The 144,179-nt window shown below is 34.8% G+C and overlaps 1 protein-coding gene and 1 long non-coding RNA gene across 2 annotated transcripts; both read right to left on the bottom strand.

Moving 5' to 3' along the window:
- Positions 1-26,019: 26,019 nt before the first annotated feature.
- Positions 26,020-30,444, bottom strand: LOC126055537 (uncharacterized). Its single transcript, XR_010277895.1, has 3 exons — positions 30,024-30,444; positions 29,313-29,439; positions 26,020-28,596 (listed from the first exon to the last, which is right to left on the bottom strand). It is a non-coding gene; the product is annotated as an uncharacterized LOC126055537 (long non-coding RNA).
- A 12,240-nt stretch (positions 30,445-42,684) lies between these two features.
- On the bottom strand, positions 42,685-120,222 carry LOC110378484 (uncharacterized). Its single transcript, XM_064042485.1, has 6 exons — positions 120,038-120,222; positions 83,963-84,132; positions 59,608-59,785; positions 56,660-56,799; positions 46,453-46,684; positions 42,685-42,888 (listed from the first exon to the last, which is right to left on the bottom strand). The coding sequence occupies exons 1-6, from the start codon at positions 120,066-120,068 to the stop codon at positions 42,785-42,787; spliced, it is 855 nt and encodes a 284-aa protein (XP_063898555.1). The 5' UTR covers positions 120,069-120,222; the 3' UTR covers positions 42,685-42,784.
- Between the last annotated feature and the right edge of the window lie 23,957 nt (positions 120,223-144,179).

Below are 144,179 nucleotides of genomic sequence, written 5' to 3'. Positions count from 1 at the left end.
CCACTAGTTTTATTTCACAATAGGGGACCATATAATAATTTGATTAAGTTTAAATTTAAACATAGGGTATACTGGCAAATATTTTGTGGTTATATCCACAAATACAGACATTTTATTATATTATACACATATTGGTTTATCTGGCTACGACTTGTGTCATTGACCGAAACGTAAATAGTTGTGGGACTTTGCTTGTCATTTTCGGTTGCAAGAAATATAGTATTTTAGGCAGCATTTTCTTTTTTCCTTTTCGTTGTAGCAGTTGCAGTGCTTCCCCACTAGCGGATTGTATCGCCCAAAAACAATAATTGACAACATCGCGTGACAGGATTCTCGGTTCTCGGAATGTGTCGCATGTTGAAAAATAGAGCGTATCCACTAGTGTGAAAGAGCTACAAATCGTGTCCTTGCCACCTTCATAAGCCTTCCAAACAAATGAAAAATCGATTTTCATTTATTTCATTCGATGATATTGACTCGTATACTATAATTTAAATAACTTTCAACTATAAATAAAGTAATTGAATTGACTTTCACTTTAACAAACTATAAGCAACAGGCTAACAATAAAATTGGTTATACGTTTTCAGAAACTGAATTAATTTTAAGAAATAAAATTACACTAACTTTTGAGGTCATTGTTATTTGACTTTTACATTGAAATAGATATAATATAAATAGATTATTGCGAAGGCGTTAGTGCAAATATTTGGGTGCTGAAACTAAATATTTGTGACCAGTCTGGTTTGAGACAACCTTCAGCTGTGGTTAAGTACTTGCAATGTTATCTAGGAGAAAGATATTAATATTCATGTCTTATTGAGTGGTGTCTGTCTGTTGCATAATATTTATGTTGTTGATATCTTTACTTCTAAGCAGAGTTAAAGATATCTGAATCTCAAAGGCAAGAGTTCAGAACTTGGCATCTTCCAATATCAGGTTATCAGTCATAAACCTATTCTAAGTTTAACTTGACACCACCAATTAAATAAAAAAAAATTGAAGAACTCTGGACTGAAAAATCTGTTACCACTTGAACCTACATATTTACAAACAGGGTTTCAGTTCTCAATTAAGATGTGCTTTTTTCAAATTTTCTAAAAAAATATAGCAATTTAATAAATTGTTGTTCAATATATAATTTTCTTACTTTCTTACGTCCATAATAAATATTTATTGAATAAATAAATATACATATAGAGATAGTGAATCGATAGATATCAAGCATATTTGAATATTTGTGCAAGATTCCGGTGCAGTCTACATACTTAATCGACCTTCAACTAATAAAACAGAGCATAAAGAGGTATGGACCGGAACTTTGATGCGCCGTGACGATAATAAAATATTCCACTAGGTAGTTATTCAGCAAGGGTTGGGCGAGGTGGGGCGGAGGGGGCGGATAAATAAAATTTATTGCCGCTCCGAACAAATTCACTAGTTTTATTACTGAATTTCGATTCGGACCGTGAAATAAGTGTCGTTTCATTAAGAAGAAGCTCTTTTGAGGTATTCTTAGATCTTTGGTTGTTATTTTTAGATATTTTATTGGTAGGAAGTCAATGAGCTTAGAAAGTCGAATTTAATTGTAACCTTAAAGTTCTGGCCATTAGTAATTTTATGAATCCGAATTTATGTCTGTTTATTAAATTTGAGCTTTTGCATAGCCCTAGAGATGGGTTGTAGATTATTTTTCTAAGGATAGGTGGGCCAATATTGACAACCAGTGGGTACTACAGGACGGCCACCGCAGATATGGTAGGACCTCGGAGAGATGGCAGGATACCTGGACGTCTACAACCCTGATTGGTAGCGACACTCAAAAGATCGAGAGGTGTGGAGACAAAATGGGGAGGTCTTGTCACAGCAGTGGGACAGCACAGTAGTAGCAGACGTATCCGCGTGAAACAGCTAGTACACCAATGAAACATTACATAAAGTACCAAACTCAACTTACCCTTAAAAAAACTTTTTATCAGTCTTAAGTTCGCGCTCTCATTGGCAATCGACGAAACTTCCCCCACCGTTGCCTTATCTACTTGAAGATACTTTAACAGGTACCCACTTACATACATTCTTATATATTGTAGGTAAGACAATAAGTCTGTTGGTGGCTGTTTAGAGGAATGTTCAGGATGTGAACAGTTTGTTAAACGAGCATGGTAAATACTAACTATTGTAACAACATATCTAGCTAATTAAAATTATGCGTAAGTTTAGTATGAAGCAAGTTCCAATACCCCATAATATTACTGCAAACCATTTACACCTTAAATTGATAGTTTAACGCTTAATCCTCAACTGTGTAGAGGCTGAAGAAGTTTGATAACTACAAAAACAGAAAAAAAAGGCTAAACAAAAAAGAGGTTGTAACACACGCAATTTTGTAAAAAAAACCTTCAAACAAAATCCATACATAACATTGGGCTCCTAAATCAGCGCAGTGGTTAACAAAAGCGCAGTGGAAACAGCGCCAAACCACCGGCCCGCTAGAAAACCGCCATTTGGCATTAATACGGCTGGTTAAAAGATAAAATCGCTCTAAATTGCCACTGCCCACCGCAAACCAAAAGTGCGTGAATTTGAACTATGCGTGGAAACCGTGGTAACATTCTTACTTTAAGTTTATGAACTAGTTTATTTTTTGGTTTTTATAAGCTAAGTACGAATTTAAAGAAGTCATGTCTTACACTTCACAAACTTTTAGTTTGTCTCATCCTTGGCAGACTTCATCTTACTTGACTTTATTTTGGTTCGGAACAGCAGGCTCTTCTTTTTATTATGTCTTACAACATCTCACAAGTAATATTATTCCCAGCCAAAACGTCTTTCAAAAACATATTGACATCTTACAAAATTGTATCTATAAAAACCTACAAAAATATTCCCATACGGCAACAGCTCATAAGCCCAACATATTTGGGAGGTAATCTAAAAATAAGAAAGCAATAACTAAATAATCTACAAGGACTCGCAAAATCTCACATGTTCATGGAGGCTGTATTTCTTCTTTGTAATCTCGTTTGAACGTTGACAAAATAATATCTTTTTTCATATTTACTACGTTATGTCTTTACGCTAACATTGTGGGGTGAAAACACATTTCAAGGGTTGAAAGGTCACTTGAGCATTTTTATTTTAGTTTTACTTAAGCTATGAAGAATCGCATGCAATTTTCTAAAGGATTATTTCTAAGTAGACAATAGTGTAATTTATTCTGAAGTATGAGTGAATATAAAAATGTTTCGATTGTTACTTTTGGTTACGTTATTTTTTACAATAATAATGCCACAATTTTTTTATAAGCTAATTTTCAAACGTTATAAAAAAATGTCAGATTAAATATGAAATGAATACTGGAAATATAGAAGAGTTTATTACCATTCATTTCTATTCGAAATCTTATTAGAAACTCGTATTTTCTAACACGACATGTGCGACAAGTTGGCGAGTTAGTCTCTAATAACGAGCTTCCGTAGAAACTAAACTTATACAGAAATTCTACAGAAGCGTAAAGCATAAACTATTTCTATGTGTTAGATTTTATATTTCCTACAAGAATTCTATCAACTAAACTGTTGCTAACGAGGCGACAAGCAACTAATAGCTTCACTACAAGCGCGTTGTAGGTACTAGGCAAACATAAAAATCAAGGAGTTCACTGAAGTAGTAAAGCAAGCACAAAGAAATACTGCTAAGAAATCCTTTAAAATCCGTATACAGTACCATTGCTGGTAAAAGAATAAGAACCTATGCACCTAAAAACATAGCATTTTCTTTATTTTAGGAGGAGTATAGTATACTATAGTGTAGGAGTATACAGTTGGTATTAAAACATCTTGGAATAGAATGTTATGGGGACTTTTTAGAAGTCATTTTCCATAGTAAATATTTAAAAGTTCATGGAAATAAATGACGTTTAAAATTCCAGAAATTTTCAATTAGCTAAACGTTTGTTAGAAGCGACAACCAACTAATAGCCTTCAAACTACCAGGCGAGCATAAAAATCAAGGAGTTCAGCCACGAAGCATAAAGAAACGGTACTGAGAAAGCGTTTAACAACGTGTGGTTGAAAATAAAAACGCCTCGTCCGAGAGCCGAACACCTGCGTTTGGGTAGTGTTTTGTATTAAATATTCAGAAACTGTAGCAGAACGTTTGTTTGTTAGTTAACGACTGTGGAGTGTGTTAGTTTTGTTTATGGTACATTATTGTGGCAGTAATGAGAAGGAATTGGGTTTGTAATGCATTTTCCTTATTTTGCGTTAGGTGTCGTAGTGGTGCGGTTTGTAAATATAAATAAAAAGGTGTATTCTTTGCCTTCAACTTGAAAATAAAGAAATACTGTAATCTGTAATATACTGTCATATTTATTTCACTTCTAAGATGAAACGATTGATTACAAAATTACGTAAGTATAGTTATGTAATCGTAAACTTTATCTCGAAAAAATATAATTTAAACCTCCCGGTCGTTAAGCCAAACCATCGAATATAAATTAATGAAATGGAAATCAAAGTGTACATATAATCTGGTTAGATTTGATGTAGGTCGCGATGGGCTGCGCAAATATTGACGGGTCGTATCTAGTGTTTTGTCAACCGCCGATAGCGTCCCCGAGCGCCGGAGATCATAATTCACGGTCATCTCTCTGCTTGTCTTGTTGTAAAGTTGGTTGTACAATGATTGTTATATGAAAGCAGAAAATTATTTTCATAGGGCACGTCGTTTTTAAAACGTACGTAGTTTTAGTTACATACTTAGTTATTTGCTGTCTCACTGGCTTGCTGATTTCGATTATAAAAAAAAAGTCTTTGATATAAATAACTAAAATTGCAGTTAGGGTTATGTAAAGTAAACATGGATACCCTAATGTTTGTAAGGTATCGATATAGATTAGTATACCCTCAGTTTGAGGATTAATATACTTTTTTATCATGCTTAAAAAATCATTTGGAAAATAGAAAATTTCTTATCCAGAGCTACCGCATTTGTTTACAAGAATATTAAAACAAAATCGCAGAATCGCAATCTAGAGAAACCTTCTCAACGTTCTAAGTTTCAGCTATGAAACTCTTCCCCTGGCTCGTTTTGCTGAAACAAATACGACGGGAAATAAAAGTTTATTCTGGGCACACTGTCGGTGGACTACAACTGTACCCTGGGCGGCCTGTAGCTACCGTGCGCTCAGAAACTTGGCCATTCATGCACTGTATGCAGTCTTTGGGAATTTTAGATAGCTAGCGAATGACTTTGTTTAAAGTAAATAGAATATTTTCGGGATTTCCAGTTAGAAGTGAGTTAGTTTACTCAACGTGTGCTGGGGATTTGTACGGATGTTTGTTAGTTTATTAACTTGAGTCTCAATCTATTCCTGCAAAACAAAAAAAAATCTTTGTGTGAGAGGAGGCCTGTGCCCAGCGTGATGTGCATAAGAGAAAATGGCTATATATTTTATGCTTCCTCACTATCTATATATGTAGAAAAGAGCATGTTGAACATTCTTACAATGACTTATTTGACTTTTTATTCAACAGTTGCTAAGCTGTTAGCTAATCTATACGAGTACTATTTCAGTCATATAATATAGATTTTCAATAGATTAATCCCGAGCTTAGTTGGAATACTGCCTGATATTATGTCAATAGGATGCCCCTATTCATGGTTTAATCAGTCAACTGTTTTATTTGAATCCGATGTACATATGTGGCGTATTAGTATATGCCCTGTAGATATTCAGGCTTTGTTTAAAGGCTTTCAGAAATAATATGTGTACACTATTATAAATCTGAAGTTTGTTTGTTTGAAAGTAATTTCAGGAATTGAGCAAAGATAGCTCATTTATGTATCTGGAAACATTATAGGCTACTTTAGGTATATCCACGTGCACAAAGTAGTTCCTAGGGAAGGGTGAGATCACTGGTGGCAGCAAGTTATTGATATAATGCAAATAATCAGGCATTTTCGCATGAAATTATGACAATGGTTTTCAGACAATACAAAGTCAAATATTGTGACATAACAACAAAACAATAATAGAGTAGAGAATCTACAGAATCTATTGTCATATCAAAGTCAGCTGTGACATTTGAATTCGGATATGTCACATAAATTAAATCCAGAATTATTCTAGCCTTTGAATTAAATGACCTTTTACCACGAACTAAGCCATCAAAACAGTTATGATTGATCGAGTCCAAAAGCTACATCAATTTATGTATTTGGTAATTATTCGAAAGCTGCAGAAGATAGGCCAATGGTGTCTATATTTATCCAAAAATGTATACAAAATTATATCGCTTCACAAAATATATTACAATACAAACTTTTAATGACATCGACCACTTTATTTACAGCCAAAGCGGAAAATATAACTGTCCAAAATTCACAAATATAAGTGAAATATGATCTCCAATTGTGCAGACTCCTTTATCGAAAGGGTCGGGGTTGTTGCTCTTAATAATTGTATCCATTGGGGTCCAAACAACGGGTCTTATCGCCCAAGTGACATTTGAATGATGAATTGGCAACTCCTGGTATTGGAGACGAGCTCTTGATATAACTTTCCTGGCATTGTTTTGGTCTTAAAGTCATTGTTGAAGATAGCTGAAGTACTTGTTTGTTAATTAGTACAAGTGTTTGTTACGAGATACTTTGGCATGTTAATTGTTCTGGGGATTTTCCTTACGAACCGGAATAAGATAAATCTCGTGTTGATGATCTTGATAATCTTGAGTTGATGATGCAAGAAAAATTAACCGCAACGCAGGCTCTCCGAGGACATTTTCTTAGTGTCTTTGCAAGATAGGAGCAATCTTCAATTGTAGATGTGCAGTTCGCAATGTGCGTTGAGCATCAAATACGGAATTATGGATGTGACGTTGTACACAAGGGAGTGTGTACGCGTAGTACATAGGGAGACCATAAGGCAGTAGTCGCGTCGACTTGAATGTCTTACACTACATGTATTTTGCATTCAAACTATAAAGTACTTACAATCAACTTCAAACACCAAAGCCTCGAGCAACGGAGTGTAACACGTGGTAGTAAGTCAAGGTGAAAACTTAAGTTCCACACGTAATACCTTAACTTCCTCATTTTTAAAACCCATAATTTTTCCTTCGAAACTTTTTTTTCGGATTTCAAACCCAAACTTCATAAACAACCACATACAAAACTCGTCAACTTTTTCATTCTGATTGTTGAAGAAAAAAAAATTGTTTAACAAAAAAAAGGAAAGGAAATCCAACCCACCGCTTAGACCATTGAAATTCCACATTAAACAAAAAACTTCGTCAAAGAAGAAGTTGGAAACTTCACGGAGAAGGTGGAAGTTTCTTCACTTGCTGAGTTTTGTGTAAACAACTCTAAAATTAAGTTGTTCGTAATGAGTTGAGCGATCTACCAACTAAAATTAGAATGTGCTGCTTTTTGTTCTTTGTTGGGAAAAACGCTGAATGGATTACTTCTAAAAGTCTTTTCACACTGGCAGATTTTCGACTCGAGTTTTCGTAATTTTTGTACCAATAGTTGACCATTGTTTAACTACGGGCGATATTCGCTCTGTATTGTATCAAAAGACAGATAGTATGAAAAGACTGTTTGTTAAGCTGCATTTAAACTAAACGAACGAATGACTAGAACCAGATAATGAACATTCTTTATTCCGCTACTTAAGATGGGAGGATTAAAATTTAGATAAGTAGATGGTTCATTAAACGCTTGTTATACCATGGTCTACATTGATGTCTATAAAAAACAGCAATGAAGTACGTTCACGTGCCTCTGTTTGATTTATTTGAACTGTGTTTGAAGTCAATGATTATTTCTAATTACAACAACAGCTTTCAAAGGATCCTTCGTTAAAACTATAAATAAATTGTGCCCTTTCATGTTTCAAATATTATAAACTACAATATTAATTTCCAACTTCTAAGAAATGACAGATGAATACAAGGTAGGAATTTATTCAAACGACAAGACTTGTATCTTGAGAAACATCAAAAATAAACAAGATTTTCTTAGAGATCCCTTTTTTTAATGTAAGTAAAGGAAACTTATTAAGTAAGGAACTGAGATAGTTCAAAGTTAAAAGAATTCCTATAAAGAAGCTGGAGCAATTAAGTAGGTTTTCCATCACGGAAATTGAATCTTCAAGACTTTTTAGCTAACCAGAGTGCTTGGGAACTCTCGTTAAAAAGTACTAAAAACCCGACGTTCAATATTCGCGAACACCCACGTCCCGTGGGAACTACTTCGCGCACCCGGTTAAAATGCAACCTATAGCCTTTTTTCTGTGGGAAATCATTAAAGTCTTCCCCCGCTGTGGGCGCAGTGGGAGGTTCCATATTCATTTTGGAGCCCTTCGTGGACTAGGTTGCCGTAACTCTTGCGAACAATCCATAGCTTGCCTCAATAAATGGCCTATTTAAAACTGGAAAAAAATTAAAATGGGCCCACTAGTTTTTGAGATAAGCACGTTCAAGGAGACGCACCAACTTTTCAACTTTATATTTTGTGAGTATGAAGGATTCATTATGCATGAGAATAAAGATGTTGTTTTTAGCTGAAAGTAAGTACGTCAGCCTTTCTTGGTGAGTGCCTTAAAGTCTTATGGTTCGTCAAAGAGCCTATTATGTTAGTCGGAGCGTAGCGGATATTTTAAAATTTAACGAGCAATGTTTTCGAAGGCTTTTTGAAGATGTAGGTATTAGAAATACACGTTTGAACGCTATCTTTACTAAAATTGAGGGCTTACCTGTATATTTAGAAACGTAGTTTTAAGGATTAAAGGTAGACGTACTAAGTGTAAGTAAATCCGTTTGTTTGTAGGAAAATTACTGAAAATGTTTTCGTGTGTCGGTGTACTAACTGAACTGAAAGTAATTTAATCCCTTGGATAATTTAGATTTGTTCCAAGTTCATATTGTTTTATATACCTAGATGATAACTTTTCCGTTTCTATTTTATGAAACAATGTTATGAAACTTAAAATTTTAGGAATGACTCACGATAATCTACCACCAAATGACTAACAGTAAATAATACCTTCATTATTAGGTACCAAAATAATACTATTCAGAATCACAGCAGTAAATGCTAATGTATGTATGTGTACCCAACCTAAAGGTAATTATTTAATTATATGACCTGTTGTGGGGCCCCAGGGAGGCAGGATGGGCCTAGTTCGGGGCCCCGCCTTATAAAGGTATCATTATAACCACTAAGCTGGGATATTTGGGCAATACTAATGAAGGTAGATACTAAATTAAACTACTGTTTAATGAATTTTTAATGTAGAGATATTGTGCCTATGAGATGAGACCTTCTGGTGAAATAAGGTTTATGTAGTAACATTATACAGCTGAAGAGTTTGTTTATTTGTTTGGATATGTTAATCTTAAAAACTACTGGACTGATTTGAAATACTTTCAGTGTTAGACAGGCCATTTATCACGAAAGGCTTTTTCTTATCTTGATAAGACATTAAATACCTTGAGCAAATTGTTTAAAGTAATAAAGTAGTAAGGATACATGAAACTAATGCCAATTTATTATTTTAAATAACTGCTAGATATGATCATCACGTACAAACCTAAGTATTATGACACTAGAGACTGAACGACGCGACGCTCAAATAACGATATATTAACTAAATCCTTTAAAACTTCACATTATGAGATATTAACACATTAGTAATTGTCATTGCAAAGTCTCAGACAGAGGTTACATACATTATTTATCATTCTGTGTCTAAGACCTTTCACTTGATACTGTGTAATGATAATTTCACACAATATTTATGATTGTTATTAAAGTGATTGATCATTATTCATGAGTACATATCATCGCCAGATAAAATGTTAACTGATACTTATTCACTTTATGCATACGACCCCAACATAGTTGGGAAAAAAGGCTCGGAGGATGATGATGACTTATTCACTTTTGAACATATTAGGAGTTGGGAAAAAAAAACGAGGCAAGCTAAATTAGTGGGTCCCTCTTTTATTTCAAAATCTTCGGTAGTCGTTACGTAGTCAGTCTAACAACCTGTCGTCAGAACATATCAGACTTCTGTCAGGGTGGAGGAGGTCAGAAACACAGTCACTCCATATTAAACATAAGTTCAGCAGCGTCCAAATAAACAAACTCTTCAGCTTTATAATATTATGTAAGTATAAGTATAGATGTGCCAAACGCAAGATGACATCATAAGGAAATTTATGTTTGATAATAAATTAGTTTCTGGTTGTACATCCGTTCCTTCAGGAAACTAGATTTCCGCAGTAATTTTATCATATTCAAGCATATCGTGTTTAAAGGAAATGCCTTTGGGATCGCTTTTTAGGAAGAAATATAAAAACACGTCAACGCATATAATTTTTTTAGAGCCTTGTATATAAGTCTGTACATAATTTAGTTTTACGTTAAAACGCCTCATATTTTCTACTTCACATTTACCCTGGTTTCTGCCACATTCAAAGATACAAATTCTCAAAATCTTGTCTATCTCTTTTTCTAATTTTCAAGTAGGTTAAGATCTTGTACATACTTATACTAAAAGCGAAATAAAAATTTGCATTTATAAAAACACTTAGAATTTTTCGCTTTTCTAAACACCTTTACTAGTCTTAGGAGAAATGAAAATACAGAAAAAGTTACTGTAAAAGGTATCTCAACAAATATTACATTTCTTTTGCTGGGCGCTTGTAGAATTAAAATTCTTTCGTGTTTTACAAATCGCAATAAAGCTGGTCACATAGAAATGTATATAAAAAAAATGAATTTCTGTTCGTTAGTCTCACTAAAATTCGAGAATGGCTGGACCGATTGAGCTTAAATTATTTTAGTCTTAAAGTTTTGTCAGAAATCTTTCATTTGGAATATTATGAATCGAAAATCACATTCAAAATAAAATTAGGAATTTGTGGATGAATATAATAGTTACATAATTTCTGTGATAAGCCCGTCCAAGCAACCAAACAAATACGCTTGAGCCTTATAATATTCGTATGGTCCAAATGAACACGAAGTTCATTTTTACCACTAACTAGATAAGTATTGGGTATCTAACTTAACAAGCTACTTCTAGCATCAGAACTTGTTCCCCAGTCTCAACATAAACCAAGTTTGTGAATATTGCAAGAGGATTTGCTTCCCCACAGTATTGAAATTCACGAAACGTACACCGACTGATTGAAATAACTGCTCGATCGCATCTGTTATTGTTAAACTAGCTGGTATACCGCGATTTTACTCGCATTCTGCGCAAAGAAAGCGCGTTTCTTTATTAAAACCATTAACATAATCATTAACACGACGTCGTTTTATTTTGACAAACAAACTCTTCTACGGTGTTGTAATATCAGTAAGATTGCATCGTGCATCGGAGAGCACGTTAGTGTCGGTCATGCGCTTGATCTCTCTCTGATCGTGTCCCATAGGGCTATGGTAGTGATGGAATAGAAAGTGCACCCGTGTCTACGTAAATGCTTGTGCAATATAACATGTCCTGACTGTCCATGGCTGATCTTCTTCTACGAGAACAGCCGCCATGACCGACAATCAACTAGGAAGCCATCATTAGTAGTAGTAGCTTTCTCCGTAAAGCTTTAGTAGACTGTCATGCAACAATAGCAAAAGTGTACCTACACTCATTACTGGCTTCACAACGAACTTATGCAATAAAGGCTTTCTAATGTAATAAAAAAAATAAAGTTCGACTTTTTACCAAAAATCAAGTTCTCTTTACAAACACCAGTTGTCGTTTAACTAAGTTAGAAGTTTATAAAACTTACCTTCGTGCCTGCGGTGCCATTTGACACAGCTAAGTTTCAAGATGGCCGGTCAATGCAAGTTCGGGGCTTAAATAATTTACGTTCCGACTGTTGCAGTAGTGTAGATGCTTTGTTTGTACGTAAAGTAAACGGTTTATTGTATCGCTTGAGAGTGGGTTTTGTTGTGTTGGCATGAAAGTTGTATTGCGTAAGGGACATTGTAGGTTCCCATAAGAAGAATAATCTATTTCATACCTTGACTATCCTATTCAAAGAAGCGTATACAAGAATAGCTTTTTGAATTATACACCACTTCTAGCAGTTTTTTTGGACCCAAGCCTTCTAGAAACTCTAATATCCCGTGTTTTATATGACTTAAAATTTTTGTCAGTAACAGAACTGCAAGTTTTTCAAATTGCAGTACTCACAAAATAACTAAACAATTGAACCAAACTGAAATAACAAAGTTACACCAAAAGCTAGTCTTCTAGGAAATCAGAACGATCTTGATCTTCGAGAGAAGTTTTGGCTCATTATAACTAGCTCCAGTGCAAGCCAAACCAACTCGAAACTTATGTACTTACCGACCTGAACATCTGTTGTTCTACTCCGGGTCTTATGTCTTATTTTATAATCTGTATTGTCTTTGTTAACATTATAAACATAAAAGTAACTTCATCCATTAATACACGTTTGCACGAAAATATATCTAGGACTTTTCAAATGTATTATATAGAGGTAGACTATCTAAAATGTATTTTCTTTCGCTCTAGAAACGATGAGAGTATTTTATACGTTCCTCTAATACAGCAGATATCACATAATGTTATCTATATCTATACATATAATAAATCTGTAGAAAAGTAATTTTTGTACATTGAAGAAATTGGCAAAAAAAATAGCCAGCATGTTAAAGGATAACTAACAGAACCCATTTCCATCATTTTTGTCATTTTTGTCTGTTTGTCTGTTTATCTGTTTGTTCGTTCGGGATTCACGTAAAATCTACGAATTCAATGCAGACAATGCTTATATACAAAAATTCTACGTAACTTGGGGTATTACTTAGTTTTTGTTTCATCGAAATCGATTCACTCTATCAAAAGATATGATTAATTTTGTGAATTCAAGATGTAAAATATTACGACACGCAATCTGTTTGTCAAAACTGTACATTTGAATGTTGTACTTATATTAGTTGATCGGCCTATTATTAACCTTTACACAGAAAATCACACCTTCATAAGTAACTTCGGAAGAAAAAAAAAATGAAAATTGTTTTTAGCCAAGGTTAAAGTAGCTCCATCTGTGGTAATCTGTGTTAAATAAAATACATACAATTTGTCAAAGGAGCGAGGTGGTAAATGACAATAAATTACCATACATTCTTTATAGAGGATTATTATTTCAACAGATGGAGTTGTGTATTTTCCGTAATTCACCATATTTTAACACGTAGTGTAATTTTTCGATAGACATTTCAATAGTGTTTGTCAGTTTGCCGTGCCACATCAAAACCCAATTATAATTATTACCTTGATGAAAGGAAAATTAATAGTTCTCAGCCAAATTTAAAACGGTGCCATCTAAATAATTTTTTGAACATTATGTCAAAAATTATGACTTTAGTATGACAATTAATTATCATTTAAAGTTACAGATGGAGTTCATATCAGGATTTTTTCATAACATAGTTTAGCTTATCTTCCACTAATGTGGTGGCCTTAAAACAAATTACTTTGAGTGAGTAGTATTAAGTAGACCTTAATTATTTTTTCTGATGCAAAATATGTAAACTTAATCCTAGAAGAAAGGAGGATCTGTCTCTCGCAAGCGCTGCTAAGCGTGAGGTAGGTAGGTAATGTAGGATTCTGTAGCTTTAAGAACAAGCCCAGATACAAAGTGCAGATAAGAAATGGGAGCTTTCTCGATTTAATACCATACACACGTAAAATGCTTTATGCGTCTGAAAACGTACAAATTGCGCGTCGCATACCAGAGACATGCTTACTTTCAACTTCTGATCGCAAATACACTGGTCACTATTACGAACAGTCTCAGTAAGACCCGAGCCAAATCTAAAAAAACACCTTTTATATAAAACTACGTTTGATGTCATTCAATCACAAAGACAGAATTGTTTTCTGTTGCAAATCCTATCCACCTGTATCCTATCCTAATCCAGCATGCATTGCAGGTGTGCATTGCACAAAAACCAATGGTATCCTATTCGAGAAGTCAAAAGAGTCGACCTGCCAACGTCAGCTTCTGCGCTAAGCAAGTGTTCTTAATAGTACCATCAGAATTACATTCATCGTTGAATGAGGTGAATAAATTTTCAGAAACCACAATAACAGTAGGAGCCAAAGCATATGATCGCTTCATAGAGATCAGAGCTCTATTATTGTTGTTGTCTATTGTTATTGTGGTTTCTGAAATTTTTTTTACTTTTTTTACTTACTGTCGTCCTGTTTACGTGTGACACAAAATATGGTATATAAACGCAAGAGCGAAATTTTCCCGGTGTGCGGTAGTGACGCCCAGTATACAACACTTCTGTTTCTTTTGATTTGCTGGCTCCACCAAGAAATGACAAATTGAGAGCGTACATTTTGAAAATCTTGGCAAAACTGCAGGTTTCAAGTACGAACACATGAAGTGGACTCTCACAGATACGTACATTTTGCCTATTCGTGAACTAATGCAAACATTTCGGTGGAGTCCCGGCTTAGGCCTCCCCCACATTAGGCGTGCGCGATCCTCGGGCGTGTGAGTAGCGCGGGCGTCGCGAGCACGCTGCATGAACGTCGCGTTTTGCTGCCCTGCGGCATTTACCTACAGCGAGGTCGCGGCGCGCACGCGCCGCTCTCCTTGACGTTTAACTGCTAAGGCGTTTAGCGGGTGGCGGGGATAACAGGCGAAGGGGTAAGAACGCAACTCGAGCGCCGCGTCGCTTGCACTCTTCACACATGCCGCAGGGCAGCAAAACGCCCGCGCTACTCACACGCCCGAGGATCGCGCACGCCTAATGTGGGGTCAGCCTTACCATAGTGAGTAAGTGAAACTATCCTACCCTATGCGCCTGCTGATGATGATGACTCATTTTATCATCCATCTGGCTATTCCCCAACTATGTTGGTGTTGGCTTCCAGTCACCGAATCTGTTTGAGTACCAATATTTTGCTTGGAGCGACTACCTATCTACCTATCTTCAATCCAGTCAACTACACAAGCCGATATCCATGGTAAGACTGACAGACTTTCTGGCTTCTGATTAGTCGCAACAGCTGCAGAAAATGTACAAATGACAGCTTTGTCAGACTCAAAGCATATCATCATCATCATCATCATCAGCCTATCGCAGTCCACTGCTGGACATAGGCCTCTCCAAGTGCACGCCACTGAGATCAAAGCATATAGACATAGATTATAACTGTTTCCTGTGAAAATTACTTACGCATCATAGGTAATAATTTTCCAAATTGGCTGACTAGATCCAGAGATATTCACAACGTCATAAACTTTACTTCTTTTGTTTAGATAAATGGTCACATCCACAACACAACCTTGATCAATGAATCTATGCGACTGCTAAGTGCTAATCCTAATTGTACTGTCACGTGAAAGAATGCACCTACGGGATAAGTAGTATTTTGACTATTCTATATTGCCCACGCAGACGAAGTTGCGGGCAACAGCTAGTCAAAAAATAAACTACTTACGCATAAAAATTACGAAATAATTTAAGCAATTAATATTAGGTTTGGGACCGCAAACAACAAGATTTCTTACGATATAATTATTTATTTATAGAAAATAACTTGCACATGTAAAAGAAAAGAACAAAATTCAACCGTCATGTCATTTTTTGTGAACCAAAAAAAACATTTCTTTTTCTATAATACTAGTAGGCACAGGCAAACTTGTTGAACAGCCACAAACATAAAATTTAACTTTAATACTCCCACTAAATTTTATATACCTAACAACATTTTGCCTGTACGATAATAAAGACTTAAAATAACTAATTATCATTGAAAAAAACTTATAACACTTATTATTAAAAACTTAAACAAACTAGATATCATTAAACAGTATCTCATCCCTTAAATGCTCAAATTTAACAGTAGGCCTTTGTTAAAATATCAGCTAATTGGTCAGAACTTTGCACATATTGAATGTCAATTAACTTTTGCTGTACTTTCTCTCTAATAAAATTAAATTTCACATCGATATGTTTAGTTTTTTTATGATACACAGGATTATTAATTAGCTTAATAGAACTCTGATTATCAATAAGCAGAGAAGTGCAGCTCTGATTGATATCAATTTCCATGAAAAATTGTTTTAACCACAGTAAATTCTTGGCAGCTTCACACCCTGCCATGAATTCAGCCTCAGTCGTTGACAGGGCAATACAAGACTGTTTTTGACTTGCCTAAGAAATAGGGCCACCATTCAACATAAAAATATAACCAGTTGTTGATTTTCGTGTGTCTAAATCCCCAGCAAAGTCTGAGTCCGAATATCCAAGTAACTTTTCATGACCTTGGTATTTAATGTACATATTTTTTGTTTTAATAAGATATTGAATTATTCTCTTAAGCTGAGTTACATGAAGCAGACTAGGGTTATTAACATATCTACTTAATAGATTGACACCAAATGCAATATCTGGCCTAGTTGCCATAGCTAAAAACAATAATGACCCTATAAGGAGGCTTCTCTATAAGGAAAATCAGTTTGCATGTTATCCACATTTTTACTTATTTGGACATTTACATCAACAGGTGTATTACATGGGTGAGCTGTACTCATATTAAATCTATTTATAATTTCCTCAATGTATTGTTTTTGACTGATACATATGGAATTGTTAGTTTTAATAATTTCTAAACCAACGAACCGATTTAATTCAAACTCTTTTATATCAAAACCTTGTCTTAAATAAGTGACAATAAAGTCTAAAACTTGTTTAGACTTAGACATAACTAAAGCATCGTCTACGTATAAGACTAACAAAACTTTATAGCTATGAAAATTACCCACAAACACACAGTTGTCAGCTTGTGACTGAATAAAACCAAACTTTACCAGAAAAGCAGTAAATTTCTTGTTCCAGCAACGAGCAGCTTGTTTTAAACCATACAGCGACTTGTTCAGTTTACATACTTTATTTGGAGGTGCTTTGACTCCATCTGGGACTTCCATGTATATATCCTCCTCCAGCTCTCCATATAAGAAGGCTGTTTTGACGTCTAGCTGTGTTATTTCCCAACTATATTCTGCCGAGACTGCCAACAATGTTCTTATTGATTCATATCTTGTGGTAGGAGAAAATATTTCAGTATAGTCTACTCCTTCTACTTGAGTAAAACCACGGGCACACAATCTGGCTTTATATCTATCCACCTCACCATTTTGTTTTCTTTTAATGGTAAATACCCACTTCGAGGTAATAGTCCTCTGATTTAGTTTTTCAACATAACTCCATGTATTGTTAGATTTATGAGCATCCAATTCCTCATTTATAGCCACTAGCCATAATTTACTTTCCTGACTATTTATTGCTTCTTTATAAGTTACCGGCACATTCAATTCCATTACATTTGCCTCAAATGTTCTATGACTGCGTGTTCGAATAGTGACATTTGAATGAAATGAATCAGAAGAATAATCTTCTGTTGATGGTTCATACGTCTCATCTTGATCATCAACAGCAGTATGTGTACTGTCATCACTGTAATCTGAAGAAATATGCTCATTGCTCACATTTTGCTCCATGTTGTCTGTCTCCTCTTCATTATCATGATCATAAATCAAAATTTGAGTTTCATTTCTCCTTACTTCAAAACTTTTTAATTCATTGAAAATAACATTCCTGGACACAGTAATTCTTCTTGTGTTTGGATCATACATTTTGTAGTTAAGGTTATCATAACCTACCAGCATCATTTTTCGGCTTTTAGAATCCAGCTTACTCCTTAATTGATCTGGTACATGAACATAACCTTCACATCCAAAAACTCGAACATGGTCCAGGCTAGGTTTCATACCACACCATATTTCCATGGGTGTAACATTAGGTGTCTGGCTAGAAGATGTGCGGTTTAATAAATAAACAGCACAGTTGACTGCTTCTGCCCACAAGTTGAGAGGTACATTACGGGCATAAAGCATGGATCGAGCACTTTCCATTATTGTCCTGATTTCCCTCTCTGCACGGCCATTTTGTTCAGGAGTGTACGGAGCTGTGAGTTCATGAGATATACCCTCACTTTCTAGGTATTCCTTGAAAACATTACTTGTGTATTCTCCACCATTATCAGTGTGTAAGATGCGCACACCATGTGAGAAAAGATTTTTAATTCTAGCATTATACTTTTTAAAATAGTCTAACACATCACATTTGTTCTTCAAAAAATAAACATATCTGAAACTTGATGCAGCATCTTTGAAAATAACAAAATATCTCATACCTTGGACTGATGGTACATTGATAGGTCCACAAACATCGCTATAAACAACATCACCAGGCTGTAGTGACTGTCGTGATGATTTCTTAAATGGTTGACGTGCTTGCTTACCATAAGCACAGCCCCGCACACAAACTTCTGACAGTCTGTTAAGTCCACACCAGTGATAACATTGTTATTGCACATTTTTTGAATTTCTTTGACATTCAAGTGTCCCAAGCGTTCATGCCATGTTCTAAGGTCCAATTTTTGTACAACATTACAAACAGGATTTTGAATTGTCTTGACTTTTAACTTATATAAATTGTTACTTTGTAAAACTGCACACATTACTACATCATTGTCCTTGTAAATCAAAGCTTCAGCACGTTTCTTAACAATAATATAACCCTGCCGAGAAACTGCTCCTTCTGAAAATAGGTTTCTTCTTAGTTTAGGCACATAAAGCACATTTTTAAGAATACTTGTCTCCCACTGGCCCTTGACACACTTATTAATCAAAATATTTCCTTGTCCAGCAACTTCTATATCTTCTTGATTTCCTAGTTTCAGTGTGGGGCCTTTATATTGATATAATTCAACAAAATTTTCACGTTTATAAGACATGTGAGCTTAGGCACCGCTGTCTAATATCCAACCGATTCCTTCATCATCATCGAGCCATTCACTGTCATCTACATTGAAAGCTAACATATTTTTTTCTTCTTCATTTTGTTTAGATGCCCGACAATCTTTAGCAAAATGACCCCGTTTTCCACATTTATAACAGACAAAACGATGATTCATTGATGATGATGATGGTCTTTGTTCTCTTTTTGTTTCTGTAGATGTAAAATTTCTCTTCTTGTCGTTTTGTTTTGCTACAACTAGAGCCGTCTCATTCTCTTCTTCTACTCCGAAACTAGCCTCTTCGTTTAACAAGCGAGCTGTTAAATTTATCACAGTTTGTTTGCTTGAATCAAGTGACATCCAAGCCTGCCGGAGAGATCTATACTTGGGAGGCAGTGTACTCAAAATCTTGGTTATGATAGCAGTATCACTAATATCTTCTCCATTTTCTTTCAGTTGTTTAGCCATGCTCTCGATTTTAGCTATATGCTGAGCCATACTATCTCCCGGTGACATTTTATATTGATAAAAACGTTCATGTAGAATCATTTTATTTAACTCCGATTTTTGCTCATAGATAGATTCAAGTTTAGTCATCACCTGGAGAGCGGTTTCACAATTCTCAATGAGTGCTACTTGCTTTAAGTCCATTGCAGATGTCATTATGAACATTGCCATGCCGTCATCTTTATTCCACTGATGAGCGTTCGTTTCAGGTTTGGGTTGAGTTATGTCCAAACCTTTGGCACGCAGCGCACATTTTATCTGGAATTTCCACTGCTTGAAATTGGTTCCGTCAAACTTATCGAGGCTCATCGTCTTTCCCAACTCCATTTTTTTTTATAGTTACTATGACGTTTCACGTGTTCCTGATAAATTTAATTTTCTTTACTGTATTCTCTTTCGTGCTCTTTGTTGATTGCCTGCAGCGTCTGGGCCCATAACCTATTAGGTTTGGGACCGCAAACAACAAGATTTCTTACGATATAATTATTTATTTATAGAAAATAACTTGCACATGTAAAAGAAAAGAACAAAATTCAACCGTCATGTCATTTTTTGTGAACCAAAAAAAACATTTCTTTTTCTATAATACTAGTAGGCACAGGCAAACTTGTTGAACAGCCACAAACATAAAATTTAACTTTAATAATTAAAAACCTATGTAGATAAAACTCTTCATAAAAATCCACGAATAAAGTATGATACAGATAGATTGAGTCTGATTACGCGAGCTCCGAGAGATAGGACAAAAAAGGTTCACTATGCGAGATTAAAATTGCTTTCGATTATAATTGGCAATTAGCCGCGCGAACATTGCGGTGCTATACATTACAATACCGAGTGTGTTCACTGAATAGCAATAGCGAGTACTAGGAGACTATGTTTGTAGAAGAGCTTTCGAAGTATGTGGGATTACTTATATGGTAAGTTACTTCGGTTTATGTGTTACTTATTTTAATAATTGCAATAAATGGTTAATATGGAAGTCACATAATCAGTCACTCCATTTAAACAAGAATACCTACAAGGCTGCATCTGGTTGTACTGAAAGTCGACCAAAATTTTGTTGGAAAATGCATAGGCAGATGATATTTTTTTTAAGGGAATGTAAATGGACAATGGTCGCTTTTGTTCTTAAATAAAAAAAAATGTTTCTATATATTGAAAGATCTAGAGCGTATTAAATACAGCACATTTAAATAAATTCTCTATCCCATGTAGTGTATAAGGATGACATAAACGACTCGACAGTTTCGTAATAAAACTTGACAAGTGGTTATAAAATGCGTGCTCAATTTTATGGGCACTGCAGAATATTGTGGGCGAACAAAAGGCTGGTCAAGGTCACTGGGACCCATACATCATCAGGGAGAAAATCTTTTCATTTTCGATACGCACGGGAAGGACCCCAAGAGTTATGGGGGCGGTATCCGCACGGCTGCTGTCCGGGATCGTCCGGCGACCGTCCGACCGTCCGGCAAGTGTCCGCGATATCGCCCGGCCCGGACAACGAACCCAGCAATTTATTGCTTTATCTTTCCTAGGTTTTAATATTCGTGCGAGGAGAATTTATCGTTCGGCTCTCGCGGCTATTTCCTTCTCGATTTGGGTATTTTGTTCAGCGGAGAGTGTACCTTTGAACGTTTTCGTTTTAAAAGATGTACAATGTGAGTTGGTTGTTTGTGAATAAACTTTTAGTAAAACAGAGTAGTTAATGTTTTTAAACGCGTGATCTACCATGGAAAAAACCACAATTTTATAATGTTTGATATTGTGTTAATGTGACATTTGACTGCCTCGTTGGTCTAGCTGTCGCAAGTGCGGCTGCTGAGCACGAGGTCTCGGGTTCGATTCCCGAGTCGGGCCGAAATCGCTTTGTGGGTTTTAGAAGACTTTCACAAAGCAGCCTGGAGCCTGGAAGTTGGTGATTGATACACCCGTGCATCGGAGAGCACGTAAATGTCGGTCCTGCGCCTGATCTCTCTCCGGTCGTGTCGGATTGCCGTCCCATCGGGTTATGAGAGGGAAGGAATAGGGAGTGCACCTGCGTCTGCGCAAATGCTTGTGCACTATAATATGTCCTGCGCAGTTGGCTGATCTCCTTAAATGAGAACAGCCGCCGTAGCCGATAATCGGCTAGGAGGACATCATCATCATCAATGTGTCATATTTAAGTGACCGTATGAAACATCAAACAAATTAAATCCCCATTTTCATGAGTAGTGTGTACTGTCTCGCCTTAGAACACTGGACTTTACACTGGTGGAAAGGCTTCAAAGGCTTTTTTAAAAGTATTCGAAGTAATGATACCAAAGATAATTGCTATTATTATCCAATCATTCTAATTGATCTATTGCCGCTATGATTATACCTAAACCTTTTTTACTATTAAACGCTATTAGAAATAAACGTTCTGATGGCTTTGTGAGTAATTTCAAAGGCAGGTTGTATTACTAAATTATAGATAATAGCTTAATTGTGAGTTTCCGATGGGAATTTTGCTATTGTGTATTTATTTTATGTATGAGTACCTAAGACATATTTATAATGTTAGCTATGAATAATTCTTCTGTGTTAAGCTAACATCTTTGGCAGTCTTTACGGGGTTGTCAGAAGTCAGAAAATCTTATAACAAGTCTTACCAAGAGGGTTGGGTTGCCGAGGTTACTGGGTTGAGGAGGCCTGATAGGCAGTCGCTCCTTATAAAGCACTGGTACACAGCTGCATCCGGTTAGACTGGAAGCCGACACTAACATACTTGGCAAAAACTGTTAAAAACGCAGTAAACACTTTGTAGATAAAATATTTTCCTAAAAAGAGTGAAATATCCTACTATACTACCTTAAGAGTATAGTAAGGTTTCCACAAAATTCTCTCTATTCTCAAAGATGTTCAAACGTCGTCTCCCATCAAGCCTGAAAGCTTATGTTTGAAGCCTCCTCGCAATAGTCATAGACTCGGTTTACAGGAACTTTACACGTGGAAGTCAAAAGCCTTTTGTAGAACAATATCCTTGTAGATAAGTGTTTTTCGGGTATATAAGAGTATTTGAAAATTTCTATTAATTTTACCTATCGTTGTAAAACATTTGATATTTTTTTACTACAATGTAAATATTAAAGAATTACAAAAGTTATGCAAATTGTTGAGAAAAAACTAAATATTGGATTCAGTGGGTTCAGTTATTAACCACATCATGTTTATTCAAAAAATAATATTCCGGAACAAAACATCAATAAAAATAATATTTGCTACACAATATTTTACTAAAAAAGCAACAGTGAATTCTTCAAATACATTTAAATATCATGAAATATGCAAACATGTGTTACTGTAATAGTACTCAGTACTTGCTACGGTTCCATGCTACGGCGTAGCTCGTAGGCAGCATTTCTCGGTTCCCGCTACGTGATTACAATGCTACGCCGCCGCCGTATATTTTCGTGCTACGGTACGCTACAAGGCTATAAAATTAAGACGCCACATACAAATGTATTCACTAAACTAGTTATTTCCTACGGTTTCTCTCACATCCTGAACTAATAAATTACTTGAATATGAAGCCAAACAAAACTTCCTATCTGTATATTTTTTCAACTAAATTGATTCAGCTCTTTAAAACCATGACAAAAGAAACTGTAGAAAGACAGAATGAGTTATTTTTGTAATATTACTGTAATATAAGTGATTAATTCCTTAATGAATTGATGGTGCGCACCAATTTTATGAAGTGGCTGAAATCAATTATTATTTTCATCGTGAAGAGTATTCAATTAATCGGTGTAAGTGCAAATCGTTTCATTATCGTTACATTGTTTTATTATTCGTATAAGTAAGCCTTTGTTTCAAAATATCTGATCACGGTATCCACGAATTTTTTGACACTCTTCAATTCTTGGTTTACATTATCATGGTAAAATAGATCATCTCATTGATTTTCTATTAATATTAAATCCAATAACTGTTAATGAAACGTCACTGGCCATTTCGTGGTTGATTTGACTGTTTAAATAATATAATTGTGTAACTATTGAAAAGGTTTCAAGGTTGTTCACCTATCTGGTTCAATTACTATCATCAACCCGAATTTTTGAAATATCATAACACAGTCTAAAGAGCAAAGAGAGGTAGTTATACAAAATTATGAAGGTACATTCATATAAGTTTCTACCAATAGCTTTTTTACCAAACAATTAAAACTGCGCTTAACTTTCAATCCCATAATATCTGTTAAATCCAGTTCACCAATTTATCCTGTTAGTACACTCGATGCAAGTGACATAATCTTCGCCATACATTTTGCATAATATTCGTCATTCCGTGCATTTAATAAAACAGCGCTGCATACAGCGATAGCGCATTGCTGTCCGCTTTAAATCCATTTGTAACGAATATTTATGAAATGCGAACATATTGTCAATACGAGAAGCGTTGAAAATGTAACAATGTATGTGCTAGAGTGAAATATTTAGACTATTGTCAAATGGACGGTTGAAATAAATGAATATCGCTTTTGGTGTAATTAATATTGGAGTGGTTTTAAGTAAAATTGAGTCGAACTTCCTCGTTGGTCTAGTAGTTGCAAAGCATGATGGTTGTGTACGGGGTCTCGGATTCGATTCCCTGCAAGGGCCAAAATAGTTTGGTGGGTTAATCAGCTGCAGTAACAAGCATTTCTAGTAAGCGTCGTAGAATCGATCAGGTTCACAAAAAAGTTCTGCAAGGAAATACCTGTATAGGTATATCCTGCAGTATTTTACTTACATTTAATCTTCCACAGAAAGTTTTAAACCCTGCTAAAACCTCTGTGTTTCATAAAACTGTTCACAAAAAATTGTGCATTTGCAAAAAGTAAAGTAAACGCGAGCTCAAACAGAGTAATCTCATAACGTTGTCGTTTTGTTGCAGACTTGCATTAGAAACGACACAAAAGACTCGGATAAGGATTATATCCATATAGATAATGTTATACTGTCTGTTTGTAGGTATATACGTAGTTATGAAATTATCATTTTTATCTGTGGCCAGCTATAGGACTATAAAAGGGTCAAAGAAGCTTACAATACCTACTTAAGTTATTTTGATTAAGGTATGCTGTTAGTGAACCTTGATTTTTCAGATTAATTAATGCCTAGATAAATATTAGTAGGGTTTTTCTGCCATGTAATAATATTCTTTTCTGTGTGAGAAAAGGCCTGTGCCCGGCAGTAGGACGATCAATGGCTGATGATGATGATAAAAATAGTACCAATGTTCTAAAGAACAATACAGATCAATACAACAGAGTTTGCTAAATAGCTATGAAGAGCAAGCGATTCTATCTGAAACAACTATGTAGTTGTATTAACAAAATCGCCAAAAGAAAAGTGCTCTATGAAAGGTAAAAGTTGAAAATTGTCGCGTAATTACGTTGCTGTGCAAAAGGAAAGTTAACTAGTTGCATACAGGCGATAAAGTTTGATATCAAAAGCGTGTTGTGCGAAATTTTTAAAGTGGTACTTTTGGAAACTTCACCAAAAAAAAAGTCTTTAAAATTATAGTAGTAGGTGATTAAACCTGCAGCTCACTCTGTAAGTTATGCCTTACTCTGGTTCTATCATTTTACTAATGCCTTGTTATTTGCGAGTGTCATGGTATGTGAACGACTTCTCGATGGACGCGGAGAAACAGCTAGTGGATTATTTTCATTCCAAAACCAAATCCAGCTATTTCTCAACACACAACTAACCACAACATATTGTACAACTATGCTGATTAAACTCGTCTCAAACTCATATAACAAGCCTCCGAGCTAATTCTAAAGACATATTTAACTACCCGCCACCCGATATCTATAATATTTCACGCAACTGTCAAGCATATAGGTCACGTATGGATCCGATGGAAAATTTATTCGGAACCCGTACCAATATGTGTTTTAGATTTAAACAGTAATCTATAGAAATGAAAAACGTTTTAATGTTGGATTGGATTTTAATCTATTTATGTTATAAGATACTAAAATCTCTTTGATTTGAACCATGTCCTGAAGAACCTACTGCCGGCAGTAGGCAAAAACCGGTGCTCATAGTTGTTTCTGGACCTCTAATTATTTGTAGAGTAAATTTTATCTAAATCAGTATAGCCATTTTTTCTGTCATCAATCAGTACAGCTTTTTTTAACACAATTTTTTAACACAACAAGTTGGCGTAGTGTGTACTACATTCACTTTTTGCCAAATAAATATAATATTCTGAAAGGCCTATGTTAAAAGACCTAGCCAACAGCTATTAAAATTGATATCGGTCTAAAAAACTTTATAAGATTACATAGAAGTACCTAAATAATGACTTGCAAATAAACCAAGTAAATCAAAAACAAAAAAAATACCGAAGAAGTTATGAACAAAGTATTATTAATAAAGTTTACACACAGTGTCGTTTGATGTAGTTTCTCAAACAAATAATTGAAATAATAACATGTGAACATAATTGAAGGCACGTGAGGATTCTTGGAAACTTATTTAATTTCAACAATTGAATGTAAACTTTAATAATATTACGCTTGATATTTGAAAAACTTATATGTTATTAAACATTAGTGTTCCCCACAAAATTAAATAATTAGTTCTTCAATATCTCGCTGGTGTGGCCAATGGGAACATAAAAGAAAAAGGCTTTCCAAGTGGTAAATAGGTATAAATAACTTTTATTGTAGAAGAAATTATATAAACGTGCTCACAGGAAAACAAATGTGTACAGAGTCCCAGTCATTTCTTTTGTTCTTGACAATTAAGAAAAAATAAAAATAAAATACATCCTCCAATGAGGTTTTATATGTCATGAACATGCTGGGGCCTCAGCCACAAGCTAACCTCATCATTGCCAGTATGACAATTAAATTAAAACATTTAAAATAACTACCCAAATGGATTAGTAAAGAAATTAAAGATAAACTAAACCCAAGAGTAATTCTTGCTTTAAAAATAAAGGGTAGATACATTAATTATAATCAATAGGTAATGGACACACTTTCATAACACTTGTTCTTACAATGTGACCTTTGCTAGTTTTTACCTCCACTGCACGAACTAAATCATCTTTTCCTGGAATGACCTTTACAATTCTACCTACAGGCCAGTTCAATGGAGATACATTATCAGACTTAAACAATACCATATTGCCTATTTCTAAATTAGGTAGTTGAGTTTTCCATTTAGGTCGACTCTGCAACATAACTAAATATTGTTTATGCCATTGATTCCAAAAATGCTGTTGCATTTGAGAACATTGTTTCCAAAAACTAAGCCTTCCTACATTTACATCAGTCAAATTAAACTCTGGATATGAAGTCAATGGTGAGCCAGTAAGGAAATGTGCAGGTGTCAGGTAAGACATGTCATCACAATCTCTTGACATGGGAGTTAATGGTCTAGAATTTAAAATACTTTCTATGTGCACTAACACTGTATACAGCTCTTCATAAGTAAGTACACTCTGAGTAATTACACGTTTCATATGATATTTTATACTTTTTACTCCTGCCTCCCACAGGCCACCAAATACAGGGGAATATGAAGGAATAAATTGAAACTGTATTCTCTCTGAACAACCATAATCAAACACTTTGTTTTGATGATCTGTGGAATTCAGTAGCTTATGCAATCTTTGAGTGCATTATCAGCACCTCTATAATAACTAGCATTATCACAATATATTTTTGTAGGCTTATTTCTACGGCTTATAAACCTTTTTAAACAAGCTAAGAAAGTATTAGTTGTCATGTCTGACGCCAATTCTATGTGAATTGCCTTAGTAATAAAACATATGAAAATAACAACATAAGTCTTGGTTATAACAGGATTTCTTACTCTAGTTTGTTTAACATTGAAAGGACCTGCATAATCAGTGCCTACAATTTGAAAAGGACGTGTAATATTGACTCTGTCAAGTGGTAATGAACCCATAAGTTGACTAGAAGCTTTAGCCTTAAATCTGAAACATAATACACACTTGTGCAATATTAGATGCATCAGCATAACCAACTAACTCTAGCCTTTTATGTGGATATACATGGATATTTCTAGGAACAGATATACAAGACATATTCATCAAACCTTCAACAAATTGAAGAAATTTTTATTTAAAGCATCAGGGAGAATATCATCCCACTTTAACTTTTCAAACCAGACTTGTTGCATTAAGTATTTAGCTTGCACCAAAATAGGACCTACCAAACCCAAAGGATAAAAAAATTTACTAATAAAACTTAACATTTGTCTCTTAGTAGAAGGTTTTTGTATTTCAGCGCTTGGACACTTCATATTTAAAGTATCAGAAGTCACATCATATGACAAACCTAAAGTTTTCACAAAAGTATTTGTTTTATCAAACTTTAAACCATATGTTACAGTTTGCAACTGAAGACATTGCACACTTTGATCAGCAGAATCTCGCCAAAGAATATTTTGCAAGCAGAAATGGTCTTTACCCACTATTATACCCCTATACATAGCCTTTATATCACACAGTAAAACATATTTAAAACTCCTAAATAGTGTCAAAATATCAAATAAATCATTTTTCACAACAGGTCCATTAAGCATAATGTCATTTAGACAAATACCATTATTGGTTTTCATGCTAGCGTCAAAGACAGCTCGAACCGGAGTAGTTTTACTATTTAAATTAATGACTGGGTGGTGAGGTAAGAAATACACATTACCTGCCCTAGGATCATAGTTAGATATATCAAAGTACATGGCATGGCCTTGCTCAAGATAAACATGAATGACCCTCTTATACTGTTGATACAACTTATCATCTTTAGCGAAACGCCTTTCTGAATTATGAAAACAATGCAATGCCTGATTAAATGAGTTACCCATCTGGATATTGTTTAAATAAAGTTTTAAAGGTAAATCTACACAAAACTTTCCATCAACAAGTTTGACAGAGTTTTGAAAACATTCCTCAGCTAGTTGATGTTCAGTAATACCTTCCTTATAAATTTCAGGTACTTTTTCACATTTCCAAAAATTTGAAGTAGTATGTTCAATACTATCAAGACGATCATTATGAGAATTATGAGAAATATTATGGGGGGTACCTTGAACTGTTATACACAAATTTGAAGAACGGCTGTTTCCAACAGATACTGGTAGGCTGCCTGCTACAATATAACCTAGGCTGGTACTAACCAGGTAGGGACCTTGCGGCGTTAGAGGCAGTGATTCCCTCTGAAGCACCTGGAAAAATACATCACACCCTAATAACAAAGAAATTCCACCAGTTTTATTAAAGTTTTTATCTGCCAAATAGACATGCGAAGGAATATTAAACCCAACATTATAAAAACTCTGTTGTGGCAGTTCACAAGTTATATTCTTAGCTATATAACAGTTTAAGGCTAATTTAAAGTTGCTATTAGCAGCATAAATATCAAAATTTGCCCTCTGGTGCATATTACTAGTGCCTTGTAGAATACCTGTAATGAGCTGATTTGCCGGTGTAATCTTGCAATCAATTTGATCAGCAAGCTTTTCTGTAATAAAAGATACCTGGCTACCCGTGTCCAGCAAAGCGCGTGCATGGATAAATGTACCATTTTTGGTGATAATACGAACTATATCAGTAGGTAGCAGCACATCCTTCACAGGCGAGGTACTTGACATAGCTACTGCACTGTCAGACCTTCCAACATCAGCACAGGGCACTGCGGCAGTAGAACTGACAGTGGCGACATTGCTTGCCTCCTTCTTAGCCATTTCCACACCATGCAGAAGCGTATTGTGCCGTTGCTGACAGATAGAGCATTTCAAACGCAGCTTGCATTTACCACCATGCGCATTCAAACAAACAATGCATAACTTATGTTTTTTAACAAATTGACCCTTGTCATTATCAGCAGCAAGTTTAAATTTGGCACACATGTATAATCTATGATTAGTATTGCAATACTTACATGAGACTGCTGCTGCTGTATTACATGCAGGCTTGCCAGGCTTCACACCACTGGGAGTACTCACAGGCATTGTTTCCATTGCATTCTCCCTGGCCAACGCTCTGGACTCCAAAAAATCTATGAATTCCTGCATAGAAAACACAACCTTTTTATCCCGTCTCAAGTGAAACTCACTGTTTGTCTCAGAATCCACTTTCCGGAGCAAAATATTAACCATTATTGGACCCCAAGCTTCAACCGGCATGTTTAAACTTTTTAGTGCAGTTAAATGCACATTAGCACTTGCTACTAAAGATCTAAGATCAGCAGCAGTGCATTTAGGCAAATCAATCAAAGTATTAATGTGATGGTTAATGATCATTGGCTCATTGTTATAGCGGTTTTCTAACAACTTTAATGCTTCTGAATAATTTAGTTCAGTCAAAGGCAAATTTTGAATTAAGCATAAGGCTTCCCCAGTTAAAAATGATCTTAAATAATATAATTTTTGGCACAGACTCAAGCTTGTGTCAGAATCAATGACTGCCTTAAACATATTAATAAAAGGTAGATAATCTAAAATATTGGCACCACTAAATTCTTTTATTGTAATTTGTGGGAGCTTCCTGAAATTATTTGCATTTTGCCTAGGAGGCTCCGCCTCGGGCTGCCCCGATTTACGACAAGCATTGAGCTGACGATCAATTTTGGATATGCAGGTGAAGTACTTACTTTCATACACAAAAGGGTCTTCTTCGTCCTTTGGATTTATGCACAAAATACTCTTGTTAAGGTCCTCGTAAGAGGCAAAGTTTTTCGCCAAGCGACTGCGCCGCTCTGTGAGCAACTCACTAGACGCGATCACAATTTCTTCGCTGTTACAAAAACTTTCTTCACGAGTTATTGCACCCTTTACATAGCCCCTACGGAGCTTTAACTGAGCCAGCTCGTCACTAAGAGCCATGGTGCTATATCCTAAGATGCAAGCCAAAACCCAGATGCAACAAATGTAAGCAACACCTTAACGTTAAGTACACTGTTATAAATAATATACAACTAACAAAACTAACAAAATAAACAGAAACGTGTAAAAAAAATGGCGACGCGAAAAAAATGATGATCGCCGACAGTCAATTCATTCACTCGATGTTCGATATTTGGCCGGAAACTCTCGGCAAATGTTCATTGTTCGGTCGCTCTTCGCGCGCTCATTGGTTGCGTTTCGTTTTCTTGGGTTGGCAGCGCCTCACCTCGTTTGGACGTTTGGATACACGCGATGCACGCAGCGAAATTGTCTCCGTAATAGCACGGAAACACCCTTACGCACAATGATGGATGACTCTGAATCTTCCTGTGGCTTTCTTCTTTCTAACCACTTTTTCATAAAGGGATTACCTTGTAATACGAAGCATCAAAATTCTCCAATTCAATAAGAATTATTATCTTCTTACATATATTTAATTTGAAGGAATAATTCTCTTCTATGTAAGTCGAAGACAATCAAGGGACCAATTTTTCCTTATATTCGAAGGACCAGCTTCTCGAAGTCTCGAAGGATAACTTTTTCGAAGGCTTGATAGACCACTTTCTCGAAGGTTCGAAGGATCACTTTTTTCTCGAAGGACCAATTTTTTATGTTCCCCACAAAATTAAATAATTAGTTCTTCAATATCTCGCTGGTGTGGCCAATGGGAACATAAAAGAAAAAGGCTTTCCAAGTGGTAAATAGGTATAAATAACTTTTATTGTAGAAGAAATTATATAAACGTGCTCACAGGAAAACAAATGTGTACAGAGTCCCAGTCATTTCTTTTGTTCTTGACAATTAAGAAAAAATAAAAATAAAATACATCCTCCAATGAGGTTTTATATGTCATGAACAATTAGTTTTCACCCATGGCTTTGTTCATGTTACATATTGGATCGGATGCAACTAATACCAGTATTTCCCATGGAGCGACTATCTGACGTCCTCAACCCGGTTAACCCGGCAGCTCAATACCACTTTAGTAAGACTGGTTGTCAAACCTTCTGGAAATTTATAAATGACAGCCGTTGCAAAATAGCAAAGATCTCGTCATGACAAGATGATCATCAACCCATCCACAGACCGACCTCGCTTCGCTTAACGTCATGATCAATCGATCCATATGGCTGCCACGATCTCTTCAAGCAATTTTAAAATACCTCTTTATATTATTATCAGCATACAAAAGAGCAATAAGTAACAAAGTATCTATCATCTCGAAGCACATAATCTGTATTCTCTCGGGTACAAAATCGCGAGTAAGGGATATCTTGAAGAGTATTCACAGCAGTTCTCCTTTTGTCTTAATAAAAACGTTCTTCAGACAAATCTGTGACGTTAATATATACTTAATACGTAGTTTACAGATTTATGATTTTCAGATTTTTTTTTTGTTATTTTGTGGTTTCCGTGAAAAATTAAATATGTAGCTGAGCACGGCACTTGTTTTATATTTGTTTGGTTTTTAAATTCTATAATGTACAAAATAGTAAAATATTAAGTTACGACCTGTTTTGCTGTTAACTTGCACGTAACCTAACTTTTGTACTTAATTACTTTAACGTTTTACTTAATCATTTGCCTTCTCAATTTTATGTAAGTAGGTAAACTATTCATATTATAAGTTTACAAGTAGAGATTTAATCGATGTTGTACCACTTTTGTTAAAAAAATCGATTCAAAAAGGACAATTCAGACATTGACTTTAGTCGTCCTTGCCTACTTACTAAAAAGTTCGATGTGTCACGTCTTTCGAACACAAATACGAGTTTTACAAAGAACGACACTCAATCCACTTTATTGGTTGAATCTAATTTTAAATAGTGCTTAAGTAAGCTTTTGTAACGAACTTGAATTAACCAAAACTTTTAGAAGTTAATTTCGTTCTTGACTTTCAAAAATGCTGAGCTTTGGTCTAAGTTAAACGGGCTCGGCTGATTCATTGAAATCACTAATTTGTTTTGAGTTCAGTATAATGTGTTCACTTTTATTCATTCAGAGAGTACTTAATCATATAATTTATTCAACGTTGCAATAGAAAAATACTCGGCGTTTATTGCAGAGTATTTTTTCCATTGCAACGTTAAATGAACACTATAAAATGAATTATGTGTAAATTGCACAATAGGTCATTTTAAACATATATATTTACACCATGGCCTATACATATAATACCATAGTAATACCGGTCTTTTAAAACGTTTGTTTAAAACTATTGCTGTTTTAGAGATTATCGAGAACATTCTACCAAAATAGAGCAAAAATCAAGTCAAATCCATATTTCTTTCCACATTTTTACTGACAAAATCAAACAGAACACCACAATTAGATCACCGAGCACTGACATACTGACATACACAATACACATGACAGCAAGCTTGAGATACAAGATAGAAGAATTCGTGCAGACTCAATTTATATTCAAGACGAGTATAGTTTCAGGTTGATCTGCGAGTAAATGAGAAACGTTGAATATTTCCCTTGCATATCGAGCTGCATACATAAGCCAAGTAAAGGAAAACCGGAATATAGGTCAATTTAAAATTAAAATTGTATACTACTTGGTTTACAAACCACATTTCCACGTACGGAGGAAATGTAGATTGGACTTGTATTAGAGATGTGTTGCAGAGTGTTATGCATATTAAATTGAGGATTTATTGAGAATAGTCTGAATATCTTATAACTTTAAAAAATCTTACATATGGGTGTAGGACGCAGATACTATTAAAGAAAGTTTTAGGACAAAGGACATTTAGCATTCAAAAGTGGGCGTTACAGACTTAGGTTTGTAACGATATAAATGTCATTGTCTGTCCACTGACAAATAAATAATAAAAATCGGTTACAATACCTATATTAAGAAGTCGGCTACTTACTTTTTTAAGCTATAAAAATGTCACAAAATAAGACTTACAATTCTATAAGACAACCAGTGTCGCTTTAGGCAATTTGTCTAGACATACAAATCTAACTAATAAAAAATAAAACAATTATTTGAGAAAAACAAGATTTTGTTCTCAAGAAAATAAGATGAAAATATAAGAACAAGCTTGTAGTTTTACAGTGGACTGACGTAAGTTGCGAAGTTTAAGTATTAAATCAGCAAAATTGTGGTGCAAAAGTTAAAACGAGTTTAAACTTAGTTGTGATAAGATTGGGACTTATGGTTGACTTATTCGGCTTACCAAGTTTTTCACTCGACGGTGTTGGATTTGGTTATCATCGGGCACTGAAGGTATGTGTAGACAAATATTTCGTACAGATATTGAGACTTCCGATAAAGGTTGTATACAAAAAAAGGGTTTTATGCCACAAATTCTGTCTAAATCAGTAAAGCAGTTATTGCGAGAACAAATATAGACAGGTATTAAAATTGAATTGTTTATAAAATATTAAGAGACTATTGACTATTGAAGTCGTGGTGGCCTAGTGGACAAAGAACCAACCTCTCGAGTATTTATTTATTTATTTATTATTACAGGGTTTACCAACAGCTTCTGTGTAGATAAAGCTTAGAGTACAATTTTTGTTATTACTAGGACTTACACAGTCGCCAATTCTAGGTTAACCTCTGAAGGAATGGTTCAGAGACTACCTCACATCACGCTCTTACCGAGTCAAGATAGGCGACACGTTGAGCGATGAAAAAATGGTCCGTTGCGGGGTACCGCAGGGCTCAGGAAGTGGTCCCGTATGCTATTTAATGCATGTTAATAGTCTGTGCAATGTGCTACAGCACTGCTCGGCGCATATGTTCGCGGACGACCTCTGCGCCATGCGGGCCGGTACGGACCTCACTGAAACGTGTCGTCTGGTGCAGCAAGACGTGGACGCCGTAGTTAAATGGTCCCATGATAACGGCATAGTATTAAATACGGATAAAACACAATACATCATTATTCATTCACCTTACTTACCACTAAAGGATAATCCTCTACCACTATACACTCATACATTTGGTTGCATTCATGGTGGCCTTGTCAATTGTGGCTGCAAACCTATCCAGAGAGTAAGTTGTGTAACTTACTTAGGAGTTAAAGTCGACGAGCATTTCTCATGGAAAGAACATATAGATTTCTTGTGCAATAAACTTAAAACTGTACTAAGTAAATTTTATCACCTAAGTTATCGAGTTCCTACTAGTACCCTAAAAATATTATATTCATGTATGGTAGAATCAATAATTGATTACGCTCTTGATTGCTATGGACTTACATTCAAATCTCACATAGAAAAATTAGAAAATATACAAATTAGGTTCTTAAAACTATTAGTGGATAAAAAAACTAAAAATAAACATAAAACAGACTATTATAAACTATACAAAATTTGCAAAGTATTACCGGTCAGCATAAAACATAAGTACTTACTCGCAACTAATAGCCATGGTAATCGAGAGCGTAATTCATTGTTGACTAATGTTACTAATAGTTATAACACCCGAACGATGTCGTCTGGTAAATATGTAGTACCCAGAGTTAATAATGTTTATGGGGACCGAACGCTAGAAAAGCGTGTCCCATACGTACTCAATAGCTTACCAGACGACATCAGAAACGAAAATAGGAAAAATAGATTTAAGATAAAACTAAAAAAACACCTACTCAGTACACTGCCTTAACTTTTTATTGTATTACTATCCTACTAACTTCTACTACTACCTAACTACCGACTACTTTTCTTACTTATGCTATATCTATACTCCGATTATATCTATCTAATCTTTGATTTTCATACTTACGTACTTAATATTAACCTCCTAATACTACTTATATAACTTAACATATATAATATAATACTAATATATACATATATATTAATTTTATTATTATTGTAAACTTAAGTTAATAGAACCTATAAGTAATAGTAAGTCAATAGTTTAGAAATCTGATCCAACAGATAAACTGTGTATACAGTTTTGTTGGACATTTTATATTTTCTATAATGTAAAATGTACCTTTTAAGCAATAAATAAATAAATAAATAAATAAATAAATAATAACCAACATACGCTAAATAATGATAGAAAATTATACAAAACAAAAAACACTTCTTATTAAAATTAAAGAAAAACTTGGTATGAGTATGAGGGCGCAGGTTCGATTCCAGGTCAGGCAAGTACCAATGCAACTTTTCTAAGTTTGTATGTACTTTCTAAGTATATCTTAGACACCAATGACTGTGTTTCGGATGGCACGTTAAACTGTAGGTCCCGGCTGTCATTGAACATCCTTGGCAGTCGTTACGGGTAGTCAGAAGCCAGTAAGTCTGACACCAGTCTAACCAAGGGGTATCGGGTTGCCCGGGTAACTGGGTTGAGGAGGTCAGATAGGCAGTCGCTTCTTGTAAAGCACTGGTACTCAGCTGAATCCGGTTAGACTGGAAGCCGACCCCAACATAGTTGGGAAAAGGCTCGGAGGATGATGATGAGACTATAATTTTGGGAGTTCTGCGAGGATCCTACAGAAATAGGAGGCAAAAGGATGAGTAATTTCATGATATAAGTTTAGTTTATGTTAATATTACTAAAAGAAAAGTAAAATTAGGGTTTTGCGTTTATGAAACGTGAAATTAGGAATTTCTATGATTTCATTACGTTCTTGGTAATTTACTAAAATACGAAAAGTTCTCTCATTTATTCAAAAAAGTATTTTAGTAAGTTATTTTTAAAATTATATCATGCAATAAGAAAATCCAAAAAAGTGGAACGATTGGGTAAATAAATTGTACAAACATATTGTTATAACAAGGTTCTAAAGGGCAGGTTCCAATGTTAAATTATATTTTATTAAAATACATACCTTATAAAAACGCGAATGGAAAACGTGACCAATCGTAGTTAAGAAGGCTTAGATTTGAACGTGAGGCGCTATTTATTGGATTTATTTATAGTCGTTGATGATTCTCTTAGACTAGTGTGTACTCATATATTGTTTATTATTTACCTTCTACATTATATTTTATATAAATTGACATATTATTTAATAACTTAAATGTACTCGCTCTTTTGCAGGATCCAAGTTACCTATCACCGTAACTTCGGCGTTTTAATTGTTGATGATGAATGATATTTTTTTTTTATTATTCCATAGAATTGAGTACTTTTCCTTTACTGATGATAGTCAACAAACAAAATTATAATTTTACAACTTTTTCCATGTAAAAGAAAAAGACACCACTTACTTAAAAAATACTTTTTTGTCTACCGAAACTGTCTGAGCTGTCTACTTCATGAAAATTTGCAAAAGCCTTCACACGTTGCGACGTAATTTCATATAATATTCACACTAACGGAGAAACTTAAACGACAGGAGCTCAGGAATATGGCGATACCTCTCGATATTTATATTGTGTTATGTAAAAATGTAGTACCAAGATATTCTAGAAGTTACAGCGAACAGGTCTTTTATTTTGTGAAGTGGAGGTACTTTATGTAACTTTGGTAATAAGGTGATTCAGATACCTACGGCATCATGCTCTGCCATGGATGGTGGAGAAACGTGGAGAACTTTCATGAAATCTGATCAAACACTTCACAAGAACACCGCCAGACCCCACGGAGAACGGCTACAGAATCAATGGTGAATGTGTTCTTTGTGTAATAGACTTTATTGAATTAAAACAAGTGAGTATAAATACTTGATATATAACTAGTGAGTAATGCTTACCGACTTGCGCCATGACAGCGGATGGCATGAGGCCTGCCTATGCGATCATGATCTAGTTGATGAAATCCACATTCTTCTGCGTGTATGTAATGAGAATCCAAGTAATACTGCACCTGTCATCTTCATTATTTTGGGTTTATCCTTATGATTGAATGGACTTCATTTGAATATCCTGCGTAGTCCACTATAGGGAGCTCTTATCTGTTAGCAAACAGAACTCTCACTACAACAATAACAGCTGATGTTAAATAAAATTGAAACTATAAAACAAGGTCCATCAACTGGCATGTCCCCCAGTCCGATAGTTTGTTGTATCAAAATAAATTGGACAGATAAAATCACTGAACATTTGATCGCACACCCAATAGGTCAGGATCATGAAGTAAGGAAAGTTAAGTGGAGATTCCATAATGCAGATAGGTCCAGGAGCCTTCTTCTAGGTCAAATTCTCATGGGCATGACCAAAACGATCAGATACCTACGAGTGAACTAACGAGGCGTTCGGGTTCTTTGAGACATCTCTTAACGATTTTTGGTGTAAAAAGACATGGTCCAAGGAAGGCGTGTAAGGATGAAAATAGTAACGTTCCTCGTCACCCGCATTGTGGAGCGCTACTTTCTTATGCAATTTTCCTTTAATAGCACCTCCGCTAATCATTTTATTCTCCGTGGTCAGAACTCAAATAAATTTCAACAATCATGTACTGGAATCGTTTTTATTAATGACATTCAGACATTTCAATTTATTCTGTACAATATACAATGTATTTTATAACATCTGGCGTACTCCCTGCGTTATTGTGTTTTTATTTTTTATAAAATAATTTATTTTACTTACAGTCTAGTGGTTCTGATATCTATTTTTTTGAATTTATATTATCGAGGCCTGTAAAGTAAACAAGTACATTAATAAACTTTGAGGACAGACGGTTATAAAATATAATGAGCAACCGAGGCAAAGTATTGAAGTAGGTACAAAAAAATAATTGTAATTTACAAAATTATTCTAAAACTCTGATATTGTAAATTATTAACTTTCTTAAAAATAACAGAAGTATAAATAATCTTTTACGTATAAATATTGTATGTTGATCAGGTTTCAAAGTGATAATTTTATTACATTAATCTGTTTTGTATTTCCATCCAGACTTCTCTATCTATTCATAAGTCTGTGGTCTGCCTTTGAATCTCATTCTTATCGGGATTTAGCAAGATGAATGGTATCACGACAACCCTAATTCTAATTAATGTATAGAATTAAAGCCCAGTAATTTTATAACAAGGTCAGATAAAGCTAGTCTTGTAAACAAAATAACATACTTTAGCCCGAATTTAAAACTATCTTGATAAAATTCATCACGATCCAACAGTATTCTAAACCATGTCCTGGGTTCCTTCGATAGATATTTTTAACCGACTTGTGAAAAAGGAGGAGAAAAATTTCAATTCATCTGTGTTATCATAAAATTAGATTTTAATGTTAATATAATTTCACCTTCGAAAACAGACCTACAAACAAATAGACAGTCTACCATTTTCAACATTATCAAAGAAGACAGGACATAAAGTCTTATTCATAAGACATCGGTTTGCGGTAACGAACACAATCAGATTATCTGATGCAGAGCATCCTTGGCGACTGCTGCAGTCCCGCATCAAATTGAGTTTAGCAGTCGAGGAGTCCCGTCTGAACTCGCCTTTTTCCTAAGTACCTCAATAAATTGCTTCCCAGCGGTATCTTTTACAATCTGTTCCTGAAGTACCAATTTTGTATGCTAATGTAGGAAAATGTCATAAGTTAACTTTTTTAAGAAACTTTTGAGGTTTAGGAACTTTTTTGGGTACTGAAGATGTTTGTATTAAATGAGGTATGAGCTATTTGATAGGCTGAATCAAATTCATTTGTTTATTTTCTCGAGAAGTACCCACAGCCAGTTAATTTAATTCGCAGTGAATATTTTAAAGTCTGAAACATTAACCTGCCACATAAATAATAAACACGAAAGATTTTATTAACCACAGAGTACGAAAACATTAATTTAAAAATGAATAAACTAGCCCCATTATATTTTATTACCATACAAATTATAACAGTCATAATAATTAAGCAACTTATTAATTCATTTTTGTCAGAGCCTGAGAATAATTTAATTGGCATAATATTCGTTTCAATAATTAAGGTTTGTTTGCACAAAAACCCGGGAGTACACCAACATAATTTAAAATTGACAACATTAATGCAAAATATGAAAACTTCAATAATATTTTGGATTGAAACGAATAACGTGATTTGTAGCTTATTAACAAATTGGCACGTCCACTTAATTATATATTTACAAATTAAATGTACATGATCAGTATCACACTGTGTCGTTACGATGCTCATGCGTGGTAGAAAACTCACTCAGATTCATCATAAGCAATACAAATTATATTTGTATGCATTAAAAAAAAAATAACCTCATTTTATTTAATATTCCATTCAGGTAAAATATTTATATAATTACGTAGAAAAATATTATTACAAAGAAAACTAGGTGCATAATAATTTACGTAAGTTATTAAATAACACATCCTTGTATTAATTTCCAGGAAAGTGGACAAACTAAAACGGTAGATTTTCTTTCGTTTGAAAACTCCAGCACACCTACAATAATACAGTGGAATGTTCACCAACATTCTTCTTTAACTAGAATACTTATTTTTGCATGTCTCATGCTATTTTAACATTTTCATAATTAGCAATTCCATAATTTTCCAGAGCTGGAAGGTTAGTGTGTCAACATACGTTTATGTTATTTACCTTCAATTATCTTAAAGATATATATTTTTAATACTTAATTCTTGTAAATAAAATGAATGAAAATCGAAAAAGGATCTGACGCTTATTTCTACCACGCATTGCGTTTACAAGCGAATTCGGTTTGTGGTGGCTCTTTGTCGCACTGTGGTTTCCTCAGAAATACTCGTGGGCATAATGCGACTTTACAGTTAAAACAAAACCGGGCCACAAACGATACAAAACTCCCACTTTTATCATAAATACTCCATCGTTAACCACAAACAACTCCGTGTTGACTCGAATACCTAAATTTAATATTTATAGCTGTTTATTTATTTCGTACCCAACAAAAAACGAAACTTCAAAACGCAAAAACAAAAGTACAATTTCAATTTAATTTTCGCAGTCCATTGCTCGCTTTATACGAGTTAATCAACAGAAAGGCAATTGGAGAACGCAGTGGATTGCAAAGAAAGGTTTAATCTCAATTCTTCGGAGTTCCTTTAGGTTCTAAAGATTTTTATTTACAATTATATTCTATCTAGAGGCGACTTGAAGTCTGTGGGGTGTTAACAAAGGGTAGCACTATTTCCAGTTCAGTCTTGTCACGTCCCACTGGGGTCTTTTGAAGTTTTTCAAGAATAGCTTGATAGGTGTATTGAAAGTTTCGAAATGGAATGATTTTTCATAAAATTGTGGGTGTAAATTCTATTCTTTAAAGCTGAACATTTTCTGTAGAGATTCTGTGGACATTTTGGTTTGAATTTCATTCATCCGTAATTGTTCAAAAGAGTTGGTTGTAAAAAATATAGTATCCACATATAGATCGAGGAATTTAGAAATTCAGAACCGTTGAAAAATATGAATATTGTAAAAGCTATGAATGCATGCTAACAGCGGCTTGCGTAGATGTTACATATTCATAAAACGTAAACGTTTTCGCAAAATAAAATGCAAAAGTTAATGTTTTGGCTTTATTCCTTCGTTTTAAACATAAAAACGTATTCCCTATACAAATAAACGTTTAGAAACAGCACAGGTGTAAAGAATCTAATAAGGTATTACATCAAAACATCATGGCCAAATAAAAATATGTACGTATTTAATTTAATACACTACATTCATTTAATCCAAATAAAAGCTATCTTCACAAAAAATACGTTCATTACGCAACTAAATACTGGCCAAGTTTCATTCTGGCTGTACTTACATTTTTATGTGGTTTGGCAACTTACACGGGGCAGAACGCCATAAACTACGGATTTGGAATAATTATGGCCATTTTGTAATGTAAAATGTGGTACTAAGACGAAACCAAATGCTTTGCGAGGGTTTATTACGAATCCCGTTATCTGATGGAAATATTTTACAAGCTTTTATTGTAGTTGAAAGATACTACCAAGGGTCAAAAATATTATGAATTTGGACGTCCATTTTAGGAGAAATTTTAAGGAGTTGGTAAGTAGGTATTTCTTAGATAGTTAGATTTCTGGGGTTCTGACAAAAGTATAAACTGGAAGTAGCACTATCCTATAAAATCAATAAATATAATAAATAACAATTGAGCAAATTACTTGATATAATTTTTGTAACTTTATCTAATTTAGAATGTTAGAGTTCGCGTGCTCATTACCAAACAGATTAATTAAGTGTATCTTTAGCCTCATTAAAAATATATTTTATATCTTTACATAATTATTACAAACGGATTATCTCACAGCATAATATAAATTACTTTGTTTTATATTTAACTTATACGAGACGTGTCTGTGTTGGTAGTAGGCCATTTTGTTATATACAATTGTTTATACAAATATAACATAACTAACTTTTGCCCGCTATTTCACCCGCGTCCCGTAGGAACGGATAAAAAGTAATCCATAGCCTTCCTCAATAAATAGGTTATGCTATCTAATACTGAAATTATTTTTCGAATCGGATCAGTAGTTCGTCAGATAAGCTCATTCGAGCAAGCAAACAAACTCTTTCAGTTCTTCAGTTTAATAATATTAGTAAGTTAAGATATTATGCTGTTCTTGACATAAATAAGGCTATTTAAAACATTGATATAAAGTATTTGAAACGGAAAAACTCAACACACTATACCCGACTATAAAATTCAACCCAGAATCTAAAACAAAGTTGCATTTGAGACGAATAATAGACCATCAAAAACATTGGATGTCATAAACCGAAAACAATCCGTACTCCGTTTCTAAAAAGAAACGACCCGTTTAGCTTACGAACGGTAGTTTTTTTAAGTCAAAATTTGTGTTGAAGTAAAACGAAACATTTCTTATTTATAAGAACCAGGGTAATCTAATTGAAACCGGGTAGGTGCCTATATAATATTGAAGTAACCCATCTTATTAAGTGAATACATTTGAGTAGGTAAACCACAGGGTAATTGAGTGGGCTTCAAACTTACTATCTCCACAAAACACTATTGTTTCGGATTATAATTACTTAGGTACTTCATTAATGATGGTTAACTAGCGACTGTCGAACACTTTGTTTGCATGATGTTTGATTTAGGACTCATATTTGATATCCAGTATTTAGTAAGTTGATCGAGGTTTTAAAGATCCACATAGTACCATTTAAATCTTAGTTGGTTTTTTAAAACGCGCTACTACTGGAAACCATTGGTCTAATTTAAAAAATACTTTCAGCGTCAGTTATCGCCTTTATTGAAGGAGGCTTCAAGCTACGTTTTATCTAGAATTTTCCAAGAACGCGAGTCAAACCGCTGGATAAAGCTAGTTGATTTTGCAAATTGTGTGATTTAGTAAAAGAGATAGAAACAAACACTCATAAGAGCAATATCTGAGTATAGTATATGGGTTTTCTTTCAACGAGTTTTTCATAAGGAATTTATCAGTTGTTAGAATAAATAATAACACAATGGTATACAAAATCATGTTCTAACCACGACCAACACAGACACGTATAACTGGGCAACTAAAAACATAACACTCACAGCTCACTTGTCCGTATGTCACACACACTAGTGTCACTTAACTAGCGAAGGCACTTGTCTTCTCACTAACAGTAATAACGTCCATACCGCTGTCTCTATGCGCGCGCGCAGCCGGGAACTACTGCTGGGCACTGCATCTGGAATGAGAGGAGAGGTTAGATGTTGCAGAAATTTCACAAGAGTCTATCTTTAGTTAAATTTAAAAATTATCATGAAGGTACCAAAAATGGAACAAAATGGAACTGTTACCCCGTTTATGTTCTATGAAGAAAAACTCTATTTGCAATGTTCGCGTTCAAGAAGTATTAGCCCACTGACTCTCTTAGGACAAAATGTAAATTAACACAAAATAAACGCCTTAGCCCCTTTGCAGGACGCAGTGGGATAAATATGGACTATCGGATGACTCCAAACTTCGATATTGAAGTATTTGTAATAAGTTTAGCTACAGTTTAATTAATTAATCTAAACCTTTAACCAATGTCCTACACAAGAAGATATCAGCAAGTTTGACCTGTAAGCGACGTATTTATTGAATGACCGATTACTGAACCGATTAAACGGCTGGCCGGCTTATCAATTTTCTCTTTTGGGAACCGTGCCAAGCCCCGGGTGCAATTGTTATTTTTTTATATAGAAAATCGAGCCAATATCGAAAAGCCTAATTTGAGAGATACAAAGACTTTTGTTTAAGCTGAGGATAGTGAATATTAAAAAAAAAAATAACATTCGGAATTATTCTAGCAAGGAAATGGCTGTACCAATTTTTTTTTAATCAGAAAAATATTTACTTCTTTGTTTATTGTGAAAGTTTATTGTAAACCTTTATTGTGAGGCAACTATATGTTTAATATTATAAAAGTAGGTTTTTTTTTATTTTTTTTTTTTACAGAAGCAAATCGAAAATCTATGGACGAGGAATCCTGTGTTCATCAGTGGTTGACCAATAATGACATTCAACAATCAAGAAAAATCAACTTTTAAACGTTGCCATATTTACAATACGGTATGGGATAGAAGGCAATATAATCAAAAAATACAGCAATGGATTTTAAATGCCAGGATTGCTATTCATGCTATGTCATGAATTTCCTCAAATTAAAACTCGATTCCATAATTTACCAATTGGTATAACAACACGTTTAAAGATTTCCCAAAATGTTCCCAAAGTTAACAAGCCATGAATTTCCTACATCCATAACAAAAAAAAGTTTATGTTATTACGATGTATCGCAAAACTGTGCATGTCACATACTGTAGATACCTTACGAGGGGAACCAAACTCATTTACATAACTAATTTTAAAGTCACATTATAAAAAAAAATGTTCAAAAGGTGAAGTTTTCTTGTAAATATTTTAACGCTTCAAGCATCTGAATGTTTTTGACTTCTCAAATCAAACATTAATTTAAGCTCCTTACTTTCGTAGATAACAGAAAATAAAATCAACCAAAGTGTATAAATATAATCTACAAATGCGTACATCTATAATTGCCTACCAGATAATTTGTCTAAAGCCTATACAATTATATGACTATGTTTTTCATATTGCCATAAAAAATATAGATATCCAGTGCTAAACGGATATGTCACAAAATGTGCACCATCCAGTGCTGGCCAGCCCGATTTTCATAATATCAATTGTAATTTTACCTTCTGTACTGACCTGCATCATGCCACCCTATGACGTGAGTTAAGCATGATTTTTACAACTTGATAATTAGATCGGGGAAAGTTTTTCGTTTTGTGTTCGGATTGTCACCGGGGACCTTAGTTTATGAACAGTACTACTGCTAACTTCATGTGACAACATCGCATAATAATAAGGAGGTTACTGGATTTGTTTTTTTAATAAGTCCAACAAATGATTAAAAGATATAAAGTATCAATATTTATTTTAGGAACTGACTCGTATATGTTAATGTAAGTACACGCACATTGTTTTGTATGAATCGACTTCTCGATCACTATTAAGCTTTCCTGAGCTCACGCATACAAATACAGTGTACACATCTACATTAACCCACACGAGTTTGGTTCACCCGCTTTCGTGAGATAAAACTTCTATATCGAAAGTGTTTTTCTCACATTTATAGATGGCCTCAATTTTGTATCGGCGACACGCCATGGTTGAAGGTTACATATTAGCGTGTTTGCATGCAACACATAAAAAAGTTAGACTGACGCTTTATTTCTAGTTTAAGGTGACACTTTACTTGAATAATATAATTTTAATGTAAGACATTAATAACAAGATATATTTCAACAATTTGTCAACACCGCCCTTGTCAGTTTAAATCTCATTATTCCCTTGAAATATAAAACGAGTGATACTGAGTATCATTTAAATAATCTTATTTGTAACTTTATGAGCCCTTTTATTTAGTGCTAAGTTGTCTAGACTTGTTGCTCTGTGTTTATATCTTGTAATTGAGTTAGTTATTTTATTGACAGGTCAAAATTTTGATATAAATAATTGATGGATGGATAGTTATTACATTAAAAATAACGTAAAATAGTTTGGAGTGCTGCAAAAGTTTTCAGTTATATGTAGACGTTTTCAGTTCGGTGAAAATACTTGATATATAAGATTCGCCTTCGAATAAATCCAATAACAGTAACGTACATGTAACATAAGTATAATTAAAAACAAGCTTTTACAATGAGGAAGATATTTTCATTTATTTTTTATTCAAGGAAAATCGCAGTCACTTAGTGAAAAAAAAGTTATTTTTATGTCGAAATGCCTCAGAGTTTACATTATTAAATTTTATTTTATCCTAATACCTCAAAGTGTACAAAATTCCACGGATTCTTCAAAAAATAAGGCTCTTACTTAAACGAGATTTTTAAGTCGTTAATGCTCACAAAAGCTTTCACTTTTAACGTCATTATTTTGCACCTTGCTTTGTTTAACCAATCTGGGATTTGAATAATATTTAAAAAAGCCGAGGTTCGAGGTTTTGAAAAATTAAAATGTTGATATAGAAAACAAACACCTTTCGTATGTCTCTTTACATACTTCAATTTTTATTTTATACCTCGGTATGCGTTTCTTTTCTTTTAAATTTTCCCCAAAATACCTGAATAGAAATTGATTAATTTACAAAAACAACAGAAACTACTCCACCAGCCATGCACACGACAGGCTAACATTTTTCACCACACACAAAGAACCAGATATTTTCCACATCAAACGATTGTAAACCTAAAATGGCTACATGTAGCCAATGATAAAGTCGGCCATGATCTGTGACGTCACAAACGTCACTCGTCACTTTGTTCACGACAAAAGGGTTCCAACCTTTTTGTTCAATTTTGATATTCCAGCCAGTTACCAAATTCGAAATTCAAAACTCCTGTCACGGCGCCATGTTGGTTTTTGGTAAAATATAAAATGCTTACTTGTAAGTGGTACTTATAGATAAAGGGGTCTTGTATTAAAAATCAATTTGTTTAACCATATAATATGTTGAGTAAGGGTAATTTTCTAAGGAGGAAAATTACTTTTATGTTTTGTATGCATATAAAGTGGCTGCTTTAGAATTAATATACTGGTATGTTTTTCAGATGATATTAAGTGAAAAAGTAAATTCTGTGAGAAGCGCGAGTTTTTTTTTGTATAGGTACAAAATTTTTGCACACTTACTGGCAAAAATATGTACTCAGCTTTTTTAACCAATTAAACATGAAATACTTACTATTTTTACTAAACATATACGAAGATATATGGGGCCTCGCCGCCACATACAGGCGCACCGACATGCTGCGCACGTGCGGCGGTCGCGTCGGTATCGTCGCCCGACAGCGCAGAGCGAGGTACCCGCGGTGCGTCGGGTAGTCGTCTGGGTACACGTGGAGAGTCCGCCATGATGCACGGAGCCCGTCACCGTCGGCACCCGAGACCACCGTGTCTGGGGTTATTAGCGGATCCTGGGGGTAGAAGAAAATCTGTTAGCGAGTTATAATAGGAATGCTAAATTGTCCTTATTTATATTTCCTTAGTATATAATAGGTAATGGAATAATCTTCGGTTATGTGTCATCATTATTTTTTTTCAAGTTGTCTTATAAACCAACTGCTTCGATCTCACGTTCCCCTTCCAAAATCCGGGACTTTATAGTCCCGTGGTCTTCAAAGGACGTATGCTCCTTCGGAAAACTCCGGGGTGAATGCCACCATTTATCAGCTTATTCCTCTCCAGTTCATTGAATCTCCGCGTTCCCTCAATCATAATAACAATTGAAGGTGTCTATTTTCGCTATCCCCTTTCTATCAAGATATCTGTTTTGTCACGCCTTTAAGATTAAACAGCTGATTTGACTTAAGAGATATTGTGAGGAGACCTATTGATTCCTGGAGAAAAGATATTCGGATATCTTTTACATAGGAACTTACTGAATCGGAATTGTTACGTGACATTTCACAGAAATAAAACTCAAATCTGAGCCAGAATAAATTCCTATTTTTCAACTCTTCCATCTTATTCATATTGTTTCAAAGACTTTTAAAACTTGCTCTCTATGTCAGTGCCCAACTAACCAAGTATGCACTCAATCCAAGTTGAAACTACTTACAAAACTCGAGCAAGCACTTAAAAATTCATAAAAATCATCTTGGAACCCGCATTTTTCTTTAGGAGCCTCCATCGATGGCGCAATAGTTTCCTATTATTGTTGTCGACGAATACAGAAAGTTAGTCTTTGTGTCTGTTTGTCGACAAACTGTGCACTTACGGCCAATTTCATCTCTTAAAACTTTCTCTGGAAGAACTAACGTAGGAAGCTGACCCAGATTGCGTTGTGGAGATACGATTGATTGAATTATCTTATTGTGTTACTGTTTTTGTGGCTGCAAGTGTTTTCCTTCACGGAATTAAGTTTGAATGATTTATTGGACGAAGTTATGATTGTTTATTTTCGTTTGTCCACTCACAGGCTTTTCCAAGTTTATTTGGCGATAAGTGTTGATAAGGTTCAATAGTTTCCGTAATTGTTTATTTTTGGTAAGATTGTGTTTTGTTAGAATGTTCATTATTAAAAAAAAATAAAAAAATTGTTAAGATTACAAAAGTTGCTGTTTTAGTTCACAAATAAAATATCCTAAAACCGTAACAGAACAGAACTCGATTCCAAATATTGACCTTCAGAATAATACAAATCCGATCATATTCGTTATCTGAACTACGGTCACCAGGCAGATAGGAACAAAGGAATATATTCTAGCTCAGCTAATGAGGACACGGACGGTTCCTTTGTGTAGATATCTTCCAAACTTTTGATAGTTATTCTTTGATAATATAGGTAATATGTGTGTTTTTAGTACATCTACTTCATGATTTACATAGATACCTACTAGCTTTCCGCACCCAGATAAAAAGTAACCTACAGGTACATAGGCTGTCTCGATGATAAATAATTTATTGGAAATGTAAATAATTTTACGAATTCCTGACATTAGCGTTTTTTTTTTCAAGATTAGCTTGGGCTGAAAACGGCGCTTTCACACGTTTATTTACGTGCGATACATTGCAATAAACCTATCAAGCGATTTCAGCTGTCATCATTTCTACTGGTAGTTATGTTCCGATCCGCGCAGAAAATCCACTACACTGTAAACGCTATCAGAAAAGAATGAGAAAATAAAGTTTCTTGCTGTTGATTTTCTCACAGTGAACAACTTTCTTTTGAAAGAAAATTAAACACAAAATGAGCACGTATCATTTTCCATTACTATTACAACAAATTAATTGAAAGAAACGACCTACATAGCGTTCCAAAATTAATATTTCCAAGCAATATCAATTTTCTTGAGAACCATATCAAGCAATTACCTAGGTATCATATTATTTCCTTTCACGTTTACCTGATTCCTACAGTTAATTATTTTCTGGTAATTGAAACCTTGTACTGTGGGGGTTTTCTATAAGAGTGCTGACTAGTAGTAGTACCTATACTTTCGGTTATTAAATTAACTACAATAATATTGCTTGTAGGCTGTATTAATGTAATAGAGTTGATTAATTTTCATGATACGCCTCATCAATGATTTTTATTTGGAGGACAATAATGTGAGTATAAAGTTTTCTTATAGGAAATTATTAATTTTTGTAACATTAAACATTGATGAAGTATGGTTTTGGTGCAGAAGACCGATTCGAAATGAGAAAGAACACTTTTATGTAGTTTTTTTTATAAAACTTTTCATCTTCGATACAAATAATGCAATGAAAAATAAGAAAGTCGTGCCATCAATAAAAGAGTATGTAATCATTTTTCAGTAAGAAAAAAGCGAATTCAAAAAGAACACTTGAAGTTTGTCAGTCAGGCAACGTTTCAGACCCTTTAAAAATGTTTAGTATTCACCCGGGAGCTGTGTTATATGCAAATATAAGTGATCCATACAGTGGGACTTTTGTCTGGTGTCGTGAAGGGTTGCTGTATGAAACTGGGTGATGGATTGGGGTAAGCAGGAGTTTGGTTAAGCAAAAAAGCAGTTAACTGGGCAATTGGATTAGTCTTAAAGTTACGTTGAAAGTAATGGCGTCTCAATAGATTCTGCTGAGCGGGAAGAAAAAACGTGAAAAACATTTCCCATACTCTCTCTACCCGTGCTATATCGTGTCATAACTAACTAACACTTAGGGACATTTTATATTAGAATTACACTCTTCCTACGTGTTAAAAATTTCACTTTTATCCAAAGCACCTACCATTTCTTTTAAAACCCTAAACTAATACCATTAAAAACTGATAAAGACCTTTCAGATTAAGCTAACGAAGTCAAACTTTATTTTTAAACTGCTATCTATTACGAGGTTCGTTCATCTGAGTCCTATCGGATCCGATATCGTCCATGACGAATGGATCGCGACCGTTCGGGATTACTCGGAGATACTCGGCTATGCTCGGGGCCCCTCGGCTTTATTCGGCATCACTCGGGCTTACTAAGGTATTCACTAATCTGATTCTGATATGCTTGTGAGGAGTTTTTATTCAAATGTAATGATATTGGAAGACCCTAGGAAGGCTAGATTTTATCTTTATTGTGTAGGAGGAAAATTCTTGCTATTTTTATTTGATTTGATGTTTAGTTTAAATCGGGGCATCCAGTGATAGATCGATTGTAAGGTTAAGCGTCCGTGGAAAGATGACCATCTTGTCTTGATGAGTTCCTCTGTATTTTGGAAGGCACGTAACCTTAGTGGTTTCTGTCTGCAAACATCTTGATCTTTGGCAGTCGATTACGGTTGGCAGAAGACAGAAAGTCTGACAACCTCCGGTTTCAGCTGGGTCGAGGAGATTAAATAGGCAGTTGCTCCATGTAAAACAGTAGTCTCGTATAAATTGTGCGATCTCTAATCGAAAAAGATGGATCGGTTATTGTAATCGGCATTAAATTCTGTATCTATGTGATTATGCTATCTTAGCTATTGGTCTATTTCACACAGATTTGTAGTACCATACAAACTAAAACAATATTAAAGCACAAATAACCAGTACGTTAGCAATTTCGCAGTTCCGAACGCGAATAAACCTTAGTTAGCGATAAAGTTTAGAATTTAGATATTGTATGAGAAGCAATTTCAGATACTCTAGTTTTATTATGAATGTCCTAAATAAATATAGCTGAGTAGTTTTTAGTTAGAAAATCTATCAACCCGACCGATAGAGGGTTTTATTTTTTTAGGTGAGTAGGCGTTGGTCATTTTTTATTGCTTTTAAAACACAACTACACCTTAAATACAACAAAAATGTATCTGAATATGAGATAATTATAGGGCAAATATGCTGGGCTTAGGTAGGTATAGGTGGTTTATAAGCAGCTGCTGGTAATTTATCATGCTTTTAAATTTTACAAGAAAAAATAATGGATAAACTGTTGATATGAGTGATTAGAAACCAGCCATTGGTTATCCTCGCCACGGTCTAAAAATATTCATAGTAGATATACCAGGAAAACTTTACAGGACAACTCTGAAGTTTGGACAGTTGTAGTCAAAAGTGTTTTGTTGTGAGTAAATTAACTATAGTAAAGTAACAAATAACAAACTGTGTTGTTTAACCCTCAAAGTTACAATGACCCACTGATCCTCGATTAAACTTAACTTCCGCTCGTCTTTGATCTAATTAAATAATTTTATTGCTGTCCGTTCACAAATTATACGTTCGTTAAAGACGTACGACTGTCTAAGGCTTGGTGTTCACTAGGCATTTTGTTGTGACATTTCAGGCACGTGACAGTGTTTATGCTTATTTATAGAGGTACTCGTTTTAAAAGCGAGTCTTGATAAATCTGGGCATAGCTATTCAATTAGAGTATTGCACAAATACAATAACAGGCTGTTCACATTGGCGGTTTTTCCAAGGAGTAGCTCGAGCGTCGTTTCGAGTGGAAAATACACTAGTGTGAAAAGGCTTTTAGATGATCTTAAAATAACTTAATTCTGTAAAAGGTTTTCGCTAGACTTATCTAACGTCATTAATTGCATGAGGTTTTTAGAAAAAAAACCCACTGGTCATACCCAGTGTCCATCAAGCCGAACTCGTACAATTCCCCGAGTAATGAGTGAGGGTCCGATGGACGGCACTAATTTCCCCGAGCCGCCATCAACGAACGTAATTCTAATTGTTTTCAGTTCATTTAAATAATTAAACACAAACTCGTAACAGAACAAAAGTAAATTGTGCACAATTGTTTTTGTATTAAGGTTTAATATCCTTTATTGGGGCCTCGGCCTTATAATCTGAACAAAAGGTTGCTAAAATTAATGAGATTTTTTGATGATTGGCTGTTTTATTAATATTGCGTTGACTGATGGGGTTGCTTTTTGCTTGAAATTGAGAACAAGGAAGTTAGTTGTCTTATTTTTCTAGGTCAGGTTTTACTTTGAAATCCCAAGTCAAACCAAGATAGAAAAACATTGTTCATGGTCAATGTTACGCGGTGAAGCCCAGAGGAGTAGGTACTGATAATTGTAATTAATAAGGTTATTCTCAAATCAATCACTCCAAACTTCTTCCTCGTAACGTATGTGTAGGTTATATTATTTACTAACTTATTCACACACAGCATACATCTTAATTATACTCAGACAATTATTCCTCAACAGACCAGTAACTAGCAACAAAGTAAGCACCAGGTATAAACTGTTTAAGATGAACTTCGCGTTTATTTTGCATTAAATTAATTATCTTGTTTCTTGGAACGGACCTCAAATGATACTTAATTTTCGAGTTTTACCTTGTTTCTTCGTTATGTTAGCAAAGGAGTTGTTACTGCGAAATAATTATCAGATTTATTCTTCGTCAAGATGGCCGCTGTTTACATTAATATAATATTGCCTATTACGGGTTTCGGATAATTTATCACAAAACTTTTTACCGAACATATTAATAACGTTCGGTTCTGCCTGTATACGCCGAGTAAGTAATATATAAATGAATAACCACGAATACTGTCTAACGATGACGGATGAGGTCCCCGAAAGCAGAATAACATCTCCGCTAGAATTTCTAAGAAAAAAATATTCAGATATTTTCCAGTCTTTTAACATCACCTTTCAGAGGATCGTGACAAATCGATGTGCTGTCGCTGTCGGTGACTTTGACATTTTCCTACTTTGAGGATAAAATCCGCGTATCAAAATTCTGCTCAGCAACGAAGACCTCAGGGCTCATCACATGTAATTTAAACAAATTCTATCCGTCGATCAATGACAAACACATATATTTTGGACTTCAGAAATTCGCGGAAGATGTGACGAGCATAAAAATTTATGAAATACAATTTGTGATATGTATATTCTACGTTGAAGGTTAGAGGGAAACGGGAACTGGATTAAATTGCATGTGTTATTTATTTTGCTTTGTGGCTGATGTTGAGACGGAGCGGTTTGTATATCCTTACTTTTGGAAGATTGATGATACTGTAGCTTACTGTTTTAATTTCAACAATGATAAATTGTATGTGGAGTGAACACGCGAGTGCTTAGCACAAGTACTTAGTGTATTACAAATGGAGGAAGAGGAAGAAATGCATTGCGGAGAAGTTATTACTGCGTCCGACACCAACACATGGTTTATGTAACGCGCTGCTGTTTTTAAAGGAGAAAATATGTAGCTTTGTGCAATTGTGTTATATCTTAATTGGTAAATAGATGTAGGAAACTTAAAAGCATTGTGGCGCCGTGTCAAAGCTATAAAGTAGCTATATAACATAGTAAAGCATTCGATTACAATATGGACAATGCCATATATAACATTATAAGCTACTTTTTAACCCAGTTTAGGAGAAGTACATAGTTCCATAGCCACATTATGCATGACTCTATACCTGCACTTTATAGTTACAATTACCTTAAAAGTAATCTTAAAACTATACAAAGTCCTAACCACCTAATCTCCAACTACCAACAAGGCAAACTGACGAACAAACACACTCACCAACATGTCCATAATCCGACGTCAAAGTGTCCATAATCTGACGTCGTGCGGGACATAGGTACTAATCACGTTACCTCCAGACCAGACACTGGCGCACCTAACTTGATTGTAAACACAAGCCAGATAAACGTGTTAGGTGGAATAAGTTTAGAACAAGACTGTTTTTGTTTTATTGAATTGTTTTTTTCGTATTAAATCTGGCAATATTGTGTGTGACAAGATTTTTGATGTGGATTAATTATAATTTTTAGCAATATAGTTATCTTTTGTCTGTAAGTATTTTTTGATCCAATTGTTATTAACTTCCGTTGTTATCAATATTGGTGATTAACTTCTTTTTTATAAGACTGTATTTTGATAGTGAAACACTCATTTCAATTTTAACTTTCGCAATCAAGTAACTGAAGTATCTAAACAAGTCATGAAACTACACTAATCTTGTAAAGCTAACTTTTCCCTGCAGTTGTACTCGCCAATGATATTCGTGGTACTACGTCACATCGCCATATTTTTTTTTTCGTCACTAGCCTTGAAGCTTAGCCAATAATCTTCCTCAAAAAATGGGCCAATCGAATACACAAAATATTTTTTCAAATTCAACTGACAGTTCTAAAGATTAGCGCTTACAAACTAACTTTTCACTTTCATTTTTGACAAGACTAGTTTTGTTTTTTAAATTGGCTTCTGTATTGATGTTTTTAACAAATAATATACTACTCTAATTGTTAAGAATAGCTTGCGCCAGTGGTTTCGTCCCTTAAGAACTGCTCAGTGCATATTGATAAAAAGTAGCTTATGGCCTCGATAAGTGGGCTATTTAACCCCGAAAAGATTTTTTTATCGAACCATAAGTTCCTGAGCATATCTCAACAAATAAACCAACTTTTTTGACTTATAATATTAGTATGAATAGATAAAACAAAGGTCTCACTAATAAAATTGACGTCAACAAAAAAACATAAAACATTATCATAACAAAGATTGCGTTCGGTCACAGCAATCTAATTTGCTCGCAGCCCGAGGATTGACATAAACTTCACAAACGTTTACCGCAGTTACAAAGTTATATTTACTTATCTTTTGCTGCGAGTAATTCCTTTTGTGATCTACAATTCAATTAATTGAAGATCCAGTTTATCTTACTGCGGTTCAACTATTCAATTGAAATGAGAATTATATTGAATTTGATATTGTAGTTTAGTGCATAGATTGGAAAGTTTTATCGAAGTTTTGATTAATAACGAGACCCTTAGCTTTGAGTGTGGCAAATAAATCGATTGAGCAGAATGTGATTGATTTTAAAATGACAAGGATATTTAAGATTTTATTAAATATTTGTTCATCGAAAATCCACTTAGACTGATGTCTTACTTAATGATTTTTTGAGCCAACAATGCACCAATTGATAGACAGCCAAACGGGTGATACTTTTAAGTTACGGTGTTTTCAGTTTTATCAAAATAAGAAGATGAATTAGAATGAAATGTAAATTGAAGCAGAAATATAAGAATGCTATCTAATGTAGAAAAATCAAACATGAAACAAGTAATTACCTAAGTACCTAACCCAACAAGTCAATACTCCCGCAAAAGGCTTACAAACAAAAATAAAACATCTTCAGTACATAATAATGCCATGTACAAAGAAAGAAGACGTATCAAATAAGGCTATCATGAAGCAATAAGCTTGTTACGCAGCTGTCTATGTATCGCGCTCAATATCCTCACAGCTAGAGTTTAAAATCATTTTATATGTGATGTAACGTGGTAGGTATTTACGTCTTTCTTACTGCGCCGAAGGAGATAAAATAAAACGTATGATACTTGTGTAAGAAAATTATAATTTTACATTTGTGTCTGACAGCTGGGATGAATACGGATTATTCTTTGCCGATTTCTGAGACTTGGACTTATGAGAACAATTTTGACAACAGTCTTTAGCTTTTCGCTAATTCATATACCTAAATAAGCACTGTTTTTTAAGCCGCTTCTAAAATTGATTGCTTAATTCTCTAAGGCAAAGTTGAAGCACATGCTATATGCAATAGCCTGCAGTACTTAACGCTGCTGTAGAATATCATATCTACTACTGATTGCATACTCACAATCACAAAACACCATTCACCCCCTATTCTCAAAGTTAAACCTGGCAGTCAAGATCCCTCTCTTTAACAGAATCCTGCTTCAAAAATATATCACCAAAATTCTTTTATACGAAATCAAATAAACCAGCTTTCTGAACGTCGGGTCTGACAAAAGGCCATCGCAGACGCCGATACGAACCTTTGAAAGGAAAAATCGTTAGCTCCACAATAGAGACGAGAAATTAAAATAATTTCTAGCACAACAGCTTTGTATAGATCGTGTTATTTATTTGATAAATCTCTTCAAACTGCTTTTTGGGGAGTGACTGAGTGTCGGTACCTACAGGTGTTTTATTACATATATAGCTAGGTTTCACCCGTGGTTCCAGTCCAAAGGAAATTACTACCCGCATATGGATAAAAATATGCTTACATGCTTGTAGCCAAGTTTCACAAAATCCGTCCAGTAGTTTTAGCGTGAAGAAGTAACAAACATTCTCACACACGTCCTTACAAACTTTTGCGATTATGATTATGGGTAACTGGGCTCTAGACGGTAACATTAAAAGTTAAATATAGTATCTTCGGAACCCTAGATATCTGCGTGTAACAGTCGTCTATACCTATAAAGGGTAACCTAGAAAACTATCAAGAACACAAGAATAAAACCTATCCTACAATACCGTTGTGAAGAAGTACGAAATAAAAGACTAGTAGTGCTTACCTTTTATCGATTCGCAAGTAAATACGAGTACAGCTCTCAGTTCGTAAAGCTGAGTTTACAGGTATAACCATGAACGTGCTATTTATTTTATTGGAAACCTATAGCCGTTCTCGTTGAAAAGCTGACTTCGCCAGCTGATGTCAGTAAAATACCAAAGTATTATCTGAATTGTTGAAATTTTATATTTATTATTATTTACTTTAGATAGGTTTTATTTTTCACGAACGCGTTTATTTGGACGGATTTATTTTACGTTCACTGCAATTGATAATGGTGAGGTTTTTACGTGTTGTGGTTTGATCGTACATTGACTGATTTTGCGGTTTCGGTTTATGTATCAAGTGGCGTAACCGGATTTTAATAAATACGAATGGGAGTTTTTTGTTGCCTACGCTTTTACACCAAAATGTAATACGTATTGTGATAAAAACTTTGGATAGGTAGTGTAATGACGAAGGTAAAAATCAGGAAAGTAGATAGCTACTTTTTATCTGGGTGAGGAAAGAAGCTTTCACGAGATGCGCCTAAAACCGCTGACGGAGGCTTGCAGCTTATGCTTTTCAAGTACATACATGCTATTTAATTATGTGGTCCGAGTACTAGCTCCCTAAAACCCGACAACACTAGTAAGGCATACAAATAAGGAAACATCTTACCTCCTGCGGTTCTGAATCCACAAACCAGTCGATGGTTGCAGCCGGTAGGGAGTAGTCTGACGTGCAGTTGACGAGCGCCTGCTCTCCCACCTGCACCAGTGTGGGTAGACCCGTGATCAGGGGGTCGTATTCTGGCATCACTGTTGGGAGACATAAGTAAGTTAATATGCGATGGGTAAATGAGGGTTTTTTTAAACTTATTGATACTACTACAAACGTCCGCTTTTTCAACACTAAACACTTTTCAACTCATTTTGCGTGTAAGTAATTAAATAATTTGGATTTGTGTAATAACCACATTTTTGTAAACATAAAGTATCCTTCAGTGAACTTATTTATTGGAAAAATTAAAATTTATTTACACGAGCGGATTATGTCGTGCATCGGTTTTGGTTCTTGCAAATCTGTCGTGCGGTTCCAGGCATCAGCTTTCGAACCGTTTAAGTAATAATAATTTTAGTATTTAGTCACCAACTACAAAAAAACTTATCAATACAATGAGATCCATTTCAATTTGAAATAATACCTATCTAGGATCCTTATAAATTATGATTCGGTTTAACTAAATACTAAAGTGGACGGCTGGAGCCAGATCTCTCGCAAACTTTTAGCTCAACTGTTATTTTATTATAACGGGCTTAAAAAGGGTTTCCCAATATATTTTGGGTGGGTTACTCTGTATTATTTTCATGAAATTGTTTCCTTAATTATATTAGCCAATTATATTGGAATTGATGCAAACACGTGTGTGTTTGGGAGGTAAAGAAACGGTTCCCTTATTAAAGTTTAAACAAGTTTTTCTTGACTGCCGAACTCGATAAAAATTCTTGTATTCCCGTTCAAAAAAGCCTTAATGTTTCAGTAAGTACGTAGAGTATTCAGTGGTTTTTTGGTGAGTCCTTGTACTTGCACAATGTACAAAATCTCATTACCTAAGTATTTGTTCATGTGTGTGCCTATATGGAAATGGGTGTCACCTATTGATATACTGAGACAATAATTTTGTGTATTCACATAATGTGAACAGCCAATAATAGAATAGATATGCAATCATTTTTTTCCTGAAGTGAAAATCTAACACGCGCTGATACTGAAAATACATGTAGGTATTACAACTTTGACTGGAAGACTTTATTAAAATCTCTGAACTGTACAATTCTAGAAAAAAGTATATATCGAAAACTATATTTTTATCACTCGCATCACATGAATTCCAAGAAACACGTTTTTATTCTATTTCGAAATCATATTTTCGTTCGAAACGTCTTTGTCGAACTACATTGCTCTGTAATGTTAGATCCCACCCAAAACAAAAATGTGAAAGACTGCCAAGTTCGATAATATGGGAATGCTTCGCCTATAAAAGAAGTGAGATCTGAATAAGTACCAAGTTCCATACACATACCTCAGTTAAAAATAGTTACTTTTTAATGATGTTACTTGGCAAGTTTTCATACACCTTGTTATAAACCTACTAAACGCAATGAATCAAGTATTTAATTTTCTATTAAAACTTGCCAAGTAATCATCATTAAAAAGTAACTATTTTTAACTGAGGTATGTGTATGGAACTTGGTACTTATTCAGATCTCACTTCTTTATAGGCGAAGCATTCCCATATTATCGAACTTGGCAGTCTTTCACATTTTGTTTTGGGTGGGATTTCATTTATTTTTGTAAGGTTGTTTATTTTTTTTTTTTTCTTATGATGAAGTTGGTTAAAGAAATGTCTCATTTATACTATCTTTTAGATTTTTTAATATGCACTATGTTTCTTACAAAGAAATGAACTAGATTAACTATGACTAGATTTACCAACTGACTGACATGACATGTTATCATATATTATGTTCGTGGATCAAAGTTACACATTCGTTATTTTCGAAAGTGATTCACACTTGGCCGTTTTCAGATTTTTACTTTACTTTGACTAAATACAAACCTTTGTACCATTCGCAGATATATTATATAAATATAGATAAATTTAGTTCGTTTTAGTTCCTTAGGGGTATAAATTTACACCGGGTATAAAACACCTTCATTATTTTGAAACCGACTCACACTTGGCCATTTTCAGATTTTTCCCTTTACCTTGACATAAAGACCTACCTCCATGCCAAATTTCAAGTCAATACGACCATTGGAAGTGGTCTAGGTTTTTGATGAGTGAGTCAGTGAATCAGTCAGTGAGTGTATAGTAAAAATAGCGATTTTCTGACGTCAATATCTCAAGACCTACAATAGGTATATTAATGAAATTTTGTATTTTAGATAAGTGAGGGGGTCTCAACAGATAATAGAAATTTGATATGCGTAAATAAAATAGATTTTGAGTTACAGGGGGGTCGAATTTGGCCCGAAATGGTTCGTGTAATATAACCCACGGCCGGTGTGTCGCTTTTTTTGCTCGAACTTGGCGGACACACTGCCGTGTGTCTAGATTTAATACCATTGCCGAATTCTGCGGCCCTGGTACCATTACGCTCGCAGCCGATAATCTCCAGTATAAAACGAAGTTATAGGCATCGTGATGAGATAGATAATAATAATGCTTGGTAAAGCAAATCATATTTCGTCTGTAGGGAGTTATTATCTTACGTTGAATTGCGTGTTGATATAAAATTTTGGTTTTCTTGTTTATTGAATTGAGTTTTGTTTCGGTTTTAGGCCAGTTTTACTTTCGATATTGGGAGATAAAAATATTGGCACTTCACTGATTGATATTATAATCAATATTTTGAACACATCCAACAGTCATTGAATTTGTTTTTTTTAACTTTAAAGTTTTTTAGATAAAATCTTGAAATTGTTGAAACTAATACGTTTAGGTTTCTGAATTAATTATTAATGAGTACATTTAGGACAGTGAAAAAAGGTAATTAACTAATATCAACAAAAGAAAACGCAAGTACATTATCCAAAGTGAGGTACCAGGGCACCATACTTACCAGCCAGTGTCATATTAGCGGATCGCTTATCTACCGCGAACCGAGGTCCCTCGCTGGAGACTTCACACGTGTACTTCGCAGTCCCTCGCTCCGGCCTGACCGTGATCACACACGCCTCGGGGTCACAGGAGCTGTTCGTCACTGATATCTCCGTGCTGTTGAATGCTCGCGTTTCTAGCTGTGGACAAAAAAGAAGATTAGAAGAAGTAAAGTTAGGTTTTATTGGAATTTTGTTGGAGATAAAAGAAAGTCTTGCCAATAGTACTGTGTGTACTTACTGGGTCAATCTAAAAGAACTTTCTAGCTGTTGGCCAAAAATGGCGAAAATAGCTGGTAAGTTAGTGTTTAATTTGCCTCACTTCTGACTCATAGTAAAGGCTACCAACATAAAAGCTGGAGGCAATAAGATAACTTGGAATACTTTTATAGTATGGGAATATTGTGTGATAAAATCATCCCCCATAGATCAAATAGCTTAACTCCTCAAGATCCAAAAGCGATACGAAATAAAAAAACTTTGTGAAATTGTCGAAAGTTTTATTGGTCATAAGTTATCAGATCACATAGCCATCAGTAAGATCTATGGTCGAAATGGCCATGTGGCTTCTTGCCACGAATAGATCATGCCATTTTATTTCCCGCGGGCGTCGTTTGAGAAGATAACCCTTTCTCACACTTGAATTTTACGACTTTTGCGCGATGACAAAAAGCCAATATATCCTTGTTTGTATTTTGTGTGCATGGAGATTTTCGTCACCACTTGATAAAAATATCCAAAAAAAAATACAAAACATAATTTTATAGGTGCTAAATCCTTACACATTCTAGTTCAAGGGTTGACTGTCTGATAATCTTCATAATTTTCAGCAAAAATATATGGTAAAATGTTTACCGATAACGTTGAAAGATAAAATAAGTTCTCTCGGTTCGTAATGAGTTATTACAAAATAAACGTGATAACAGCTATCAACATCATAATCAAAGAGAAATACGTCTTACATTTTACTAACAAGATTATATCCAAGTCTACTTGTTCACGGTGGTGATAAATTATTACTAAAAGGTTCAAGTAAAGAGAAGGTAAGGTGGTACAACTAATTATAGCACCTTTTCAATGTTGGCTACGTAGATATAATAAAATACATCTCGTAGATTACCAGCTCGGCTTTTAAAAGCTGTTGAAAGGCGCTTGAGTCTTTCAGAGCTCTCATTTCGACCCCATTCCGTAAAATATTTCCTAGTCGCAGATTCAAAAGGTGGCCCATAACAGGTAAAACATTTAGTACTTTAAAATAATGTTTGTGAATGTTTCGCTTCCACGTTTTTCTTGTACAAACATGTTTTTGGGCGTGACGTGATGAGCAATTTCACGCAATGCGTTGCAGCCGGGAAAATGTGTGTTTTTTGTAGCTTTCCGTTTATTGAGGGTGTGTTTTTAAATTACGTGGAGAAATTCAAACGTTAACTACGGCGAGAATTTTTGATCAAAAAATGTGAAATGTATAGTGTGGGGAAACAAAAAATGTTGCTGTGAATAACTTTTTTTGGTGAAAAGGTTTTGTTTAAAAGTAATGAAATTTTTATATTTAACACGCGTGGTAGTAAACGTCTTTTATATGGTGCTGTAAATATGTTGTATCTAATAATATTATTATTTATGTAATACGCAAAATTACTGTATCTATCTAAAAAACCGTTTTCGACTCTAGATATTAACGGAAGATTTTACTAGGACATCAAAAAATATACTTCCAAGCAAAAGCTAAATACAAAACATAGGTACCAGTAATGTCATAAACCTGAAACTTTAACGGTTTCGGTACATCTGAGAAAAAACTTCCGAGAAAAAAGTCTAATCATATTAATATTATTCACGTTGGAGCACCTAGGGCTTTACAGGGCAGCTTATTTTGCGTATTTCGTTTTTTTGCCTTCCTAATGGTACCTAAGCTCTTTATGGCTTTGAGTTTAGATTACAGAAGAAGTAAAATAAGCGGATAGTCATATAAGATGGGTGGGTAGGTCAGGAGTTTTATTTAATTATTTCATCACAATGCGTGGATCACAATTAAATGTTCATTTACATAAGCGAGCCTCTTGATTTGAAAACTAATTTTAACTATGGGTTCAAAAGAACTAGAGTTGGTAATTTTACACCTAAGTTTGATGAATTATTATAATAAAAAAGACGGCTGACTATGTTCACAATTTTTATTTTTACCCACGACGGAACGGAGCAGGTATATGCGTTAGGGTGAGAGATGTGCGTTTGTGTGTTTGTGTGTGCGTTTGTGCAAAGTAATGTTCCCTCCTATCTTCTAAACTAATGATCTGATTTTGATGCAGTTTTCAATAACGTATTTGTGTTCGATGAGTTCATGTTCTTAGATAGGTGTCATGACTGTAACACACTAGAGGGCGCCACAATATTAGGGCAAAACAGCAAAGTAATGTTCCCTCCTATCTTCTAAACTAATGATCTGATTTTGATGCGGTTTTCAATAACGTATTTGTGTTGGATGAGTTCATGTTCTTAGACAGGTGTCATGACTGTAACTCACTAGAGGGCGCCACAATATTAGAGCAAAACAGCAAAGTAATGTTCCCTCCTATCTTCTAAACTAATGATCTGATTTTGAGACAGTTTTCAATAACGGATTTGTGTTCCATGAGTTCACATTCTTAAACAGGTGTCATGGCTGTAGCTCACTAGGGGGCGCCACAATTTTAGTGCAAAACAGTAATGTTCCCACCTACCTTCTAAACTAATGATCCGATTTTGATGCGGTTTTCAATAACGGTTTTGTGTTCGATGAGTTCATGTTCTTAGATAGGTGTCATGGCTATAACTCACTAGGGGGCACCACAATATTAGTGCCAAACAATGTTGCAATATAATCAAAACGTCTGATTACAATTCTGTTTTCATCAGCAATGTGTACGTGCTTAATGCATGTTCCCAAATAATAAAAATTACGCCAGTAACTCACTAGAGGGCGCTACAATATCAGTGCAAAATAATATTGCAATAACATATTATATAGACTATAATTCGTATATGCTCTCTAAAGTCTGAAATAAAATTAAGCAAAATTAAAAATTTTGAAAAACCCCCGACGGTAAAAATCTTATTGAAAAATAATAAAATAACTCAAAACCCCCGACTTAACCCAATTATATAGGAATAACCGTCGGGGGCTGCCTTTTCTATATGAAAATTCAATAATTAATTGAGTGTATTTTATGTCATCGTTAAACATCTACAATTCTTCAAAAATTGTATTCACGACACTAGGAATCCTTAAGCTGGTTTAATGGCAGCCCCCGACGGATATTCCTATATAATTGGGTTAAGTCGGGGGTTTTGAGTTATTTTATTATTTTTCAATAAGATTTTTACCGTCGGGGGTTTTTCAAAATTTTTAATTTTGCTTAATTTTATATCAACGTGTTTCAATAATATTTCACCTCTCTTCAATAATTTCAATAATCAAATTATATTTAGGTGTTATTAATACTTTGTTTGATCAAAACAAACCTGTTTGCTATCGCCTAAATGAAAATAAAATATCAAACTCAAACAAAGGTAAACTTAAAATTAATTAATTTATTATTAAAATCTAAATTCAGAATAAAATAAAATTGAATACAATTTCTAATATTCCCCGTTTATTTTGCGAAATGCGATAGTTTTATAAATCAAATGATTTAATTAGAATTTAGATGTAACTAGGTTTCAGGAGACAGAATTTATTCGAAAGGAGCGTCTTTTGAATTATAATACTTTCGTTGGCCTTAACAACGTTGCTAGGCCTTGGGCATTTGGCAAGCTTACTAAATGAGGCTTAGGCCGCGTTCTCATTTTGTCGTGACGACAGATAGTAGAGTAGTTTAAATCGTGTTTTAAAATAAATATGAACATCAAATTGAATTTTCTAAAAAGTTCAAAACCTGTGATTAAAGTGAACAACTTCAATCCAATAATAAATCAAAACTATAAGTGCCCTTACACACAGCCACATAAGAGCATTGATGTTTATTCGGCGTGACAAAATAATGGACTAACGTACCACGTTAGAACTGGAGTCGAGCCATAGAATGAAACAAAGTGCTCTTAAAGAGCTTTCAAATAACCTAGGTTTTGTGTAACACAGTACAGTTACCTATTCATTCAATAGATCTACGAAAGTGCCTACGGTCCAAAAAAAAAATCGGCTTGTGTTTAAACACCACCCAAAAAAGTACCTATTTTACTACCAAAAAAATTCTAAACGGTTACCAAAATGGATAAATGGTCACCAAATAACGTTTCCAAAAATATTATTAGATAAAACCATTTCTTCGTATTATTGACTACTAAAAAAATATATGTACGTCTTTAAAATACACTTTAGACCAAATATTATATATTGTCACTACTTAGATGTTACCAATTATGTAATACCATGACTCCTAATTTGGTCATTTTTGTTAGACTAAAAAAGCTAACGATCGCTTGAATATTTCCCAAATACCAATTAATATACTAGGGTTCCCAAACGTACGTCGCTTATTTATTGTTATATGAATTTTTGTGTAACTCAGTGAGTTTAAAATGTAAGCACGCAACATGCAGCACGCATGGCTTCTGTCACGGCTCTGGCGCTGCAGGGCTCCGGCGGTCCCATGCGAGCTTATCGTCGCTGATGGTTTTCACGCTCACCACCGCAGCTTCGGCTTGCTGGCCGGCTCGGCCGGCCAGCCTCAGCCGCGGCGGCGAGCCTTAAAACTACCTGCGCCTCAGCTCGCAGGCCGCCTCGCCCCTCCGCGCCTACGCGGTTTTGAATTGCACTCTAGGGGTAGGGCAGACAAGACTACGTGGAGTCGGTTTTGCAGCGATTCGTTTTCGACACTAACTTTGATTTTTGGTAGTAATATTAATTTTTTAGTTGGATAGAATTTGGTGACCATTAATCCATTTTGGGAACCAAAAATAATATTTGTGCGAGATATGCGATTTTTCTGATGTTATTTTATTTTTTTTGGATCATAATATTATATACTTTAGTGCCCTTTTAATAAAGTCAATTTATTTTTTTTGGAGTTGTTTATTTTATTTGGTGCCTCAGCTTAGAGTCTTAAAAATATTTTTGGTGACCGCCTAAATTATACCCAAAAAAATCAACATTATGTAGTATAACGCGTGGATAGTTTACCAATAGTTGAATATTCAGTTCACACAAACAAAGTTATTCAATCACAACCCAAAAAAACTAGAATGACCTGAACTATCAAAGATGAACGCTCAATAAAACATCGGAAGGCAACAGTGTTGCATTTACCATCGAACTACTACGCCAGTCTCTGACCGTGAGTGAGCCACTAAAACAGCGGTAAATAATTCACTCATGAATTACTATCCACCTATAATACACTGAATATACGCTAAATGTTATAAACCGTTTCAATTTTATGTTGCATTATGTTTGGCTGCTAAAATTAAAAAGGTTTATCTTTTTAGAGATATGTTTTGGAATGATATACACTTTATTTAATGATCGTTTCAACCAACTACGTGACTACACGTATGCAACATGATATAGATCCATACCGATTAAGTGATCAGTGAACCTGAAATATTCTTATTTAATGATGCGAAAGAAACTTTAGTCCACTGATTGAGTATTAAATCATTTTGATAATTTATTTTCTCAGACCCAAGTTAATCACTACCTTACCCTAGAAATACAATGAGTTCAAATAATTAAACTCTAATCCGCGAGCTGCGCGGCCCGCATCAGTTATATAATATGTAAACTCAATTACCGGCGTTTTCGTAATTTTTCCCGTATCCCGGGTCGGCTCGTTTAAAATTACGTTTTGCATATTTTTTTACGTGATCCCTCGCGAATTTAAATGACATTGCAGACGTTTTGATCTGTCGAGTCATTACTTCAGTGGGATTCAAAAGAGGGGGGTGGTAGGGGGAGGATTTAGACTTCAAAGTCGTCCACTTTTGTTCAATGTACTGCTTGCTTTGTCCTGGATATCTTGTTTGAAGTTCGGGTGTTAGGAATTGTGTTATTAAACTTGTGTAAGACACTTGAGGATTCTAAAGAAATAAAGGTGCTTTTGTGTGTTTTCTTCGTATTTTGGTGCAAGGTTTGAATAAAAAACATCAGAAGCGCTTTTTCAGAAGTTTAAAGCAAAGGTGTATCCATAAATAGGACTTCTATATTTTAAAAGGTGTCTGTCAAAGAGGCAAAATTAGAAATAGCGATCCTTTTTTTAAGTGTGCTAGAGACATAAAAATATAAACTCCTTTTTTACAGAATAATGAAATGAGTTTATTTTCAAAACGTCAGCTTTTACGAGTAGTATCATGTAAAATCCCTGAAACTTGTCAAAGTTATCCTGTCAACACATATTTTAGGTAAATTGCAAAACTTTTGTTTTAGAAACATTGAGAGAGCTCGACTAAGTTTACATAGTTTAATATTTAATTTCCGAGCTTCTGAGGCACGAGATATAAGCGAGTTTATTTCTTATTTAGCTACTGCTAGCGGATTCACTCGCGTTCTGAAGTCTTTGTTAAAACAATCACTTTACACACTCGATAAAAATACACTCAATGAAAGAAGAACAATTTATTATTGGTACGTTTGGTATGAGTTTTTGTATTGACTGATATTGTAAGTTTCTTTTAAAAATGTATAGCAATATAACACGTAGATTGTGTGTCAATGTTACTACGTACACTAAGAAATTTGGAGTACGAGTGGTAGACTATGCTAATTTAAACTTTTAATTACCCAAATATAGGTTATAATTAAAACATAGGTTACCTAAAAAGAGTTAACCAAAAATATAAAAACAGCTTAAACAAAGACCAAACACAGCCACTTTCTAACCCCATAAAACGTTATAACATAATTACTGTCTATTTTCCTCTGGCAACACCTGACTCCATTAACTAATTAAATTCGCCGCGAGCCTCTCAAAGTGTTGCCAACACGAATAAAAGGAAACTCGTTTAGTTTACAGTACATGGCAGGAACGAGGTAATAAGGGTAAGTAAAGTTGTGTATGAGCTGAATATGAGCAAAGATTAATTACAACTAATTATATGATTAAGAACATCATGTTTAATCGACCACTTAACTTCTTAATACACAAACAAATCGAGGCTAAAAATCTGTTTAGGCACTTCACACTGACCTCTATATTTGTGGTAAATATAGAGGTCAGTGGCACTTCATCACATTACGAACCATCTGACAGTAAATATTCACGCCTTCTTTTGTTTTCTTGACTTAAACCCATCATTTTCCTTCTTAAGCCTTTATGTACCAGGGCCGCGGTAATTCTTTCGAACAATCCCACAGCCCTTGCAGGCTTTGACCCTGGTGGGCCCCATTAGGTAAATATTCACTATTCAGGCAGACATAAAATAATAACGCAAAAACTTCATAACTAAATCATTATTAAATTTTTTATTAAAAACTAAAATATAAATATTTCAAACCATAACTACCTTTCATAATGTAAATAGGAGCTATAAAATTTAATCGCTACTATGAACATTTTGTATTAAACTTTGTACGGAACCGAACTGCGAATAAAGACGAGGTGGTTCATTATGCACGCCCACGAAGTTTGCCAACTATTGACGCGTTATTGTTATAAGACAAATATGATACTTGATGGGCCGATACCTGCCAACAAGATTTATATCAGAGAGTGAACTTTAAGTTGTATGCTTCGGACAGATTGTTGTATGACTTGGCAAATTGCTGTTTTTGATGGGTTAGAATGTAACTTTTTGTGTGTTCTTGAATGATTTAATATTAGGTAAGGTAGTGTGTCTTTACTTGTCTATATTTATATTATAAAATTGAGGAGTTTTTTTGTGCGTTTGCTTAAACGCATTAATCTGAGGAATAACTCTGAGAATAAACAATGGTAGACATTTACCGAGGAAAGAAGGCTACTTTTTATATGAGACACGGGTGAAATCACAGGCTGAAGCTAGTAGATATAACAATGATCCTTATAACTGAAAAAAATAAAAATCCAGAATTCTTTTCTTCTCTTTTTTCATTCGTAACTTCTTTCCAATTCCCTGAACATCTCGGAGACACCTTAAACCATTCCAATTTATATCCGCACAACAGAATAATCGGGATTCGTATTAAATAACGATATAGTTACGAAGTTGGATCGTTTCACGTTTTTAATGTGATTTTTATTCGGATAACGTGAATCGTAACGTGGGCCAAGTTTTAATGTATGGGAGTTACAGCTATCTCGACTTATTCAAATGGAGCCTGATGGTGGTTGTGATGCGATAGGCTTTTGCTTCTAATAGGTTTTTTTGTAGCCGTTTTTTCCTGCTTGCATTTGTTTCATTGCTAATACTATGTGTATGACTACATTGCTATACTATGCGTACTGATAGTCAGTCCAACTTACGCATAATCATCACTCTACCCTTTTGTTGTTGGTAGACATAACCTGTGTCCAACTTCTACATTTTACGTCACGATTTTTTTTCATCTGAAAGACAATGCCTGACACAAAGAAATACAAATGACAGTTAAAAAAATATATCAATTTTTAATTTCCATTGTCGATACTTCGTAACCAAAAAAAAATCTTTTGTGTCACTTTTTTTTTCTTTTATTTGTCAAAAAAGTAGTACTGCAGTCACTGAAGGCTCTATTTGTTAACCAGTGGACTGTCGGCAGCCAATATCGTATTTCCACATACCTGTAAACTTTCCTTTGCAAAATAAAGCTACGAGTGTATTTACCAGAAATCCTTTACAGAGGAAAATCCCGAAATATGTGCAGGCAGCCAGTTCAAAAGATTTTATTCCATTTAAACCACTTGTATGAAGTTTCACTGCACCCGCAGTTGTTGTTTTAGTGCAAAAAGATGGCGGAAAAAACATAGTTGGATTTTTTTTTAACGAACTTTTCCAAAAATAGACATTTACAACGAAAAGGTCTATGTTCCTGACGTTTCTGAAATATTAGTTAACAAAAAATTCATTCCAATATTTAATACGTCTTTTATTTATCATTTTACAAAACTACCGAAATAAAACATCACGGGAGAATTCGTATGTTAATAATAAACTCCCACCCGATTGTGTATTGACCTGAGTATCGAGATAGAAGCCGAACATCATCTGACATACAAACCAAAGCCGATTGAGTATTCATGACTGAATTATCTTCATTTTATTATCTTTGGCCTTTTTTCTTTGCCTTTGGAAACAGCTTGAATGATGTAGTATCCTATCATTGGAGCTGTAATAAAGTCGCTGGAATCTTTGAATAATTCTGGCTATTTCTTTGCTTGTAGGTATCCAATAAACTACCGAGTTTGGGCTCGTACATAAAATATTATATCTTCTTGTCTTAAAAAATGATGTAGAAAAGCCAATTTTTGGGTACCTATATAGAACGCTGGTTACAAAAGTTTCAAAGTAGTCTTAACACTAGCATTAGAAAAACAATTTCCCCACCCATTTTATATAACAAGACTTATACTAAGAGAATATCCTAAGAACACCTGAAAAAATACATAATATAAAATACTTTATATGCTGGAGACGAGCTCAGAATGTTTTTTACGCGAAAATTAGGCGAGCAACCGCGGGCTGCGACATTTTACCTCTATATTTATGCGCATAAGCGTGAAAAAATGACACTCATTATTCCTAGTTGTGCGCACAGTTTTATAGGGCGTGGCATTTGTCATAAGCGGTAGCGGGTTGGCAACTGAAAGAAAATTATTAGAAAAACTCAACCTTATCGCAAAATTTCTTTCTGAAACTTTATCTCATAGGTGACGCTGTTATTTACCACTTTTTGTTAAAATGTAGCAACATGACCAAAACTTGCATTTAACATTTACAGTATCTGATATTGCAGAGTTAAGAGATAACCATTTATCCAAATGTTTATAATACTAGTCGGCTTAAGCCTAAAATAAAATCCTTTTTGTAATTTTATGTTACGATATCTGCCAAAACCAATAATCTCTTTGTATATGTTTCGAATTTTGTCGTAGTTAAAATTAATTTTTCGTTTACATTATTTTAGCAAAAAGATACATATAAAAGGTGAATATAATATTCTTGATCATAACAATATTATTAAATGTAAAGATAAGAACCATTGCTGCGTTAAATAAAATTTAATTTGAAATAACAAACACCTTTATGTGTTTTCAAATATAAATTGTGAACGCTCCAATTGAAAATGCCTTTGTAAAATTTTAATTTGATTTCAAAGCTTTTTGCTTACACTTGTTAAATTCTTGTTTGAATAAATGCAAAACTCAGTATTTGAACTTTTATTGAATCTAGGAGTATAATATCATTTACTAATATTTAGAAATGCATAGATCTAACTAAATACGTTTGACAGCAGAATGCAGACTAGTAGTAATGCGGACAAGTACCTTCATTATTTTTCCTTCAACATTACACAGTAATATTAAGACATCTAAATTCATGAAAATCACTGAAACTATATTATTACATTCTAGGTAAGCAAAAACTGGCGAACTTCGGGAAGGCCTTCGTCGGCCGACACCAAGGCGACGAAATAAAAATTGTAAGTATGTAAAAAAATCTTTTTATTTCTCTGTCATTTGAAATCGCTACCTCTCATGCTTTGGACAGTTGAAACACACCGGGTAAGGCCATCGTTCAGAGGATCACACAGCGGATAGATATGACAGGCCAGCGATTTTTAACACGCTACAAACGCAAGAAAAGTACCACTAATTTGTCTGGTTTATACCTTAGAATGTGTGTCTATTCAGATATGAGGATTTGTAAGGAAGTGAACGTAGTATCATGTTTCATTCACGTGCAGGTAGCATGTAATATTCAGAGACATGTATGGGTGGGTAATGTTACGTACAGAGAAACTGAGAGCATTATTAACTATGTTGCCTGTCAAATACAGTACATAGATGAAGTTGTAGTGATTGTAAATTACTAAATTAATTGTTTCAGGTGAGCAGCGAGAAATCCTGGTAAGTTTGCATGTCAATCTAAAATGTATATAGCTACTGTATATTTATGAGCACGTAAGTGAAAGTGCGTTGCTTTCCTCCTTTACCTTTGATATGTGTTAATTTTAAAAGATATTTAGAAATCAATTGCACAATCTGATAGTGCAGCCTTTCTCTTCACTCACAAACCATATGTATCGTTGTGTATCTTGCCTTACGTTACCTTGCAACTCACACCGCCCCACAAACAGACGTGATGGGAACGAATCTATCGTGTATAGCGTTCATTTAAGAGCGCGCGAGTGGGCACATAGCACATAGGTATGGCTTTTTATTTATGGATTTACACGACTTCAGAAATCAATTACATAAATCAGAGAACATATAACTTTTCGAATAAAAACTTAAAATGAAACTATCACACTGAAAAGCAGACTGACATGGAAAAGATATGTCAAGCAGAGTGTGAGAAAGATGTCATATCATGTCATATGATTAGCTGCGTTATGAAACATGGATCCAAAAATACTATCAAACTTCAAAAGTTTAACTACTATTTCTGTTATTTTACAACGTTTTTCTTCCTTCAAATTCTATAATATTATGAAAGTCCAGTCGTATTTCCCCGCTCACAAGCTACACATATCGTTGTGCACCTTCCCTTACACCTAGCCACACCGCACAGACAGACGTGATAAGAATTTATTATTAAAGCGTTGCTTGTCGGATGTTTCTCCGTCTTACAAGTCGGTTTACTTGGCTCAGTTTTGAGGTACAAGCCGTGTTGACGTTGTGTTATCGGTTTGTATGTGTAAAAGTCAATAAGTATGGGAAAGTTATACTTTTGCATGTCATGCATTGTAATAATCTTAATGCATTGTAATTATTTTGGCTGTGTTTCGGATGTCATTGAACATCCTTGGCAGTCGTTACGGGTAGTCAGAAGCTAGTAATTCTGACACCAGTCTAACCAAGGGGTATCGGGTTGCCCGGGTAACTGGGTTGAGGAGGTCAGATAGGCAGTCGCTTCTTGTAAAGCACTGGTACTAAGCTGAATCCGGTTAGACTGGAAGCCGACCCCAACATGATTGGCAATAGGGTTCGGAGGTTGATGATGCATTGTAATAATCTTAATCAATATCATATAAGTGAATATGTATGTTTGTTTGTCAAAGTAAAGTGACTTGAATGTTTGGTATGAAGACTGGTGGAAACTGAAAACTGTTGTAGGTATTTTAATCGTTCAGGGTACGGGTAAATAGAAAGCAGCTAGTAATAATTTAAGCCAAATTAATTTGGTGTTTCTGTTAAAAGTGCGATAAATAATGTATTTTTTATCCATTTACATCAATTCAAAATTGAAATTAAACTTCGCAATATTTGGTAAGCTTAAATCAAAATTACATACTTATATTTATTTACGAAAGCTAAACACAACTTGAAAATAAATCCCTTAGTATTAACTCGCAAATGCACGATTCTCGTAATAACGCGAATTTCCAGCGAGTTGCATTTACACTCATATTTATACAACTTACACTGGGTGTATCCTCTTAAGCATGATAAACTACTGGATTACTCTGTTACTATAATTCTGTACATTACGCCCGTTTAATGGAATTATTTTCAGTTAAGTAGGTTTGTATGGAGTGTGGAAGAAAACAGTTAAATATTTACATTCAGATTATGCAATGGCTTTTTTGTACTTAGGAAAATTCTTCCTTAACTTTGTTAATAAGTGCTTTTGCATGATAAATTTTATATTATTCATAACAAATTTAAGTTGATTTTTAGTGAAAATTTGACCAAAAAATACACATTTGCATTAAATAATAGTAGATTAAACGTAGTTCAATAAATACTGAAGACATACAACACACTTAGCTCCATCTTAACTATTTCAAATACGCAATTAATGAAACGAATATTTTCGCATCCGTAGCAACTTGCTACGCCGTAGCCCGTAGCTCGTAGCGTGCTACGAACACATATCTTCGAGGAGCTTTTAAGTACCATTAATGCATACCAACATATCTGAATTTTAAATACAGCAATGGAATTATCTGCATAGCTATTTCCTAACCATGTATACTTCCAGTCTAACCGGATGCAGCTGAGATCCAGAGCCATTTAAATGCAGATGCACATTTTGTAAATCTAGTTTATTTTTGAATGGATTCCTATCATTTCTTAATTCTAAGAATTCCTCGAAATCGCGAAACGTATTAAGATTTAATTTTGGTATCACCTACGCCTACGCCTTATATTAGAATTGTCCTAAAAATACATTTTCAATACAATGTACTTTTCATGGTCCATGTTGATTATAAAACGTAAAAGTATTAAAATAAGGAAACACAATTGCTACGGTAAACTGTTTTATTTACTGTTAATAAAAAATATCTCAATCCACATCTTAAGTCTACATGAAGTTCTTTGTTGAAAACACGATGCATTTTTAAACAATTTTCTTAAACTCTCAAACGGAATTTAAATTAGTGATTAGGGACTGATCTCTAGCAGTGTTGTAGGAAAAACAAAAGAAAGTCATTTGCACGAAGCTGTTTAATTGAGCTTTGTATGCAATGAGCTGAAGCTTGTATTCTTTAAAAATTTTACTTTTTAAAAATTTTAATTTTAAATTTTACTTTTAATTTTAGTATATTAATTTATTCTAAGCGCTTTCCTTTATTTATCAAATAAAATCAAGTGCAATTTAATTTCTAACGCGAATGGTATACTTAGTTTTTGTATTTTAATGAATAGAATGTAAAATAAAACAAAAGTGAAGTTCCTTTTTCAACTTTTTAGTTAAGGTAAGATAATAGTATGTCTCTAGTACATTAATTACAACAAACCACAATACTATAACAAGCTTTAAAAAACCAAATAAAAAATCTAACCAAATTACTCAATTCACTAATTTCATCTTCCCATTTAACAAGCTCCATCTAAGCAGGTAATCTCCAGCGACTGTTATAACATGGACATGACACACATAGTAGCGTGTTAGCCGTGTTATAGCTTATCACTGGAATGTTATCCATATTATATTAACGTGGACATGCCGCTTGAGGTTACGTGGCTGTAAACTGACTCGAGTTGCTGTCAAGTGTTAGGGAGGTAATTCATTCGGGAATTGCTTAAAAATATAGTTAAAGCAAACTTTAGCCATAGGTTTGCTTCAACTGTATATTGACGACGATAGAATATTTAATGGGTCAATACATTTTCTATGAAACTATATAAATGAAAAGTATCTTATCTAGCTTATAGAAGGTGAGGTTTGATGAAATGTTACGAAAAAGCCATCTGATGTAATAAATCCGAGACTTCACAAAAATATGATAACTAACAATTAACTACTGGTTTTATAAGGAAAAGCAAACTTCATACATCATTCAATCATACAATTTACACATATATTTTTTCTCAGATATTCTAAATTTATAATCAGATTGTACAATTGGCTTGCAAGTTCTGACTTATCAAAATGCAATTGTTTAACATCTTTGCTAACCTTCAGAGAAAACAGATGTGATATAATTTCTAGGCCAGTCTGTCATCTCCATAGTATATTCTAACTGTGCAAGTGTGCAGCCGTGCCTACACATGCATGAACTGAATCTTAGGCCCGGCCTTGCTCACAAAACACGGATGAAGGAAAGATAGCGGAGATGCCATACGGAAGATAGCTTAGACGCCTTCTCGTAGGTCAAAGTAACTTACGGTAGACGTGATCGGTTACTAGTAGTTACCATTCGGGTTCCTTGTGAAATCACGACAATATGTCATAGATTCTTTTCGATTGATTAGTAATTATATTTAGAAAAATAAAGAAAAGCGGGGCTACTAACTTTCTCCGTCCACCGAACGCTCGCATTTTGGTACGCGACTTTCTTAAGAGATATTGCGTTATAACACCTCCGCTAGTCATTTTGTTCTCCCTGGTCCCAAAACATACATATTTATAAGTGACGACATATTTATTCAAATAACTAAGAGTATCTCCGGTAGTGGGCGATGGAGCAAAACTATGGGGACTCATTTCTCAACGAGTGTTTATTTTCTTTTGTGAGGAAAACTTCGAGAGAAACAATTTAGGTAAAGTTGTGTAGGTAATACGTATTTTTATACTAGCTTTTGCTAGTGGTTTTATCTGTCTCTCTAAATTATTATGTACATATATTATAATAATTTTAAAAAAGCCTTTAGCCTTTAACAAAATGTGCTATATCGAACATAATAATTTTTCAAATCGGTCTGAAAAACTATTTAAAGTTACATACTCATATTAATTAAAAGACGAATTAGTCACAAAAATGTCATTCTAATAAGCACTCATTCACAAACATTTTGTTAGCTTTCCTTCCATTATTCAACATAAGTCTGCAGTAATAAGTACAAAAACGTTAAGAGCAAGCGTCACGGTCCTACTCTGCAGATGACTCGTGAGCAGATTAATTAAACTCAGCAGATTGTGCTTGTCTTGTTGCTCCCGAAGTTTCCTCGCCCAACAAAAGCGGGTTTATTGATTGTCTTGTCGCTATTTGTACGAAACATTTAACTTCCATGATTTTGGGTGATGTTATTATATTACTTGGATTATGGTTTTCCTTAACAGTTGCTCGTGGGAATTTAAGGTATTTATTTACCTTATTTTCACGTTCGTTCCTCGTCCGTTATTTTTGTTGGAAAATACGGTGTTTAGATCAACTTAGCAAGTATTTGACTTTGTTTATAGTGCACATATTACATGTTTATATTATAATTCTCGCTCTCAGTGATTTTTTTCTTTAATAGAAACCTTGACCTTGAATTCAGAAAAAAACCTTCTTTTTGTTTCTTTAGTGCCATTGATAAAGTTTTTGTAAAACTCTTTAACATACTTAGATTATCTGATTAATAAAAGTACGGTATCTGCGAATAAAATGTCAATCACTGCAGAGCCTCAAAGCAGTATCGTGTACCGTCACCCTAACGTTTACTGCTGCATGTCAAAGGTAACCCGATGAGTAACGACGTCTATCTTTCAGAACTGAAGCCACTCTCACACTACCACGCGAATACTTTCATTTTAATTTCATCTACTTATTTGTATTCCATAATGACGTGATTACAGTTCTTCAAAAGACTTAATTTAATTATAGTACAATTATTGACGCAATTAGGACATAGCAACAATAATTTAAATTAACAACACATTACAATGTAACAATAATGACTAAAGTTGAGGCTTTTTACAATAGACTTTGCGCAAATAAGCTAACTACTGTTTAACTATGACCGAAAGAAATCCATGTATTATCGTGTGGGCTGTAAATTGCATTTAGCTATGCACAAGTCTAATAAAGAACCGTATGAAGATTAATTTATATAATTTTACGTATTTTACAACACTCTAACAACATAACAAGGCGCGTGCAATATAAAATCATGTAAAGTTGTGATAGTGTGTGATCCGCTTTACCAAGTTTTATGAATGCCATTCTGTGCTCTGCTGAGCTTAAAATATTATGTGAATAAGCGTTATTATAGCTCAGTTAAAGACCGCGTCTCAAGGGATATTTTAAGATAATGCTCGCACTAAATGGGAGTAATTTAAAGGTGAAAATTAAGCACCTTGGTCTTTTTGCATTATTAAGGGATCAGCGAGGGAGCGATAATTATTTTTTGTGGAATTTCTATTTAATGGGTATTAATGAGAATTGTGGATTAAGTTAATAACAATATTTATGTTCTTTCTTACATTTTATATGTTAAAAACAGAGTAAAGAAAAAGATTCATCAGTCTCAGCAGACAATGGCAGCATGAAATAGACATCAATTTAAGGAATGTTCTCAGATCTCGTTAGATAGAGACACGTAGAAAAAGAGAATAATCGATAACATTCAACAGTGAGATTTTATAGGTGAGAGGGCCATTTTTATCTATGAAAATCAGCTCTTAATGTAAGTACAGTAAGTACATTTTACTGCATGACTATTCACTATACATTACCGAAACAAAAGCAGTCCATTAGAATAAAATTTAAAAAAAACTAAAACATAAAAAACCAGAGTCCAAATTCATCATCAAAAACGAATTAACCGCGTCCATTACAATTAATTAAATTATCGTAATAAACATTCGTTTGACCACATAATTGAAAATTTCACTTGAATGGGAGCCATTCTTTTATTACAAAGATAAAAGATCCCGCGTTTTTATTTGAAGCCGGTAGACAAACTTTATTCAATTAGCCGACGAAATTAATCTTCAAGTTTTGAGAGATTTTTTAAGGAACAAAGACATATCTTTCGTATTTAAATTCATTTGTTTGTCTGTGTTTTAAATTCATTTGTTTTTTCGGAAAGGTATTTCCGTTTGTTTTTGCTTTTTCGAGTGGTTTCACCCGTGTCTTATAAAAGCTATGCAACGCACCCAGATAAAAAGTAGCATGTGGCTTCGATAAATATCAATCGTGGCTATCAAACACAAAAAAAACAAAGAATTACAAATCTGTTAAAAAAAAACAACTGTGTTTATTCACATCTAAGTTCCCTGGTCCAAGAATTAAGATTAGATCTAACTAAACTGAACACAAATTCAAACTTCAGTATGTCACCCATAAGTAGATAAAGTAAATATTTGCTTTACCCGCGAATTAGTACCAGGACTTCATGTCCCCTAGAAGCACTACCGAGTTACAAACCAACATCACAGCTGAGTACCACAAAATTAGTTGAAATTATATCATAAAAGTAAATGTTTGTTTGTCAGACCAAAATAGGTGAAATATGTAATTAAATGCAGCAGTGGACGTCCTATGGCTGAGATGATGATGATGATGATGATGTAATTAAATTACAAGTTATTAATTAACCATGCTATTACTACATTATTATAATTAATTGATAACATACTCAACATCGTTATAAAATCAATCAATTTTACAATAATACAAGCTTCGACTCGCGGTGTCGTTCACATGAGAAATACTTAGCCTAGATAGACAATACATGGCCTAACTTTAATAACTAAGAATCTTAGAATTCGGACAAACCAATTTCAGGTTCGTAATATTAATATACCTAGAACGTAAAAAAAGCAGTGGCTTTCCCCGGCGAGTGGTTTTAATTCGATTTTATTTCGTTTTTCTTTGCAAATCCTAATCTCGGCTAAGCTAAATTTAGTAGCGCTCGGCCATTGTATAGGATTCAATACTTTTACTGTGCTGCTGTGGAAATTGTGGGAAATGCAATCGAATTACATAACGAATCCTGCCCTCTATAGCCCCAACTCAGTGTTTGATAATAATTTAGTACAATTTACATCCACTAACACTATTAAATGGAAGAGTCTGTTTGTTTGCTTGATCGTGCTTGAACTTGATCGATTCGAAAAAAAATCTGTATTAACTAGCCTATTTATTGAGCAAGGCTTGTATATGAAGAAGGTAGTCTTCGCGAGACGCAGATGAAGCCGCAGGTAGAATCTAGTAAAAAATATCTCAAGGGAATGATGTTGTCCTAAGTAATTTATGACTAAAGTCAAAAGAAAGTTGTCACCCAATATTAAAATGACCCTCCAAGAAGCCAATTCATATCAATTGAAGTAATAATCTAAAGAATTGAAATCAATAAAGTTTTCTAACAAACCTAAAGAGGTGCAAGAAAGTTTCTGTGAAGTTGAAATTTCTGATAATTAATTCAATATTGATTGGGACTTACAATAATAACTGTGAGTCTTACCCTTCAAGGGTAACCTTTGGTCAGAATAAAGGGCAAGGGTCAAAAGGTATAAAAATAAAGTGTTGAGGAAAGTATGAAATAAAACGTGGATTGTTCGAAGGGCGAAGTTAAAAGCATCGTTTGATATCGCGGAGAATTCTATTATGACGAATATAAAGGTAATGTGAGCAAAGGGAATATAGAATTCTTACAAGCTAGTTTAGATTTCAGATTGTAGTGTGAAAGCTTTAGTGAGGGGAATATAAAAATCATGTTAACATAAAGAACAATGAATTTACGTTCAATATAGGTACGCTACGAACAAAATATACGCTACGAATAAAGCAAGCAATGGAGGGCTACCATTTTCTAGAAGATAATCGAAAAATATATTCTAAATTATAAAATAGGTCTTGAATACTCGTGTCAGTACAAAAACAACTTTATGACAAAGATCGTATAATCTAACAGCTGTTTCTCGGGGAACTTCTTCCCATGCCTGTATATAGCCTATATTACTCACGGATAGTCCGGCTTCCTAAAAGTAACAGAAAACATTGAACTGGGTTCAATAGTTTCGTAGCATATGCCGTACAATCAAACAAATCAAAAAATGTTTCCTCTTTATTACATAGTACTATAGTAAGTGCTACAGAACTAAAGATAACAACCATATAAATTATTTAGGTAACCCACATAAGACAATAGTTATCCAGCAATATAGAGCACGGTTGATAGGAATCTTCTAAAGGTAGTAGATACAAAGACAAAAGATAAATCACGTCGGATTGACACCGCAGACGCTCCTGAAGGGCTGTCTTATTAAACTCCAGTTGTTCCTTTGTTATTTACTTGGTTTTATTTCGCGAACTGAATACTAAATAATGAACTGTGGATAAATCAACGGGTTTATACGTGTCTATTTGTGGTTGGATTCTAAATCTGGACGCAATAAATAGAAGGTGCTTTTTTATATACTGGACCTGATTTAAAAGTAAAGAATGGTCGTTTTTGGAAAAGGCTCAGCAGATGACAACAGTTAGGAAGTTTGAAGTTGAAGGAACAACGGCATTATATACGATACTGTATAATAAATAAATAAGCATTTATAATTGAAATAGGCCACAATACTATTCGTCCAACGTGGATTGAAAACTCTCTCGCATCCCATATCACCCATCTTTAAGAGCATGCCAATCACGTCAGTAGTAGTAGTATCTAACTCAAATACTCCGATAACTCGATAACCAAAAAATCCAAACTAATAGGCAGAGAAACGAAGAACGTGCAAATTTCCATCTACGAAGAATGGATATCTAGACACAAAAGATGCTAATCAACATCTACCTACAAATTTTGGAAACTAGGACCCAATCCAGGTACAATTCTCAGAATGGAAAATTACTAGTTAAAACTGGTTTGCTAACGACGATGTTTCTCGAAATATGAAATTGAAATTTTGGACCAACTGAATATTTGTTCGACTTCCAGAATGTTCGTTTGGTTTGTTTGTTGAAAGTTTGGGAACAAAACATACGTCAATTCTAGGTGCAAGTTTGATTAAAAAAACCTGGTACGTGGACAAGTTTCAAATGTTTTTGCTGAAATCCAAGACGCGTTGCGATTTTGATAGATTTTATATAAAAAAAATTAATGTTTTCCGTGTAACTGGTGTGTAATTTGGGATTTTAGTACTTCTCACATGTAAGTATGTGGATAATAAATACCAACTGTGACCGTTTTATGATGACACATTAAAGCAATTTGGTGCAAAAGAGAGATGCAGATAGGGGGTGCTTACATAGGCTCTTTTGCCAGAATCTGATAATAGTGTTTGCATTTTGTTGTTAATATTAAACCTATTCTTTGATTGGTCATTTTCCCAATTCATGATAAAGGAAAAACTTGGTTTTAGTTAGAAAGTATTATATACTATTTACAAGATTGCCGTTTAAAAAATAAGACAGAGATTTAATTTATAAAACCAATAAACATAAAACCATCAATAAACATGAATCATTAAGCACCCAGCCTACTTCACACAAAGACAAACGCATCTCCACAAAACAAACACAAAATGAATGTTGATTCCATTGTGCATGCGGCTCGTATACACCCACTGCGGCGGTTTGTTTTGACAGCACCAGCCAACCAGCCGGAGTGATGCGTGAAGGGTAACCAGGCATGCGTGCTACTGGCGTGAGCGCTCACGTGATCACGGGTCGACGGAGAAATGTTGCGTTTTGGAGATAGTTAAGTAGCTTATTTTGTGGATTACAATTTTGATGTGTTGTGGGGTAAAATATCAAAGGGTAAGATGGTTCGATTAGAAAAAGGTTTGCTGAAAGAAATACTCGCGGAGCCAGTCGCGTCCCGTATGAACCTCTCCGCGCACCCGGATAAAATGTAGCCAACAGGCTTCATTTTGTAGCTGTTTCTCGATAAATCAAATATCTTTTTAAATCGAATTGGCTAGTATGAATCTATTAGTTGAATTAAATATAGTGGTATGTTTTAAAAACGTTCGAGATTTAAAACTTAATCTCGGCTACATAGACAACTATTTTTGTTAATGATGATTTTTGAATGTTCATCTAATCATTTGCATTTAGATACCGCAAATACAGCAATTAGTAAATAATTGATGACAAACATCACATATAAAACCAACTGCATTGAAATATACCTATCTAAACTTCACCGCATTTCTAACCACGAAACCAAATAGTCCGATAAACAAAACAGCCTAATTTATATGAAATGAACACAAGCAGTCCCTAGACACAACATTAACACCACATTAATATGACCAGCACCGCAAACTGAGCATTACGCCAAATCTGCTTCATATTTGTCCAATATTTACGATACTATTGAGTATAAAGTGAACTCTATAATTAGGCAGACAGGGTTCATTTTTCTGTAGCGATAGGTAGGGAGAGCGGGGCTGAAAGTGCCGGGGGTAAATTGTGCCAACGCGAATATCTCAAAAACAGAAAGAGATAGATATACGATCGTATTGTGTCGCGTAAGGCCTAACAGTCGCGCACACGCGGCTGCCATTTTAGTTGCGTCAGCGACGAGGACCGAGTCGTAGTGAATGTGAGGGTCCTCCAGCGCTACGTAAGTAAATATTTTCGTTCCAATACTTTTTGGTCTCAAGCTAGCATTTTTCGTGCTTTTAATATGTGAGTTTTTGTAAAATGTTTGTTATTTATCCTAGTTTGTTATGCAGTGTAATTTTAATGCTTTGTGTACAGTGATTTTTATATGTGAGACAAAATATCACACTATCATAAACGGGGTAAAATGTGCCGTTCATGTGGGGCTGCTTGTGCCGCGGCACAACCAAACCCTAACCAACCTATATTGTTTCAGTATTGTTTATATTTACGCGAGCAATTATGAAAGAAAGAAAATATGCAGTTTCCAGCCTCCTCAATCAGTTGATAATAACACAGGAGATAAAAATGCAGCAGTTTTCTCACCAGAGCTAATAAGACCACTGCCTAAAGCACCTCCCCGACTAATTGGACATACTAAAGCACGTAAAAGAAAGACAGCTGTTCTTACGGACACTCCAGAGAAAAATGCTTTAGCAGAAGAACAGGCTAGTAAAAAGAAGAAAAAATAAAGCGAAAATAAAAAGAAGGTTAAGGGAAAAGGGACGGGAAAATGCAAGGGAAAGGGTAAACAAACAAAAAAGCCGACTAAAAACCGCTAAGAGAAGAGTATTGCAAGATGACGACAGTTCTGATGACGAACAAGAATGGTTCTGTATCATTTGTTGTGATGCCTATTCTAACTCTGCCCCTGGAGAACAATGAATTGAATGCAGAGAATGTAAGAATTGGGCCCATTTGCAATGTATTGAAGATGAAGAAAACCAAGCATTTGTATGTCCTAATTGTTATTCTGATCAATCACCTGGAGAGTAACTAGTTTTGGCATATTTTTTATTTCTTAAAAAGACTCGAGACTGATTAAAAAGTTAATAATTTTGGAACATATTAATAATTGATCTCATTCGCATAAAAATAAGTACAAACTATTGATTAAAAATACATTTTTATGTTTGAATAATTACATAAGAAGCTTCCTTGTTTTTTTTTTTATTATAATACGTAGTATTATACAATTAAACTTTAAAAACTGTTAATTTATATTAAAAAATATAACGAATAAATATATTATTATAAAACTGATGTGTTTTAATTTCCTAATTAATTTTCATTCATATAAAACTCCCAGCATTATCAACGGCACAACCGACCTCAGCTACGGCACAACTTGCCCCAGACTGGGGTTGGTAGTGCCTTGCCGCCTCTGTATAAAAAAATCGCATTTTCATAAAAACTATTAAAAATGTGCAAAATCTGAAGTTAAATTCGTAAAATAGATTAAATTTGGCTTAGGATGAACCACTCCTTTCAGACATAGTACTTGTTTTATCCGAATCTTAAAAGGATTTGTCAAAATCGGCACTTTCAGCCCCGCTCTCCCCAAAAAAACAATATAATTAAAACGATGGTTTATTTATTTCCTTGTGGATTAATCTGGCTTATGACTTAATATTTCAAAGTATTTTTGGAGCTGCAAAAACTAAGCATGTTCCGAATGATTTTAAAATTCACAAACTGAATGGCACCGTCTGATTCTAGACGGGAGTCGGCGCCATGTTGTTTTCCTGTCAAAGCTTAACACTAAAATGCTTTTGAGATTTGCAGCTGCATCAGAATAAATTAATCGAATTAATATTTGATACCTGTTTCATATTTTGATAGCGCTTTTTTGTTGTTTAGTAGGTCAGATGGGCTTAAAAATATTTTTGGTTAGATATTTTCATGTATGTATGTTATTTTGCTAGATTTTTTTGGGTTTTACAAAAATGGAATTGACAATAAAATGAAAACTTACGCTATTTTTCATGGAAGTTGAAATATCTTTCTGTTTATGAAAAATGTAGGTACCAAAGCACTTGTTTTGTGAAATATAAGTTCAAATCAATTTCCTTTTTTCCCTTACATTATAGACAATATAACAAAGCTACATAGTACCGACAATTATCCTGTCCTTTCGCCGTGGCACTCCGACCGTGAGTGAAACTAGCGACGCGTGAATCGTCCCGTACTGCTAGCAATTGTTTTCATATTCGATGCTGTTTTTCTTTTCTATTTATTAATTTGAATGTTGTTTTTTGTTTTGTCTCTATTTTATTGATAATGTTGACAGATATTATTTCTGTTAGGTAGTTAAGGGAAACTATTAAATATAATATATTAATTTCTGAAAGTAATTTGTGGCAAGGAAAATCATGGGCAAAATTTTAAAGCATCTAACTAAGCGGTAACAAATTAGGATTTGATTATTGGTCAGGTGTCACAAACAGGGTTTGAAAAATAACAAAATAAACCTAATAACGTATCCATTTCTTTCCTTCAATTCACGATTTCTGATTACTTATTGATTTTCGACTTTATCTCAAAGATCGTTAAGACGACAATAGCTTCAACGTATTCCACTAAGTTTACATGTAAAGCACTGTGAACAATTGACACATTTGGTAAGACACAACCCCATATTCATTTTCGACTCTATCTCTACTTACATAAGATTGATAATCCCTTACCTCCTGTGGCGTGTATCGGAAGATCTCGTGCATATCTCGGTACCACTTGACGGAGTGCAGCGGCGGCTCGTGCTGTTGCCTCATGTACTGGCATCGGAGCTCGGCCTCGCGCCTCGGGTCTGCCCATAGAGGCACCTCTAGTGATGTGATCGTGTGCGATACACTGCGGGCTGGAACAAAAGAAAACTTTTAGTTGAGAACATAAATATGTAGATAGTTTTTGTAAAAGATACAACGATTTTTAAGAAAAGTTTGTTTGTTTGCTTGAACGCGATTTTTATCTGATGCGTAGCAAATGGGACGTGGGTGAAGCCACTGACAGAAGCTAATCAATTGCAAAAACTTGAGAACCGAATTAAACACACCTTTTGAAAAATAGAATCGGAATAATAACACATCATATTCAGCTGCTAAGGTAGTAGGTTAGTAGGTAGGTTCCGAAAAAAAAACACCAAATTGCAAATTGAGTCTTACTTGATTCACTCTTTAAACATAGGTACTAAAACGATTCTCATAACCAACAGCTAGAACCGTATGCTTATCACCTTATACATAAAACTACCTGAAACTATGATACTACTAAAAATACCCACCAAACTTAGTCTATATGACGTCATCAAAAACCTCTAGCTACCCTCACATCGGCGCCTCGTGGAACAAAACACGTGATTTTCGCTCCAATCTTACAGAGCTATCGAACTCCATCAATGGGAGTTTGTTAGCAACTTCAGTGGAAGCATGGACGGAATTTCAGCTCAATTTATAAGTTACTTAAGTTGTTATCTGCGAACAGATCTATTGAGAGGTAGCTGTTTACTGTGGTTTTGCTCGTATTACTGCCTAGGGGTGAAACTGTCCGATGTCTATCTACCTTTTGATCATGGAATTTCTCAGAACTGGTTTCAAAGGTCTAAGTTAAAGTGTTCTAGACAATAAACCTAATTATGTCTAGCTGATTTTTATTTAATTAGGTACTGTTCAAATAGTTATGCTTTCAATGTCGAGATACATTTTTGTGACTTGTAGATAGACTTCTGTTTTATGTACGTATGTGTGCGTGAATGCTCCAAATTCCTTAGTTATGTTATTTCTTATCTCCCTATCGTTTCTTGGTACCAATTAAGCGCGTAGAACTTCCAGCAATAGTTGGTAGAACATTAACACAGTTTGTAGACCGCAATGGTGTAATTAAACAACAAATTGTAGTTCCAACAGATTCTAGTTTTGCTATTGGATTATTTGAACGGAAACTTTGTGTTTAGTTCGTGTTTGTTGCAGCGATTTTCTTAAATCAATAGATAGGAGCGTGTTTGTGCTGTTTTGAGAGGAACAAGGAATTAGCTGATGTTATTGTAAAAGCGATGGAAATTCCGAATTAAGTTTTCCTAACAATATGATATTTAAGATAGATCATCTGAGAATGTGAAATACATCTTATATTTTCGAATTTAAATGACGAATTCTGGCTACTTTTCTCAAGTTTTATCCCTTTAAATATCTATGAAATCTGGCAGACGTAGGTATACGTCTGTAGATGAGGTACCTTAAAAATATATTCGAAATCAATTAACCAAACTCAACTTCATTTACAAGCTTATTTTTGTCTTCACATCAACAATTCTAGTTCGACCTACACAGTTTTGTCTAATATTGTTGTTTTTATTGACAAATCTTGGATGACCAGTGCCCCGCAGCCAATAATGGCGTCTAGTTATTCATGGCATGCCCCTTACCGACCTCTGTGGTACTTATTTACGAGTATTCGAAATAAGAACGATATATTGTACGTCGCCAAATCTTTTTGGTTTTTCTTTTTTAGTTTCTTTATTGTTTGTAGGAGTTTTGTAGGTGGCCAGGATTTTAAAATGTTTCTTATTTTTTGTAATCAATTGTTTATTGTACCTACGCATATTTAAATGTTTGGGGGGAATAACTCTTTTACGCGTATCCATAACAAACCAAAATTTAAAAATAAGTTGAGGATTGTGTCAATACAATTCATGTTATGGTTATGTATTTCATCAAGAATGATACCTAGTTACATTAGTCTTGTAATAAAATAGAATTATACGAATTGTATAAAAGAACAAAAAGATCACGTTTCAAGGGTCTATCATAAGTAATAAAAATACAAAAACCTGAGCAATAAGCATTACAGTAATTTCTAAAAGAGCAATGAACTCGTTTCATCGTTAGCAGCTATTTATAAAATAAAACTGAGCACTAATTAAGGTACGTTTTCGAAACTAATTTATTACTAAGATTAATTAGTACTGAGATATTCTTGGGAAAGAGAAGCAGAGACGTTCATAGCTTTATCAAACTTTATGGTTCTACCTAATGCTTGAAACAGAATGTATAATGAAATCGTTACGACCATGCAAATTTCACTAGAGCGATTCAGATCTTACTACCAAATTCAGTAACGCCATCTATTGTTTATTGCCGTAAGCTACACCTTACTTTGTCACCGAATAATACACCGCAGTGTTCCGTGCGTATATTTAGTGTAATCCGACCATCAGGTCATTCGCTTACTATATTGTTTCTAAACCCGACCCTCACTGATTTAATAGTCATAAAACGCAAACAAGGCCACGCATATAAAGTAGGGATTTCGCACTTTACGTCAAAGTCGGCGTTGTGAATAATTATTTTAGTTTGATGCTGGAATTAAGCTTTGGCCCATCATTATCCAAAACCGATGCGCAGCCGATAACTGACACGTACCCTCCTATTAATAGTTACTTCCCTTTGATGTGTAACGTATTGTGATATAAAGTTGTCGTATAATCACTGATCAACGACCGTTGTGTATATTCTATAGGGGAAATTGCCGCCAAATTGGAGTTGGCCAACTTACAGACTCCCGAACTATTGATAAATTGATTGTTGATGTCGGCACTTCCACGACGTTCCAGTCTGAAATATTCGCTTGAAAACCTAGTACATAACTACAGAAGTTTTTTCGCTCGAATACCTGTATCGCGTAAATCCGCTTAATTCTCCAACATTTTCCCTAAGCCTTAACAAAAAATGTGTACACATAAAAAAAGATTAGCAACCGATAAAACGGTTCGTTGAAACACAAACAAATCTGAAAGTGTTCGTTGTAACACTCAATGTAATCTCAGACACGATCTCGATGGCAACTCGAAAGTATACGCTAAGTCTTTTCACTTTCATAATCCCCTTTCGTGATACAGATTAGTATTACTATTCAATGCCTTCGTTCTTTTTTCCAAGTAACCACTACGATATTCGAGCGAGGCAGCTTAATAAAACATTCAATCGGAGCGACCCCTCTTATGTACTCTCTATAAATTTTAATACGGTCCAGGTATAAGAAGGTAGAAAAACATTAATACAGTGTGTAGTGAAATGTGTCTTGGATTTGCATAAATACGAGCGGTGGGCTATAAAATATTCTGTTGGGTTGTTGTTTTTAACGGTAATGCGGAGGTGGTCTAATGGAAAGGCCGCGATTTGGCCACCACTCTTAACCATTGTTAACGTGAAGGGTTGATGAGAAAATTTGGCTTTGTCAAGCTAGATTTTAACAAGCGTGTTCTCGACGTTATAGTCAGTAAATGTCGTCGGAGTTATAAATAATGTGCCCTTGGTAGTACTTGTAATTTATGATCATAATCCAGAGCGTAACAAAGAATTTGGCTACAATTTGTGAGATTTTTTTCTTTCATGTTAGACAACGCTTACATTAGATAATAAGAATAGTGTTCAGGTTTCATTTTCTGTTTATTTGTTCGTTATGCTAGATATATCACTTCTTTGAAAAAGTATTTTCCTACCTACAAACACTCACCCAGTTCTGACGTACAAAGTTGCAAGCTCAGGTTTAAAAACTTTCCTTTTAAAAACCGAGAGGAACCGCCCGTTAAGATAAGCAGCAACTATTCCCAACTGCAGTCCACAATTAGCTCCAAAATCTGAGCTGAGCTACCTAAATAAATTCTGCTTAGGAACGTCCAAAACGAAGAACGAGTTTTAGGTAAAAACTTTGCTTATCTTTTAATTCCGAAAACTAGTGAAGTAATCCTCATGCAATTGTAAATAGAAAATGAGATAGCAGCCAGTAATACTTTCCTTATTAAATTAACTAGTTTCCCTCTTAGCTCGGGGCAGATGCAATTTTTCGCGACAAGAACCCGAGTGTCCCACTTTCGGCCGTCTGTTTTGTACTCGCGACATGGCGCGCATTTTTGTTTCGCCAAGACGAATGGAAATGAGGAACAAGTGGGTTATAGTGCTCTCGGACGGGTTACGCAACTCGCGAAGTTATTTCAAAAAACGAATTTTGTATAATAGCCCGGTCAAAATAGACATAAAAGTAGTGGTCAAATAACAAAAATTCCCACAGAGCCGATTTTTGGTGGAGAGCTAGATTTGATCATTATAAATAAAATACTAAAAGTCCCCATCGATCCCATGTGTGCGTCAAAAGTTATTCGAGGTCAAACGTCAAAATTTTAGGTTTTTTGATTATTTTTCGAAAACGGTAAGTTTTATCAAAAAAAGACATCGGACCAAAATCGTAGATCTTTAAATTTTCTACAAAAATGGCATTAACAGTTTTCTCCTAAATCTTACCATTCCTGAGATATAGCCATTCAAAGAGTCACACTATACATGATATGCACATATAAGCCACGTACATACGAGGGCTGCCTTTAAGTTGTATCGTTTGAAATAAGTACAGACAATCTAATAGGTTAATACCATTTATTGTTTTCAAAGAATTCTCTGCGATATTTAATGCACTTTAGCACGCATTAAACCCAGTTCTTGAAACATTTATTCCATTCTGAAGTGGGGTAGTCAAATTGGCCGATTTGTATGAGTCAACAGCTTTTCAGGTGTGCTGAAAAGTTTACCACGAAGACTTTACTTAATTTTGTGGAATGTAAAACAATCGTTATGCCCACGGATCTATGTCACGGTATGTTACATGTTGGTCTGCGACAATTAACTGCCGCATAGCCTCGATATTATCTTGGGTCATATCGGGTTTGAACTACCTTCAAGTGGCTTGTCTCTAAGGCTAGATTGCCCACTTTTAAATCCTAAATATGAGCGTACTGCAGTCCTAAGGCATGGTTCTGCATCATTAAACATAGAACAATTTTTTTTAAAGCGCTGAAGTCGCGACAATGCGCTTTTAAAGTTGTAGAAAATTATCGCACGCTTATTTTCCTTCGACATTTCCATTTTTATCCAGAAGACTGGGGTTGGAAGGAAGGTACAAATCGGCCAATTTGACTACCCCCACTTTAGAATGGAATAAATGTTTCAAGAACTGGGTTTAATGCGTGCTAAAGTGCATTAAATATCGCAGAGAATTCTTTGAAAAACAATAAATGGTATTAACTTATTAGATTGTCTGTACTTATTTCAAACGATACAACTTAAAGGCAGCCCTCGCATGTACGTGGCTTATATGTTCATATCATGTATAGTGTGACTCTTTGAATCGCTATATCTCAGAAATGGTAAGATTTAGAAGAAAACTGTTAATGTCATTTTTGTAGAAAATTTAAAGATCTACAATTTTGGTCTGATGTGTTTTTTTGATAAAACTTACCGTTTTGGAAAAAAAATCAAAAAACCTAAAATTTTGACATTTGACCTCGAATAACTTTTGACGCACACATGGGATCGATGGGGACTTTTAGTATTTTATTTATAATGATCAAATCTAGCTCTCCACCAAAAATCAGCTCTGTGGGAATTTTTGTTATTTCATATGTCTATTTTGACCGGGCTATAAATTAGAAACTAGAAATGTAATCATGACTTCGTTGGCATTGATTGCGCTATTGCTTCTGAGAAATCACCCCGCAACGCTGTTACGGATACGTGGTATTAATGTGTAAGGGTGCTTCACAGAAGTAATCAAGTTTGGATTAACTCATGTAAGTGGTCCCTTTTGAAGACGCCGTCCTTGCTACTCAAGGTCATCATTTTAATCATTGGCTTTTTAATTAATCTTCCGTGGAAACATATTTCTTCTTAAAGAGATTAGGTAAGAGCATTATATCATTAAATAATAATCATTGCTCACCGTTCTTCTTCTAGGCGGATAATGAATTCAGATTATAAATCCATTTCTCCTTTCAATATTTCCTTTCAGCTCGAACTACGACTACCTAGAAGCGTCCTTAATTCCGCTGAGTTCTGCTGAGATAGTGGATGAATAAAGTCGTAAAAAATAAAAAATAAATGGCGTCGATCGGAACCAGATGCCCAGTTTTACGGCTCTTCACGCTAGAGCCCCATCATTTGCGAAAGGATATTGGATGAAAACTTCCTTATTTTACGAAAAGCAATTTTCCAATTGTTTTGTTTTCCCCAGATATTCGTTTCATTCTTTTGATTGAAATGATTTGTTCGATTCCGTCTCGAAACTGAAGTGTAACGGTGACTGTAGTTATTCTAAGCTGTAAAAGTTCTCAGTCTGAACTGTGTTCGAGAACAGCGCTGTGAATAATTCGAAGCTAATCTTGCATGAAACTAGGAGGAACATATAAAGTACTTAGAAGAGCTTCGCGGATAAAACTGGAAGGATCATTAAGCCAGCCGCGAGGTGAGAGCGAGCTACGTAACGATTGATGAGACCTTATATTAAATGGTGCTTGTAATTTTAGTAGATTCTCCAACTTTGGGGTCTTCTACGAACTGGCATATTTCACAGCAATCATCAAGTTTTTTAATCAAACCTGCAGATACCATAACAATAATCCATGCAGACATGGAATGATTACATCCAATAAATCGTGAACCGATCCTTGGCTAATCCTTCGCAAAGTTTGATTATCCTCGGAGATAACTTTACTGATCCAAAGGTGAATAGTTCGGAGTTACAAGAAACTTTTAAAAGAGATAGGGTATGACATAATAGGTGACGTCGGACCAAGTTTGTTTGGTCTAGCGGTAAATTAGAAAGGGGCCGGACTGGCGCGTCATCGTTATACTAAATTTGGGGCATGATGAAGCAAAAACTTCGGAGATGCTCCATTGGTTCGTTTGCAACACCGATTAGTTGACGGGTGAAATGAAAAATGATTTTGTAGCATCAGAAGCTTATGTAAAACGTTCACCGTTTTCAGTAGATACCAGTCGTTTCTGTCGACCTGCTACTAAATTATGGCTTCCGATAAAAACCTAAGTACTTCCCCGGACTTGAATCTATCTGCATACCAAATTACTACCAAATCGGTCAACAGGTTTAAACGTGAAGAAGTTTAAAATAAGTAATTTCTTGAATATTGTAGCAAAGCTTAGCGCTTTTATAAGCTTTTTATATGGTGCTTCAGAATTTCTATTAGCGATATTTGCATGAACGTAAATAGCATAGTTTGCATATTCACGAAAACTACAAAAGGTCCTTTCGAGTCTGGAAATGCTAGCTCGGCTTGTGCCTTTAACAAACTAGAAATAGAATTTCTATATACAGAACTCGTGTCCATAACAAGTCGTACATCTGGAGAGCTTCTAAAGTAAGGGGAAATAAACCTATTGACTGAAGAAACTGGCTGTTAAGGCAACACGATATTGTTTACTTAACAATTTTGTACACACGCAATTTAGTAGTAAATATGTAGCCTGTTAGGACAACAATAAATGAAACAAAAATTGGCCATTTTATCTGAACTATAACATTAGCGATTTCACTTACCCATAGAGGTAAGTAGGCATGCAATTTTGTAATGGGTAAAAGCTTCAGTAAAATTTGTATCATTGTTATATTTTCATTTCAAAGAACGTTCTATTTAGAAAACAAATGAAGTGAGTACCTCCTAAGAAGAGCTACAAAAACCTAATTAATTAAAAAACAAATGCAGTCTTAAATTTCAAATTGCGAACTGAAATATATCAAGCTTCAATTCCGACAAAATTCAATTAAAATTTTACTTTTCGCTGCAAGTTGAATCGACTGTAGAAAATAGGTCAATAAGCTACTTCTGGTGAGGTAGCCACCTGTCACAGTACCACTAATAGTATTGTGGACTTGAGAACGATATTATTGGCTTCCGAACCAAGAATTGTTACCGCTACGGGATTCGTAACTACCTCTCGTATTGTTTTCAATAGGAATATCAAGTTTGGTTTACTGAAGCTAAACCAATATTGGCTCTGTAATCGATTGGGGAGGTGGCTTAAGAATATTGTTCTGTAGGTGTGCTTTTGCTTGTTATGAAGCTGGTTTTTCTTTATTTTTAATATCGATACCGTGTTTCTGAGGGTCGTAATGGATCCTTTAAGTTTTCGGTAGTAAAAAGTGAAGTAACCTACCTAGAAAGTCTTTCTCAGTAATGCTGTAAAATTACCATTTATCAAGTGCAAAATAGTCCAAACTCTAACCGTGGTTCTTATAGAAAATCTACCCTTATAGCGCTTAACTGGCCCTTGCGACTATATTAATGAAGCCGTATTAAAATTACAATATATTCCACGTATAATTATGGAACAAACACTAATTGCTTCGCAGTAAAAAGGCGTAAAACACAGCTATTAAGTAATTGGGTTAATACAGCAGCGTCAAACACCGACACCGTTGAATAATGCAAACATTGCTATACATAATCCTTTCTAAAATTATCATAATATTCGTGGCGTGTAGTAAAATTGCACGAAGCTTCATCGCGCGTTTTATTATATAGCTAATGTATTCCGTCCTTTGTAAGTACGTAATGTATGTGCAATTATTATGGGGGCAGATAAGATCGAATATTCATCGGCAGTTAATTGAAACGCCAATATTGTGGTAATAAAATGTATTGCTTGTTAAGATTGGTATCTATGTATTTCAAATTGGGTGTTTTATGTGCTGGGTAAATTATGCAGCTATCGTTATATTGGGGTGTTTGTAATAAGCTAGTTAAGAGCGGTAGGTACGTCTGTACAATTTAATTTCAAATGCTAGAAATAATTTTATATGCACAATTGCACAAACTACAAATCCGTAAAATTCATCTGCTTAAATAACTTTAAATATAAATCACAATTTGTTGTTAAAAACTGTTTCCTACGTCAAGACTTAATTCGAATACTGAAGCTAAACAATCGATCAGAGAATTTTCGGAATCGAATCAATACTTCGAGATAGGTACAAACAACTAAGTTAAATTGCTCGTACTTGTGAGTTTGGATGCTCAATCAATAACAGCTGAATAACATGAAACAGGCAAACTGTGGAGCAGGTTATTATCTTTTATCAAATTCTAATAACCTAGAACCTGGAGCTTTTGTCTGTCTCTTTTTAAGTGCATGCAAGCAGCTTTAAAAATAATATGAATATTTTGGACGTCTAGGCCTGAAAAAAGGAAAACATCTTCAGGAAACCTAGGACTTGAAAGCCTGAAATCGCTAATTTGCCTTTCTAGGTGTGTTGATTAAAGGTTATTCCTTCTCTGAATCAGAAGTGGCCTGTTCCCTGCAGTGGGTCAAAAAAAAAGGCTCATAATTCTAGTGTGTTTATCTATTACTAACTAGAGCGTATAATACTTTTGTTTTCTTCAGTCACACAGACAGACTGCACAGTGCCAAAAAAGTTTCCTTCTCTTCACAAGTATAAAACTATTGGTTTGTACTTCTTTCACTGTCTATTTAAATATTAACAGAAGACATTTCAACAAACTCGGCTAATTTCTTACTAACATACAGGTAAAGTACGGACAAAAACCAGTGTCAAAGTGAGGAAATACCTCTTTATACAAAGTAATTTGTTCATCCACATGCATTTTAATGAAGCTTCCGTAAGCGGAAGATTATTACTGCGATACTAATGTGCAATGCAAAGCACTAGAATTAACGGACCTGCTGAAACTATCCGAATATATTTCTTACTAATATCCTCCTTTCTTCAGAATTTATTGCTAAGAACAAACGCTATGCTAAAGGACAGTATAATTCGCAATCTACTGTCCTTTTTGTAGTACGAGGAAAATGGTTATAAGTGGCCTTTTTATGGGATCGTCGGATAATACTCTGGTTTATGTTAGAGGCGTTATTATTGTCAAATCAGATGAAATAAGTTCATAAATGGTAGTGGTGATTCTCTAAGCATTGCTTGATGGTAAATGCTCTGATACAATGCTTTGATAAGAGTGTTATAGATTTAGTATAGTGCAAGAGAAAAAGTCTCAGGGGGGACAAAATAAACAAGATGGGGTCTCTGATTTTCATGTTTAAGAAAATCATAATACTACTGCATTGCTGAGCAATTTACATAAAACATAAATAAAATGAATGGTGTATTTTTTCGACCAATCATTATGACAACCAGTTTATAATAAATTATTAGCCATTCCTTATCCACTTAGTGTCTTAGCAATTATCCAAAGATATTCCAGCGCCCATTTCCTATAGACCCCCACTTCACGTTACCGTCAGACTGTCAGACCATCGTCTGACGCTTAATACCCGGCAACCCTTCTCTCAAGTTTACGACCCTACCAGAATGCTAAACAGCTGACAAAGTTCAGAGGAACTGCCTCCGAATAGGTAGTAGTTGAGTAGCTCATCTTAAGTCGTTTGCTTTGCTTTTTATATTGATTAGGTGGGAATAACCTTGAAGTTCATGTTTCAGTGTTACTGAAACTAGTGCAGTTTTTTTTTAATGAAAGAATTCCCTCTTCTTGGCACTATGTTTGCATCCAAATAAATCATCAGCGTGTCTCTTGCAAGTGAACACTCTACCACATATACTTAGTTAAGTCAGAAGTAATTTTGTAGCTTTATTAAAACCCCATTATAGATATCTCTGGAGAAGTAAAAACAATTATACATATAATACCACTTTTACATGTCATTATGTGTGTAGTTATAACACACTCGTTATAAACATGATTATAAAGACAAGTGCACGATAAAGCCCTAGTACCGCATTAAGACCATTACATTTGAACCCGACCGTCTAAGCGCTTACTTACACAGACTACACCCTATTAAGACTACACTCTTATCTTTTATACACGCTAAAGGTAATATCGTAACATATCTTTACCTTTATTATCTTTCTGTATTTTAGAACGAGAAAAAGGTTCGGAGTAAAAGTTTCGCAGAAAATTCTCACATACATATCAATTGAACGTTCGTTAAAATCGAGAAATCAGAGAGAGAATTAATTATTTATATATTTTTTCTGCGAAACGGTTTTATCCGTAAAATGTTGCCTTGAGCCGCGTCAAGAAACTTTGTATTAAAAATAAGTGTTGTTTAAAAAGGCCTCAGTTTTTGAATATTGAATAATTTAACGAAATAGATCGCGGTCCCTCGAGTGACATTACAAGTTTGAATGTTTATAAGCTAAGAGCAAACTTAGCCGACTGAGAAACCCTTTTACGTGTGTTTTTAACTTTGGTATGATGCTGAAGTAGACTTATCAAGATCTTTGTTCGTTGCTGTTTCAAGAAGATAAAGAAAAACTGTAAGTGTAAAAGATGGGCGGATTGAAAGCAACTAAACGTGCAAGTACGCCGCATACACACATAGATGCCCCGTGCACGAAGTACAGTCACACATGATCTCAGAACAAAAGTAAAAGTCTAGAAAAGAGAATTCTTACTGTGTAGTTATACATAAGGTTTAAAGAGAAGTCGGTTGATTAAGTTTTACATAAAGAGGTATTTTTCAGATCGCGAAATATTTCACAGTAAAATCAGCATGAAAACTTAACTAACTTCCGATTCTAACCCTTATACACTAAAGGGGAACAAACTCACAAATCCATCCCCGCATCATATAAACACAATTTACTACGTAATCCATCTACTACGGCACTATATCACTGAAGATCTATGTTTATGTGCCTCTAAAAGATATGTGATACTGCCTGAATATTAGTCACGGTCATAAAAACACTCACCAAGTATCACTAGAAAGTACTGTCACCGACAAAAGCCCAAGAACACAATTTCTCTATCTCAATCTGTACATACTAATAAAATAATGAGGAAACATTTTTTGTTTATTTGTAAAGTAAAGACTCCGAAACTACCGGATCGATTTCAAAATATTTTTCATTGTTTTAGAGTTAGACTCTTCCCGAGTAACAAAGGCTATATTTTATCCTAATACGGACAGCAGTTGGTAGAAAACCGCTAGTCAAGACTATAAAATAACTGACTCCTAAATTAACTGTAGGACTACAGAACACAAAACAAACCCTGGCAAAATAGCTTATGCATTTGAGACTTTAGTGATCAAGTATTTTGATTGTGTTCATTGACTTTTGTACCTGACTGTACATTTGTGTGTGTGTGTGTGTGTGTGTGTGGGATGACGTCACGAACCATAGATGTCATGATTAGGGATGTGCTCAGGTGTATCGCTAATATTTTACGAATGTTTATTTTTATGCATGTGTGGGTGGAGTAGCGTTGTGAAGTGCTGCCGTTAAATGGGACGTGACTGTCGGATATTATCGTTGACATTCTCTTACTTCGCTCTTCGCTTCTTAGTTTAATTGCATTACGAAACACCTACATTAGTAAATAATATGATTGTTAATACTTTTAAGGATAAGTGCATTAATATTAATTTAACTATCATTTATAAGATTCGACATCAATTACTTCGAATCGCTAGCTGTAACACTATTGTAATTTCTACTCTATTCCGACATACTTCCTATAATTTATGCTACACTTACACTAAGCTAGCAATATTCTATCCTCTAATTTACAACTCTTTATATCCGTTAACCCCATCTAAAACTGCAATTGCACAAAATAACAGTAAGCACACATGACACAAGTGCATCCACATCTGTGCATCGTATTCGCCCCAGTGGCTCGAATATAACAGGTGCACTTCAGTTTCATACTCGTATACAAACAAACATCTTAGTTAGGAAATGACGTCGTACTGGTAACTATGACCTGGCAATCTCGTTGATGACACTTCCATGGTCCACCGCGGGTGTGTGGGGGACGTGACTGTCAATAGCGACTTCACAAAATGTTGTTCCCAGTTCCTCCTTGAAACTAGTTTCAATGTTACATAAAATGTAAATAAATGCTAGTAATGTTACAAAAATTGTATAATACAATTATTAATTTAAATATTCACATTATCTACAATCTTGAAACCATACCTCTATTCAAATATTTATTTGCTTATAATGTTTCATTAGTTACACATTATCAAATTATTGCAAATATTCCATAAATAACATTTTTTTTTTATGCAAAGCTTTGGAATAATTGTGATTTATGTTTCCGCATTAAAAACAGTAATCTAAAAAGAAACAATTTTGGAATTGGGCGCTTGGTTACACATACCACTGACAATCCTGTCAGCTGTTACCGTCCCCCGCGCACCTACCATCTTACCATGGGAGTGTCACTAACGAGCTGGCCAAGCTTTACAAGGTACAGAGAAGGACCTAAGTCCTTACTCGTCGAGTAATATTTGGAACACGAATGATTGATTGTAAGAAATGCCAGGCCAGTAGATGGATGGGGTATGTTATGCGCTTATGTTGTGTGCGGAAAGGGTTAGTCGCACTTGATGAGTATTTGATGAAGTAACATGTTAAGGGAAATAGTTATTCAAGTCGTGGTTATTATTTTGAACATAGTGGGTAAAGGACCAACCTCAAGTATGAGGGCGCGGGGTCGATCCCAGGTCAGGCAAGTACCAATGCAACTTTTCTAAGTTTGTATGTACTTTCTAAGTATATCTTAGACACCATTGACTGTGTTTCGGATGGCACGTTAAACTGTAGGTCCCGGCTGTCAGTGAACATCCTTGGCAGTCGTTACGGGTAGTCAGAAGCCAGAAAGTCTGACACCAGTCTAACCAAGGGGTATCGGGTTGCCCGGGGTACTGGGTTGAGGAGGTCAGATAGGCAGTCGCTTCTTGTAAAGCACTGGTACTCAGCTGAATCCGGTTAGACTGGAAGCCGACCCCAACGTGATTGGGAAAAGGCTCGGAGGATGAGGATGATATTTCCCATCCGTCGTATTAAGTTTAGACTTTGATTTACATTTACATACTTGTATGTATGTAAGTGTACATGCACATTGTATAATTCGGTGACTCGGCAACTACTGAGCGTTTCCAAGCTAACGCATACCTACATAGTCTATGTGCATATATATTTACACGGTCACAAGAATGGCTCATCCGCTTTCGTAAAATAAACCATCTATACCTAACCTCAACATTATCATTTAGGATCCAGCTTGTTTCCTCGCAAGATTTTGCAAGCTTACATTTGTGGCACTTATAGATAGCGCTTTAGGTACAAATTTCATAAGACGTAAGATAACAAAAGTTACCTCAAGTAAATATTGACTTACTATATTCATGATTCTAGGTAAATATTACCATTGTTTATTCGGGATGACAAACATCTCAAGCTTGTCTACATTGAATTAGAAACCTGTGACCGTGAAACTAGATTCCTCTATACTAGACTTAAACAAACAAAATATGACTATCTGAGCGGTTTTATAGAATGGAACGGTATAAAGCCTAAATTGCGGATACTTAAAACAAACTCACATAACCAACGCGAACATATATTTCATCCTAAGCTCACACATTACACTCGACGATGACTTACAGCATCCATATATCCGTAATCCGCGGACAAAATATCCGCCGTTCAAGTTCACGTGCTCGATCATATCCGCAACGTGTAACATCCCTAGCTCGATGCTATCAATTTGTTAGTATGACGTTTTTACGCGATCATCGGCTCGGCACGGCAATGTGCGGTTATTGATAAACTCGCCTGCCCACTGACTACGCCCGTTGACACATCGATAACAATATTTTCCGAGCTTTTTATTGCTTTCAATTTTTATAAATCACTTTATCGATTAAAATTTGCATTTATATTTATAGGTGTTTGCGATGGCTGCGGATAAAATTTAAATTTGTTTGGATACGGATAGGATTACACGTCCCCAGCCATGTTTAAGTAATAATGCTCTATTATTTTTGTGTTCGGATTCTGTACGTTGTTCAGAACGAGTTTCATTATTGTTTTGCATTGTGCATTCTCTCAGAATTATTGGTTGGAGTGTAACTACAAAACTATTGTGAAAAACAGAATCGTAACAAAACGCGAACATACAGTATGCTGTAAAAATATTTCTCACATTTTAAAGTGAAGCGAAAACTGAATAATAGAAGTAAATGTGCCAACAAACTCAGTGGGAGTACTCGCAGAACTTGTCAAGGACCGCGGTTCGATTGCAGACATTGTGGTCTCGAACATTTTATTAAAACTTTTTTTTTTAGTTATCAAACATTCATACTTTACGGCGACCAAGTTTTATTTGTCCCCGGCGCTTTTCCTTCGACGAATAATTTTATTTTTTGCACCCAAAGCTTCGGATTACGCAGAGGTCTGTAACAAGTTTTTGCCCTGGAAAATTAAGTCTTTGATCGTTTCGGCATTTTTTACTTAGGACGAATCAATCATCCCGTTGTCGTCGTCTCGAAATAATGTAATTTTCATGGCGGCGATCTAAATTATTATGAGAGGTTTCTCAAGAGATTTATGACTTTAGAGATTTTTTCAAAAAAATACTAGGTCGGATATTTTTAGGTGATATCGCGGTTTCAATTTTGATTTAGTATGACGGGTTCACGTCAGTCAGTGGTAGTGTTTTCGTCGTAAATACCAAAAATGCGACAGTTATTGCCATATGCTATACTGATGAATTACAAATACAATTTTTTTTCTCGGGCCTTAAACAATTTCTACAACAAACTTATTTCACTAAATTATCATTAGTTGACATCTATACCACCTCTAACCCTAAACTTACCGCGCCACCCAAAAAAGACCACCAACAAAAAAAGATTCGTTGAAACCTTTCATATCAACAAGTTGATAATACCCCCTCACATTGTTGGGGGCCCGGAAAGCATACTAATCTCTGCCGTCGGATACAGGGGGCTCGAAGGTGTGGAAACTCAATACATTTGAAAAGGGTTGAACTTGAGTACTTCTGTATGGGAAGCGATTATTTTGTCAGCGTACCTTTGTTGAGCTATGGGGTGTTATAAGAAGGTAACATCAGCTCTTTGTATATCTACACAATTTTGAAAGAATTTTGATTTTGATATTTATTGTAGGGAACAAGAGGTCGCAACTGCGAGTGCTGAGTACCTACTAGTTGATTCATTGCCCTTTCTCAGGGTTCTCAGAAGGAGCCCGGATTGTCAATTAGTGTCCGACTGGTGACACAGTGTAAATCATAATAATGCTGAAAGCCAATCCCAAACTTTGCGAAGGGATGTTGCTATGTAGTTTTCTTGTCTATCTATCCATAATATTATGTACTAGCCATTTTAGTGCGGCTTCTCCCACTTACCGTGGAAACTACTGCTCGTACCGGGATAAAATATAGCCTGTGTTACTTGGGAATAGTTTATCTTTCAAACAATGAAATAATTTTTCAAATCGTTTCAGTTGTTTCGGAGCCTTTAAAGTACAAACAAACAAACAAAAAATGATTCCTCTTTATTATAGATTTAGTTTTTACTAAAACAGAATCTATAATGTCCAAGATTACAGTGAAACATAACAAGGAAAACGTGTACATATTTTATTTAGTTTCTTTGTACGTGTTCGCTGATCCGGTCTAATAGCCTTGGGCTTACATAAAGCAGGATTTGGTCAAAACTCATGCCTTACGTAATAAAATTATTACGGTTTATCTAATGTCCCTGCTAAAGATTAGTAAGAAAAAAAGTTTTCTTTCTTTAATTTGGTTTAACGCTCCGAATATTTTTGCAAAATAATTTTACACAAGTTCGAAATCTGCAGACTTAAGGTTAAAGACCTTTTGAAGGCCACGGTTATAAAATTATCCCAGAGGCCTCATTGACACTAAATCCAAAAAGACCCAACTCAGCCGCAGCCACAAAACTAAGTGAACATGTACCTTTCGCTATCCCATTATTTAGGGCCACCATACCCCCATTCCTTCTGTCTACCCTCGCGAGTTACGACTCAGATAAGCAGCTGATATATTCTTTTTCTTTTCGCCGTTCAAGATATGAATATAGATGTTATTCCCCGCTAGGGAGACACTAAGGTATATTAATATCAGCTATAACGCTATAGTTCGTGCACTTATGCCAGATTTCAGCACAAAAGACATTTTTATCCATCTCCCCTAAATTCGGGAGGTTTGAGTTCAGAATCTGCTAAGGCTCCTTATCTTTAGGACTTAAGCACACTCGATATTGTAAGTATCCGAGATGAGCAATTTTGCCATTGTGACGCGATTAAGCGAAATTTGACATTGAGCTTATAAATTAAAGGCGTTCGTATTAACCGATAGCCGATGATTTTACGAAGGAGATTTTATCAGAGAAACTCCACACAAACTATGTTGCACAGTTTGCACTACACTCTTCGATCTATCCCTGAGCAGTAATAGCACTAAACAAGACTTCATAATAATGCACGAGCAATATAAAAATGTAAACAACAGCATCGCCATCAGGTATCAAAGTAACCCCTTTGAGCCGGCAATCTCATTTCACAGCGCTGCAGAAAAACAAAATCTCGTGTTCGCTCCACCGTTCTATTACTAACTAGCCCTTACCAGGAGCCCAGAGTTCCCAAGAGCTCACTAACTTTTATTTTAACATAATGAAAACATGACGCTCCATCTTGGAAAGTACCACGATGAATCTGCTCCCTCGTAAATATTACTTTAGTTGCTTCAAGGGGTTTATAGCCAGTTCTAGAGTATGTGGAAGCCAAACATTTTATGATGTTGTTAAAATGTTTTCGGTCGTTCTTTCAAACTTTGGGCGACAAAGTTGCTGAATGGATTGACTTAAATTGGGCCAAAACATATTTAATAGACCAGTTTGTACATTACTGCCTCGAATTATCTACATTTTCATATAATTTTAATTATGTGTCAATCTGCTTATAAATTATCCTTTTGTGTGGACAGATGAAATGTGTTCAGCTAAACGTAATCCATGGTTCACTAATTTGCGTTTAGTTTCAGTATTGGTTCTAGGAAATGCCAATTCTGCGGCAAATGGTTTGACAATAGTCTGCAGTTGCTCGCATTTTAACCGACGCCCTAGATGTGCAATGGAACACCAATAAGCACAACTGAAACAGCCGATAGAAATAATATTTTGTTATATGGCACATAGTCTACTTATATCCCAAAATATTGTTAGGTTAAAGCAGTGGCTAATACAGCTATAACTAATTTGCTAGCACAGCAAAACACGGCTTACAATAAAGTGGCGGGTCTTTTCGCCTATATTCCTTAAATCTATTTTCGTCTCGAGTAAAGTAAAACTTGATCCTATAACAATATCTCTTGAGTCTAACTTGATGCTTTATTGATTTTTAAAATTCAAAGTTTGTTAACTGGAGCGCGGGTCTCGCAACTTTTTATGACTTGCTATTGACAGGGCCCAGGGCTCTGCATACTTAGCGAGAATACCGTGACAATATACCCGAGAAAACTAGGCTTAACAGTAGTTTGAATATAAAAGACTTCCGACAAAAAACTGAAAATACGTAGTTTATTTCGGATCCAATTTTTACGTACGTTCAGCTTCGATTCGAGTTGATCCGGCCGAGAGCGATGTTTGCCAAACCAACCACAAATCCTTGCCTTCAATCCTATATAGCTCCTGTCTCAGAAAATATCGTTCAGAAAGCGTTATTTATTATCAGATTAGTAGCAGCCCGCTATCGCATTCTGAAGAGACACCGAATCATGAAGGGATTAGAAACATTTTTTGCGGAACCGCCCCCTCAATGAATAACTTAAACCAAAACGAATTTCCATGATGATTGTTGGTCTTAATTGCGGTTGAAAATTATTCCTATCTGGCTTTCGTATTTATTTAGGATTTACTTTTCGAGATAGTAAACAAGATAAATCCGGGGAGATGTCAGGCGGAAAATTCGAGAAAACGGGGAAATACAGACGTCGGAAATTTTCCACCGATATGGAATGAATGGTCGGGAGTTTTTTTTATCCTTTTTATGTGTTGGACGCGAGCAAAGGTTTGATGGAAACTGGGTTGGGTTTGGAAATCGCACAGTTAGTGTAGCTCTGTTTATTCGGTGAAATAAACTACTAGGGCAGATTAAAAATTCAAAATGTATGTTCGTATGTAAGGCCACGCGTGAAGTTATGTTCACAAGCTCGTTAAAAGTTGAAGAATATTCGGTTCCCAACTTATGAGTAATTTAGAGTTTGGGTACGCGGTAAGTTTTTGCAAACGTACTTATAACCTCAACTTTTCGGAATAAACTTTATGTGTCGGATATAATCAAACTTTGTATTAAATGTATTTGATGATTGTTATTTTTACGAAAAATATCATTAATTGTACTCAAATATTGTAATAAACTCTTATATTTATATAAAGTTAGCTAGAATCAAATGAGATGCTCTAACGTTTCCCCACATTTAATATAGCGAGCAAACATTAAAGTAAAATTAGCCACACGAACTATTTCGCGATTCTAGTTTCATTTCCATTCGGCGAGGAGTGCTCATGCGTGCAGCTACTCATACGCTCATACACTCATACAGTTTTCGCGCTCATATACTCATACAGTGTACGCGCTCATACGCTCAAACTCTCGCGATTATGAGCTCTCGTCAGTTCGCTACATTGACACACCATCAGAATAAAATTTAAATAAATACGCTCAAATTGAGTTTTTATTTCTTTATTTGGATAGCTTTTATTTTCAGCTGCATTGTTTTTTGTAATAACGTTTTTTTGTTTGAATACAAACAATAATGTAGGTAAGTTTATTGTTGGCAGACAAATATTTTGCTTTTGCCGTTTTTTATTAATCAACATAACAATACTTTTAAGAATTTTCTGTTTTCGAAGGCCTCGAGCGCGATCGAGATTGCTTGGACAAAAAGTTTGAGTTACATCTTATTCTTTCAACAATTACTTCTCGGTGTGTATGTGTAGCGTAAAGTATTCAAAAAAAGATTCCTTAAGAAATCTGATGAAAGATGAAAGATCTGTGGATTCTTCACAATAGAACGCTTCGAACACATAACCTCCGAAGTCAATATAAATATAAAGGCAATATTTTAACAATTGTTTTGGTACAAATTGTTCGTGCATTTAAACAGTTTAGACCAGTTGTATTTACAACCAACAAATTACCGTCACGATTAAATTAGTACTTCTATGCCAGGCCTACTGTACTAACTGAAAAACACCGTACCGTATTCCGGCTGTTTGTATGTGTTTTTGAAGTTGCCAAAGAGAAATAGCTCGGACATTAGGAACGCGAAAAGTTTGCGCTACTCGTATTAGTTAGGAGAGACATTCAGTTAGATTTATGTTGTAAAACACTTCGCGATTTACGGTGACTTGACTTACAGTGCTCACTCTAGTTATGTGATAATGGTGAGTGTTTAAAATACTTTGTAACTGTTATTGGGACTTATCGAAATAATATGCAATAGAATGTTAAGACTAAACAAAAGTTCTGTTTCATTTGTGTGGAGAAAAACTTGTACAGCTGTCATTTTTAGGGTTCCGTACCCAAAGGGTAAAGTGGGACCCTATTTTTTTCGCTCCTCTGTCCGTCCGTCCGTCCGGCCGTCCGTCTGTCTGTTAAAAGGCTATATCTCATGAACCGTGATAGTTAGAGAGCCGAAATTTTCACAGATAATGTATTTCTGTTGCCGCTATAACAGCAAATACTGAAAACTAGAGTCAGATAAATATTTTGGGGGGCTCCCATATAACAACGTGATTTTTTTTGCTCATTTTCTAAATAATGGTACGGAACCCTTCGTGTGCGATTCCGACTCGCACTTGGCCTTGGCTTGGTTTTTTAATCATTACAATAATCGTAGGTGATTTAAAACATAGCATCCAATCACTTCAAAAAAATCTTAGAAATAAAACTTCTTATGAAACGAAACACGTACCTACAAAAAATACTACAATAACAATATTTCATTCAAACCAATCAACAGGAACATCTTGCCGAAATCCAGCGTTAATATAATATATAATTCAAGCAGCACTCTTCTTAATTTTATGATCATGTCGGATTTTTTCCCCAAATTATGTACGAGGTCTCAGGTAATCGCGCTCGAATTATTTACAGACAACCTTATGCTTCTGTCTGTCGGTTTAAGTAGCTATATGTATGTATTGTATGTATGTATGTAGCGAGGATTTGCCTGCTAAGCCGCTCTTTGCAGTTTTGTGTTGCTGTGGGTAGGTCAAGGTGGAATTAGTTGGTAGTTTTTGTTGATGTTTGTGCACTACGGACAAAATGTAAGCTACCCTTTCGTTATTAATTTTAGAGTTAAAATAAGTGTTTGGGTGCAATTTGCACTTTTTAGTAGGGACTACATTCTTTTGACGTAATTTTAGTTTCGAAGTATTTATTGAATATACTTGTTAAATATCTACTGTATAAAATGCCTAAGTTGTATAACATAGGAACATAGCAAAAATATAACGCGTTACAAATGTGGCTTCGACAAGAGAACGTAATATTGAATCCAATTTTAACTTTGCCGATTCGGAAGAGTGAGAATATGATAAAAATATATTTAATGCGAACATACTACTCCACTTTTATATTACGATTGTCAGAGATATGACAGTGTTCATTTTACTTAAGTGCTCAACTATACATGACTTATGTGATGTGTTTTTTTGCCAATTTTAATGGTGAATTAGGAAAATAGTGGGAAGCTATGCCTTTATCAAGATGCTCACCTTTCAGCTCAACGAAAGAAAGAAAAATGTTTTTATTTCCACAATGCAAATACACGTAAGTACGCGATTCATGCATTGACAGAATTCCACTTTTAAATAAGCCTTGCGTCGATATTTTTGACAAGTGAAGCGAAGTCTCTATTTACTTATCGAGTATCTCTTATGCATCTACAATACCGGCAAACTTTTCACTACAAATCATAAACTCCTTCACAGCAAAAAGAAATACAACTTTTCAATCTTTGCATTTCATACATTCTTTCCATCGGTAACACAGAACTCATTGAAACATTTTACTCGGATGCTTAAATGGCTTAAAGTACCCACTATTGAAGAGTTTCCTCAGAGAGGTAATGCATAAATATGCATTAACGTCAAAGCCGACGGTGCGAGCGCTCGTATCGTTAAGAAATTCATAGAAGGCACATTGCTACACCTGCAAACGCAATATTCTATTACTGTTTTTTACCTTGAGTATTTTTAGTAGTGTTGTGATTTTTTATGAATGTGAATGTTGGTGCTATTTCCTCTTTTCTTTGTATTTGTACCGGCTGCCGGTTTGATACTCAAAACGAACAATCGCTTTACGAGATTTTGAAAATACCTATAGTTATAAGTTTGACCAAAGTCTTTCACTTAGTGGCAATAGTCTATTGCTTAATTGATTGGTTGAAAGTTAGGATTCAACATGACAGCCAATGAAAGGGTATTGAGAATCACAGTCAACGACTTATGAGCTAAAATCCCTAACACTACAAGTCTTGATACTTGTAGAATATACTAAGTAGTTCCCAATAAACTTCATCGAGATAGTTTATAAACCAGTCGTGACTAAAATCCCTCTAACAACTATACACTATATACCAATCTTATTATTGACATAATCTTGATACTATATATCAGATTATACACAACGCTATTATATTACAAAACTTGTTAGTCAGTTACAAACTGCGAATGTAATATAGTGAGTTAAAGTTAAGTTATTATACTGCCCTAGAAGTGCGTTACCAGTTGCTTGCTAAGTTCGTTTGTAAGTTAGGATGGCTTGCAGCGACTACATGTGAGTAACTTGGATGTGCCAAGTTATGTCATATTGGTTTGTTTATGGGATTAAGTAAAATTGAGGAAAAGGAACTTGATTAAGTCATCTACTAGCTTAAGAGTACAGTTCGGAGTAAATGTTGTTTTTTTTTTATAAGAAAATGGTGAATAAAGTTTGTACTCGGCCCGATACCGGCCAAATACCTGATCCTGATTATGTGCGTACTAACATTCATTTCCTAACTGATTTATAAGCCCAAACAAACTGTCGGCAGATTAAAAGTTTGTAGTGTGCTCTTAACGTAATGTTCCGGTTCACTATACTTTTTGAGAAAATGAACAACAATGAAATACAGTTCATCCTTTTTATAAAAGGTTAAGAATTCGTAGAATTGAACTCTTTTCTGGAAGGGTACAGAAAGAAATTCACAGAATTGGTTTGTCAAGCTATATGAAGTAGATTAAAATGGTTTGTTTGTTAAGGTACTTTAAAATAATTAAATACAAGTGAAATTTGTAGGAATTTGTTTTACCATTTCCAAGAAGACCTTTTTATAATAAAAAAATATTCGGACTGTATAGTGTACATTAAAAACGAGTGCAACCGGGGCAGACTTTAGTTTCCAACAAAATATTTTAGAGATAGGTACAGAATAACCGAATGTACCTTTACAAGCTATTTTGGCCGCTGTTCGTGCGCACCAATATTTCTTATAATTTATTCAGAACCACCCTTTACCACTGTACACTGCCGGCCACGAAATTGACCAACAAATTAAATATTAAATCAAGCATCCATTCCTATCGAATAAATATTTGCTTTATAGATTTATTTTGGACTAGCTTCCGTCTGCGGTTTCACCCACGTCCACGGGATACTATTTACCGCACACAGATAAAAAATAGCATAAATGTTGTTTCATATTACAGCTAAGTTTCATTAAAATCTATCCTGCATTTTTGTGTCAAACAGTAACATACATACATCATCACAAACGATCCCATTTATAATATTAGTGGGAAGCTTGGTCAAATTATGTTTATTTTATTCCGATGAATAAAATCCATAAATTATCTCGTTGTTAATTATGGTTGTGATTTCAGTTTATCTATTTGCGTGTTACTCGTAAAATAATTATAATTATGTGCCATTGCCATTGATACTATCATTTATGTAATAATAAATACAAAGTTCATTTATACTCCCTTTGATAAATACATTTTGACATAAATTAAACTGTAACTGTATTTTAGTAATTCGTTACGATTCGACTAACACAGAAACTAATTAATTAATTGAAAACAGAAATTTTGATCTGTTTCAGCGTAAATTATAACTAAATGGATATCAAAAAAGTGAATAATAATCTGATCATAGTTACTGATTACTTTTTTTAAAATACTTTAATGGTGAAATTAAAAGAATCATACTTCATGTTGGTACATAACCGTTGAAAATCTACACTCCGCAAAGCTTTTTGGGAAATAGCTTCATTTTCCTTACCTACTCTGAGCATAATAAATAAATCATACACAATTGACCAAAGCATTTACCCAAATTCCTCAAGAAAACCATTATTCCTTAAACGTAACAAAAATTATCATCAAAGCGTCGCTGTTAAAACGCACTGGAACGTAAAATAAAAGGCGAAACGCGGCGTCTCGTGACCCGCAGCCACTTAGCTGAGACCAACGATACGCCACGAAAGCAAGTCATTACGCCTAATGCTAAAATATCCTATTCTCAGGCTGCGTATTGAATACGCAACAATACGTGCCTTTCTGCTCGCAATAAAGGTTTAATCCCCGATGTATACTTTTCTTTGGCCTCTAGTGTACTTATGAGATCAAAAGAAATATTCGCTTTGCGCAGTTTTTTTTTTGTTTCGTGAGAAACTTGTGCCCTACATGCGTTATGCATTAGGCCCCTCTCTGGTGGGGTTACAGAATTTTACGGGCCTAGTTTATGCCATAAAAGAGGTTCAAGGTTTTACGCCAAAGTATTCCACGAGAAAAGTGCTGAAAAAGAATTTTATATTGAAGATATTATCACGTAGACTGCGCTGACATGTTTTACGTTGCTTCTGTTAAATATTTTGTAACTTGTGAAATGGAATAGAATACTTTTATATAACCAGAATGTGGAGTTATTTTCGATGCTCACTTCTGTCGAATACCTCCTAGTGTCGTTTTAAAAAAACACACTTCCTATTTTGCCATTAAAGCTTGCATGAAAATGTTCGGTGTCGAGCCTATCTTGAATTATCGAGAGCCCCTGAATCTAGTGAGTGCTCTAGAGTCTAGCCTACCTGAAAACTCTCGACCCCCAGGTATCAAATGGGCTGGTTCAATCTCATGAAAATCGGTTATCGATGCCAAAATTCACCAGATTTTGTGGTTGGTTAAAAATGCTCTTCTATTCTATACTTAACCGCCATAAGCTGTAAATCAAGACGCAGAAATAACGACCAAGGGCTGAAAGATATGATCTTAGCAAATTAAAACAAAAGTTTGGAGAAAGAAAAAAAACGATCTTTATTACTTCATAAGTTCGTGCCGTAATTTCACGAAAAAGTACTGAAAATGTTGTAAAGTCATTAATTCAATTAGTTTCGTCAATTTATCGCCGTCGACAGTTGGCCTTAATCGGCAACGTGATTATTTTTCAACCATTTTCTATAACGAAATCTTAATTGCTGAAATTGCCTCATTAACTACTAACGATAAAACAATTTAAGGAGGAAAACACTTGAACTTTGAACTTCAGAGCTCTTGAAATTTCAGGAGGTAGGGATTCGGTATTCACTCGCGTAATAGAAATCTAATCACTCTCCAAAATAGCTGAAGTACTGAGCCATTTAATTTTACAGTAAATTTATTGGTTGAGCTGCTTCCAAAGCGGATAATAGCTTGAACAGAAAATAAGTCCTTCTTTGACTATACAAAGAATATTGAACATTTAATGAAAAGCGACGACGGGTTTTACCTGAAATTCTTGTTGTTAATATCTAAATATTACGGCATGAATTTCGCCAGAATCACTGTCATTATCTTCTAACGGCTGTAGGTAATACAATATTCTTGTTAAGCCCAAATTTTGGGTATAATCTCAAATATTTCACTTTAGAACACCGATCGCATAAAGTTCCCCGAGTTTATCAATGCGCCGCCAATATCTAACCCGACACGAACCAATAAAAAAACACAATCGGCACGGACCCAGCGTAATGTGGGACTTACGCAACCCCCAAATGCCAGATACATCGACAGTTGCACTCTCCAAACCGCCGGTCGACCACAACTCGTACGTTGCCAATTTTATATAACGGCACTGCATTTGGCAACCCTGCGATGCTTACGAACGTACTGACTATCCGTCCGAACTGTTTTACGATCGGCGGCGCAGAATTCAGCTGTTTAGGCCTTTATCACCACTGAGTGAGCAGTGAACAGGATTGCAGGATATTTGGGAATTCGCAACAAGCTGCTCTGCGGGCTGTTGTGTGCGTAAGTGGATATCGAGCGTTATTGTCTTGTCATGTTCGATAATAGTGTCATGTGATATGATGCGGTGTCATGGGGGTTAATTTTGAGGGCGTTGGTTCACGAAGCAACGTTAGTAACGGTGTTTATAATTTCATGCTTAAAGGTAAGAGTGATTAATCTCAGTAAGTCTTTATTTTACTTTTTTTTTCAAATGCAACAACTATTCCTTGTTAATTACTGAAATGTACAATTTAAGGAAATGTCAATAACATTAATAATTTGGCATTTTACTCGCGATTTTTGCCACGACTCAGTCAAGATACAGCTGGCTTAAAGTCCTTAAAACTTGTGGAAGAAAAATTCAAACTGCTTTGAAGATAAAACAGAAGACATCCACGTATTTCATTATACCCTGGTACCTAAAACTTGTGCCTAATCAAAGTTTTATTGAAATTTCACTTTGGCTGGCGATCACAGCAGTTACCTTTACGTAACTAGATGGGAGTTTTATAGACAACGCAGTTTCAGTAAGTTTGCATTTTGCCTTGTTTTAAAACTAATCTAGGTTATCGTGTATGCTACATTTTACTATGCTTCTTTATTGCTTTTTGTTCTAGAGTAATGGAGTGGATGGGAAGTTCGGCAGGTTAGAGCAGGTCTGAATATTAATGATATTTTTATGGTTTCCAATGCCAGGTATTTTTTTAGGTCTTGCTATAAAAAAGGATATAAATATGAATTGTCTATCTTAATTTAGACTAGCTCTTGTAGTTTCAAGCATGTTCCGAAAGATTTCTCATATTCATTTCATTAAGTACATAGTGTTATCTATAACACTACATATGAAATGTCAAACAAGGCATTCAATTAGGTCACAATCACAATAATGGATTATGAAACCTACTATTGTACAGCAAAAAGCCAATCAATTTATTCGTGTAGTAGATAGGCTAAATGAACTCATGTAAATTCCCAAGTATTAAATTGAATACAGAAAAAAAAACACTCATTTTATTTATGCCAAATGCAAGGTTAAAAATATGATTTTCACACATATCAATACAACTATCACCAAGCAAACGCAAACATTCAATACCCAAAAAATCTTTCTTTACACAACACAATCCTTTTTCCAAACATGTTTATATAGTATGTTGACCAAAATAATGGGGTTCGCTATATTTGCCATGGTTTGAAAGTTGTTTTCTTTACGAACTGTGAGCCCTTCGCATGTGGACCAACAGTTTTCACGGTGAATGCACAGGGCTTAGGGGACATATTATATGGTCCATTGTGCTTGGGGTCTTATAGGATGTTGATATTTTTTTCTGTATGAAGGAGTATTGAGAAATTTTTTGTAAGAAGTATGTATAGTATAACTGTATGTATTCTTAATTTTAAATTTATTGAGTAGTTACAAAGTTGTTAAGAAAAAAGGGAACAGTTCCAACATCCAAATCCGTTTGACACATAAAAATCATGTTATATTTTTATGTGTCATGTTTCCGGAAATAAATCGTCAAAAGCAACATCACGCCATTCTCATATCGTCGTAATATAGGCTTACATAAATAGAAACTCCATTCACTATGTAAATGGAACAAAAGCATCTTGAATTACCCGCTTAGAGTATTACCCCACTTCACGTCACTTTCGTTCACCATGAAATCTGATACAATGCTTATGCGGAACCCACACATACATAGAACCATGGAGAACAAAATGACTAGCGGAGGTGCCATAACGGAAAATCGCATAAGAAAGCAGCGCGCCAAAATGCGGGTGTGCGGGGGACGAGGAACGTTACTGTTTACGCCCTTAAACGCCTTCTTCGGACCCGATAATTTTTTGTAATACCAAAATCGTTGACAGATGTCTCAAAGAACCCAAAAGCCTAGTTAGCTTTTTATGCCTACTTTTCTGATTTGAACTAGAAGAAGTCTCCTGACCTACCTGCTTAATGGCATCTCCGCTCATCTTTCCTTACTCCGCGCGTAGAACGAAGTATTTCCCACGCACACATGCGCAATTCCTGACGGCTCCCGTCTACGCAATGTGGGTAATTGAACATTGTAAGTTATTGGTGTTCAGGGGCGGTTGTTTCTAACACCAAAAACTAATGTACCACAGCCCTAACTAATCATAATTTACTTCTACAGCCACCTGTGAATAACACTGTCACTTATCATATACGTCCCTCCAATTTTCTATCTTGTTACTTCACAATAAAGTTCATATTCAGTTGGCGTTTTCAGTGAACATTTTTAAAGTTCAGCCTACGTTAGCTCAATTTAATTAGTTTTCAAAATAGTGACAACGGAGTGTTTGGTAGTCGGGCTAACGAGCCGAGATGTTCGCTTGAAATATAACGTTTTTACCTAGTGCAGGAAAAATTTTATAAAAATATTACTTAAAATAAAACCTTTTTTGGGTAGAAACTGTATTTTTCTTTCTGTGAACCTAATTAACCTAACGGAGTGTTTTTCGTGTATATAAAACTGTTTATAGAATGAGTAACATGAAACTCGTTTTCCGTGTAAATGTCACAAAAGGGGGAAGTAGCAATATTGAGAGTGGGTAGGAAACATTTGGAAAATCCACAATGTGCGTGTAATGATATCATTTAACTGAGTACATTAGAATCAAATTTTATTAACGTATATATTCTAAAAAAACATATTAAGTACCTATATTAAAGACGGAACGCTATTTTAATAAGGCTTTTAAAATGCCATACTTACTTGGCTTCTTAAAATTTCGACAAAACCTTAAACTAACTTTCATAACCAGAAATGTTCAAGTTTATACATAAGCTCATAATGATAACATAGTCTTCAAAAATACGGAAATGAAATATACACAAACATCATCAACAATGCATATTCGTATTCTCACTAACTCACATGCAAGCTGCCTGCATTTTACACATGGGCTAAGTGCAGTGCTCATAGTGTGCAACGGAAATAAACATTGAAACATGTAAAGCAGCCAGTTCTGACTATGTTTTACTTATGTGACCAAAGGTTTTTTTAACAAAAAGTAGAGAAGGTTATTTTCCTTAACGGTAACGTTAACCAATATAAAAAAGCTCATTTACAGAATAGTGCCTTAAAAGATTAGTAAAAATATTAGCTCACTCTTCCTGGTAGGTATTATAAGTTACTCAAAAATTTAAAGTACAGTTACGCATCCCAAATTCAACCTCTGCTAAAAGTTTATTTGGTCATAAAACGTAAACGTACTTATGTAAAAACGACACGGTATCATACTCCACTCGAACCTATCTCACACATACCAAAAACCAAATACTCAAACCTCACTTATAATTATGCATAATACTGGCAAAAATAAGTTATTTCCTCCCTTCAATATAAAACAAATAGAATAAACATGGCCGTCAAAATTCCCACGGAACATTGTATTTGTAAACACATATCGCTCGGAAGATAAACACAAACGTCCGAGCCTAAACAATCAAAATATTTAATGACAACACCTAACAAAATATAACCAGTCATGGGTGAAGAAGGTAGGAGGTATAGGCACATTTATTCGGGAACAAATATAATGACCACCATAAAATGCTTTGGTACCCTTAGTTTTGCAACCAGAAAAATCTACTGAACACCAGAAAAATAAAGTCTAAAAATGTAATAGTACCAGCTATTTTAGTCACGACTTCACTTTAAATTGTATTCGACCACCAAATTTAGTAAATGATCACCAACTCTTGACGACCAAATTAATATATTATTTTTGCCTAAATAAGTCACTGTGATTGCCATAAAATGTAGGCTTATTATCAAATAAAGTATTATGATGCCATATTAAGTTATGTGTCCGGCTTGCAATGCATGCGTGAGTGTCAGTATGACGAGTGACAGGGGAAAATGGAAGAAAATGACATATTGCGCCGACCCCAAGTAAAATTGGGAACAGGGCAGGAGAAAGAAGAAGAAGAATGTGTTTCTCAATACACTCCCTCGAAAACACACTCTTATCGCACTGTTTAGAGGCATGCAATAGACAATTTTCCACCCTAGTGCAGGAAAAGGGTCCCCATAATGTTATTACATTTATTGTATCAGGCCGAACTTATTTTTTTGGAGTCAGTTTACTTAAACAGGATAGCAAGATGTAAAAACTTTGATTATCATTTTATATTAAAACGCTGGTATAATTTTGATGATCATTCACTACTTTTGGTGATCATTTACTACTTTTGGGATAACAATGATTTATTTGGACCCATTTTGCTTAAATAGGATAGCAGAATGTAAAAACTTTGGTTATCATTTTACTTTAAAATGGTGGTTTAATTTTGGTGATCATTTACTATTTTTGGCTTGCGCATGATTTATTTTGGAGTAATTTCACTTAAATAGGATAGCAAAGTGTTAAAACTTTGGTTATCATTTTACATTAAAATGCGAGTTTCATTTTGGTGATCATTTACTATTTTTGTCTGCTATTTGTTACTATTTCTGGTGATCAGTTAAACATAAGCCCATTTATTCATAGGGGAAAATTTTAATATCTCGACCATACAACGTAGAAGAGGTGGGCAGAGGATGTATAGGTACCTATAAAACTTACGGAAGCACTTTGCTATTCATAATTTTAAAGCCCATACAATGAGACTTGAGCTTGATGAAATCATTAGGCACAATACTTTCAACATTTGAAATATGTATGTAAAATCTGAAACTAGTTGATCACGTCATAGAAGTAACCTATTAACTCAGAGACAATCGCAAAACAAATAGATGAAATAGTTTATATTTTTGTAATCCTTCTAAACACACAAATAAAATTGCCATAACAGGTTTTTCCGGCCTGGTAATAAAAGCTAAAACTCAAACTATTCCCTCACGCTAGCTACGCTCATCTCGAAACCTGGCGAATAAGATCCCGCTTACGACAAACTTGGATCAACTCAGAAATATAATAACGCAAAAAATACTGATAACTTTAATAAAACACCCTGAACATAAGGAGACAAAAACTTGGAAGACAGCGAACAATATCCTTCCTCATACATAATATAAAAACTTACTGGACTTTTACGAAACTCGACAAGAGACAACGCCATATAAAAGTCACTCAATTTCTATTCACCCACTGTTGAATGCACGGAGAACAAATGACTAGCGGAGGTACCATAACGGAAAATCGCCTCAGAAAGTAGCACGCCAAACTGCACGAGGGACGAGGAACTTTGTTTTCGCCCTTATACACCTTCTTTGGAAAGATGTTTCAAAGAATCTGAATGTCTCGTTATTTCACTTCTAACTGACGTTTAGGTCATGCCCACCGAACAAATTTGACCTACAAGGAGGCGCCTGACCTACCTGCATGGTATCTCCGCTTATCTTTCCTCACTCCGTGGTTCAATGCCTTTAGCACTTCATAGAGTTTTGTAAGCGATGGTACCGTGTAAATGAAACACAAACACATAAGTGAATACATAAGTTATAAGCGCGTAACTTCAAGTGAACTGCTTAAAGATTAATATTAGACAAGTTGGACGTATTTTATCTCGTGTTTGTATGGAAAACAATCGGAATATTTTGTGAAATGTATTCGGTAAGTTCGCGAAATGTCAGAGGTTAGAAAAGAGGTGTTTTAAGGACGTGTTTGTATCTTGCTAAACGTAAACCTTAACATCGAAATCACAAATCCAAAATCAATAAAAATATACAAAAAATAATATTTTGTTACCACAGTACGACTTAACCTAAAAATAGTTTTCAAAAACCAATTTCCCGGAAATCTTTTTCACCTAACAACAGTCTCGTTAATCCTCTCCGGTCAGTCAACACATAGTTAACACTAACGCAAACCAAAGCTGAACTACATTAACCCTATCACCTCAAAGTCGGTCCACACGTCCATTGCTTAAGCCTTTAAGTTTGAAGCCGACTATCCGACCTTTGCCTCTGCTTACCTACATTACCCTTGAGGGATTATAAAACCTGAAAATTAAATATGCACGTTGTACCAACAATAGACTTGTGAACCTTCAACTCTTTAACTACCCCTCTACCCCCCTCCCTAGCCTCGCCTCACCCCCTCTGTCGTCCTTGACTTGGTTTGAATCATGTAGGTAATATGCATATTAAAAATTCGCAAGTCCGCAATAACAAAAGTAAGCCAAGGTTTAAGTTTGCGTTAAGCCAAGTTGTGTATTGATTGTTATAAAATTGGCGAGGAATGAGGTAAAAGTATTGATACTAGGAAGTTGAAATAGAAAAATATTTGTGAACTGTACCTACTCTGTGTGGTATTTTTTGTGAACAATGTGACTAGACTTTTACAATAGAGCATTTTTCACTGGATTTTTCCACGTGGGTCGTTCCATTGGTAAAAATCCGTCTATGTAAAAACGCTATATCAGTTGTAAAAGTTAAAAGTCAGAACTGCTAATAGCACTGATGTACCAGTAATCATAAGAAGTGATTTGATGACTTTAAGTCACCCTTAATCACGGAGCATAAACAGCTTTTATAATAAAAACAAGAAGAAAAAAAACTTATTTTTACAAAAACATGAGACCATTTCTAAGAGTCAGCAAATAAATCTAAAAGTAGAACTATCATAAATTACAAACGATATATCTCAGTAAGCCGCGGACGAAACCTTATACGTCTTACATTGTGAACACCGTAAACTAAGATAGACTTGAACTAAGTAAATGAATATGTATAGCTGACTATAAACTGTTGGCGGTAAGTGTAAAAGTACCCCGCATTCGCACACTAGAAACTTTTAGTCGGCCAATAGTTGGTTTGGGCTTATAAATCAGTATGAAGATGAATGGAAGTACGCACGTAATAACGTTCAGGTATTTGTCCGGTAACAGAACGTCTAAAAATCTTTGATATATATATAATAATGCAAATATTTCAATATGAAATAAATTAAATACCTAAACACGAAATTTTGATTGAATTCACGAATTTAAATGTTCTGAAAGTCGGCCTACTGTTTAGTCTACAGTGTGCGTAGGCTAAAAGCTAAGTAAAGAAATCGGGTTAGGGCTCGTAATTCGCTAACTATTCCTTTACTATTTGAGTAGGAGCCTACCTCGGGAACTTGTTTTATCTTTGTGATAAGAACCGCCGTAATTCCTGAGTGCTGGCTGAGCTATCCTTGGAGTTTTTACAACCTAGGCTCTTAGAAATGATGAAAGGTGTTGTGAGAATATTTTGGTAAAAGCTACAGAAGTACTAGAAACTTTGAGGAAATATTTTATGCAAAACCAAGATTGTACATCCTACTTCCTACTAATTATAAACGCAAAAGTTTGTATTCCTTGATGTTTCTTTTCTCTTCCATAAATAGCGTACATATCAGGACAACTTACATAAAACTTCTTCTTATCCATGAGCGGGCAATAGTTTCCTCAAGAAGCGAGTGAAACCGCGTGCAGAAGCTTATCTTCTATAAATGTTACAATGACATTATTTGGAAAACTCCTCACTTAAATATGTACATAAATGTACGAGTGTACCCATAAAACGGGCGTATCATAAAACAAACTTTTATCTAGATAACTGTGTAATTGAATAGTAAATTAGGGAAATTGCTTGTCCAATTAAAATGGAAACTACCCATAAAACTGTGCCCACGTTAAACTTACCGTGCGTAACTAAAAATAGTTAAAACTTTTAACTAACAAATTATTTATAACTGAAAACAATAACACGGTATAATACCTTTTAATAAAAGACCCCTCTAACATCTAATTGCCAATAATTGAATAGCCTATAAATAAAGATAATTTGAAAACCCTTCCCAGAAATTACCACAAAGAACAATACCGAACTAATAAAATAAACTATAGGTAGTCTATAGAAATAATGAGTGCTATTTTCTCTCAGCAAATAAACCCAGCGATCTATCTTTAAATACGGAACTATCCATCTTACCGAAGATCAATCGAAGCAGTATGGAGGAAGGTATTTATGCGGAAGATTCAAATGGTTTTGGTACGTGATTGACTGAGACTTATGGCTTCACACATTCTTACACGGTCGGTTATACTGAGTGTTTGCTGGAGATAACGGATGGATGATGCTGGGGTATTTTGTTGCATGTGTTTTGAGCTAAAAGATTGTTTGTTGTGGTGAAAAGTGTGAATTTGGAGAACGACTATTAACATTAATGTTTTAATTTACATCTTAACGAATGTTAAATGTGCCTGCCCTAAGATGTAGGGCCAACGATCTTTATAAAAGCAAGACAATGTTTGCTCAATGATACAAATTGTTACGTTAAACAAAAATCTTTAGGATGCAAATAAAGTGCAGTTTCTTAACAATAGTAGTTATGTGATAGTGAGTTGTTTGTTTATTATACATACTTTCACCCAAAACCACTGAACCGATTGAGATAAAATTGGTATGGAGATATAATGTTGAAGTGGTTTTTTATCTGGGTGTGAGACGCGAACGACCAACGACATAAGACCATGTTTAATGCCTTCGATAGTTGTAACAAAACGAACATGTACGAATTTAACTTCGACATACCATTGAACAGTTTTACCGCCTCACTTTCTACCGCTATGAAACAAAAGCGGCGGCACACAACAATTACACTATTGTTTGTTTGTACTGCAATGAATTAATTCTCTTATTGTATGCACCACGCCGCAGTCGCAGTGTTTCCTGAGATAATTGTGCCCGAATGTGTAATGCGGTAATGTTGGCTTGTATGTTTGTCGAGGAATCAGCTCTGGAACTACTGAACAGTAAAAATATTTTATTATGACTTCATCTGCCGAGCCTTTTAGGGATATAAATATGTATCACCCAAATATTATAGACAGAGGCGAAAGTTTATATTTGTTTGTTACTTCTTAACGTGCAAACATCTTATCAGATTTTGATGAAACTTACAAGTTATGTTACTTAACAGTCTATCTATGGTATACATCAGAATAATATACAGACTACTTTTGATCCAGGTATGGGCAGTAATAACCTTAGGAAGCAGGTAAAACCGCAGGCGGAAGCTAGCACTTAAATAATACCATTCAAATGTAACCAATCGAAGAAAAAAACTACTCAAGTTTTCCTACGATTAATAATTAATTCGAGTTCGACATTCAAAAATAATCAGCTTAAAAACATCAATCGCATTACCGCGAGTCGATCAATAGAACAACTGTTCATTCATTAATCACTTAACCTCAATCTCTTTTATTTGAAAAAAAACGCTCGATCAATCAGAACGCCTGTCATATTTATTCGGCCAGATATTAACCTATTAAAAATACAGGTAAATAAAAAAAGTTCTTATATGTAAGTATATTTAATATTTCAGGTGAGTTAGAAAAGGTTCGCTTTATTTCCTAGCTTAAATAAATTATAGTTACGTACCCTTTTCTGCTATCCTTAGCGTAATATTTAGCTAAAACCTTACTCTATCTAGATCATGCCATCTAAATTAGTCAACCTGTCTTATAAAATTGTAGGGTTAAACGCTGGAGTGTGTGTTGTTAAATATTTTGTTTTTACGAAAAAGCTACCGAATTTTAGTTGCTAGTAGTTTAACAAGAAGGGTTAAAATGTTCTTGAAGAATAAATAATTTAAGTATTTCACGTAAACATTGAAAATAGACACTACTTTAACTTTATTTCACTAGTTTAGATGGTACCATAACGTGGTTGTCTCTAAACTATCATACATCTTCAGCTAAAACCATCAGTTCTACAGACAGACCAAATTATCTGGAGACATATTTTAGACCTTCAAAATTAATATAAATCACTTAACAAAACTCACCAATAAACATGCCAATTAATAACAACAGCATTGTTAATAACTATATTTCACTGCACTGTACATATGTCACATTATTCAGAACTTTATTATCTTTCACAAGTATTCACTTATTTCACATTACTTGAACTCGCGTGTTTTTCGGGAGCGATCGCGACGGGGCGTGCGGCCGCGGCGCGCGTCACTTGTCAACTGCCAGATGCTAAATGATAAGATACCGACCGGGGTTGCTATATGAAAACCGCGGATACCAAGAATAAATTTAATTTTATGGACTATTAAATTAGCCTTTTTTGTACATATTTTTTTAGAGCTTTCGTTCGGGGTGATGTTAACGATCTGCGTTGGTCTGATATTTTTAGATGGTGTTGTTTTTTTCTGACACTATGTCATTATATTTTAGTAAAATTAATATACTATGATCAATCAGTAATAAGAGTTGCTACGCCGTAGCAGGTGAATCTTGCTATGGCGTAGCTACGCCGTAGCGACTGCACTATACGAATAGGCTTGAATTTCACTTTCATTACGTTCACAATATTGCATCTGAGTTTCCAAATGGCTTTGTGTGGAACGTATTGACCAAACCTTGCTTAAAACCAAGTTGTAGTGTACAGGTGGATTTCTGAAGTACAGCAAACTATACTTACTGTCTGTGATTGTATGTAGATTTTAGTAAGCTTTTCTTGATCGATTTGAATTATTCCATTTAATACTGGTCCACTATTTGGTAAAAGACCAATATTGTAGACCGTCCAAGATCGATAATTGCCCGTACCACTGGATGTTCACTTTACCGTACCGAATTTCACAGCTTTTCACACATAAATCATTATACATCAAAAAACGTAATCAAATATATTTATTCCCACAAAACCATTCAACATTTTCACTCGATTGCAATCTACTATGATATTCATGTAATTTCCCCTTCATTTCCCTTTATTTTCGGGAAACCATTCCTAAATCTGGCAATACATATTTAATTGAGAGCCGGCCGGCCGGCGCGCGCATGCGCTCTGCACACTTGACATTTTTATGAAAACAATATGTTGACACTTTATTTTAGGAGTCGGACCTTTCTGGTTCCGAATTAGATAAACGAATTAATGTATGTATGTATGTATGTAATGTGATATGTTTCTGTGGGATTGAAGGATCATTTCCAAGCCAAATACCTACTTATAATATCGCTGTTATAATTGCGTGGGTGTCTTTGTTGAGAGTTCTTTTTCTGGGGAGAAAACTTTTTTATTGTATGTGTGTTTAAATAATGACTATGACATAAAGTTGCACCAATATATTCAATGTGAAGTGCTCTAGTTGATAGCTATTTTGGCCCTATTTTTATCTCTTTGTCACTCTCTGGCATACTTTCAAGTATTATCTCAGCTTAGTAGCTTAGAAACTAACCTTCCTCAATTAATGGGATATCTAACACTGAAATATTTTTTTCAAGTACAAACCAACTTTTCAGATTTATAAAACTAGCACAGACTAGTCACATAATTATGAAATAATAAGACATTATCACTGATCAAAGCGTTCCAATGCCGATTCTAGAATTGCTATAACATATGACCGGTCCACTACTCACGTTCAATAGAGCGGTGTGTTTGTTGTTACTACTGTGCTGACATACCATCTACTGGCGCGGCTACTGGCACGGCTACTGGCATCGTCCAAACGCCCACTACAACCAAAACATTAACTAAATCAAAAATAACAATCGTTAGGTAGGCGGAATAGCATTGCAATTGATCGGCCCACGCTTTCATTTGAATTTGGAATTCTACAGTATTGTTTTTAATAGACTTCCTAGTAAGGAAGTTCTCAGAATCAAGGTTTGTGTTTATTTTTAAAAGAATTGTTAAGATATTGTGTAATTCATCATCAATCATCATCATCATTAACCTTTATTTTCCCCCTGGATTGCATGAGATTGTTTCTTCCCACGTAGGTAATAATTGTTAAGTAATGTTTTATATTGATGATCAACATAAACCAATTTAAAATACGAATAGGTATTCTATAGTCTGGAACTATTTACTAGCTAATTTCCGTGGCTTTGCTCAGGCTTAAGAAAAGTTACTTTTTATTGGTTTTGCGGTTATCCTGGCTATTTTAATAGCTAGAGTAGATGGTAATAACCGTGGTCGGTTTGGATATATTTTTTTGCAATTCAAAACTTTATCTCAAAACCCCAGGTCATCAAGTCAAAAAGAAAATCCTTTTAGTCTGAAATGATTTTAAACCTCGGCAGCTCAAACGATGTAACTGGTAGATAAGTTATAAGCAGAGGAATACAATACTGAGAGTTTCGTCTGGTGCAACTGGCATTTGACTGCGTTGATTGCTTTGAAGCGGATCTCACACTAACATGCGCTTTGCGAGGTTCGACGGCCTTCGTACCTTTATCGATAACATGTATACGTATTAATTACTTTATTTTTAAACTAGCTTTCGATTATATCGCGTTTCCAAGAAAATTCATCAAAATTCCGGGATAAAAACTATCCTATGTTCTTTCTCAAGGTCAACTCTATGTCTGTACCAAATTATATTAATATCAGTTCAGTGGTTTTGACGTGAAAGCGTAACAGACAGACGGACAGAGTTACTTTCGCATTTATAATATTAATAGGAATAATAAATAAAAAATACACAAATAAAATAATCATACGAATCGCAATATATTCGAAAGCAATTTAAATCTCTCTTTATAGGTATATATCGCGTTTACCAAAACAGCTGGACCGATTAAAATGTTTGTTTTGGAGACTTTTAGTTCCATTTGAAAGTGATGGATATGCATCCCGCACGTAAAATTGTGGACAATGTAAAACCTTATTTTAAATTGAATCACAAACTATATTCGGTACATTGTCGTATCGATAATATTAATTCGGTTGACTATTGTTCACATGGCAATGGCATATTTTACTATTTGGGAACGCGCAAATTATAGGCAAAAAAGAAATCTTTTTCATTATGTCGACTCAAACCGTGGTACGTGGTAGTATGTGATCGGGCGCCGTTCCACCATGAATTTTCACTTATCCTGTGCATTTGATTGTAAAAAGGCTAACTCAATCTACGCTATGCGCTGGAACGAGCTGGCGAAATGTTGATTGGTTCTCAATCGATCTGCACCCGGTTTAGGAGCCTAGCTTTATACACAGATGTGTTTTGGATGAAATAAATGCTAGAACCGAAATTGTTTGGCGCATTTTTGAGGTTTTAAGCGACTTGAAAATCTATAAAAAATAAAATAAAGCGTATTTTATTTTATGTAATGTACACTCTATATATGCAAACTTAAACTACTTATCTTTATACAAATCTAAAAATAAAATACTATATACAAACATAAAACATATATAAAAGAACATCGATCAGTATTTATGTTTATATATATTTTGTATATAGTATTTTATTTTTAGATTTGTATAAAGATAAGTAGTTTAAGTTTGTATATACATATACACATTACATAAAATAAAATAAAGCTGTTTGTAGATAATCTCGAGAACTACTCGACCGATTGTTAATATTTCAGTTTAAGGCGGATATCGAGGAAAGTTATTTTTGTAAGGTGCGTTAAAAATTTCGACGAGGGCGCAACCGTTGGCGAAAGCTAGTACGAGAAATAAAAGGCATACAATATGTATTTTCTTTGCACGTTTAACGATCTTTCCAAGAACTGTGAAAGAATAATAAAAATGCCTATCCTTTTCGTTAAATTTTCACGAAAATTCGCTCCAGAATTTTTTTAGTCGATTGATTTATTTGTATACAATTTGGTCACAAAAAACATATTTTTCATAATTGAAATTATATTGCTCTCTGATTGCCATTTTGATCGATTCAGGGAAAACAGTAACTAAAATATAACTTTATTACCTGCTTGTAAACCTCAATTAGTCCATTCCAGGGATTGTGTACATTACTACAGTATCATATTTCATTAAAAAGTATGTGAAATCAAATGATGGTATTGGTTTTGAGGCATAACTGTTATCAAAGATACTTCGGGGAAAATCTAAAAAAGAAAACTTCTTTTGTTAGTCTATACTATCCCACTGCTGGGCAAATGTCTCCCCATTTACTTTTCCAGTTTAGAGAGAATGTTATCTTAACATTTAGTTTATTTCTTTCATAAATAGATTAAACCCATGGAGTTCTCTTTATTAATTTAATATGATAAAAGCATTTTGTTGCAAATGAAACAACCTTATTATATCTTCTAGTCTTACTAAATCTATTGAAGTTAACCCGTCACATTTGGCAAGCGCATACGACACAGCTTAATAAAGAATGCAATACCAACTGCAGAAATGCATATTTTCTATCAATATAAATGGCACTGGCTTCCCGTTTGAGAGTATATAATGCATTTTAATATGAAATATATCAGAATATCCAGGCCGCGACGACCCAAGGAAATTGCCAGATAATTTCCTATATTGACAGACTTATTATTTATTCGTATTGTAAAGCGGAACATTAATTATTTAAATGACTGATAGTGGCTTTTATTGGCCGTAGTTTTGTAGTTTTTATTGTTTTATTATTGAGGTTAGGTTTCGGTCTGAATAAATGATTACCTAATTGAGCACCAGCCTGGTATTTTTCCTTGAATAATTTATTTAGTCTCAGTTATTATTTTGGAAAGGGTACCAGATTTTGTATTGTGACTTGTAATTAATAGTTTTTATAGTCAGATTTGGAGTGAGTAAATGCAAATCCGTATCTCCCTGTCGCTAAGGGTAAATGTTAGATCATATTAATCATACCCTTGAGATTTCAAACCTTCCTTATCCTAGCTTCTTGACATCACATTATTTTATTTACTTGACGCCATACATCATCTATAAAGCAAATTACTTCAATTTACTTCACCATCTTTCACATTAAATATGTGTTTCAGCTTCATCATAATATAATTAACATAAACGAAGAAAAAAAATACCGCCTCAAATACACGACTCCCGGAGGCCCAAAAAGCTAATAATTCAAAAAACCAACTCCAATTTTTGTCGCGAAATCCGTAATAAAATCAAGTATCTTATAAGCCTCGTACGTCGAGATTAGGCCTCCGTATTTGGCCTGAGAATTAAACCACAATATATTTTTGGCGTCAGAAGAAACGGTGTAAGCCCACGTTATTTGACTTTGCACTTAACTTGCGGCGATTTGAACAAAAAATCATACTTAGTGAAGGTTGAATGGAATGAAGTCGGTCAACTGTGCTGGGTTGTGTTGCTTTGTGTGAAGGTTTTCGGTGGGGAATAAGGAAATTTAGTCGCCAAAATACCTTTGGAAAAAGACGGAGGAAGGAAAACACTGAACGGAAACTATAAATGCATTACAATTTTGTATTTCTTTGCACTTTTGAAAATTAATCTGTCATTTACAAGAAGCTTAAAATGTATTCCTCATTCTCTTTGCAGGAAACAATACTTGATTAATTTATGTTAATGTAAACTTGTTATAACTAACGCACTTTACAAATATGTCAGTAGCCTATGTTCTGCGGAATATTTAAACTAATTTGTACTTGAAACAATATCTTTATGAGACCGAAAAGTTCCTTTGCAATAATTATCTGTAGGCAGTAAAACTAATGTCCTAATTACAAACACACGAAAAAAGGCAGAACTCACAGAGAAAAAACAAAAAAAAACTTAGAAACAAGAGCGAGTGAGACAGCTGATGATAATCCCAGCTTGCTTTAAGAACGTCGTGTGAGACAAAAAACATAATTTGCATACAGTAGCGTGTCATTTGTATGCAGATGCACTGATGCAATTATGCAACGGACGATAATTCCCAGCGCTGGGCTACTAGGATTGGATTTACGTCATTTAAAGGATAAATGTCATTCGTTTAAAGAAACGTAAGTGTATTTTATAATGTCGTTATTTTTTATTGGTTAGATAGGTTTTAAATCTGTGCCATAATAAATATAGAAATTATCTTTACTTCATATAGTTGTATTTTTGAGATATTTTAATGTATCAAAGTAGGCAGGTAACAAAAGGCTAGCCTACTGCTAGCCAAATTTTTGAAGCCAAAGAGTTTGCTTTTAAATAAGAAGAACTTGAAATATCAAGTGTTAAATTGTCAATTTATTTTGGTATCTAGATGTATATTTGTTATCATTACACTACAGTCAGAAAACTATTGCAAAGACTTCTACAAACTACTTTTATTATTGCAAACGAATTATGAAGCTAATTTCTAATCTAAAGTAAAAACCCAAAGGTATCCATACTCGCAGGTTCACAATCCTTGCTTTTGCTCTTTGTAAGCAAAACTGTGCATTCGACATTTTAATAGAAAAATGCAATCTAAAACACGAGCATTCTTTGTCATTGAACAAGCTGGTATTTCTAAGGTTAATAACTTACAAAATTGTATGTATAAAGATCTTTAACATGTTCAAACTCATTTCTGTTTTAGTGTGGGTGTTTAAAGCAAGAAAAGCTGAAATTTTCGTGTATGTAATTTGATTAGTTTTTTTTCTTCTTTTTTTACGAGAAAACAAAGGTCTCTAACATAATATAATCACAGTATAAGATCTTGGAAATGCGAAATGTACTTGTTAAACTCTATTTGTTCTTGACAAAAATTGAGCAACAAATTCATCATATTTTTGGAAAGATTATGGATAGTCAAAAAGTGCTATTTAGAATCATAATATACAACATACCTAATAATACATAGGCACACTTATGTACATTTATAAATGACACTCCAAGTCCCATTTATTCTACACTTACATACATTTTAAACAAGAAAAAAACTCAGTATTTTAAAAGCAATTTAAAGTCTTTTTCGTAGCACGTATAAAGGATCGTGTCAGACAAAGCTATGCTACGCGACGCTAACACGCAACCTAATATTTATGATCGAGCCACTTTTCCTGTACAATGTTTAAAGCATGTTCTGCAACTTAATGGGGCTCTTTTTATTAATAAATTGTTCCCTTTTTTGTTTGAAGTGTAACATGGAAACATTTAGAAGTTTTAAGAAGTGTAATTGGTATACAATCATGTTTATGATGATCTATAGCAATTATTTTAGAAGGTTTCTGTGACTAGTGATAAGGTACCATTGGGTTGGAGTATCCATGTGAACAAAACCCCTTATATTTTTAAAGAAATAAAAAAAAATTAAGGTTAATTTTATACTTACGTTTCCACTGTTTGTCTGTTTGAACGCTCGTGTCCCTGAAACTACTAAACACAAATATTTAATAAAAACCCAGTTCTTAAGAAATACCGCTTCAATATAAAATAAAACTATGACCTACATAATCTAAGTGAAAAGAAAAAAGAGTTATGGGCGGGAAACTGCTCACAGCTAGGATTATAATAAAATTGTTTACTACGCTATATTGCGATAAAATTCTTGTCTTCCATAATTTTGTTTGACGTAATCCTTTGACTACCTACAGAGAAACTTATTACATTTTTTCTATGTATTTGTAATAAGAATTTTTGAAGGATTTAATAAACAGTGACTGTCGGGAATATTTTAATTAAGGTCAAAGGCGATAGGCTGTATATCATTTTTAAAGGGAACGAGGAAAACTTAATAAATATGAGTTGTCAGTCAGTAAATGTTATAATTAGTTCTTCGGAAGCGTAAATCTACAAGACACCTTGTTAATTTTAACTGAAAAATTTCTCCTCATTACAACTTCAATTATATTTTTCTTGGAATACTGTTATTTATTTTTATAAAATTTGTCTCAACAAACCCTTATAAAAGGAAATGACAATGTCACTTTTCTTAGAAACGGCTTTACCTTTTACGGTATTTTATTTTAACTGTCATTGCCTAGCAACGTACATAAAGGCTTTTTGTTTCTCACACCTGATTATATCTCATTATACTGATATTAATATCGTCCAGACAGTTTATCGGCTACGGCGGCTGTTCTCGAAGGAGATCAGTCACCTCAGGAATCATTATACACAAGCATTTGCGGAGACACAGGTACTCTCTCTATTCCCTCACTCTCATAGCCCGATGGGACAATGGTCACCATGTCGATCTGACTAACTGATGGTTCCGGGTTCGATTCCTGGTGCGGTCAACATTTTGTGTGACGGGCATGCTTGCTGGCTGTGGTTTGGGCGTCATTGTATACATTTATATGAAAAGTATATGTAGTTTATGAATTGTGTTAGCACCCGTAACACAAGCTAATAAGAAGCTTACCATGGGTTTAACCGACTTGTGTGAAGGTGTTGCGATATTTATTCATTCATTATTTGTTTAATAATTACTTCATCGTAATCCCAGCCTAAAATAAAATGACATAATGGTTTAGTGGTCACATTAGTTGGCTGAACTTTGGTTTGATGGTCCATTTAATGTTTAACGTTCCAGATAGCGTTTTGTTGATGGAATAAAATGTTGCCACAATGGACGGACGGACAAACACTTACAGGCTAATGGAAAATAAAACTCTTGATAGCCGAGAGAAACCATTCAGTGTTTCTGACATTGTGCCTAAATTTAAGCAGACCTTTCAGCGTCTATATTTAGGAATGGTTGATTTACAAAGAGTTGAGAATACTTTCTCTGAAATTAATATTGGTTCTTGTAGTTATTATTTCCAAATTGACAATTAAGATGACAATTAATGTTCGTCTTTGTAATAGCGGTAGTAGCTATAGTATTTTAATTATAAAGAGGTATTCTTTTGGGGATCCCTTCAGATACAAAATTCCTTATTGCTGTTGCCAACCGGACAGACATCATGCATAATAATAATGCACACACAGAGACACTTGTACAGAAGAATAGCCTTACCTTCAGAGAAAATATAATTAGGAGCCTTCATAGTTTGTACTAATACATTAAGTAATTGCTATTTTTTTAACGATATACAATATATTATTGTTGGTGAAGTATTATACCTATTAAAAAAAAATACCTATGTGTAAAAACCATATCCTTACCTTAAATAATAAAGGAACATTTTCTATCTGACTGTATCCTGAGAAAGGACATAGGCTACTTCTTACATTGATGCAGAAAGTGGTTCTCCCGGTACGCGGGCAAAACCGCACATGTCGCGGGGAACATCTAGTGTCATATAAACGATACATCCTGTTTAAATAACTTGTTGCAAATACGCCCACATCATTAAACAACTATAACTCACAATCTCACTACATAATTTGACAGATCTTGAACTCTTAGAACTTGTAGAGCAGAATTCGGGAGCTAGTTTAAAAAGCTAGGGGTGGGCCACGTCGTTTGTCCCGCCGCGGGATGGCAGCCCGGCTTCCAAACTATGTTCGTACTGCGGTTTCAGTTTCTTGGCCGTATCATTTAGTAAACTTGAGCGATCGTTGTGCAACCGTCATTGTCATAGAGATTCTAAGCTGTGGCGTGATTTCACCTACATTTTTTCTAGATCTCTTGTTCTTATAGTCAGTTTCTCATTAGAGACATAAATACATCACTTATACTAAACACTATCAGCCTTCCTTATAAAAATCTCTAATCATCTTCTAAGCATAATTTTAACTAAATGTTAGTTAAGATATGCTTAAACAACGTTTATAAGTAAGAAATTTATTAAACAGCCCTTAAGTATTACTTATTATTTAATAGACGTTTATAAGTAAGGCTGTTATTCTACAGAGCATACTCTACATATAACCAGGTTTTCGACATCCAAAGTAAGTTTGTTCCGAAGAAATTTACTTTTTGAAATTACTTTCAGTACTAAAATAGCTTAGTGTCTGGGTGTGAAAATGTGTGAGCTCAATATTTAATAGTAGGTAAATACGCGGAAATATAAAAAGCTTATGCAGTTATAAGTTTTGTAACTTCCAAAAAGCAACTGGTAAGCAACCAGAACCAGTTGTATTTACACAATAAGCTACAGGAAGCTTGTCAAAAGGATTTCTGGATAACAAACAGCGCTCGGCTAAACGGTTCCGTCGCAACACTTGCACCAACTTCACAACTATTTTATATGAACTACAAACTGCTATTGCTAAAACTAACAGCTTAGAACTATGAATTGTATTGGAAATATACATATTATACATATTCTAAAATTTGTTATTGTTAAGTCTATTATTTTTATATGACAAACTAGCTTCCGCTCGTGGCTTCTCCCTCGTGGTGTGTTGATAAAAAGGAGCCTGTGTGTTAATGCAGGGTATCACTTATCTACATACCAAATTTCAACCATACTTTCTCACAAAGTTTCATATTTATAATATTAGTAGGAAGTAGGATTAGTAGGACTAGTAGGATGGGTGTGCCAGTTAGTTACTCTTTCGTAGGAAAATCCCTGAAGGAAGTTTAATAAAACTTATCAAGCTCATGAATATCTATACTAATATTATAAAGAGGAAAACTTTGTAATGGATAAACTCAAAAACTACTAGACCGATTTGAAATATTCTTTCACCATTAGAAAGCTATATTGTCTGCGAGTAACATAGGCTATATTTTATCCCGGTGCGGGCAGCAGCTCCCACGGGACGCGGGTGAAACCGCGGGAAAACGGCCAGTTATTTATAACGGGTGATTTTTTAAGAGGTATAGGATTTGATTTTCAAAAAAAACAAACAATTTGAAAAATTTGATATAATCCTTATTGGAATCGATAGAACGATCAATATAATTTAATGTTTCAAGATGATTTCATGCAAATGCTGGCCGCGGCTCCGGTTTAGATGGCCCATTCGCAAGGCCCAATTTCGGCACACTCTCTCCAACATATCAGCCGGTATATTACGAATAAATGCTTCAATATTGGCTCCCAGTGCGTCAATCGTTGCTGGTTTATCCCTGTAGACATGAGCCTTAACATGGCTCCACAAGAAATAGTCCAAAGGCGTTAGATCACACGATCTAGGCGGTCAATTGACGGGCCCAAAACGTGAGATAAACTGTTCACCGAAGGCGGCTCGCAATTGGGCCATTGTTTCGCGTGCCGTGTGGCATGTGGCACCGTCTTGTTGAAACCACATGTCAGGTATGTCCAATTCTTCCATTTTGGGCAAAAAAAAAAACATAAATTGGAAGAAGTGCGCGATGCACTCTCTTAACCGATCATGCATTTTGTTAGTAAAATTCAATAATTTGCAAGCGTTGTTCGTTCGTAAGTCGATTCATGGTTAAATTATAGACCAAACTGAACAAGTTTGACAATGACACAAGACACGATTCACGCGTGATCTGTAAAAAACAGTGTTGCCAAAAAGATACCAGCAAAAAAATCACCCTTTATAATCATCGGGATCTTGAAAAACTTATGAATATAAACTAGCTTCTTAACAAAAATCAGAAAAAAAAATATTATAGGCCCAAAATCCAAGCCATCATAAAAATCTAGCTATCGAATGTTCCTATCATGGATACCCCTGCACCTCCTGCACTTTACTGCATAATAATATGCACCTAATCAAACGACCTGCCACAATATGCAGATACTGAATATTGAAAATGCAATATCAATTATTTGCCGAGTCTCCTATTGCTATATGGTTTTACTGAAAGCGGGATTTTGTTGCAAAATGCATTATTATGTAAAGCACCTGTGTAAAATAGACATCCTAAACTAAAATATGTTTTTCAAAAATAGCTAACCTAATTTTTTGTGTGTCAATTATACCAAAATCAATTCTTTTGCATTAAATATTATGAAACATTCAATGGTACTTGTACTTCAATTATGCATAATGGTCTATCCCTGTTGCGTATGGAATAAAATTACAAGTAGTTTGGTTATACTTTCATCTGCATCTGAACCTGCACCACATATCCTGGGTTCGATTCCCACACTAGACAGTCAACAATAACCGTTTAAAAAGTAGGTAATTTACCTCCCTGGTCAGTAAATAGCTTATCTAACACTGAAAAAAGTTTTCAAATCGGCCCAGCAGTTCCTTAAAGAACACGACAAGAACACACAACCAGATGAGCTTCTTGATAATTATGCAATAATTAGTTTCTTAAGCATTAATAGCCCGCTCTCAGTCTGACCAGTGCTCAAGTATCGTTTGACGATTCGAGTCGGCATAGTACAGTGGCGCACAGATGCACACTTCATCTTTTACATAACAATTTTCGTATTCCCTTTGCGCGGTACGTGCAGTCGTGTTCGTACGGTACAGGTGGACACACATGTGTTTTCTCTTATGTTTTGTTTTGATTTTGTTATATTTAATTTAAGTGTGTTTAAAAAAAAATATTTAAATAAAAAGCTAATTGAACGAAAGCCTAAATATCTGTAAATATATTATGCAAATAATTTTATTTATATTACTGTCAAAGTCGCCGCTATATTGACATAAAATTATGAATACACATTATTAAATACTTTGTTCATATTGACAGACTGTAAAGAGATAAAACAAGTTAATTATCGAACAAACTTTTGGAGGTCGATAATAATATTTCATCTTTATTTTTCTTTAGCGATTCGCAGACGATAAAAGAAAGCAATAAAATTACATTGATACTTTATTACTGGATCTAAGACAAATAAAACTTATACGAATTTAAGTGGCGAAATATCTGAGAGTAGAGAAATTGCTTAATTGACCTATGTGTACTCGTAGGCGGGCACTCGAGACACTTATAAGTTTTATTACTGCGTCTAACACAAATAAGATAAGCGATAAAGATAAAAGAAATAAATGATGCCTTTCGAGAAGTGGAATAAAACAAGTCTTTATTTACGAACGCGCCATTAGTATCTACTTCTGATAAATTCACTACAAAAAACATAGGTAAGGTGTAGCAGGTGTTTTATTTTCTATCTAACCGATTTGTCTTTTTAAACAATTCAAAAATGTATTCTGTACTGAATTTTGTTGCACTCAATTTCAATTTTCATCAAAATTAAAATATTTTCATCAAAATTGAGTGCATTTTGATGAAAATCTAATCACAACTCAAACCCGAATTAAAATTCAAAATAACTCAAGTCTATTACAAAACCAAAATAACTCACACAACGACTGGCATTTACCATTCATTATACAAAAAAAAACATAGTTATAAAAGTTTTGTGCTCACCAGTACGCTCGGGGCTGAGTTGCCAAAGAACGCCAGTCGTCCGCTTTGACTCGCTTTCCGTATTAAATTAACTTTTGTTCTGCAGTGTACCGCGGCACGATTCGAAGCCTGTATGTTCCTGTTTTCGTGTAATGCTACATGTTAATGCCTGTTCCTAGTTTTTTCTGGTCCTTTTTAGTGTTCAGAAGTTTGTAAAAATAATTGAAAACGTAGGAAACTGTGTAGGAAAACGTGTTTGCTTGCTGCTAGCTTTCTGATTTTTGGAGCTAAAATCAACGTTAAAACGTTTCGGTTTACAATAGACCTGATTCTTTTGAGTCTTACGATACTCACGTAATGTAAATAACACATTAAGGTGGATGAAATTCATTACTTTTTTCAAATCATTATTTATAGTTCGCGCGCGACACACATCAATTTTTTTTTTCTTTCAATCCAAATGTTTTAGAGAAAAATTTGACTTAAAATATCTATTTTTGAGTTACAAAAAACAACAAAAAAAAAACAATAATATCTTGAATTTTCCCGCACTTTGTAGTAACATCCACCTTAAAGTTAGTGCACCTAATGGAATCCTCCAATAGGTTTTACCGTCACGAAGCGCCAATAGTGTGTCACATAAAAACTACAGTCTTAACGAAAAGCACCAAGGATACAAGAAACTAAACACTAAAAAAAGGGACATAAAAATGACTACCCCCGACGAACGTTAACACACTTCGACGTATATAACAAAAAATGTGCTACCCTATAAAAACGATACTTAAAAGGCCACCTATATTTCTCATAGAAAATTTACCAACGGCCTAGGATATAAAGAAACCACTTTATTGGTACACGCAGTAGTTAATTTTCCTGTGAATTTAGATGCCCTATAAAAGTGTCGAATGTTACCTATTTTTATTATTATATCGATTTTCTTTCAGGGTTTTTTGTGGAAATAGTAAAAAGGGACAAGGTTCTTTCGAATATACATGAGTCCATAAATTATTTTATTCCTAACGTGCAAATTGGGATATTTAGTGTGTGAATTTTTTCAGCACTTTATTGAAGGTAAAGTTAATTAAGCAGTACCCTAGGTGACCCTATTTCGTAGGTGCCCTATATTAAAGGGTTTATATGCTTAAGGGATTTCTCCTAAAACAATTTGATTGCCTCTTTGATCTAGTTAAAGCACGTTTTTAAGATCCTGGATTGTGTAATTGTTTTACGTTTTGGGCCGAACTTTGTTCCTTCCAATCTACGCGGAAGGAGCTGCGGGCCAGAGTTTTGCATTGCAACAGCCTTATCTTACCCAATGATTAAAAATACTGCCAAAAATGTGTTGATGACAATTTTGACACACATTTCAACGCTTGTTTCGAAACACAGAGAAAAAGTTCCTACGCAAATTCATATTAAAACATAATTCATAATCAAAAACATGCAAAATAGAGTCTTAAATCTAATAACTGAAATATTCGACAGCATTTTTGTCTTAACTATTTATCCTTCATAACATTGTCCTTTCTTTAACGTCATTTCCCATGAAGTCCCATAACGTTGTTATAGCAAGGTTTATAAAGGCGATTGTCTTAGTGTGCGCCGATTTATATCCAATCGGAGGCCGCGCCGATACTTGCTTATTTATTCTATGAGTGGGCCGGAAGGGCACTCGACCGGATGTGGCTGTTGGAAGGAAGGAGGCTAAGGTGTAGGTTGTAGCGGGGGCTGTTTTATTTTTATTAAGTTACAGGAGACAGTTATATTATTTTGGTAAAAAAATGTACGGATGTAGGCACCGGCGGTAGTTATGTATGCGGGAGGATATCGGTACGTTTGTGATTCTAGACAAGTTTTGACGAAACTCGGCAGCAATATAACTTTCATTTATTTTATTCATCAAAACAATTAGATATTTATGTGTATGCGAAAAAAAGCCCCCTTAGACCGACGATGGAACCGCGGGGTACTGCAAGATTTTAAATATTTTAATTTACTTTTCTCTATGTTCGCTATTAATACAGCGTTTTTCTCTTAACTTGTGCCACGTAACGTGCTGGAAACATATTTAGGGCGTGCTTCCTGTCTCAGAAATATTGCTCCAGTACGCACCGCGCCTATTGCTGAGCCTGCCTAGTGTATACAGTTGCCTAGACCTACTGGTGTGCCTACCTAGTGTGTACACTCGCCTAAAACTAGCCTCCGTGAAGTATCAACATTTTGGAATATCGCCATTAATGTTTAATGATGCCGAAATATAGGTAGATATATTTTTGTTAGTGCTATTTAAAATGCAACTTATGCATGTTGTGTTTTGTCTTAGAGATAGAGTGATAAGTACATAGAAAAATAACTGGGCATTCCAAGTGTATATATTTTCAATGTGTATAAGGATAAAGCTTATTTAAATTGTAATTAAAAAAATCGCACCGTAACAAACAATTCCTTCAGTCAACAGTCAACCCTTAAATTAACAACAATCGACCTTTTCCTCAAAAATAAGTTACAAAAACTAGCTTCTGAGCACTCACATATAAAAACACATACGTAGGTGACGTGTTAAGTGCCGTTCCCAAGTTTGAACTTAGTCGTAACTTTGGGGAGGGGATTTTTTATTCTATTACCAAATTCCTTAATCGGTTCGTGGGAGGCCAGAAACTTTGGTTCCTCCCTTGAGGGCCAATCATCCCCAGTTAGAACAGTTATCGTTTTCTGCGGCTCTTCTAAATGCTATTATTACTTGGGCTTTTACGCTTAGAATTATTCTTTTGGACAAAAAGTTTCGAGTCAACAGACGGATTACGGGGACATTTTCGCGAATTATTTCGTTCACAATTGTTGGATTTTTTGCACATTTTGTTTTTAATGCGATTTTGTTTGTTGGACGTTTGTGTTTCTTTTTTATTTGCTGATGATACTTGCTTTTTTCAGGCAAATCGTTTTGCATATGAAACTGTTTTTTGACTATTGTTGAGAAAATGATGGATTGCATCTTTTATTTTAATCTTATTTTTTTTTTCAGTTTACCTGTAAGTTAAGTTATCGTAAATATACTATTTTGACGTCTAGTGCAGCAGGTATTAATCTAGCTAATACAAGGTATACTTAATAAAGGAGGTGGTTCTAGAAACTGTCAGAAACTCTAATTGGTGGCTAAACTTTATGTAACTTTGTATTTCGTAGAAATCAGAAATAATCAGAAAATGGCTGAAAGCAAATAGAATAGAATAGATCGGTTATTCAGATTTTAATAGAAGTAATTACATTAAAGAAAAGAGATATTATTACTGGATAAAATCGTAACTTAAAGTTGAATGGACTGCAACCTGAGAAGATTTTATTTTCAAGAACAATTAGACACTATAGACTCGGGTAGGTAATTTAATTTAGAGGTGCCATAAACCTTACAGAGAAATAAAAAAAAAACAGTAATTTACAAATCAATCAAAATCAAACGACAATCTTTTTAAAACTAGAGCATAAATATTATAAGTTTCCCCACACATTTTATAACTAACAGCTATCGCGAATGCAAAACTTAAATCATATTTTCATACCATACATACACCTACAAACATACTAAAAACACAAAACAATATGTTCCCAGTTGAACATAAACTTGTGAACTGGCAAAGGCTTACAAACGAGGCATATATCCGAAAATAATGAACCGCTCCAATATCGTTCGGAAATGTTACAGTTTTCAGCTGTTTAAAGTATCATTTAACTGCGCTTACTGCAACATTCAATGCTTGTCGAGACGGAATTGTGTCGGATATCAATTATTTAATGATGGCATGAAAATTAATTCATGAAGATAGGTTAAAGATTTTTAATCGCTTTTGAATCAGGATGTCGAGTTGGGCTCTTGGACAATTTTGTTCGTGTTTTTCATGAACCGTTCTTTACAGTTTTGAAAACGATTTTAAAAGTATATCTGAAATGAAATAGGATAGGAATTCAAACGAACCTAAATACACTTAACAAAACTCCTAATTAAGAGAGCTTCGTGAATCAATACGTTTGCCTCGCAGAAGCAAGCTACTTACGTTCCCAACATACTCCGAGTTGGGAAACTCCTTCACTCGCTGCACTCCTGGTATAATTAGATCGCGATTCCACTACAACGCCCCACTTTCGATCGCTGAGCTCTTTAACTTAATTAACAGCAAATAATAAGCACAACTATTTGTTGAACTTGTTGCCTTTGATTAAGTAAATTATTATAATTTAGTGAATTTGGATAAGAAATGACTATTGAATTGTCAAGTATATTTTAAAATACTTAAACTATAAATAATACAACATTAAACACGTTTTACAATGCAGGTAATACAGTAAAAAGGCTAAAACACTCACTCAGCAGGAATTTAAAATTAGGCTTAATTCTGAGTGGTAGTAAGCTTATTTTTAAGCCGGCCGCCTGGCTTCGCAGATAATTTCACTCAAACTGCCTTAATAAAAGAACTAATTAATGTTTTATATTGTATTTTTGGCAGTTTATTTTATGCTGTGAAATGGTCAGACGAGTTAAAAACAATTTTCAATTCTTTCTTTATAATGTTGTTATTTACTTAATTTAGTTTCTAAATTCTAAACTTTCATTGCGCATGCTGCTTTAAATTAAGAGATAGTGGATAAACTCTATAATTTATGAGTTCACTTTCAAAGTTTTGTAAAAAAATAACGATTCAGCAATTTCAAGCGATACAAAAAAGGGGCAGGGTTCATTTCAATTTCAAAATATTAGCAAGCAGACTGTGTTTGTTATACAGCAGTAGAAGTAAACTGCGTACTGGCTATTTTATTGGTCTTTATATTCTTTAGCGAACAGGCCAACAATAGGAACACAACAAAGAGTAGAACAAAATAGATAGACGGTCTTACGACACAAAAGACTGCATTCATGAAACACGTTTTAGTGAATACTTTCATTTGAAAACGACGTAAATGTTACAATGAGAAAGTTGAACTGTAATTTATTACGAGTTTGTTGCACGAACATTACTATTTCTGTAGATATGACTTTGTTATCTAAGTTGAAAACTGAATTTTATAGTGTTGAATTTATGGTCAGCTTTTCACACGAAGTTGAGTTATAAATTAACTCAAAACAACGGATTAGTTAAAACCTAATAGTTTTTTGTCAATTTGTTAATGTTTCCGAATTTACTGAAAAACCTGCAGATAATTTCATGATCGACCCAAAACACCAACCATACTAAGCACTAACGAACCATCTTCAAAATTTGTTTTTCATTCCCAAAACAAAATACATCCATTTTGATCCCTTTATCAGCATACGTGTTACTCCAGGCTGATCCTCAACCTGTCACATATGCCATCAATCTTATCGGTGAATATTTTCTTGATTCCTTACCCTCGAAAAAATATGCCACAGGAATTTATATTCGCTCGAGATACAGCGAAGTGATGTGGTATATTGGCAGCTCTGAAATACGGGGAGAATGTCGATGTTTTTGCCAATATTGCGTGTCTGTAGGCTTACAAGTGGGTTTTTATTTCGAGTACTTATTGAGCGTGTAGAGTTGAATTTCGATATATCAGTTGCAAAATTAAACTGGCTGTCACTAAAACCTTTTTCAATAACTAGTTCAAAATTTCTTGGACAGTTATAATATGTATAAAAATTTTCAAGTTTCTATTTGTTAACAGCTAAACTGGGCCTTACAGCCTATACTTATAGATTATCCTTACATCCCTTAATCCCGCATCCCGCGAGGTACATCCCTAGCTGACGTCACAATGTGTCAGATCGGCGCTGCGCGGTTGACAAGCGCTTAATCAAGATCCCGGAATTCCCGCGTTTTTCCAACATTAACTACGTCGGTAGTCCCAGACGAGCGTGCAATAATTACTTGCAGATTTAAACGTACAATGTATTGGTAGCTCTAGTGTTCAATCGAGTGTTTAATGAACTAGTCAATCTTGTTAATTGTAGTGTGGAAAACAAGCTTCAATTAGCATTCCAGAACTCCATCGAAGTCGATGTTAAGTTGCTCTTATATGAACCTTATTTTTTGTTCGGTGATAGCTGTAGAGATTTGGATAAACATACTAGTACCACTCGTAGGTACATAAAAGTATACTAGTACATACCTGCCATATAGTATATTAAAAGAATATTTACAAGTCGCATTGTAAATGACTCCTTAACTGGAAACCAGTCTTCAGCAAACCAAAACAAAAGATTTCAATCGTTCCACAAGAACGTAATACGAATCACAATATACGAGAACAGTCATACAAAAAGAAAGGAAAGGAAAGGAAAGCTAATTCCCTCGGTTATCATACGAGAACGAGCAAGTAATGGTATCGGAGACGTATACGAATTTGTGCGCGACCCTGCTGAGATACGCCGCGATTAGCTGGCGAGAATACTAATCCTTGTGTGTGGAAATATGTCGTGTGTTTGAAGCTAAATTGGGACGAATATCTTCGGCGCATATACATTATTTTATTGCGAGGTGCGATTCGACTTAGTCATCAGTTGATTTTTTATAATGATTTAAAGGTCCGCCACCAACTAATTGTTGTAGAAGTACCTATTTCATAAATCAATCATACCTGTTGTTTTCTTTCACATATCATGACAGGCAGCAGAGTAAATAAACAATAGAAGATCGTTTTCTGAAAACATTATTTAGTAGTGGTTTTCCACATAGCAACGGCACCACAATACATCTAGATACTTATAATCTAAGATAATAATCTAACCTCTTATTCTAATAAACGATCCAACGCCTGTCAAAAACATAATACCATCTAAACTCCTCATAACCGCCACAATAGTATACCCTAGATCTATCCTAAGATACAATATGGGATCCAATCAGCGCGCAGATTGTAATCAGGCGTGAGCAAACACACAATTAGGCCTGGAAGTCATTACGCACTTAGCTCTGCATAGAATTACTAACGCTAATGGGTGCTGCATAAAGGAAGGTGCTGCTGTTATGAGATGACCTAGGGGGACCCTTTATAGGGGAAAAGAGGTAGTCTGTATGTGGGTTAAAGTGTGTATGGTCGTGGGTGTATAGGTGTTTTTCTAAGATATAATGAGTCAGATTCCCATATGAAGGGTTCCGAACCATAAAGAGGCGAAAAAATCAAAAGTGGCAAGTTTCTGAGCTTTCAATCACATTTAGACTAGGAGGCCCAATATTTTTAATTACGTTTAAAAGTTTGCCACCTCAATCAAAACTCAAACTAAGCCCAATTTCTTACAAACTTCCCAAAGGCGGTTAGTAATATCACCCCCATCTTAACTAAACGATCTTAGGTTTCTGCTCCACTAGCGTCTAATTCTTTAATTAGCACTAAGTGAGAGCCCCGACTCCGCTCACAAAGACTCGAACGTTCATTACAGCGTCGAACAACAAAGTGAGAGGGCCAAACACGACGCGGTTTCAACAGTGCCGTTACTGCCAACTTAGTCCTATCTTTGCTAACTTAACCACCGTTATTTAAGTTTAAATTGTGTAGCTTAAGTATCAGGTTTTGTTGTACTATTTGAGTACCTGAAGCTTTGATGGCTACGATTTGTTCATAAGTTTCTAAGTTCAATAAATGAAATGAGTTCTGTATTTGTTTGTTTTGTCAACTAAGATGAAAGATGCATTTTGTAACAAGTAAATTCTAAGTTTTGGCCGCAGCTTGGCATACTAATTTTGAGTTCATGTCCCCTCGCTAAAACATTTGTCAAACAAATATAATTCTCACAACGTAATTTATGAAAATACATTCCCCGCAATAATATATAAGCCAAGAAGTTTATATATATGCTTTGTATTCTATTATAATATAGAATACAAAGCATATATATAAACTTCTTGGCAGTTGAGTAAATTGCAAAAATCAGACAAAGAAAATGTATTGCAAACATTAACTTATAGTACATATATTGAAGTCAATTGTCGTGAGCGAGCATGATGATGTAACATTAAACAATAAATCAACAGTTGTAGTTAGCCCATAATAGGTACTATAGAATATAGTTCTTTAATTAGTAGGTATACTATAACAAATTATTGCTAGGTTAAATTACAATTTATTTATGTTTAGTTGTCCTCATTACATTAAACAAATCCATTTATGTTTTAGTTTTCTACTTTTCTGTATAATTCATGTTTTGTACCAAAACTTGGTTTCTAGGTTTGTTTGGTTTATCAATTACGTTTCGCGGTTATTCAGGCGGAATGAGCGTTAATGATGTTTACCGGAGTATCGGCGTTAATTATAGTACCATTGAAACCTGGTTTGTTACGAACAATGGCCTTGCAGTGTATTCTAGGATTTGAAAGCTGAACTTGGTGGAAAATCTGAAATTATGAACAATTTCATGTGCAATGAGCAATCTGAGTGCAGTTTCTAGGTTGAGTGTTATTATTCTGATTTTTTACCGACTTTCCAAAAAGAAGAAAGTTTTCAATATATGTTGACCTTTGTATTGCCCACTGTCTTACTGAAAAAAATATAACAATATTAAACATAATCTCGTATAATATTGCAGACCTTTTTTTTAATCTACCATGTCTACAAGGAAACGTATACTTCTGGAGTATGTGGACATGGACAACTGATAACAGTTTGCGCTTGTAATTAAGATGAAGCTGGAATATTAAAATTAATGAGTAAAAAGGATACGATACATCACTCGAGCTTAATATTTTTTGTATAATCTGCGGGTTTCCGAGCGCAATTTCGGTCCGCGTATTACAAAGACGTTTTTTTTTGTTCGCGGCTCATCCAACTCCCGATATAATAAGTTGGGGTAGCTATTTGAGCGATTTGAATGAATTGTTCGGTATAGTGACGTTATTATTCTGCCACTTATCTTCAGGAAAGTATTATAAACATGTGGTTTACCTATTTGGTTTTGGTTTACTGTATTTAGCAGATTTTCAGGGTAGGTAATGCAGGAAGCCTTACTATTATTTATAAGTCGCGAGTTGCGAAGATAGTTTGTTTTTTTGAAATAAATCTCCACCCTAGAACAATGGCCACGAAATGTCGACATATAGGTACCTATGCTAAGGTTCTTAGAAGCAATAATTACTCCGACCTTGCTTGTTTCACAAGGCTTTACTGTCGCTGGTAAAACACCGAGGGCTGGTGTGAAAGCGTTGTTGCCTGCAGTAAAAAGTACAGCTATCACTGCGACCACAACCTACCTCATGCTAAAGGGAATACACGTTAAAAACGCGGATTAATGAGCGGCGAGAGCGCATCCATTGGAACGCGACGACTGGCTCCGTATTGACTGATTGTGATTTATGTTCGCGCGCATCGCTCCCAGCGGCCGCAGGATAGATACCCAGCTTTTATTCATGCTAGTAGTACTTGGGTAATTATTTTTATAGTCTGAAAATGTAGGTAGATTAATTAAAAGTAGTGCCTGCCTAGTGCATGGACTGTACTATCTCAATCTGTCAACTCTTTCTTTCAAAATATGTGTGAAATATGCTTTTATGGTTCTTAAATCAAATGTAGCCTAAGACAGAGTCAATACTCCGTGTTATTAAAATTGATACAACTACTGTATTTAACTGTTAAGAATGAATCAATAAGTTGAAGTTGTTCCTTTACATAATACTACTTAAATTGAGTCCTAAATCTCAACATTAACTACGCCAATAACCTCTCTGATTCATTGAGCCACTCTGTTTCAATTAGCCATGAGCCCTATCTGCGCAAGTGGCTAACATAAAACATTTTAAATTCCCGCTTCACGTTCACATTGGCGCAACTATGTCAGTAACTAGCTGAAGTATTGAGAATCTGTGAAAAATTGAACTCATTTTTCTCGCAAATTGTAACTGAAGTAAAGGAAATAAATGAGCTTCGAGCTTGTCGATACTTTGTTAGACGTACGTTAGTACTTATAGTACCTACGTCTGTTTAAAACAATAGTGCAGTGATTTTTACAATAAAACTACCTGAATCAATTTTCGTTGAAATTATATGAATCAGAGAAGTACTCAAATAAACACAACGAAGGGCTTCGAGAAGGCGTAGGTAGCGCCCCACGCTTTGTTGATATCATCTTAGCGGAATAAATATAGACATAGTACTTCAGAATTAATATATTAAGTGGTTGACCTGTCAACCGAAATGTGGGATGGTTCTTGCAGTCAAACCTTGTGCTGAATCAGTACCAAACTCACTTCTGATTGACAAAAATACCTAGAAACATTATAATTCTAATTTGCCATAGATCGATGTAGTCCTATGTCTAGAATCTAGCTTTTATGGTAATGAAAACATAGACTAGCCTTATTGTTCGTACAATACCTAACAAAATAGTTTGTCACAATGCAAACGTTATTCACACATTTCCCACTTACCATTCACAGTTCCTTACTCCCATTAGCCCGGGTAACCACGTCATGTGGCGTACGGAGACCTCAGAAGCCTTTTTGTATGGTTCCGTGCCACGGAGTAAGGAAACAAGAGCGGAGATGCAATGCTGTGGACATGGCCAAAACTATCAGTTACGAGTGAATTAACGAAGCGTTCCAGTTCTTTGAGACATCTGTCAACGATTTTTGACACTGCAAAAAATGGTCGGGTCCAAAGAAGGCGTATTAGGGTGAAAACAGTATCTAACGTTCCTCGTTCAGCATTTTGGCGCGCTACTTTCTTAAGCTATTTTCGGTTATGGCACCTCCGCTAGTCATTTCATTCTTCATGTTCTATACCAAGAGCTGCTCAATGGGAGTACGTCAATATAATTTAGAGCGCCCGACGTCGAGCGATTGATGGCGTATCGAGCGACCGCGACTGATTGCTATCACATTTTTGAGATATGAGAAGAAAATGGCTGGGGAAAATCGTTGAAGATTTATTTGGATAATTTTTTGGGTGTTGAATGTAAATTATTTTTTTATAAGGTACTGTAGTTTTAGGTGATTTTCTGGGACATTCGCTTGTTGTGCTCTTAGTTACAATTATTCACACATTTCCACTTACAATTCACACTCCCTTGCTCCCATTCACCCGTCTAACAACGTCATGTGGCACGGAACCCTCAGGGGCCTTTTTGTATGGTTCCGTAGCAAGAGCCGCTCAATGC

This window comes from Helicoverpa armigera, chromosome 2, assembly GCF_030705265.1.
Source record: "Helicoverpa armigera isolate CAAS_96S chromosome 2, ASM3070526v1, whole genome shotgun sequence".
Lineage (NCBI taxonomy): Eukaryota > Metazoa > Arthropoda > Insecta > Lepidoptera > Noctuidae > Helicoverpa > Helicoverpa armigera.
Note: the sequence above shows the minus strand (reverse complement) of the source record. Positions and strands in the feature narration are given on the sequence as shown.

Bases quoted from the DNA above. Each gene is read 5' to 3' on its own strand.
- LOC110378484 (XM_064042485.1), bottom strand. From the start codon at position 120,068: ATGCTGTTGTTATTAATTGGCATGTTTATTG. The intron at 59,786-83,962 runs GTAAGGGATTAT...TTTTGTCCACAG, and splicing joins TCCGATACACGCCACAGGAG to CTAGAAACGCGAGCATTCAA. The intron at 46,685-56,659 runs GTAAGATGTTTC...TTCTACCCCCAG, and splicing joins TGGATTCAGAACCGCAGGAG to GATCCGCTAATAACCCCAGA.